Source organism: Rhizophagus irregularis, chromosome 6 (assembly GCF_026210795.1).
Source record: "Rhizophagus irregularis chromosome 6, complete sequence".
NCBI classification, from domain to species: domain Eukaryota; kingdom Fungi; phylum Glomeromycota; class Glomeromycetes; order Glomerales; family Glomeraceae; genus Rhizophagus; species Rhizophagus irregularis.
In genome coordinates this window covers 2,045,732-2,175,494 of record NC_089434.1, presented here as the reverse complement: position 1 = coordinate 2,175,494, position 129,763 = coordinate 2,045,732, and the positions used below count along the sequence as shown (strand labels likewise).

Here is a 129,763-nt window from a genome sequence, read left to right as displayed (position 1 = left end):
CAAAAAAATTATTGTTGTTATAACAATATCGAGATGATATCGATCTAATATCTCTTTAAGCAAATATCTTTACGATATCATTTCGATATATTGAATTAATATTGAAATGATATCATTGCAATATCATAATGATATCATTTGCAAATAAATATTATTACGATATATATTTAACATCATTACTATATCAATTCGGTATTGTTTAAAAATTTAAGGTTTCTGTAAAGTAGATATTAAATATAAATACTTTTTATTGAGATAAAGAAAACAATACAATAAATAAAAAATATTACTAAATAAAAAACTAATTTAAAGTTATATCTAAAATTCTTCTTATATTTCAATTTAAATCCAAAAAATAAGTTTAACTAACTATTCAAAAAAGTAAATTCTAGAATTTAAGTTTAAAAGAGCAAAGTAATCTAAATTTCTAAACTGTTTGATTATGCAGAAAATCTAAAATTTTATCTAGCCAAATCTAGCTTATGTATAAATGTCTTGAAGTTAGGTTTTTAATTTTATTTTTAAATAATAATTTTGCTAAAAATGCAAAAAAAAAATACAGGTCAAAAAGTGAAAAATTAGGCATCAATCAGTCACCAATCGGTCACCAATCAGCTACCTGATTGGTGACTGATTGATGCCTGATTTTTCACTTTTTGACCTGTGAAAGTTAAAATAAAAGGAATATATAGGTAAAAAAAAATTGAGAAGATTAATATTAATATTTAAATTAAAATTTTGCAATTAGTATTTTTTAATTCAAACTAAAATTATAATTTAAATAAAATTAAATAATAATAATTACTGATAGTAATAATCACTACTAGTAAGATTTAGCAATACCTTATTTTTAATATAAAAGTGTAAAAATATTGATTATTATTATTAAAAGAACTGTAAAAATATACTTTATAGTAATAAGGATAATGACAGATATTACCTAATATCAGTTTATTATAAGAGCTTACCCCTCCTCTCCCAAGTAAGATATATTATATATATAATTTTCTTATATAGTATATGTAACCTAAAATTTTCAATTACCCCCTTCCCCTAGAATATTAGGTAATATCTGTCACTGCCCTAATAGTAATAATTTTTTTTTGTTTTTTTTTTATATAAATACAGTATATATATCTGTATATTGGTTGGTAGTATATTACTTTATTTATTTTTCATTTCTTTTTACTATAATTAAATATCAATTCCTATGAGAGTAAATAAAAAAAAAATAAAAAAAAATTTATTTTTCATTTACAATGGATTTAATATTTAACAAGTATTTTATCTCATAATTCTTTTATTAAATAAAGAATTTTTTATATAAAGAATTTATTTCCTTTGGTAAAGAAATTAATGGATACCTTTATAAAGAAATACATATGTGAAGATTGGATCCCAATAAAGAAGAAGTTTGATAAGGTAGCAAAAAATTATTGGAATAATATTTAAAAAAAAAATATATATATATATAATAATTAATTAATCTTATTCTTATTTATAATTTTATTTATAATTTTATTTTATTTTACTTTTATTTTTCTTTTTAGTTTAATTTTAATTTATAGTATAGGTTTAATTATTTTGATTTACTTTTACTATTTAATTTTATTCTTAATTTATTTGTGACATAATAATTAATGTTTGATCAGACTGGCCAGGAGCTGGAAGTATCATTTACAGAATAGTTGTGATTATTATGTAGTCAAATATATTCTAATAAAATGATACATGATTCAACATTTAAAAAAAAAAAAATTATATAAAGAATTTATTATTTAATTTTAAAGTACAACTTACAATAAATCCTTTATCTGTATTATCAGATCACATGATTACAATGCGATGATCGATGATCTTTTCTTACAAATTTTTGATCACTAATATCACGTGATAAATCATGTAAATTACCTTCGTACATAATGTGCGTTCATCTCAGCCACCAAAACGGTGTGCAACTTGAAACGGATTTACAAAAAAAAAAAGCAAGCTTTCTCTGCATCCTTTTTTTTTGATTATTATTAGCGCGATATTCTATAATTTTAACATCTTCGTAATATTAAATATGGGTGAGTTTCTAACTTATGTTTTATTCAAGAATTTGTTTTTTCGTTTCAAAGTTTTTTTTTATTTTAACACGATCTGTGTTTTCCACACGTGGGGTTCTCAAGGTTCGAAAAAGAAAAGCACTAAAATGTCCTTGACAGAATTTCTGGCAGATCAGTGTATGTACGATATAAAGTTTTGTTGCCTCCTTTTGATAAATAATAATAACTCTAAAATATTTTTGAAAACAATAGCAACCGGTTCTTGGGCTGATGAAATGGAAGATTTACCCTCTGCGCGTGAGTTTATCATATAATGCGTGTTGATGTATTTTACAATGTTCACATACATCTAAACAGTTAGCATTCGCTTTATCTAGCTGCCGCGGCATTCTCAGGTAATACTAAAATTTTATTGGCTTTACTTTTAATATCAATTTTCATTTAAATTCTGGTATTTTATATGAAAAAAAGAAAAGGATTAGAAAATTTAAAAAATGAAATGGCATATTATAGATTACGGTGATCACGAAGATCGTCAAAAAGGTGGTTTCGGGGATAGGAGATCAGGATTTTCTGAAAGAAGAACTTATTCAAGAGGTACTTTCTTTTGTTCTCCAAATAAATAAATGAATGTTATATAGTAATATATAAGTAAAATATAAATGTATAATTGTAGATTCACGCTATGAATCTCGCGAGTCACCACGTGAATCTAGGTTTTCATCTCGTTCTGAGCGAATTCCCCAAGAACTTCCTACATCACCACCTTATACGGCTCATATTGGTAATTTACCTTATGACTTAACTGAAGGACAAGTAAAAAAATTTTTCATTGATTCGAAGGTAAAATACCGATTTTAATGTAAAATTTTTATTAATTGAGACAAATAGCTTATTGGAATTTTATAATTTAGATTCTTAACATTAGAATTCTTCGTGATAAAGATAATGATAAACCAAAGGGTTTTGGGTATGTCGAATTTGAAGATCTAGAATCATTAACCAAAGCACTGCAACTGAGTGGAGAGGTATGAGATGTATTTTTTTGAGTTACTGCTACATTGATAAACCCGCTTGCTATAGTTTCTATTTTTTTTTTTTTTTTTAAAAAAAAAAAAATACTAATATATTTTATATTGTTTAATGGTATTTATTATGTAATAGAATTTGGGAAACAGACCGGTTAAGATTAGTGTGGCTGATCCACGTAGGTTATAGCAGATAAATTTTTAGGATGATTTTCTTTAATAATCATTATAAAAACTTTAATTCAATAAATAGCTCGTGAGCGAGAAGATCGTACCGCTGGCGAATGGCGGCGGAAAGTGCCAAGAGAAACACAAGTTCCTTCTCCAAGAAGTGATCGTTTTGGTGGCAATGATAAATTTGGTCATAGAGAGGACAAGTGGGGTGAACGTGGTGGTAGTTTTCGTGATCGAAGTGATCGAATCGATCGTGGTGAACGTGATCGTGGTGACAGGTTTGATCGAACGGATCGTAGCATTGAACGAAATGATCGTGGAGGAAATGATAAGGTCGAACGTAAAGGAGATACAGAGTGGAGAGGTGGAGGTTTTAATAATAGTAGATCAAGCAGTTTTCGTGAGCGTAAGTCTGAGGAAAGATACAATTCAGTGCGAAAATATGATATGCGTCCATCACCAGAATCGAAAGCTGAAAACTCTAACAATATTCGTGCATCAGCAACTGATACTGATACTACTGATACATCTCCACCAATGCGCAAAAAACTTGAGCTTAAACCACGAAGTTCAGCTACTGTCCCAAATGAAAATGTTGCACCGCGATCATCCAAACCAAATCCATTTGGCGAAGCCAAACCAATAGACACAGATGAAGCGCTTCGAAGAGTAGAAGAGCGAAGAAAGCAAAAAGAAAAAGAACAGAAAGAAAAAGAAGAAATGGAAAAGACTACTAAGAATGGCAATGATACAGCTATAACAACAGAAAATGGCAATGCTTAGATAATGTGTTAAAATAAGGTAATTTTTAAGACAAGGTATGACTAACCAAAAAACCATATATAACATATATAATATTTAACCCAGTTTGATATATAATACATTTTGTATTTTTTTTCTTTTTATTATGTAATTCATTTTAACAATATGAGCTATTTTTCTTGTAGTAATAGAGTTAGCAATTTCAAAACAAAATCAAGAAAATATATATCACCCAATTTCTTAATTCTGTTAATTCTGGCAATAAAGAAATATTATTATGCCAATTCGATTATTATAAATTTGAACATTATAGAAAAAAATTAATTATTTTAATGGATTTATAATTTTAGGTTCTATTTTTATTTTTATTATTACTAGTTTTATTTTAGTAATTATTTTTTTTATTAATCATCTTATTTAAAACTAATAATAAAAATTAATGATAAATTATATTAATATAATTACATTCAGTTTAATAATATTAATAATATTACCTTATTTTATAATATTTTTTTTTTTTATTATCATTTATATTAGAATATAACATTTTCAAATTATTATTAGTTTTAATGAGTTTTTATATATATAATAATAAAAAAAAATCAGGCATTTCTTTATGCAGTTAAGTATTTATTAATTACAAAAATATTATAATATAAATAGTTTAATTTTATTTAACCAATATATTTAAAATTAAGTAATAATTTTTTTCTATATATTAGTTAAATTATCATTAGATAAATTAAAAGTACCATAAACAGTTAACTCTATAGCCTATCAGGTAAAATAGAAGGATACAAGATATGATATGTATAACCTCTTAAAACTGCCAATTGTTCCATAGAAAGGTATTGTCAAAGGATTACTTGATTTTGAGAATATTCATAAGTTGAAACAAGTTCGTTTGAATGTTTAGACTATGCAAGATTATAAACCTGAAAAATATAATAACATAATCAGATTCTTTTATAAGTATATTTACATTAGTTTAAATTACTAATATACTTATTAAAAACCTCCCTTTATTTATATTATATAATATTTTTATAATTATACCAATTTTTTTTTGGTCTCAATGAATGTAATTATATAGTGATTAACTAAAGATATAGTAAAATGCATTTTTAGCAATAACTTGATTAATATTAATACTAAAATATAATTTTACTACCATTGGATTCATCTTATTAAGATGAATCCAATGAATCTAAATTTGCTAAAATTTAATTACTAAATCACTTAAAAACAGAATATATAAGATAAAAAATTTTGAAAATACTTTTGAAATATGCAATTATGATTAGAATTAGTATATAAACTCTATGCAAATTCTAATATAAGTTGTATAAAAAATGTTCAGGATTTTCTATAAACTGGTAACTAGTGTTTCATATAAATCAATTTATGACATAGTATAACCTTAATTAATCCTGAAGGGTAAAAACATATTGTGCAAATAATTTTTAATTTAGCAGTCTGATTTTAATGATCTTTTTTTATTTTAATTAGGTTAATGAGCACTATCAATTTAAAATAAAGATTATCAAAATTAGATTACTAAATCCCAAGATAATATTTTTTAGAGATCAAATTGAGTCTGAATTAAATTTAAATCAAATCAAATTTTAAAAATTCATGTGAAATATTACAGTAATAGTCTTCTGATTATTACATTTTATCCATTAACTTTTTTTAACATCTTCTTTAATTCTATTATTTCTTTTTGAAAGGATTATTGGAGTTCTTCTTTATCTTATCTTTTTTCAATTAAAATTTATAATTTTAGTTGAAAGAATTACTTGAATTGTCTTTCTTATTTTTATGTACAGTCGCCACTGGATATAACGAACCTGCCGTTCTAAGCGTTTTGGTTCAGATATGTAATTCGATATATGATATTCATATTATATATGAACTGTTCTTTAAATAATATTTAATTTTATCCAATTAAATTATATACTGAACTGTTCGGTATATGAATTTTATCCAATTAAATTATAGCAGCATATACTGTAATATTTAAAGTTCAAATGATTACATGACTTATTATAACAGATAACACTATATTTTATTTAAAATTTATATGTTCATCGATTTTTTAAGTATTTACCAGCTATTTAAATGAAAATTTTATCTGATACTAACAGAAATAATTTTTCCGGTAGTCCATTCTTTTATATTACTAATTAAAGTTACATGATAGTTCAGTATACTAAAATATAACCGATATACTTTTCGAATTTGGCTAAAATAAGTTCGATATGCAATATATAGTAATTTATTATGTGATTTCGTTATATCTAGTGCAATTAATTATAAAAAAATTGGTTTTGTGAAACTTGGTTCAATACAACAAGTTTTCGGTACAAACAGGTTCATTATAACCAGTGGCGACTGTATTTATTATTTATATGTATTCTTATTATTTATAACTTTATCTATTAAAATGAATTTTTCTTGACATTATCCTTAAAATTCATATCATTATTTTGCTTTTACTTATAAAATTATTTAAAACTTCACATTTTTTTTAGATAAATTATAAGTTTGAAAAACTTTAAAAAAAAAATTTCTATAATTTAATTTCAATAAAATTAAAAATATATTATCTATTTATCATAAATAATTTTAGATTACATAAGCATTATGTAATACATATATTAGCCAATCAGAATTTAGAATAAAATTGATATTGTATTATATATATTATCACTGACATCTGCTATATACTGATAAACATAACTTTATTTAATTATTACGCTTAGTTTAAATTTTTATTATTCATGATCTTATAATTTCAAATGGTGATAACTTCTCTTTATGTATTTTATTTATTAATATTTCATATCATTATTTTATTTCATTAATTTTATTTCAAATATTAAATTTTATTAATTATTAAACGGTTTTCAATATGAAACCATATTGATAACTCTTTATTAACAACTAATATAATTATTAATTCCCATTTTTATTTCTTAAATTTCCATTAATATTTTCAATTTCAAATCAAAACTTGGTGTTACTTAACTAAAACCAAAACCTCCATCTTTTATACCTTTTTAAGTTACATTAAAAATATTCTAAACAAAACTAAAGTATTTTAGAAAATAATCTATCTACTATTTGTTTCTAAAAAAAATAAATTATTTTTATTTGTTTTCTAAGAAATATTTTTATCCAAAATGTCTTATTAAGAATACTTCACTTTTAAATATTTATTCTCAATTTTAATACTTACAAAATATTTCAGCATATTTTGTTCCCAAATATTGTTTTCAAAATATTCTTTTAAGATATCTGTTTTTAGAATATTATAAGATTCTTAAATTATTATTTCTGATTAATATTAATCAAATCAGTGTTCGGCAAATGACTTGAAATGACCAAATGATTCAAATGATAAATGACAAATGACATGTCATTTCAATGCTCAAATGACAAATGATCTTGGTCATTTGAATGTAATTTTGGCCAGCATTATGATTTTTGCCTACACTACATTCATTATTTTTTAATTATAGTCACATGATTATTTATGTGATAAATATTAGCCAATCAAAATCAAATGATTGAAATGACCAAATGACAAATGATTATGAATAATGACAAATGATTTTATAAATCATTTAAATGATCAAATGACCAGGTCATTTCCGAACACTGAATCAAATCATTTCTAATTATTATTGATTAGTTTATAATGGTTGAGTTATTATATAGGGTTTCAATCTTATTTTTTAAAGCAATTCAGATAGAATCCGGATCTTCTTTTGCGAATTCGGATTGAATCCAGATTCTAAATTTGACCTTAACTCTGACCAAAATTATAATTTTAACCAGAATTAATATTAAATGTCAAAGATCAACTGTTTGCAAAATTTGCTAACTCTGGCCAAATTTATAGTGCTGGCTCAAATTAATAAAAACGGATTCATCCGTTACAAAAAAGTAAGATCCAGATGTCCAAAAAACAAGGGAATTCGAATTTGAATTCGGATCGACCAGATCTGGATCGAAACCCTATTATTATAATATTTTAATCAGTTTTTCTTTTGTGAATATTTTAACTTCATGTTTTGAAAGTATTCTATTTTTCAAAATGTTAGTTTTCAAAATATTGATTCTCTTTTCATTAATTCATTTCCTTCAATTTTACTATTCTCTTATCATTACTCATTATAATTCATCTTTTGGCATTATGTCATTTTATTGACATAATGATAATCTATTTATAACTAAACTAATAATAACTAAACCAATTATCTTGACTTCTAGTGATCCAATTTTAATAAACTTTTTTTAATTTATAGTACTCATTTAGCTCTATAAATCTAGCTTTACAAAATAAAAAAAAGTTTGTTCAAATTGAATCGCTAGAAATTAAGATATTTAAGATATTTGTATTTATATTATAATAATTATTATAATGCAATTATCTTGACTTCTAGTGATCCAATTTTAATAAACTTTTTTTTTAATTTATAATACTCGTTTAGTTCTATAAATCTAGCTTTACAAAACAAAAAAAAGTTTGTTCAAATTGAATTACTAGAAGCCAAAATAATTATATAATACTAATTATTATGTATAATATTTAATATTTAATAGTAATAATTTTTTTAGCCAATCAGATTTCAATCAGGCAGGGATGGGGTTAAGGCTACAAATTGAGAGAAATTAGCTGATTTCTGGCATGCCCCTAATTGTCCTAATATCTAGGATTAAAACATGAAGTAAATAAAAAAATTATAAATTGATTTAATTAGTATTTAATTCAAGTTCATTATAAATACTATCAAATATTTTTTTTTTTTTTTAATGATTTACAGTATATATACTTTATTGATATTAAGTTTATATCTTTACAGAAACTTAACATTTTTAATTAATATAGAATTGATATTGTTAAGTTTATTTTAACGGTATTGTTTTAACATGATTTCGATATTGATTCAATATCGATGTAATATTAAAATAAAGTATTATCATTTTGATATTATATTAATATTGAATTGATATTAAATTAATATTGAAATGATATCTGAAATGACATCTAAATATATTATTTTGATGTCATTTCAATTATCATTTTAATATCATTTTGATAGGGGTCTGATCTGATATTTTGGAGGCCATTTGAATCAAATCTGAATTTCTATTACTGAATCCAGTTTATAATTCGAATTCAAAAATCTTACAGATGATCACTTAAATTCATAATTTGATCCAATTCGGATTCTAAAATCAATTCAGATATCCATAAATTTAAACCAAATTCAGATTTCATCCGTATTTTAAATTCTAATCTGTTTTCTTTTTTAAAATATAATTAACTAATCATTTATATTTTTTAAATAATAAATTATTATAATAAAAAAATAACCCCCTGGCTCTTCTAATTATTTTTTAATCAGTTTGTTTTTCGTATATGTTTATTTTGCAGTAATTAACTTATTTATTGTAATCATTAAATTGAAAATTTATTAGAATTTTAAATGATAGATAAATATTAAATTTAAAAATTTATAAAACAAAAAAATGGTATTAAACCTAGAAATTCAATGTATTAACAGTTCAAAATATTGTAAAAACAATTTATAAAATCATCAAAATTTTATTGAAATTTAATAAAATTTAGTTTATCTCAATATTTTCATCCCATTTTGGTGCAAAAACTTTCATTGTTTTAATATTTCTCTTTAAAAATAGCATTTGACCTGCTAATTTTATATCTAAACTTGTCTTCTTAGCACTAATGAGATTACCAACATCAGAGAACTGTCGTTCACTTAATACTGAGGTTGCCGGTATTGCAAGATACTTGCGAACTAACTTGGCAAGTTTTGGAAAATTTTGAGAACGTATTCGCTACCAATCTAAAGGATTTTCTGTCTTTAATACTAATGGCAATGACAAATAATTCATAACTTCATCACAAATTACCATATTCAGAATTGCTTTTTTAGTTTTACTTTTACGCTGTTGATGATATTCTTTATATGAATGTATTGAAGATTCTATATCTATGGATGGAGCTGGGTTATTCAAAGTTTCAGATTCTGGTATTACTACTTTACCAATTTCATCACGGAGTTTTTGAATAATTCGTTCTTTCTCAGTATCAATTTCTATAAAATCCAAGTTTTTATAATGAAGATCCAGTAAAGCTGCCATTAAACCAAGATCATTTAGAATATTCCAGTAGTAAATTAGTGCATTGTATATATTTTGCTTTACTTTCTCTAAAATACCTGTTGTATCTAATGAATTTTTAATTGAAATACTTTCCTTTGTAATATTACTTATAACTTCATCATCATCAAAATCAATAAAACGTGTTTCTACAATTTCAAAGTCAAATACAGTATCCTCATCCAAAAATTCATTAACATTTTGTGGTACTTTAGAAGCTAAATCAAAAATTCTTGCCTTAATAGTTGGAATGGTTTGGCTTAAAGTTACATATGTATTGCCAGAAAATTCACAGGTTACTTCCTTAAATGGTATTAATATATCAATAAGTTGATCTAACAGACTCCATTCTTCATCAGAAAGTAAGATTCTTTTCAATTTATTGCTATCTTTCTTACTTTCCCGATCAGTTGATGTGCATAAATCTGCTTGAAGTTGGATAATAGCATCTTTTAAAAAGAAAAGATGATCCCAAGCATAATACGTTAAATTCCAACATGTAGATACGTTTTGAATACAGCGCATAATATCTACATAGTCAAGTTTATTTTGTACCTGCTCTAATCTTTCTACTTGTTTTTAATATTGAAAAAAATGAATTAATCTTCTTATACGTGCTACTAAAATCTCTGCAGATGCCAACCCCTTTCCAATTGCCAATTGGATGGTATGTGCTGTACAAGAAAGGCGTTTAACATCTTTACATCCACTTTTCTGATTCAATAAACGAAATATTGCAACCATGTTTGACTTGTTATCAGTGGTGATTGATGTTACACGCTGCTCAAGATTCCAATTCTTGATACATCTGTAAAATTTATTAGTAATAACATCACTAGAATGTGGAGAAGGAACATATTTGTTTTCTAACATTACATTTTTAATTTCAAAATCCGATGTGATCCAAGTTGCAGTGACTCCCAAATATCCATGTTTGGCTCTACTAGACCAGAGATCTATTGTAAGAGAAACACTTTCTGCAGTTTCAGTAAGAAGATTTTGAAAATTTTGCTGATTATAGTTATAACTTTTAACAATCATTATTTTGATCTTCTGTTTTCCTGGAACAACAAAAGAAGAATCAAATTCAGCCATTTTTTCTCTATATGCTTTATTAGTAATTGCAGAAAAAGGTTAGTTCATAAGTAACATCTATTTAAGAGTTATTTTTTCGCATTTTTTTTGAATATGCTTAGAATGAGGATGACAATTTCATACAAAGCTAGTAATTTTGGAATTTCATGGCTAAAAATTATTAAGTAGTAATGTATGAATATAATTAATATAATATTCATAATGATACATGCAATGCCATGTTTATCATACTTTTTTTAAAACAGCTGTATCATCCTGCATAACAATTTCATCCTTATCCCTAAGATGCACAATGAGGTTTTCTGTTGAACTTCCAACATTCTTATATTCTTGGTCGCATTTTTTACCACTTTCATCTAAAATTTTACAAATTCGTATCTCATCACCTTTGTCATTAATACTCTTTTCAAAATATTCCTGGGTAAATGATGGTTTTTTTCGTTTGTATATATTCTTATCATGATCAGCTTTTTTGTTGAAAATTATTAATAAATGTACATAGAGATGAAACTATAATTTATTATTATTAATTATAATTTTACCTTTTCCTTTGTTTTTTGTAGAATTTGTGGAAAAGGAGAGGGTTGTTTGAGTACCAGGTGGTTTCCTAGTAGTTGCAGGCAGGGTTGGGAATTGTACTAGTACTGTACTAGTACAATACTAGTACTGTACTGGTACTGTACTGTACTTCGCAAATTTTGAGAATTAGTACATAGTACGTATGACATCATATTTTTTTTCTTGATTTTATTGACTGTACGAAGTATTAGTACATGTACTAAAATTTTACTTTTCGTACAAAGTACAAAAATATAAAAACACGTGATATTTATAAAATATGATCAAACACATTATTTATTTATTTATTATTTTTTTTTTTTAAAAAGGACAATGCAAATTATCTTCAAATATAATATCTAATTTCCATTTTGCATCTTTATTTTGTGCTGGATGTTCAATACCTTCAACATTTATATTGTCTAAATCAAAATCATCATCGTTTATATTACTATCTATTTCTAAAAATTGTTCTATTTGATTTTGAAATTCCTCTTCTATATTAAACTCTTCATCATCCATGTCTTCATCACTTTCTTCATTTTCATTATTTTTATTATTATTATTATCAGGTTCAGTTTCCTTATTTTATTTATCTATATTGTCTAATAAATTTGTATGTTGTTCTAATTCGATATTATTTATGGCTGATTTTAATGCTATAGATTTTTGTTTACGCCATTTATAAGTAATATCAACCCACAATTTAGCCATATTTAATACTCGAGAAAACTATATAATATAATAAATAAATTATTAAATTAAGTAATAAGAAAATTTTTAAATTAAAAGCATATCAGTGGGTTTAATAAGTAAGATTTGTTGATCGATCACGTTATACTAAGTCATTTTAATAAAAAGAAATATAATTTGCTGATCTATTTAGTATTATACAATGGAATCAATAAATAATATAATTAACCTGCTGATATGAAATTATTAATTACCTTTAATCGATTTCTAGTTTTTGTATGAAAAAAACCCATACTACTCCATAATCGTTCAACTGATGCAGCATTAACACAAATTCCAAAAATATGTGCTGCAACAGTTCCTATTTCTGGATAAGTATTTCGAACCCAACACCAATATTTATGAATTCCATTTTCAAATTGAGCAACAGATGCGTCATCAAAAGGATATTTAATTTCTTGTGAAAATTCATCAAATTCTTTAAGAATAGATGTTGGTTCTTTTCCGGTCCAAGCTTTGTAATAATAAGTTAACCATTTACCATATGTAAATAGTTGATTTGTGATCTTAATGGTGATGTAAAATAATTTGATTTATAAGCTGGATGGAAAAGTCAAGAAAGAATAAGAAGAGGCTGTTCCCATAATTCCCATCTCTTTTCTAGTCTAATTAGAATTCCATTGGCTATGTTACTATTTGGATATTTTTGCCAAAATTGATAAAGATAAGCAAATTCATGTAAGACTTCAAATAAGCATGCCTTATCAGTTTGTAAAATATTAAGGATGGCGCAATAAGGAATTAAAAGTTGTTCAAATTTTGTTAAGGATTTCCAAAAACTTCCATTCATAATTATATTATAAATTTCATGTGGAATTATCAATGGATCTGTTGGCCGTCTCCTAGTTGTAGAAGTTGGAGGTTCAAATTTTGTAGCTAAAGACTAATAATAATATAAAAAAAAATTAAATTAAATTAGTAAAAATTATTTTATTGTAATTATAATTAAGTAGTAAATTAATTAAATACCCGTAAAGCATTTTTGGTAGCATTTAAACTTTTACAGCAATTAAAGTAGCTGTTCCATCTTGTGTCATCCGAAACTGCTGGTTGAATACATTTACCATATATTTCCATTTGAATATCTCAGAGTTTACCAATAAAATATTTATTATTTGCATTTTTAAAATAAACAGCTAGTTTTAGAGCTTGTTGTGACGTAGTTTTGAATTCAGATGAAACTTTAAAAATTTTGCCTACACACAAATTAATTTGGTGGGCATAACAAGGTAAAAATACAATATTACGATATTGAGTTTGTAGTCTTTTTCTATAATTAAATAATTAATATATAATTAATTAAAATATTACAAAATAATTATATAAAGAAATAATAATTATTTACCTTGCTGCATTGTAAGCAGGCGCACTATCTGTAACAATTGCTAAAAGAGGAATTTTGAGTTCATTTAATTCAGATATCATTTCCTCCACTTTGGATCTAATTTCAACATTTGTTATTCTTTCACTACTTATATCTGAAGCTTTCCATATGAATGGTTGTCCATCAGATGATGTAAGTACCGTTCCCATTAATTTTTGTTCACGAATATTTGTCCAACCATCAAAAGAGAGAGTAATTCCTATCCTATCTAATACCAATTTTTCTAACATCCTAACATCAAATTCTTTAACTGCATTGTCTAAAATTTCATTTGATAATATTTTTTGGTCTGGTAGTTTAATTTGTGGGTTAAGAAATTTAAATAATTCAATGACCTCTAGATTATTTAACCAGGATAATGGAAATCCACAAGAAATAGTGACTTGTAATAAGTATATATGAAATTTTGCTTTATCTGTACTTGAAAGAGAACGCGCAACATGTGAGTCCATAGGTCCATAATTTGACTATTGAGAAGGCAGAGAGGTTAATGAGGAGCGTGAAGAAAATGATTCTCTTCGTTCAAAAGACTAAATTTGTGAGTAATCAAGGTCTGAATTATAATCATTCACTATTAAAAGAGTACATTAAAATGCTATTTTTAGGCTAATATAGCAGTAATAACAAGGTATTAAGAATTACTTACATATTTGTTTACCCAAAATTGTTTTTTCTCGTTTATTAGTTATATTAATTGAAAACACTTCATCCTTTTCCTGTTGACTATATAAATCTTGAAAGTTTTGCCAGTTTTTGAAATGTTTTAAAATTCTATCAGTTTTATCTACTATTGTTTTTAATTCAGGATAATTTTCGTCAAGCTTATTAAAACATGCTCTACAATAACATAATTTATTAGTAACGACACTTTTTAACTTTGTTGAAATAATATATTTTTTTAAGCCTTCTACCATTATAACGTAAGTGAAAAATTATTTAGGAAGAAAATAAATTTTTTTTTTAATTTTGTCGCGTTCTGTTATACAAAAAAATGATTGTACGAATCTGTACTAATGTACTAATTTTGTACTAGATCAGATTCGTACAGATGTACTACCACTTAGAAGTGTACTACATGACATGTACTAAGCACAGTACGTACTAGTCCGAGTACTATACGAGTACTAAAATTTTGCTAGTACACATGTACGACCACAACTCTGGTTGCAGGCAAACAAAAAGTTTCATGTGGAATATCAAAACTTCCAGACGTCTGGTTCTGTAGTTCCAAAATAGGATTAAAGTCAAAATCTTCACCAGGATAATAATCAAAATTCTCCATAGAAAAGGCTTTTGCTAGATAAAAAAGTGGTAAAATTCTCAAAGGGTCGTGAATAAAGATGGTCATCGGTCTTACTGGTTCTATTCGGTCCCAGGACTGCCGGTCTTAAGACAGACTGTGGTTTTTCGGTCTTTTCGATCCTGCTGTTAATTCAGGCTGAACTTATAATGCCGGCCAGAATTACAAGTAAGTGTAACACAAAAAAATTTGTATTACAATGACAGAACCAGTAAAAAATTTTTTGCCTGGTGGCTAAACTATTTACCCGGGATTACGTGATTGCCATATTTAGTAATTCCAGCCGACACTATGTATCTGGCCAGAATTAGCCCAGGACTGAAAGACCACAGTCCTACGCGAGATAGACTGGTCCATCTTTTTAGGGTGTAGAACTGGTAAAACCGCGGTCTTCTAGGACCGGTGACTATCCTTAGTCGTGAAGGTAGTAGGATATTGAAATAGAAGGGTAGAATTAGGTTGAAAAAAGGTTTGACCTTTAAAAAGGAGCATAGATAAAAGGAACATGATTTATATTTATATATAGTCAAAAGTAATGTGAAAAAAATCTCTTTAAATAAACAAACGTGAGAATGTCGACATTGAACTATGAAATTGTGAAATGAAAATTTTTTTTTTGACATTAATCATTTCGATTTTTTATATGTAATTCAAATTTCAATTCAGATGATCAGATCAATCTGAATTGACTGGATTTCAGATTGTACTACTACATTTTGATACTATTTTGATATCATTTTGATATTAAAATGATAATATTTTATTTCGATATCATATCGATATTAAATCGATATTGAATCAATATCAAAATGATATCAAAATGATATCATTTAAAAACTTGAAGTTTCTGAAAATAACTAATAATATAATATTAAAAATAAGAAATAAGGTTAATTAATATAATTTCTTAAGTTTTTTTTACAATATTACATTTTTATTATTTGGCTTACATCTGATAAAATATAATTAAGAATTTAAATTAAAATTAAAAATAAAATTATATGTTTTTCCAATTTAATAATATTTAAAGTATAAAAATAAAATCATTTAAATTCAATATTATTTTTATAACAATATTAAATTTTATAAATGTTTATCTGAATACATTAAATTATATAAAATAATTAATTTTTTTTTTTTTTTAATAATTTATATATGCTTTATTGATATTAAGTTTATATACCATACAAACAAATTATTATAAGCTATCATATTCACTCAGAAGGATGTAATCATCAAAATATAAAAATAATTAATAATAAACCAATAAAATGAAATTTAATATAAATTTTTATTTTACAAACTGATAATAATTTCATAGAAAAAATAATAAATAAATTATTATTTTTTTTCTTAATTATACTTAAAAGAAATTATTTAAAGAGAAAATTACAAAAATCAAACCTATAATAAATAATTTGCATTCTATTTACCTGCAAATATATCTTATGAGTCTAATAGATAAATTATAGATATTATCAAAAATTATATTTGGAAAAATTTTCAAATAGAAATCTTTTTGTGAAGAAAATCTAATATAATACTAGAAGTATATATATTCAATGATATTTTAAATTTTTGGTTTATCATATAACTAATAAAAATTTATTAATAATTTTAAATAAAATAAGTAAAAATCACTAAAAATGCAACATTTATTTTGAAAAATTGAATTGATAATAGGTTAAATTTAAAATTTGAAATAAATTTTACTATTTTAAATTTATTTAATAATTGAATATTAAAAATTTAGTTAAATAAAATTGAAATTATATAATTTTTTATTTTAATTATATAAAAATTACTAAATTTAAATACTTATAACTTTTTATATAGATATTATTTTAAAAATCTAACTAATAATTTAATAGTACTTATTTTGAAAAATAAAATTACCAGTTTATTTTTTAAAATTTTACTTTTTTAAAAGTATTGAAAGATTTATAAATACTTTAATTTTATTATCAAGTATAGATTTCTAATATTATAGTTTTTTTTAGTAATAATACTTATATTTATATATATAGAATTTATTATAAATAATTTTTCAGTTTTAAGGTAAATGGCAAACTCTTAGAAATTTTTCACTATTTTATTAGTTTATAATAGAAGTTTTAGTAAAATATTAGTTTGCCATTACTAAAATAAATTATATTTTTTATGAATGCAAATATCCAGTGATTTGATGTTTTAAATTTATTTGTTTAATCTCTATAAAAAACTTATTATAGTAGGTTTCTTTAAAATATCTAGCATTTTAATTCATACAATTGCATATCACTAGTCAAAAACTAATATATCGAATAGGACAGGACCCTGAACAATATATATATAGGTCAGATAAAAAATTCAAAATTTACTAAGGTCAATAAGCAAATATTTTTCATGTCTGCTAAGCAAACTTTTATCTAACCCATAAATTTTTTACATTGCTAAGCAATTTATTTTATGACATATATATATTTATATATAATTTTTTTTATAAAATATGTATATAAAAAAAACTAAAAAAACAAAAATTTTTGAAATAAAGTATGGATAAAGCTATTATTATTTTTTTGTAATATTACAACTTATAAATGTTTCTTATTAATATTTCGTATATCTGTTCTGTGACTTCAAAGCGTAATTTAGGCACTTTAGTCAAAGGAAACATCCAAAATCTTCTTAAGTAAAGTTGTTTAGCAGGTTTGAATCTACTTACATATAAATTTTTATTATGATTGAATAGATATTTATGGATATATTCATGTTTTTTGTAACGCCACCAATATGCGGAATTTTTATTTTTAAAATTTACTGTAAAATTTGTCAAAAAAAATATTTTTAAAAAATTTTCTAAGTAAAAATGAAATAACTTTTACCGATTATTACAAAAATTATAGTGTAAAATTATAAAAAAACAGAAAAACACTTATTTTTCTTGCTCTCATTTTCAATATATATTTTTTTACTATTACACAGACACATATATGATTTATAATTTTTTGTTTTATCATAAACACGTTACACAATCACGTCTAAAAATGTTTCCTGTATTACGTATACAATTAACTTATTCTTTGTATTAAAAATAGTAAATTTTTTTTACACAAACATGTTTATAGTAAAAAATGTAAATATATATTATATTATATATATATATTAAAAAAATCTATCCTGCTACGCAAATATATATCTGACTATTAATAATTTAATACTCTGCTACGCATAATTATATTTGACTATTTAAAAATTATGGTATCAAATAAGCAATAATAAATCTCACATAGGAAAAATTTTTATATGTTGGTTTAGCAAACTCAAAACCTACCTTTATATATATTGTTCAGGGTCCTAGTAGGACCCCGGATATCTCCAAAACAGGTCATAAGTTACACTTTCGGGCAAACATGGTATAGCAGCCTTTATCTTTATTAATTATTTATCAAACTTTACAAATTTACATATATAAGAAAATAGAAAATAAAATAAAAACTAACTAAAAACAAAGCTATATAGTCTCCTAGAAATAAATTAAAATTAAAAGAAAATTCAAAAGAAAAATCGCTAATACTAACACTTCCTAGATCTCCTCCCTTGATATATTCCAACCAAAGTAGAAGCAACTATGCTAACATAATAACGAATGACGCGCCCACTATTAAAATTGACACTCCATCCTGCAAAAGCTGTTATTAAGTAGCATCATTAGACGACCCATAAAACCTGACATATGATTAAACCAAGATAATCTATATTTCATCGAGTTCATTAACCAATTGGTTCTGGAGTCACGTGAATCAACATGGGTCAGAGGTGGTAAAGATGAGTAAGGTAAATAAGAAGATTTGGACAAACCTTTAGGTCTTGAAGACTGTTTAAGTTTTGAAGTAATGTTTATCGCATGTTCCCATATGCCTTTATTATACAAACGTGAATTCCAAATTCGTTTACAGAATTTGTTGACAAAATTATTGTGAATGGCAGCGACCACATTCATGGCGGTAAGATGAGGAATACCTAAATTTTCAAAGGATTCTAAGAAAGCGGTGGGCAGACAGCCACGGACCAGACTATAGGAGGACCAGTTACTAGACGAAAAAGTCCAACAAAGGAGGGAAGTGATCCTATCAATCTGAGAGGAATAATTACAATTGGCGGTATCACTCGCTTCTTTAAGTTTTTGGATAAGATGGTTGAGATATGATGTCAAGATTTGTTGTAATTTAGAATGGCACTTCTTGCACATAAATAAGTACATAAAGTCTTTAAGTTGGTTTTCACAAGAGCGACAGGTAAGAATTTCTACATATAAATCAGGTCGCGTCCTTTTGAGGGATTCCAAAGTGGGTAAATCTTCCAGGAAGAGTTGAAATTTCATCGTATGATGTCTGAAAACATTTTCCTTAGTGAAAAAGTTATCATATTTAGGTTGAAACATTAATGTGTACCAAGTAAGAGCCCAATTGACCAGATACTGAGATGAGTCCATTAGTAAAGAGATAAAACGGAAACAAGAAAGATCTAAAAGGTCTTTATATATAACATTTGATAATATTGCTTAAACAAATGCCTTGGATTAGATTCACAGACTACGTCACCGTAGACCAAAATATAATCATGAACTGCGACTAGGTCAAGGCGAGAAATAAGAACAGCGTCCTCAGATATGTGTGCTGTATTAGCTAAAGAGTCAGCAAAGTCATGAAAGGTTTTTGTCAACGATCAGTTTTTGAATGATAGCCCAGAGTTCAAAGTTGGTGGTCTTATAATAAAGATGGGAATCTAAATAATCAGATTAAAAGCAATGTTTCAAACCCTCAATGAAAGTCTGTGAATCAGTATAAATATGAATAACTGAATTTGCAGGAGAAGCTGACAAAGCTGCATAAATAGCAGCAGCTTTGGCTTGAAAAGAGGAAGGCCAATTGTGAATAATACCCAGTTTATGGAGTTAAGAAAGCCAGAATCTTTAACAATTTGAACCCAGCCCTAACCTATAGAGACATCACTAGTTCCTAAATTAATAAGAGAACCATTAGTGTAAAGGTATAATGCGAATCTGATGCAGCAACATCGCCAGCTATGAGTAAAGGTGAAGCAGGTGAAGCCAAATCAATGGTGCCAATAGAAGTACAAGGAATATCAGCAGCTAGCACTAAACAAGCGGAGTGATTACAATTTAAAATAACATAATCCATAATTTCAGCCCATGACACCGTAGCAGACAAGCGGGATGTGTGATTCATAATGGATGATTTCTTCATAGGCAAAATCCATGACTGAAGAAGAAAAACCGAATAGGAGCAAGCCACAGAACTAGTAGCAACTGATTTCTTTGAGTAGGAAGATTTATTTATATTCAAATTACAGCCAGGACAAGATTGTAGGTAATCAAATCGTTCGGACAGAATAAGCAGTCTGAGGTCCAATATACAATAGTACAAGTAGAATGCTTGGGTTGGATTTGAATCTGTTTACCAAATAAAGGGAGGCCATTGTTATTCAACGTGACAATCCAGTTTTTCTTATAACCAGGAGGAGAAGTACAAGGAGCTAGTTCTTTTGCAATTTGGCTTAAAGGTCGTTGTTCAGTCATAAATCGATCTTGCAACAGACCAAACTTATCCGGGATAGTGACATTAGCAAAAAGATTGTGATACCAGTTGGGGATACAGACATTACCACGTTTTTGAATAGAGTTAGCATAAATGACAGCCAAGAAAGTAAATGTGTACCCTGAGGCATTAAAAGCTGCGATAAATAAAATAGACCATGTTTTCGAAGTCATGCCAAATTAACCTTAAACACATCCAAAGAAAGGCATTGATAAATGGGAGTATGACCATTAGGGTAAGTTAAATCAGGCACAGGTGACAAATTAGCGCGTAATAGGCGGAAGGAAGTTGAGATCAGCGAAGCTAAAGTATTAGCGATATAATCTTGTTTGAAAATTCTAAGAGAAGACCAACAAGTTCAATCCAAAACCATCAAAGGGGAAATAGGGATTAAACAATAAAATTGAATAAACCGCAATCTATAATTGAAAAGAGATTTCATAAATACTATACATGCCACCCAAATTATTTTGGACTGCCGTAATTATAAGTAAAATCCTAAATTCAATTATGGCATCCCAAATTATTTTGGCACTTTACATAGTAAATTATATATAAACCGAATGAATTATAGCATCCCAAAATAATTTGGGCAGCATGTATAGAATTTACTAATAAAAATAAATTAGTAAAATGACCCTGTTGTTGAAATGAAAATAAATTGATCAAACCCAAAGCTTGTGATAAATATAACACCACATTAGGAACAGAACGAGATAATTTAGCCTTGTGTTTAACTAAGATATGAACTGAAAAAGTAATAGTAGAATATTCAGCCTCAGATAAATGCATAACTTGCATTCAGTAATCCAGCTTGGGGATCAAGACAGTATTATAAAGATAAATCACTTGTTGAATAGTTAATTTTGCAAGGCGAAGTATTGCAGAGAATGAATTACATTCTTATTTAAGTTGTCGCTGGATAAATTTCCTAGAGCTATTGATATTGAACCAGACACCCAAAAAATGAAAAGATGAGGATATAGGGATAGGAGTAATAGTAATACTGGGGTTTTATTAAGCGACGAGGTTAATAAGTTAAAAGCTATAGGAGATGAGGTTTGAGAAATAGCAAAGACATATTTGTCATGGTTGGCTGAAGTGTTATTCAAACAATAAAATTCTTCAGTAATAGACAGCATATGTTCCATTTCTTCTTTAGAAAAAGAGATCAAAGTAGAATCATCTATAAACACCAAGTTATTAACTTCTAAAACGTCAAAAGGACAAAAATCTAACGATGAGGTACAGGGAGCTATTGAAGAGACTAATTGATAAGGATCGTGCTTTTTATCTTTAAGGACTGTGAGCAAAGGGTCTAAATAAATAACTCATAGAAGTGGAAAAATGACTTCGCCTTGGTCTATACCTATTCGTACTCTGTATGGCAGAGTAGGGCCATGTGCAGTAATGATATGATTAGAACGTGACATAAATAGTGAGAATAAGAATTGAATAGCAGCATGTGGTAGACGTAAGCATTGAAGGGCAAATCTCAACATAGTAAGGTCTACAGAATCAAATGCCTTAGAAATATCTTGGGAAAGGATCCATAAAGGCTGTTTAGTGACTACCGAATCGTGAATAATGGATTCCAAAGTGATAATGGGATTACAGCAAGAACCTCCAGGCAAACCTGCAAAATTGCCACCTTGAAGAACATGATGGGAGGCCAATAAAGGAGCCAAACAATTATAAAAAAGTTTAACCAAAGCCTTACGAATGACTTCCAATAGAATAATGGGACGTGTATTCTTAAGTTGACATTTCCATTCATGTGGTTTCAGAATGGGAAAGACGGTAGCTTGCCTCCATAAATCCAGAACATTTGCATCTGATAAACATGCGCAAATTAAATTAAGAAGGAGAGAAGAAGCAGAGGGTCCAAGATGTTTTAACATCTCATACGAGATCATAGAAGGTCCTGGAGCCTTATTATTAGGCATGGAAGAAATCGTTGAAGACCATTCATCAAGGGTAGGGGAATCCATAAGTGAATCAAAAATAGCCAGAGAGACATTGGCGAGTGGCGCGTAAGCATTAGACCATCGTTCAGACAAATCCTGAATAGAGGAAGGAGGTGTGGAAGTAATTGGAACAAAATTTTGGAAATGATTAATGACTTCCTGATCAATAGCATCTGGAGAAGTTAATAAAGTGGGGTGTGTTGGATGATCAACAAAAATACGATCAAGAACTATTCACCGTCTAGTTCGTGACAGAGCAGAATCGATAAAGGTAGAAATATCATTTGTGAAATTATCATTCTGAGCATCAATTTTGGCTTGAATAGAGGAGGTTTGGAACTCTTTTTCTTTAAGTAAAGCAGACTACGCAAAAGCAAAGTCATACACTCTTCTACAATAAATTACTGGATTTGACAAAATTTATATAGCAATTTTCATGTTGCATATAAGTTTACAAATTTTTAATAAAATTCAGCCAGAATTTTTTTATTTGAAAGCTGATTGTAGATAGTTTTTATGTATCAAAATAAATAAATATAATTATTATAAATATAAAAAAGTTTTCTCATTGCAAAATAATATAAAAAATTATGAAATTCACACTTTTTTTCAGCAATAGGTCAACTCTTTAAAATTTTAGAAATTTTTCTTTATTTTTTAATATATGAAAGCTACAATTGATTGGCTTTCAAATAAAAAAAGTTTGACTAAATTTTATTGAGAATTCATAAAGTTTCATATAGCCCGAAAATAAACAATTTTACTAATAAATCTTATAAAAATTTGTAATTACATAGTAAAATTAATAATAATTGACAAATTTTAGTCTATATGAAACTTAACGAATTTTCTACAAAATTCAGTCAAACTTTTTTTGTTTGAAAGCCAATCGATTGTAGCTTTCATGTATTAAAAAATAAAGAAAATTTTTTAAAATTTTAAAGAGTTGACCCATTGCTGAAAAAAAGTGTGAATTTCATAATTTTTTATATTATTTTGCAATGAGAAAACTTTTTTATATTTATAATTAATCATATTTATTTATTTTGATACATAAAAACTATTTATGATCAGCTTTCAAATAAAAAAATTCTGGCTGAATTTTATTAAAAATTCGTAAACTTATATGCAACATGAAAATTGCTATGCAAATTTTGTCAAATCCGGTAATTTATTGTAGGGCAGTGTATTCTCTAATACTTGAAGTAAATTAGCAAAATCATCAATTATTTCATCACGAAGGAAAGGAGGAAAAACAATAGAAGTAACAAAAGTTTGTTTGTGAATAAAAAGAAGATTATTAAGATGTATATAGTATGAAGACCATTTGGTTTCAAAAGTAACAGAATATAAAGTAGGGGTTTTGTAAAGAGACCGGATAGTCTTAGCCACTTTAGATAAAAAACGGTAAGACTGGCATAAACTTTCCAAGTCTTTAGGCTTCTTTGGAGTATAAGTATTACCTACAATAGAGGATAACAACTTGGATTTAGCAGCTTTAATAATCCTAGAATGAAGATATTCACACTTTTGGTTGAGCGGCCAAGCATCAAAAACAAGTGGATCGATTGGGCATAGTATATCTAATTCTTCAGCAAAAGCGGTCCATTGTTTAGTAGAGGTAGAATCATATTTAAAAATGCGTTGAGAATTACGACCAAGTTGATGAGCACGAGCAGATTTAATAGCATCTGACAGTAAAGAAGCGTCAAAATAGGTGATAATAATAGGATTGTAGTTAAAAATGTGTATATCATAGACATCAAAAATGGTTGCTGTTAACATATAACGATGAAGAAGCAGACAAGACCAAACAAAGTCAATGCGGGTAATAGTGTCCAAATGGTGGTAAGTACCTAAGGTACCTGACAAATTAAGGGGGTACAATCTTCATAATTATGAGAAAGTAAATAATGAAATAATTTATGAATTCGTTTAGCAGCAACCTGAGGTTGGTGCAAAAATATAGGATAATATTTTTCCAAATTCATATTAAAATCGCTACAAATAGCATGGTGAAAATTTTGTGAAGAAGATTGAGATAAGAGGGAAATTAATTGATCTATGACTTCATAACGGAGAACAAGATCATTTGTAGGAGGGATATAGATAACAAAAATACATAATTTAACATTGCCTTTAAAAAATAAATCTACAAAAAGGATTCGTGAAGAATGGGATTGATAGAATTGAACATGGGTAGCTAAAGAGTTGTGTATAAACAAAGAAACACCACCAGAAGAATGGCTGTGTTTAGTAGAATCCAAATCAGAATGAAAAGAAGTAAAATCACAAACTCATTTAGATAAAAATTTCATTTGTTTGGTGATAGATGAGTATCAACAATACCGCCAAAGGAAATATGGTTTTGAGAAAAGAAGAAGGAAATTTGGTTCATTTTAAAAAAACCTTGATCAGGGGATTTAAGACCATTAACATTAAAAGAGGAAATATTAAAAGATTTGGAAATGGGGGAAATTGGGGTTGAGAAAGAAAATAATGTATCAGATAAAGAATCATTGAAAATATTAACAAAATCTACAGGGTTAGGGGGGTTTTGCACAAAAGTATCATAATCTATATTATTGTTTATCATTATTGCACTATGATAAAAACTGCAGGGTGAAAGGATGGGATAACAAATTAATCAGACAAAGTCTTATTGACTTGGTCTGAGGAAGAGCCACCAGAAATTGAGCTAATAAATTTTTCAATAGAGCCAAATAAGTGATTGAATTTGTTATCTAAAGATCGTTGAAAGGAATAAATTTCAGCGTGTTCTTTATTAATAGTATCTTCATCAGCAGTTACAGGGATGGGAGAGAAGGGAGTGATGGAGTGGGAAACTGGGACCGTTGGAGGAGGGAGAACTGGGCCAGAAAAGGACATGTTCGATGTGGACAGGTTAGATTGTGTTATATAAGGGGGTGCTTTGGTGATTGTCAACTAGCATGTGTGGAGAATAATTTGAATCAGGTGTGAGAACATCATCTTGCTTATGTCTAAAAACACGAAGTTCTAGCTGAGACATCCTTTGGTCAGCCAATTCAAGAGCATGTATTTTAACACATACACTAGCCATATCTTCTTGAAGGCTTTTAAGCACTGAAAGGATTTCTTGAATTTGGGGGCAATTGGGATTGACCAAAGGAAGATTATGGTTAGATGAGTTAGGGAATTCTAATTGAACTCTTTCCCGAATACATTTTTTACGAAAATTTCTGCGTAATAATTTTTTTTAAAAAATAATCCCCTTTATTAAATTTTATTACATAAATATAAAAAATGTCTATGGATAAGAGCCGAACATCAAATGAAGAAGCTTTAGACTTCGTTTCTAAGTTTAACAAAATATATTTTCAAACTTGCACATATCACTTAAGTTCATTTGTACAGGACGGTTTCCTCAAGGACTTATTTGAAAAAAACCCCTCAGTACCTAAGGATAAAGCCCAGTTACTGATACAGAGGTTTGGTGAGACAGCCAACCCTGCGAACTTCACTTCACAAGCTCAAGCTACGAATATGCAACCCACCACCCTTTCGCTAATATTTTCTATAGCGCTATATGCTATGTCCAAGTCTTGGGATAATTTTTCTACCCAATTCTATCTCAATTTTGGCGATACAGGTGATGATGATGACGACGATGATGATGGATCTCAGAATACTGATGATTATCTGATGGATGAGTCATATCCGCTTGAGCCCGATGTAGATGAACTTTTACGCCAAGGATTTCAAATGCCACCAAATCCAGTACCTATCAAGCTTCCATCAATGCCTGATATAGTAATGCCCCCTGTTAATCAAACTGTAATACCCGAAAATTCCCGGAAGAAAGATAAACAAAAGGCGCGTGTTACAGATGATAAACAAGTTGCGAACCAATCTACAAAGGCAAAACCTGATGTGAAAACATCAGCCAAAAATTCCCAAAAGGGACAGAAATCATCCGAACCAGAGGCTACACAGATACTGACAGGATACGAAGCTATCGGAGAGGAGCAAGAGCAAATCCGAGACATTATAGTTTACGATATCCCGTATACCTGGAACCTGCAGAAAATAATAGCAGAGTTAAAATTTTCAACACAAGTATCAGACTCTTAGAGTCAAGATAGCACTATCCTCATTTGCCCTTCCCCAGTTTAATAAATATTGGACGACAGACCTGGGAGGTATACCCGTTAGATGGTTCCCTGCAAGTTGGACTTTACGAGAAAGAAAACAACGTGAAAAGTTCCAAGCCATTATTACGATGGCTACCTTGTGGATGGACCGTAAACCATGTGAATTTTTAATGAAGTGCGGTGCTAGCTCATTTAAAGTAATTCAAACAAGTAAAGGAAGGAGGAAACTTGTGGCCTATTTCGAGAATTGGGAGACCACACTAAGGGCCTTAGATACGCCACAGTTTTTCGTACCTGATGGTAAGGAGTTGAAATGGTGTTGACACTCCATTCCTACCTTGAAGAAAGCACAAAATAAACCAAAGGCTAAAAATACACCGAATCTGAAAAAATCAGGTAAGTCTGATAAGAATTTGGAAAGTAATCAGCCTAAGAAGAAGGATAAACCTACATCCTCGAAGAAAGTCCCGAAAAATAATAACCAGGAGGAGAAACACCCGAAAACTCAGAAGAAGGCAAAGAATTTCTCGAAGAAAAAGGGTGGTAATAAAGATAACATGGTGGTTTTAGCAGAGATTTTAACTTTATTACAGAAACTAGTTTAGCCTACACTTTTATTAGCGGTTTTACGACTTTCAGAATTGTATTATTTTTTAGGATAGAATAGATTTATGCGTTTGTACTGAATTTCTTGAAAAGAGGACTTGTCCTCTCCACTTTCTTTCCCCCTCCTTTTTTTACCCAGTGTGTTTGCCTGGACCTTTATCGGACGTGGTAGTGGTACAGGTCTTTTATTTTCAAGTAGTTAGGGTTGGCTTCCGGCTCCTCTGGAAATCGATGGTAGGATCTATTCAGGTTGTATTACTTCGGAATCATACCCTTTGTTATATCCCCTGCCTGCTTCGCATAAAATAAATAAATAAATAAATGGTTAGATGAGTTAGGTGCGGAGGTATTACTGTGCTGAGAAGTAGAAAATGAAACTGAATGGTCTTTGCCTTTACGCTCATTGGATCAAAGCTGTTGAGCAAATTGTTTGGGATTAGTGGAATTAGTAGAATTGGGTGAGGAGGTATTATTAATATTGCTATTATTTCGTCCGGCATTATTAGCTGAGTTATTACGCTGCCAAGAGTTGGAACGATCCTTGGATTGAGAATAGGAGCGTTGTCTACTGTGATTAGCAGAAGAGTTATTATTATTAAATTGGCCAATATGGAAGTGTTCTTTTAAATGTGCAACAGGGTTGCGAGTACGTGAGCGACCTCTAGAGTTATTCAATGGGTATGCAGTAGGGATGCAGCCAAGTTTGCCGCATCTATGGCAAAGCTTATTGGTATTTTCTGGGAATTCCCATTGGAGTCTGTGACCTTGTAAGGCTATTGTTTGTTCTATTGCGGTGTCCATCATTTGTTGTGATGTAAAAGTGATGTAGGCCCATCTTTTAGGTTTATAAGAATTGAGGGATAGGGGGATATTAACAGGACCCCGAACAATATACAGTCAACTCTCTTTATAGTCACACATTTGGGACAGTCCATATTTGGTGATTATGAGCAAACAGTCTTATGACTTTATCTTTTATTATAAATTTTTAACGAAAGTACAATAAGCAAATCGAACAATATTACAAACAAAATATAAAAAATAAACATAAAAAATAAAAAGAACTAGCTTCACGATTCATATAAGTAAAGAAATTTAAACGAAATAAAATTAAGTAAAGAAAAACTAAACTATTACAGAATACGCATACCCCAACTTTACCCAAAGGCCAGAGTGAGTCAACTATCCAGCATGCCCTAAGATCCAATCTGTTACCTAAAAGAAATCCTAAGTAGAGGCTGAACTGTTAAGCGGCGTTAAAAATCCAAGTGCGAGAGCCAAGACCCACCACGGATTATAGAAGAGGAAACCCAAGAAACCCAGGAATCCAAGGAAACTGTCGCCAAGGAAGATGTCAAAGAGACAGGAGGGATATTAGGAGAAGGGTGAGAAATGATAGAAGGTCCAAAAGTGGACGATTTTATCTTTTTAGTGATGCCTTGAGCTGATTCCCAATGATGAAAGAAAATGGAACGGCATAACCAGATTTGAACATAAAGGTCAAAATGAAAGTTGTGCAAAGGTGTATCTAAAATAGACCATATGGTGGATGGAGAAAAATAATTTCCAAGAAATCCAGTTAAGGATATCGGTATAAGTCCTTTCATCTTTTTAGTGATGCCTTGAGCTGATTCCCAATGATGAAAGAAAATGGAACGGCATAACCAGATTTGAACATAAAGGTCAAAATGAAAGTTGTGCAAAGGTGTATCTAAAATAGACCATATGGTGGATGGAGAAAAATAATTTCCAAGAAATCCAGTTAAGGATATCGGTATAAGTCCACGTGCGAGTCTCAGGCAAGAGGACGAAGGAGGGTCACAAAGCCAACAGTCAATAGCCGTGAATTCAGCAGCAAAAAAATCTGGTAAAGGTTTTAAAGATGTCACGGAAATGAATTTATCAAGATAAGTAGATCGAAGATCCAATAAAAGTGTTTTAAAGGTGGTGAAAGGACTAAATTCGGGTAAGATATAAGGACAAGTCCACAAGTGGTCTAAAGTCTCGGGGAAGAAGTTGCATTGAGGGCAAAGCCAACTTGGATCATAGAGATGAGGCTTCCGTCGCTGAAGAGTTGTAAGCATCGGAAGCATATCTAATAGTATTTTGATTTGGAATGCACAAAATTCAGAATGGCCATTCCGATGGGAGAAAATTTGCTTATTGTTGTTAAAACAAAACTTGGTACAAGTCCAATCAATAGCCAAGATAAAAGAATTGGAATTAAATCTTGGTAAAACAGCAAGAGTTAATAGACTCTTAGCGTCAAAAATATCTCTAATAAATTGCTGGATATTCATAATATTCATATCCACAGATAAGGAATTAAATTGTAAAATGCAAGGTGTGAAAAGTTCGGACAACGACTGAGAAGAGAGACGCGAGTCTGAATGAGCAGCTTTAGCTAATGCATCCACATGATTATTCAAAGGGTCATCAGCATGAGCAGGAACCTTGATCAAAGTAATCTCCAGATTCTTTTGTGAGACAATGGCTCGTACGGAGGACCACAAAAGGTGATTGGATTCTTTAAGCATTCTAGGAATAAAAGGAGCATCCACGTATGAAGACCATAAAGAAATTAATTGGGCACAATCAGTGGCGACAGTAATCTTAGAATTCCGGGGGAGGAGTCCAGTCCATGCAATAAAGCATAAACTTCTGAATGTAATGCAGAAGGAAAATTAGAAGAAATGGTATTATAAAAGAATTCAAGAATAAATCCATCAGAATCTATAGCAGTTCATGCAAAAGCCATCGAAGATGTCGGATGACTAGAAGGAGGAAAGAAAGAACCATCAATATAAAGTGTAGACACTGAAGACGGAAGATGGACATCAGAAATCCTAGACACTTGATTGTTCTTAAGGACTAATCAAGCCGGCGCAAAAAGATGAAATAATAAAAGAGATTTGGCAAAGCCTAACGAGGCAGAAAGTGAAACTGAACGAGTATCTGCATGTATATAAGTACGAGGTTTCGTAGGGTAACGGATCAAAGATGATAAAGGAACATAAGAAAAACATTCTTTAGAGGGACATTGTTTAATAAGCGTCTTAGAGGTAGAGGAGTGGGAGATAGCAGAGGCACAACCACGGCATGCAGTAAACTCAGAAAGTAAGTCATCAGCAGATGACGCAATCCAATGTGAAATAAGAGCTTCATTTCGCGGAGCAGGATAGGTGATAATCACACGGCCAACTAGGAAAGAGTTAGTATTACGATTAAAAGAAATAGCCCATTGAGGGTTAAACAAATAATTACGACTAATATCTATAAAAGAAATATAAGCTACAGTATGAGAAATAGGAATTCTAATCAATTGTGATTTTCGAAATTTATATGATGAAACGAATCAACTTATTTCTTTAATTGAATCTCAACAAAATTTAATTTATTTTGAATTAATTGAGAAATTAAGATTTAATAGATGTGTTTATTCAAATAATAATTGATTTAAAAGATTAAATAAATAATTAAACCAAGCAGGCACAGATCCTTTGTTCGAAACCCGTTTAAGAAAGTGTAAATCTTTCCATGAGAGAAGTCGAGAGCCACACGGTGTAATCAATTGAGCAAGATATCGAGTGCAAAAATTCTTCCGAACATTTTTCATGGAAATAAATAAGTCTTTTGGTAAAATATTCTGGAGTGGAATCACTGGACATAGATCTTTTCTCGGAGGTTGGAACAATAAAGACCACGTGATATTCAATCGAGAAAAGAACAATAAAGAATTGAACAAAGAATGTGTTCGCAGGGAAAAGGTATGTGACCATGGTTCCAAATTGATAGTAGAAGGACAGGCATCACAGTCCAAGAAACCTTGGAGATAAGTAATCATATAATTGGCAAAAACCTTATATAAAGGATGAGAAAAAATTTTTTGCCATGAAGCCACATGAGATGATAAAAATCGGCTAAACGCTTGTTCAATTGAGAACGGCAATAATGTGAAAAGCGCGGGGAGAGGAGTGATTGAAGCAAAGCCAGCCTACTGTCGAATAAGGGAAAGCATTGGAGAAACCATACGATTAATGGTAGATTCAGCAAATAATGTGGTTTGTAGACGAAATTCTAGCCTCGGAAGTAAGACAACATTATAAAGGTAAGCCACGTGTTGGGCTAAAAGTTTCTTAGGACTGAGTAAAGCAGCCATGTCTTTGACCATGGAAGTGGTTTGATTATGAACAAAATGAGAAGAGGCCAAAAGACAAAACCAAACACCTAAAAAACGAAAAGACGTGGATAAAGCTAATGCTTTTAAAGTAAGGTACGGATTGGAATTAGGGGAAATGGGAAAAGATCAAACACTATAGTTTGAGAAAATTGTTCAGAAGAAAGAAGGATATATTTTGCTGAATTTGCTTGAGTATTATTTAGAGTATAAAATTCAGCAGTAATGGAAAGGCAATCTTCAATTCCTCGTTTAGATGACCATAAATGTAATATGAGAGACAGGAAGATTATGTTGTTCATAATCAAGCGGAGAGTAATCCAATAATGCAGAGGATTTTAAAATAAAGGGATCACAAGCTTCTCGATTAAGTGTTGTAAGCAAAGGATCTAAATAAATCACCCATAATAGCGGAGAAATTATTTCACCTTGGTCAATACCAATTCTAACTCTATATCCAGAAGTATTGCCATGATGGGTAATAATTTTATTATTACGTCTAGTGAAGAGATTAATGATAAATTTGATCAACAAAGGCGGGATATGAAGACGGATTAAAGCCAATTTAAGCATATTCAGATCAATCGAATCAAAGGCCTTAGAAATGTCTTGAGAAACAATCCATAACTCTTGGTCATCAGTTTTGTCAAAGCGGCGTTGATGAATAATAGCATCAAGCATCTTAATAGGAACCGCCTGGTAATCCAGCAAAATTACCACCTTGAAGCACTTGGTTATCAGCTAGGATTTTTGAAAGTCGAGTTGTAACGACCTTAACCACACATTTCCGTACAGTTTCTAACAGAGTAATAGGACGCATATTCTTTAATTGGGCGTCAAATTCATGAGGCTTCAGAATGGGATAAACAAGCGCTTCACGCCAATCAGCAGAAATATCTCCATAAGTGAAGCAGGCATTAGCTAATATAAGGGACAAATTGAAAGCTTCTCCAGTTAAATGTTTGAGCATCTCATAAGAGATCTTGGAAGGACCAGAGGCTTTGTTAGGCATAGACTGGATAGTGTTCTTCCATTCTTCTTCCAGAATAGGAGACATGACCGAGTTATATAAAGATGAGTCAATGTCAAAAATAGGAGTATATGCTCTTTGCCAACGTGGAGGAAATTCATCTGTGGAAGAATGCTGAACAAAAGGAGGAGTAACAACTGATTGGAAATGTTTGACGGCAGCTTGTTTGATATCTGAAGGATCAGTAAGTAATGTGGGTTTGGAGTCAATTACAACCAAAACTCTATCAAGAACGATAGAGCGATGTTCCACTGACAGAGCTGAAGAAATAAAAGAACCCGGCGATGTAGAGAAATGTTCATCTCTAAGAGCAGTATAATATTCAATGGAATCCACACGATGTTGATGAAATTGCGTGGAAAGATAAGCAGAGACCAAAGCCTTTTGTGAACACAAAAATTTGGTGTTGTACTATAAATCGGTATAGTATAATCTGTTAAAAGAGATTTCAAAAGAGTCAATTGTGTAGGTAAAGAATTAATCATTTGTGAAATTTGAGCGGGGCGACTAGTCCAAGACGTGGTCAATTTAAACAATAATCGATCCAAAAATTTGTTGATAGCAATAAGCATCGTAAGCTCAGAAGAATATTTATGGTGATGAGTATTGGATACATGTTGAAATGGTAAAGAATCAATGGCGCCTCCAAGAATAGAACGTTTAAGAGCGTGCCAAAGTTTGTCCAAAAGAAGAGCAGATATGGAAGGATGATATGTGGTCATATAAACCTCAAGGCGTGAATTTACTTCTTTGGAAAATGAATCCCAAATATCTTCCTTTAAATTTTTGTAGAGAAAAATGGTGCGTAGTTCGCTTTTCTGTTTTAATCTAGCTTTGGCTAAAGTAGCAAAACAAGAACTAAAGTCAAAGGCTATTATAAGTACACGGTGGTCAGGTAAAAGGTAGAACTAGAACCTGAAATTGAAGAAATATGGGATTGATGATCCATAAAATATCGAGAAGAGAGTGATCGCAAGAATTTCAAATGATGTTGAGGAAGATGTGAATGTGAAAGTTCATCTGCATTAAAGTCATCAAGGATGATGACATGATAATTATTAGAACGGGCTTTATCAAGCCACAAATTAAGTTGTGCAAAAATAGCATCACGTTCTTTGTAATGAATAGAATGATAAGGAGGAATATAAACAGAAATAAAAGAAATTTTTGTCTGATGAAAAAAAAGATCTAATTTTAAAAGACGACCTTTCCAAGGATCGATCTTCTGAACATGTTTATGTAAAGGATGGCGGAGTAAAAGACCAACACCATCATGAGGTCGTGAACTAGAAGGGGAAGGGGCCCAATAGGACTTAAAATCATATTGGGAGTGATCATTTTGAAAAATAAATTTAGCATTAGATGAAGTAAGACGAGTATCATTTAAGGATAAAACACCAAATGAAGAGTGTAGGAAATAGTTTAACAAATGCAACTGTCGAACAGGAGAACACAAACCATTAACATTAATTTGTCCAAAATTAATAAAAGGGAAAGGAGAAAAGGAATGATTATTGTAATTATTATGATTAAGTATCGCACTGTTAGGGGGTGAAATCCCTGTGTAGCACCCAATATAAATTGGTGTTCAATCATTAGAAGGGGAAGGGTTAGGGGGAGAGAAGGAGTCCAATTTTTCCATAATCGAACCAAGTTGGGCAGAAAGATTTTTATGTACACTAGTAACATTAGAAATTTCCAATTGTAGACGGGAAGCAGTAGCATCAGGGGCAATAATATTAGGTCGGGTGTCTGGTAAGGGGACATGTCTATTAGATAATACGGGGCTAGGATCCAGAGTTGAGAAGGAAGCATCAGGAGAGGTGTTCATAAGAGAAGAGGAAGTATAGGGAGGAAGCTTGGATCGTGAACTCATTTCCTGGTTTCGTTCATCATCCCATCCATTACCATAGGAAAGGTTATCATTGTCATCATGAGGCGGATACAAATCAGAGTCTCCAGGGTTATCATAACTCATCATTGATTCAAGCTTAGATAGCCTATAGTCGTGTTGCGTGATAGTATCTTGCATCCAAGAGACAGTTTCATCAAGAGTACTGAGGGTGTTAGCAATCTTTTTGATCTGCGCCTTTAAATATTTGGTGATTATTTTACAAGTGTATTGTACGTTTAGTGGCCACTACTTTTCGCACCCTCTACTGAAGGTTATGGAGGTAGGTCATTCATTGCATCATCCTCACTAAGCCATGATGTAACCATCCCTGCCGCCTTTAACAGGGACAATTTAACACCACAACCGAAACACAAGGACATATCTCAGGGACCCAAAGGCCTTCGAATCTGCTGAACACCACCCTACTCGTCCTTTAATCTGTTGCATGATACTGTAATGGCTACTATTATAAACCCCTTACCACTACTACTGTCGTCGGGCTGGATGTGGGAGGTGCAAGCACCACCCACCTCCAGGTCTACGACCTGTCGCAGTACCTATATGGCCCTACGGGGCTCAGGCATCCCCATATATACTACCACCATGGCCACAGTGGCCATGGCTGGTCACACTACTTTCCAACTCCTTTTTTTACTCCATTTTTTCTTATATATAAAACTACTATGACCACTATGACCACTATGACCAGACTACTAAAAAGTGGATAAAAACACGAATAAAGCCAAAATCAGACAGAATATCCGTTCATAGTACTGGCCACAGTTCGAAAAACTTATGATAATACTATGGCCACCTTAGTTAGCCCCTCAGGCTCCAAAACCCGATTTAAGCTATGACCACCCTTTATCTACTTACCTGGGACACTGAACTATGCCACCAAACTATGACCACCCTTTATCTACTTACCTGGGACACCGAACTATGACCACTGAACTATGATTGCCGAACTATAACCACCCTTTATTTACTTACCTGGAACACCGAACTATGACCGCCGAACTATGACCACTGAACTATGGCCACCTACCCCGTCAGAAAAAATAAGTAATTGAACAATGGGTATACCATAAGTAACATACAATGATGAACTTACACGCAGCCACTTCTCTTGCCGAAGACCTTGGTCTTGATCTTGTAGACATCTATGGAATCCATAAATGGATCAAAATGCAGGCTTCACCTCTCAATGACCCGGACATAGTAGCAGAAATGGTCAGAAACCTTCCGGTCGAAGAATTCGAAAAGCATCTCAAGATAAACAGACTCTGGTACAACTATTGTAAAGCCAAGTTGTGGAAGCAGCATGAGAAAGTTGAGGAAGCATACGACAGGGCAGTAGAAAAGAAGGAAAAAGTGGGGGATACTCTTGGTCAATCATATGAGGGGGGAGGTATTGGAAATCGTGAACTTCATGAGCTTAAATGGAAGGAGTATCAAAAGGCTTGTAAAGAGTTAACGGATGCTAGAAAAGAGCTAACTATAGTAAAAGGAGCTCTTGAGCGGTTTGGATTTCAGATATATGTGGATTGAAAAGGGGAAAGGAAGATTTAGAGCAGTTGTAAAGGTTTGTGGTTTATAGTTTTTTTTACCCCTAGAAGATAACCGGGTATGACCGGAGGACCGCAGGACCGCAGGACTACAGGACTACAGGAGGGTAACCAGGTAGGAGTGCAGATCTTTGGAAAAAATATTCGGCAATTGAAGATTAGGTAACTATAAATTAGTACTTGATTTGATAGAACAAAAAATGACTGCCCAAGTTCTAGCAATCTTTAACCCCAACAACCGTTTCTTCTACGATGACCTTCTATAGGTACACACACAAAAGAAAGCGTCAATTCAGCAATCTCAGCTTATGTGGCTTTCATCACCACGAAGTCCGGCATGTGGATCAGAAAAAAGAAGGCTTATAATGGAAGCATATACTTCGAGTTTGCTGCAGATCTCAAGCAGATGTTAATTTCATGCCTTATCCCCAAATGCACCAAAGTATAATCTTGAATTCTTCAATCTCTTTCTAGGTTTCAGGGCTCAACCCGCTGAGCACATCAAACCGAACCTAGTTAATCCAATCATTCGACATGTTCATGAGGTATGGTGTGCAGAGGACAAGCAGTTAACCACATACATCCTCAACTGGCTCGCATTACTGGTTCAAAATCCAGACAAAAACCCCGGTACAGCAAATATTATGCGCAGTCCCCCCAGATGTGGTAAGAATATCTTAACCGATTTTATCAGAGAACATATTCTTGGTCGTGAAAACTTTCTCTCCACTACCCGTCTTGAAGATGTAATGGGAAGGTTCAATGCAGCTGTTCGTGCCAAAAAACTCATTATCCTCAATGAATGTGATATGACAGGCAAGGAATGGCATGAAGCAAATAATCGACTTAAGAGCTTAATCACTGAGCCTTACATCTCTATTGAGGAAAAGGGGATAGATGTGAAGGTTATTGATGACTTTGCTGGCTACATGATCCTAAGTAATCATGCTATGCCAATCCGCATAGAAATGGGAGATGAAAGATTTGTAGCCCTCAATGTAAGCATAACAGAGTTTCTTAAATAATCATTGGTTACATGAACTATTTATATAGCGTATAGAATAGCACATATAGTAAATCATGATGTGTCATATTAAGCTACATTAAAGACCTATCCGTTTGACGCGAAATTTCACTAGAACATATTTCTGCTGTTACTCTACCATTATATGCATTATTATCTCTATGATCTCTTTATTCCACCAAGTTTTACTAGGAAGAACTTTAGAATTACGAACATGTTACACAAAGTCAGTATATTGGTTTTATACCTTTTAAAGACCAAAATATTAATGAAACTTGGGTCTTTTTCTTACAAAAAATCCTTTTATATTCACGTGAGCAAGGTTGAAATATGAAGAGATGATCATTTCTTTTAAAGCTTTTTGTGAAACTCCAAGATTGGCGTTACGAAGTTGTTCTTATGAAATTTGATTTACCAATCAGAATCCTTGTAGATCAACCAATGAAATCAAACTTCTGTTATGCTCTCAATGTATCAGCCAAATATAAGGGCAATCGAGAATACTTCAGTTCTCTAGTAAAAATATTAGAAAATCCAGATACAGCCAGTTCCTTCATGTCCTATCTACTTAGCCGAGACTTAACTATCTTCAATCCCCGATCTATTCCTGATACTCAAATGAAACAGGAGCTAATCGAAGCAAGTATTCCAAATCCCCAGCGTTTCATACAATATTACCTTGAAATAATGTGGCCCGACAATTGTGATACACTTGAAATCCCTTGTACAAATTTCTATAGCACTTACCAGAATTGGTGCAGTGAGAAGGGTGAAAACAAAACACTTAGTGATAATAAGTTTGGTATGGAGATTAAGCAATTCATTCCTAAAACTCGCCCAAGACATTCAGGTGCTTGAATAAACTATTACATACTAGATAAAGCAAAAATCGCAAAGAATTTTAGTAGAGTAATCCAGGAGACACAAGACATACAGGATGTACAGGTAGATCAAGAGGAAGTGGAGCTAGTTGTTGAGAAACCTGTCGAAGAAAAACCTACTGAAGAGCAACCAGTTTTCAAAAAGACTCCACCACCAGTACCACCTAAGCCCGATTGCTTGAAGGTAAAACCCGCACCTGTCATCAATGAGGATCCTATTCCTGAGGAATCTCCAGCTCCTATAGAGTCAGATACTGATGAACCTATAGATAACTTCTCGGACTGTTATCTATCTGACAAGGAACCCAACCAAGAAGAGGAGCTGTCTGCTGAGGATCTAGTTCCTAAAAAACCGTCTGCCCCTGAGCCAGATGACTACGACGTCTTAGATGACTTGTTATCTGACTCAGATCCTATAACCACAAACCCAGCTCATGAACAACAACCCGAGTCTCCTGCAGAATCTTCTGCAAAATCCGAATCCCTCACAGATTCCAAATCTTCTACAGAACCTGTAGTAGAACTGACTCTCAAAGAGCAACCTATCCCAGAACCTGACACAGAACTAGAAGTCGACCGGGACCTGAACCAAAGGAAGGTACTCGAGCACACTGGGCTTGGCAAGAAAGACACCGATGGGATCGTAAGCCATGGGTCAAGAATTCAAAGGACCAGGTTTTCAATAATCTCTACAATACAGGTAAGGATTTATGGGCTAAGTACCAAGATGAATCAGATGACTATGACTGGGAAATACTCGCGTTTGAAGTAGAGGAATGTCCCACAATGCGTATTGAAGACAAGTACCAGTACTACCTTAGGGAGGTAGTAGACCGCTTCAAGGACTGGATCGAATATAATGGGAACTTACCTAAAACACCTAGCCGTAAAGAACTCGCAGATATAATAAGAATATACAAGGAGGATCGTGATGCCGAGATTATCCCTACCACCTCCGGTTATGAAACTATGAAGATGAATAAAGGTAAGGCACGAGAAATCCCAGAGGAGCGTCCAAAGACTGATATGGAACGCCAGTGGGAGGCTGCTAATGGATTTGTAGATGAGTTGGATATTGATGAGGCCTGTGATATGATTGACTCCTTTTAATAAGATAAGCGCCTCTTAGTTATCTTATATTTTTTATATAAAAAACCTATGTTACAATTGAATACAATTCATAGTTATATCAAATGGCCTATTCAAAAATTGCACGTGCTTTACCTACAAGAACAGATATCAAAGAACTACAGTATTCAGGCACAAGATTTTCTAGAGGAGCTTTTGCCAGACTTGGACAGCAACTCCAATCCCGGTATCCAACTCATAAATTTCAGATCCTGCTCCCCTATAAAAACTGGAAACCTGGTGGATGGACATCAGGAAACCAACCAGCCAGCCTCTTCTCACTCTTGGACCATTATGATAAAGCACAACTACCAGATAATGCAGATCCTGATTACTTTGAACGATTCATAATTTATGTGAGAGATGCTCCACCGGTTGTAGGAGGATGCAATGGGGAGCTAAATGATTGCCTGTATGAATGTCTGAAGCATATCTATGGTATATTTTCTAAAATACCCGAGACTATAAAAAAGCCTGAATATATCAAAAAGGCATTAGGTCTCAATCGTGATGCTCCAGTTCCAGTCTCATATATGGATAAGGTTGAACAACTTGCAGGAAGCCTTGCACTTAATATTGTAGGGGATTCCACTTGAATTTCCAAGAGCAAGTCTGATAGACGCGAACCCTCATCCTGTCTGAAGGCCACTACTCTCTTGCACTGAATCCCGGAAGACTCCACCCTAGTAAATTAGATAGAAAACAAAAGTCTCCCTTTGTTTATCGTAAAGATGGGGTTAATAATGTAGTAACAATATACAATGGTAAGACAGTTAAGTCTCTTACAGTTGGACAGTTTCAGAAAGGTAAAAACTCTGATAGTTACTCCTTCATCCCTATTGAGAAGAATCGTAAAACTGGAATATATGAAACACTTGAGGAAACATACCAGAGGATCCATACATGAAGAGCGGGATTCCTTCCTACAGGCTACAAAGAAGTTCGGTCTAGGAATCGACTTATCTTACCACAACTGGTCATACAAGAAAACTGCTCTCTGGCTTTTTGAACGGTTTAGTGTAGGGGTTCCAGCCAATGATCCTCTTGACCCTATAGAAGCAGAGTGGATAAATGATGCTATGATGGGAGGGCTTATCTGGGCAGATAATGAATGGAAGGGCTATGGAAGACAATACGACGTAACAAGTTTGTATCCAAGTATTCAGCAATCGAATGCAAACTTTCCATCCAATCCGACAAGGTAAGTTTCAAATACTCAAAGACTTTGTAGACCACAGAGGTTATGCCTTGTATGGATTATTTCATGTTAAGGTAAGTGGTAATGACATTCTCTTCCGACAGAATAAGAGGGGAGTCTATACATTCATTGACTTACAACGAGCAAAGAAACTTGGTCTCGATATACAGTTAATCCAGGATGGAAAGCCAAATGCCTTGATATATGACAGAGAAGCAAGAATTCCTGGGACTGTAATATTTGGTGAGAATGTCCACTTTCTCTTCAATGTAAAGAACCAGGGTGGCGTGGCCGGTCATGTTGCAAAGAGAGTTCTCAATACACTATGGGGAGCACTCTGCCAGAGGAAACGCAATTACAAGACACTCACCACAGATCAAACAGATCCATTCAAGTTTCTGGAAGGCCACACACTTGACTCCATCGTACCAGTAGGATCTGACCAGTGGCGATTCCAATTCACAAACCCAGGTAGTCCCTTTAAGGGTGAGTATCCTAGGATCGCTCCATTTTTATTAGCACATGGACGGAAAATGACTTCAGAGTTATTAGAACCATATAAGGATAAAGTACGACGCATCCATACAGATGGATTTATTCTAGAGGAACAGCCGAGTAGTCCTACACTTATCACTTGTCCAGAAAATGCATCCAAAGCATTGAAAGCTCTCAAGTTTGAAACCGCAGGATACTGCCATGTGGTTGAGTTTACAGCAGGTATATATATTTTTTCTTGCTTGAATGTAAAGTCAATTTGAAGATTCCTATTTATTACAAAGTACAAAAAAGTATAAGGAATCATGTCAACATATACCAAATTAGCAAGCATTATTAACAGCACTGACAGCATTAGTGATGAAGTTATTTATGATGCAACACGCAATCAGTTCACCATTGTCTCTGATGAAACTGTCCTCAAGATTATCCGTGCATTGAAAGACACTATAGTAGTCGCATTAGTATCTGGGTTTAGCAAAACCAGCTACCTTGTCCAGGATCATGTGAAGTATATCAAGAGAATCCAGACAGCAAAGTCTCCTGTATCATATGTGAAGTTCATGGCCAGAAAACTCTTCCCAGATAATGCAGCATATACTGCTAAGATAGCAAAGATTCATGAATCATACAAGAATAAACAAGCTCTTCTAGACAAACTTGAAGCTCTCTTCGAGTTGTATTATAATGTAACTAAGGACTCATCAACAGGTCCCCCAAAGCGAGCTGTCACTATGAATGAGGCTGAGAAAACCTTAGCAGAACTTCTTGCATAAGTGGCTCCTGTATGAATTTAGTTTATATTTTTTATCCATGTGTAATGGGCATACAGTAATTGAAGATAGCTATAGTATAAGTAACATAACATCATGTTGGACCGATTACCAGTAGAAATAGTCGAACGCATTGTCGCAAAGATCCCGGATACTGACCTTATTGCAGCAAGTAAAGTAGATAGTGTGTGGTGGCAGGAGGTTTGTTGAGAGGCATATAAGAGGTGGAAAAATTATGCCATTATGATCGGGGATGTGTACTGAAAAATCCGAGCTCTCGGAAAGCATTATATAAAGAGGGAAATTGACTGGATAACGTTTGAAGATGTAAACGACTTCTATAAAAGATGGATAGACCGCCTTACCAAGAATCAGCTTTATATTATGGGGAAAATGCTTAGGAATGGGATGGTCGTAGACCCCCAGGAAAGGGAAACCATAGAGTATGCATTAAGTGAACAAAAATGGGGAGGCGATCCTTGGGGACTGGGAGTGGTATGAATATACTCAACAGGAGTAATCATTTTGTACTTGCAGATTTATATTTTTTTTTTGTATTTTTCAACAACAAGGGCTGATGACCATGTAACCTTATCATCAGATATCCTTGCATTTTTTTTTATAAGGACTAGAGGTGTGCTCTGGTGAAATCTGTTCAATCCGTCATCCGATCCGATCAAAAAACGGATCATCCGGATTAAGAATGAACGGATTGCGGATAATCCGGATGGATCCGTTGGATAACATCGGATTGATCAGATGTTACACGGATGACCGGATTGACCGGATTGATCAGATAATCTGGTCAAATTCATAACTTTTTTTTTTTTTTTTAACATAAATGTTTTTTTTTAAAAAAAAAACACCTTTTTTTCTTTAGGATGGACTTGAACTTGGACTTCGGAACGACTTGGACGGCTTGAATTTCGAAAAGTAAGTGTAAATTTCTTTTTCTTTTGTCTTGGAAATGTCACTAAACGTTCCTTTACTTCATTTCTTTAGGGGACGCCTGCCTGGAACTCAATTTCGGCTTGGGCTATAAAGGTAAGTTGGGGGAGGGTAATTTTGATTTTTTGTTTGTCTTTGGGAACGTCATTAATGTTCCTTTTGCTTTTTTTCTTTAGGAGACGCCCTCCCGGATTTGGATTTCATAAAGGTAAGTTGGGGGAGGGTATTTTTGGGTTTTTTTTTGTCTTTGGGAACGTCATTAATGTTCCTTTTGCTTTTTTTCTTTAGGTGACGCCCTTCCTAGACCTGGATTTCAGTTTGGGCTATTAAAGTAAGTTGGGGAAATTAATTTTTATTTTTTTTTTGTCTTTAGGAACGTCATTAACGTTCCTTTTGCTTCTTTTCTTTAGGTGACGCCCTTCCTAACCTGGATTTCGGCTTGGGCTATTAAAGTAAGTTGGGGAGGTTATTTTTGAGTTTTTTTTTATCTTTGGGAACGTAATTAACGTTCCTTTTGCTTCTTTTCTTTAGGTGACGCCCTTCCTGGATCTGGATTTCGACTTGGGCTATTAAAGTAAGTTGAGGGAGGGTGTTTTGCTTATTTTTTTTTTAGGAACGTCATTAACGTTCCTTTTGCTTCTTTTCTTTAAGTGACGCCCTTCCTGGATTTGGATTTTGGCTTGGGCTATTAAAGTAAGTTGGGGAGGGTGTTTTATTTTTTTTTTTGTCTTTAGGAACGTCATTAACGTTCCTTTTGCTTCTTTCCTTTAGGTGACGCCCTTCCTAACCTGGATTTCGGCTTGGGCTATTAAAGTAAGTTGGGGAGGTTATTTTTGAGTTTTTTTTGTCTTTGGGAACGTAATTAACGTTCCTTTTGCTTCTTTTCTTTAGGTGACGCCTTCCTGGACCTTGATTTCGGCTTGGGCTATTAAAGTAAGTTGGGGAAGTTAATTTTTGTTTTTTTTTTATCTTTAGGAACGTCATTAACGTTCCTTTTGCTTCTTTTCTTTAGGTGACGCCATTCCTAATCTGGATTTCAGCTTGGGCTATTAAAGTAAGTTGGAGAGGTTATTTTTGGGTTTTTTTTTGTCTTTGGGAACGTAATTAACGTTCCTTTTGCTTCTTTTCTTTAGGTGACGCCCTTCCTGGATCTGGATTTCGGCTTGGGCTATTAAAGTAAGTTGAGGGAGGGTGTTTTGCTTATTTTTTTTTTAGGAACGTCATTAACGTTCCTTTTGCTTCTTTTCTTTAGGTGACGTCCTTCCTAACCTGGATTTCGGCTTGGGCTATTAAAGTAAGTTGGGGAGGTTATTTTTGGGTTTTTTTTGTCTTTGAGAACGTAACTAACGTTCCTTTTGCTTCTTTTCTTTAGGTGATGCCATTCCTAACCTGGATTTCGGCTTGGGCTATTAAAGTAAGTTGGGGAGGGTGTTTTATCTTTTTTTGTCTTTAGGAACGTCATTAACGTTCCTTTTGCTTCTTTTCTTTAGGAGACGCCCTCCCGGATTTGGATTTCATAAAGGTAAGTTGGGGAGGTTATTTTTGAGTTTTTTTTGTCTTTGGGAACATAATTAATGTTCCTTTTGCTTCTTTTTTTTAGGTGACGCCCTTCCTGGACCTGGATTTTGGCTTGGGCTATTAAAGTAAGTTGGGAAGGTGTTTTATCTTTTTTTTTTGTCTTTAGAAACATCATTAACGTTCCTTTTGCTTCTTTTCTTTAGGAGACGTCCTCCCGGATTTGGATTTCATAAAGGTAAGTTGGGGAGATTATTTTTGAGTTTTTTTTGTCTTTGGGAACGTAATTAACGTTTCTTTTGCTTCTTTTTTTTAGGTGACGTCCTCCCAGATTTGGATTTCATAAAGGTAAGTTGGGGAGGTTATTTTTGAGTTTTTTTTGTCTTTGGGAACGTAATTAACGTTCCTTTTGCTTCTTTTCTTTAGGTGACGCCCTTCCTGGACCTGGATTTCAGCTTGGGCTATTAAAGTAAGTTGGGAGGGTGTTTTATCTTTTTTTTTGTCTTTAGGAACGTCATTAACGTTCCTTTTGCTTCTTTTCTTTAGGAGACGCCCTCCCGGATTTGGATTTCATAAAGGTAAGTTGGGGAGGTTATTTTTGAGTTTTTTTTGTCTTTGGGAACGTAATTAACGTTCCTTTTGTTTCTTTTCTTTAGGTGACGCCCTTCCTGGACCTGGATTTCGGCTTAGGCTATTAAAGTAAGTTGGGGAAGGGTTTTTATCTTTTTTTTTTGTCTTTAGGAACATAACTAACGTTCCTTTTGCTTCATTCTTTAGGAGGACGCCTCTTGGACCTGGATTTCAGCATGGGTTATAAAGGTAAGTTGGGGGAAATGTATTTTTGTTTTTTTATTTTTAGGAACGTAATTAACGTTCCTTTTGCTTCTTTTTTTTAGGGAGACACCTTCTTGGACTTCTAAATCTTAAACTTTTTATAAATATTGTGTCAACTAATTTGTTAAAAATCATTTGTAATAATGTAAAAATAAATACTATGTTTATTATTATAAAATTCTAATTGTTAATTAATATTAATAAAAAGTATTAAGTAGAAAAAACTGGATTGACCGGATTATTCAGATATCCGGTTAACCATCTGGTCAAATTGGTGAGCAAGTATTGACCGGATATCCAATGATCCATCCGGTCAATCCAATGAATCATCCGGATCAATCCGAATCCGGTCAAATTTCGGATGGATGACCGGATATCCGGATTGACCAGATTCAGAGCATACCTCTAAACGGTAGGATACTATAAGTGGGGTATTATACTTCAGGGGTATTTTGTAACACTTATTTATGCTATTTATGCTACACAACCAATCTTAAAATATATATAAAACAAATGAATGCTATTCAATTGCAATTTTTATGGATTTTTCATGCTCAAAATAATTTTTATGTTGAGAAAAATTGCAGAATAACTTGGTATTTGTAGTATATTTAATAATTGTAAAAAAAGGAGGTTTTATTACCGTGAACAAAAATTGAGTTAAATAAGCGTACAGTATGGCTGATCCTGAAAGTATAATATACCGTAACAAATGGATTTTATTTTAATATTGTTGGGAGAAATTTTTATTCAGAAAAATCTAGAAAGATTTGATATTCTGTATTCAATAATCATTAAAGGGGGAATACCGTAAATATGCTAAATATCTGATTATGAAATAATACTACTTACAATTTACATTTTCGGGATGACTATTTTATGTTCAAGGAAAATAATCATATTTATTAAATACTGTTATAAAAACTGTTAGAACTAAACATTTTATTTATTTAGATGCATAGATCATGATAGTAACTGAATCTTATTTTAAGGAAAGTTGGAAATATAATTTTCTTTCTATTAATTTCATGTTTTATGAAATTTCTTTACACCTTTGAAAAACATTAAGAAATTTTTATAAAATTTATATTTTCAGAAATATGGTTCATGGAAATTTTCATAAACGTCGTGCTAATGTTATAACAAAAAGACGTCACCAGTGGTCAGCACAGGAGAAACTAATGGTGATTACGTATTACAAATGAGGTCACAGCAAACGATCAACTGCAGATAAATTTAATATTGAGCCTAAACAACTTCGGGAATAGATTAGTAATAAAGAACGCCTTTTAAAAGCAGCTCCTTATATTCAAAAACTCACTACAGGTGCACGTCCAAAGTATCCACAACTTGAAGTTGAACTTATGAAATGGTTTAGAGAGTCTCAGAGTCAATTAAAGGTTGTCACGTGATATATGATTCAAGCAAAGGCACGTTCTTTATCTAAAAAGCAAGTGTATCAAGAAGAGTATCCCGACATAAAGAATGTGAAACTTTCGCAAAAATGGGTTGATGGCTTTATGAGCTGGCATAATTTAGTTAATAGAAGAAAAACAACAATATCTCAGAAACTTCCAGAAAATTATGTTGGTTTGCAAAGTGAATTTTGTCCTATGTTCTATTTCGTCGAAGAAAACATCAATATCCATTATCTTTAATTGCAAACATGGATGAAACACCTATGTCTTTTAACTTACCAAATAATACTACAGTTGAACAACGTGGTACTAAAACTATTTCAATTTTATCAACTGGACATAAGCGCTCTAATTTTACAGTGTTTTTGGCCTGCACAGCGGATGGAATAAAATTACCACCAGTAATTATTTTCAAACTTGTAAACGTTCCACGTGAGGAGTTTCCTGATGGAGTGATTATCCGAGCTAATAAAGAAGGTTGGATGAATGAAAGTGAGATGATTTGGTGGATTGAAAATGTTTGGACACAACGCACAAGATGCGGAGCAAATCCAAGATCTCTTTTAATACTGGATTCTTTTACTGCTCATAAAACGTCTGCTGTAAAAAATCGATTTCACAAAAAACATACTGATATAGCCATTATTCCAGGTGGTTTAACATCCCATTTACAACCACTTGATGTTTCGTTGAACAAGTCCTTTAAATCTAAGGTATGATAATTCATTTTTTATTATTATTTTAATAAATTAAATTAATTTTGTAAATAATAATAGGTGCGACATCTTTATAATAATTGGATGAATGATGCCATCAAGGATTACACCCCATCTGGCAAAATCAAAAGGCCTTCCTATTCATTAGTGGTAAATTGGATTAAAGAAAGCTGGGATTCTGTGGATACCAACATGATTAGGCGTTCATTCAAGTGTTGCGGTGTTTCAAATTCTTTGGATGGGTCAGAAGATAGCCTAATTTTTGATTTTAATAAAGTGCAAGAGATAAATAACAGAGGAAAAGGTATTGAAGAAAATGAAAATAGTAGTGAAAGCGAATCAGAAAGTGGAAGTGAATTGGAAAGTAAAAGTGATGATGAAAGTGGATTAGAAGATAAAGGTGATGAAAGTGGATCAGAAGATGAAGGTAATGAAAGTGAGAGTGAAAACGATTATTACAAAGAAAATGAAGATCGCAACATAGTTTAAAACTGGAATTAAATTGACGATCATATTTAAATTTAGAGAGAAAACGTGTTAAAAGTAGATTGGTAAGACAAAAAACGTGATAATTCATGCTCCCGTTAATAAAAAATAAAAAACATGATAATTCAATAATGTAAATAAATCTATTTTCTATATTTTGCAATTTAAATTTGATTATTCTATTATCAACCAATGCGCATGTAACACCCTAATTTTTGTTATTATGATTGATATAATAAAAATTGTGGCACAGCTTACTTATTGAATATTTAGTATATATATATATTAAAATCGGTTAAATTAATTTTAATTGGTTAAAATTGATGATTTTTAAATTGTAATTCCGGCCAAAATTTTCTTAATTCTGGCCAAATCCATAATTCCGGCATAAATTTAATTAAATTTAGAAAAATACATGTCAAATATAACATTATATTTATATAATATAACACTTTAATTTAAAAAGCAAAATAAACTTATTGATCATTTCTACAGATTTATTAAAAAAAAATTCATTACTCAAACTGAGTTTTCAAGTTGGATCTTCATTTGAAATTAATGTTTTTTTATATTACAAATAAAAGAAAATAAAGTTTCGAAAATCTATACCATTACGTAAAACATCAATAGCTTCACAAATATCAAACGAAAATTAACAAAATTCAATATACAATTAGTTTCGACCCCACTGAACAATTCTCACTTAATACACAAAGGCGATTCTCTTATAACCAAAGTACCTAAATTACGCTCTGAATGTATTAAATGAATAGATAATAAATGAACGTTAATATTTCCATAAGTACTGATTAAAAACTTATGAAAATTGAAATACATATGGAATCGACCTCATTAAACAATTATCACTTAATACACGAAGGTGATTATCTTATGACCAAAGTGTCTAAATTACGTTCTGAAGTAACTGATTGTGTGCAAAAAGTTGAAATTAATTGTGTTATGAATAACATCAGTAGCTTCATAAATATTGGCTAACATTTCGTATAAATTGAAATTCAAGTAGTTTCGACCTCGCTAAACAATTTTCACTTAATAAACAAAGGCGATTTGCTTATGAATAAAGTGCCTAAATACGCTCTGAAATTACTAAACAGAAAAAATAACAAATTTAAAGTTAGCATTATTATAAAAATACAAATAACTTAACAAACTATTAAATGAAATTTAATGAAAATTGAGTTGCAAGTAGTTTTGATATCGCTGAACAATTTTTACTTAATATATAAAGGTGATATGTTTATGTCAAAATTGCTAAAACTACTACTTTAAAAAAATTTGCGTACTTAAGAAATAATATAAAATTTTGATTTTTTAAAGTTTATGCAAAATCTGTTTGAATAACCAATATTGGAATTTATAAAAACTTTCTTTTCTCGCAAAATTACATATATTTCTGTTGTTAAAACTACATTTTTCTTCTTACCTTTAAAAGGATCTCAAAAAAAGTGTGTTTTTTAAAATAAACTTCATGTATATGTAAGAAAAAAAAAATTATTAGTAAAACGAAAAACTAATTTAAGAAACTGATAGAGCACATGATAATCTATTAAACATATGCGCGTATCTTAACACTAACCCTAATTTTTTTAGGGATAACCCCACATTTTTGTAGTACAACCACATGTGCAGTCATTTAAATTGGCACCTCTTTGATTGGTTAATATGAAATATCTTGTAATACACTAAAATTTGATCTATTTCATAGTTTAATGATTTAATAATAATGATAATAACATAAATAAATTTACGCGCACTTTTTCTACTTAGCTAGCTTAAAATGTCTACTTATCCTGCCTCTAACATTATTGTACTTAATCAAAATGGTATTCAATATACTTATACGATTATTAAAGAAGGATATTATCCTCAAAATGATATACTTTGTTACACTTCTGCTCGTTCATGTAATAACACACAGTTTAAGATTCCAGATAACTATTTAATACAAACAAGTTGGGGCAGAGGTTCTTCTAAACATATAATACAATGTGGAATTATTTATATAGAGAAAATACCAGTTTTTAAAATTTCATTTGGAGAAAATTTTCAAGCAAGTGTAGAATCCATACACTCAGCAACAAAGGCAGCAAATTTTTATTTACAAGTAAGTTGTATTAAATTAAATATATTGATACCATTTTATATTTAAATTAATGTTAACTTTCAAATAGATAAAGAAACCCAATACTCAAGCTCGTCTTTCTGGGGTACATGTATTTTGCCTTAATAGTCAGAAGCTAGAAAGGGAGCGTGAAAGAAAACGTAGATCTCATATGCTCAAACCTTTTAATAAGTTGAGCAACTCTATGAAAATAAAAGAGTATATGTGTTTAATGAACAATTGGCAGTTAACTTCACAAATACAGCAGCTAAATATTTTCATTCTGATGATTGTCCAACACTTCAAAAAATTTGCTTTACTGTTCAAGACAAAAACTTTCAAGCTAGTTTTGGAAATCAAAATAAAGAAAAAGAAAATCAATGAAATGAGGCATTTACTAAAGTAATAGATCAGAGGCCTATTGCACGAGATTCATATCGAAACCTAGCTGCATTACAGCCTGAATTACCATGTGAAACTACTATCTATAAAACAAAAAAAAGAATTAATGAGGAAATGAATAATACAATTCCTATATCAATTTTAAATATATCAAATCAACTATCTCCTACTCCAATTAATGAAAATCCGGATATTAATGATCCAGAAATCATAGAGGAAGTTTTGAAGTATATTGGTAAAGCTGGATATCGCAGAATTACAGATATTTTACTTTTTATACTTCCAGATCTTATAAATCGACGTGTTATTAATTCTGATAATCCAATTATTAATTTACGAATATTTGGTGATGGGAGGAACGTAGGACGTAAGGTTAAACATGTGATTATTACATGTGTAATATTAGATGATATTGCGAACCTGCATAAATTTGATTATCATTATACAATTATTTTATATCCAGGAACTGAAAATTATGAATAAATACAAAGAATGATAGAACCAATATCTAACAAATTAAATGATTTGGTATTGAATGGATTAAGAGATTCAAATGGTACAATATGGACAATCAATCCATATTTTAGTAGTGATTGGAAATTTATGGCAATTGTACTTGGCTTTAATGCTTCCAATTCAAAACATTTTTGCCCTTGATGCCTTTGTACAAAAGAGAATATTGGAAATAAACACAAGGTTTGTGTTATTGAAAAAACTATGGATCAAATTAAGTTAAAGCCATCACCAGGGCATGTTAAATCTCCTTTACTTCAAATGATTCCTTTAAGTCACTATGTTCCAGACGAGTTACACATAATGTTGCGAATTTGGGATAGGTTATGGGATTTAGTACTACAAGAACTCAAAACACAAAATCGATTTAATGATTTAGCAAGAGCAAAGATTTTTGCCGAAATGCGTAGGATTTCAATTTCATTCAATTTTTGGCAGGAACAGGGAACGCAAAATTGGTCTTATACATCTTTAATGGGAGAAGATAAGGAAAAAGTATTAAAAAACTTTAATTTTCGAGTTGTTTTTGCTGAAGAACGTGCATTTTTAATCAACCAATTATGGAGAAATTTTTATGAACTTTATAATAATATGAAATCTCAAAAAATTAATCCAAGTCACTTTGCAGACCAGGCAAAGCAATGGTTAGATTTGTTTCTTACTCCCTTCCAAGGTGAGCCCAATACTATTACTTTCAAGATAGGTTTATATCGTCCAAAAGATGTAACACCTTACATGCATGTTTTAGTTCACCATTTACCCAAATTTATGGAACAACATCAGAAGTTTGGATTAAGTGCTTTTTCATGTGCTCCTGTTGAAAAAAAAAATTACGATGTAGTTTCTGCATTTTTTTGAAAAATAATGAAAGATGGCGGAAAGGGTATAGAAAGAAAATCAGCTATTTTTGAGATTTTACATTATGAAAATAGATCGTTGTATTTTGCTCAAAAGGGTACTATAGATAAATACTCCAAACCACAACATATTCATGTTAAAAAATTAAAAAAATAAATTTCATGTATGTACAAAAAATATTTTTTTTGTTTTATTCATGTACAGTAAATACAATATATAATAAATTCTAAAACTCTATTTTAGTTTTTCTAATGAATATGATGTTATATACATCTATGATAATCAGATTTATTGTGCACAAAATTTTAAATTAATATATCCTTCTGAAGTTCTATTATTTTTTGCATCTTCTTTACTTTTCTTATATTTCCACTCAACCGTTAATTTAGGCAAGTTAAATCTTTTTAGCCTATTTTTTGGAACCCGATTACTATGTTGATCAGAAAGACTTTCTTGATTAGCATCTGCTTCAGCCTGCGCATCAAATAACACAACAAAAGTTTGCTGGTTATTATTAAAAAATTTGCATCCCCAATTTGAATTATTAAATAAATTAGCTACTTGTGTATACGCATCTGGACCTTAGAAAAAACATTTATAACTACCAGTCCGATAGTTATAATAATGAATATAACCTTCAAAGACTCCAAAAAATAAACTTTCCAGACAAGGTAAAGAAATAGTTTGTCTACTTGACTTAGAAAAATGATCTTTTAGTTTACCTTGAATAACGTGAACAAGCTGTGCTTTGAACTCGTTTATTGCTTCTAGAGGTAATGTATACAACCCTTCACGTCGCGTATTGTATTTTTGTACAATAGTTTTATGTCGTGTTAAACCAGATTTACTTCTGTATGAAGCCTTACAAACCGTACATTCATGTAAAGTGGAGGAAGTAGTTGGTAAAGGAGGTGGAGTGGGAATAGAATTTATTTAATTACTTTGATAGAAACTTTGAGAAAAGAAATTAACAAAAGTGTACATGTTTTTTGTGAAAAAAAATATTTAAAAAATTATATAAAATAGCAATGAAAACTTTTAGCAATTTCAATATTCTTACTTGTCAAAAACACTTGGTCAAAGGTTGGAACGATTGGTTTGGCATCGGAACGATTGGTTAGACATTAAAATACGTTAAAATACGTTAGAACGATTGGTTTAATCATAAAAAATTTTTTTCTCCTTGTGTATTAAATTGATACTTACATCAGCTGATAAACCAAGTCGCAAATCACAGCTGCAGAAATCAGCTGATCAGTGGCCTTAAAAAGGCCCAATTACAATGATACGCGCATATGATTACTTTATTTGATATGGTTTTATTTATTTATTTTATGTGAAGCTGGCAGGGGATATAAACGTGAGTATGATTCCGAAGTAATACAACCCAACTAAATCCTACCATCGATTACCAGAGGAGCTGAAAGCCGACCCGAACTACTTGAAAATAAAAAACCTGCACTACTACTACGTCCGATAAAAGTCCAGGCGAACACACTGGGAAAAAAAAGGAGGGGGAAAAAAGTGGAAAGGACAAGTCCCCTTTTCAAGAAATTATGGTGCATACACATAAACCTATTCTATCCTAAAAAATAATACAATTCTGAAATTCATAAAACCGCTAATTAAAGCGTAGGCTAAACTAGTTTCTGTAATAAAGTTAAAATCTCTGCTAAAACCATCTTGTTATCTTTATTACCACCCTTAGTCTTCGAGGTATTCTTTGCCTTCTTCTGATTCTTCGGGTGTTTTTCCTCCTAGTTATTATTTTTCGGGACTTTCTTTGAGGACGTGGGTTTATCCTTCTTCTTAGGCTGTTTACTTTCCAAATTTTTGTCAGACTTACCTGACTTTTTCGTATTCGGTGTATTTTTAGCCTTCGGTTTGGTTTGTGCTTTCTTCAAGGTAGGAATGGAGTGTCGACACCATTTCAACTCCTTACCATCAGGTACGAAAAACTGTGGCGTATCTAAGGCCCTTAGTGTGGTCTCCCAATTCTCAAAATAGGCCACAAGTTTCCTCCTTCCTTTACTTGTTTGTATGATTTTAAATGAGCTAGCACCGCACTTCATCAAAAATTCACATGGTTTACGGTCCATCCACAAGGTAGCCATCGTAATAACGGCTTGGAACTTTTCACGTTGTTTTCTTTCTCGTAAAGTCCAACTTGCAGGGAACCATCTAACGGGTATACCTCCCAGGTCTGTCGTCCAATATTTATTAAACTGGGGAAGGGCAAATGAGGATAGTGCTATCTTGACTCTAAGAGTCTGATACTTGTGTTGAAAATTTTAACTCTGCTATTATTTTCTGCAGGTTCCAGGTATACGGGATATCGTAAACTATAATGTCTCGGATTTGCTCTTGCTCCTCTCCGACAGCTTCGTATCCTGTCAGTATCTGTGTAGCCTCTGGTTCGGATGATTTCTGTCCCTTTTGGGAATTTTTGGCTGATGTTTTCACATCAGGTTTTGCCTTTGTAGATTGGTTCGCAACTTGTTTATCATCTGTAACACGCGCCTTTTGTTTATCTTTCTTCCAGGAATTTTCGGGTATCACAGTTTGATTAACAGGGGTCATTACTATATCAGGCATTGATGGAAGCTTGATAGGTACTGGATTTGGTGGTTTTATAAATCTTTGGCGTATAAGATCATCTTCATCAGGCATTAGCGGAGATGACTCATCCATCAGATAATCATCAGTATTCTGAGATCCATCATCATCGTCATCATTATCATCACCCGTATCGCCAAAATTGCAATAGAATTGGGCTGAAAAATTATCCCAAGACCTGGACGCAGCATATAGCGCTATAGAAAATATTAGCGAAAGGGTGGTGGGTTGTATATTCGTAGCTTGAGCTTGTGAAGTGAAGTTCGCAGGGTTGGCTGTTTCGCCAAACCGCTCTATCAGTATCTGGGCTTTATCCTTAGGTACTGAGGGGTTTTTTTCGAATAAGTCCTTGAGGAAACCATCCTGTACAAAAGAACTTAAATGGTGTGTAAAAGTTTGAAAATAAATTTCGTTAAACTTAGAAATGAAGTTTAAAGCTTCTTCGTTTGGTGTTCGGCTCTTATCTATAGACATTTTTATATTTATGTAATAAAATTTAATAAAGGGGATTATTTTTTAAAAAAATTATTACGCAGAAATTTTCGTAAAAAATGTATTCGGGAAAGAGTTTTTTTTTTTATTCTACTTTATTTGATATGGTGTTGTATATTATAATTGATGATTAATTGTTAAATGATGTAATTCAATTATGGGTACACAAAATTTTATTATTATAAAATTGATCTACATGTTACATGCGCGGTGACTGTTATGTTACAATAATTAATATTTAAATCTATTAAAATACCCAGGTCTTATGTAAAACTTCCTTAATAAAAATTGAATTATACCTGGGTCTTATAAAGTGGGGGTACGGAAAAAGGGGGATACTATATGCAGTGCTAGATGGTATATATCAGATATATACCTGATATATGTAGTAAAAATGCAAAAAATTGGATACCTGATATGTGTAAGATATATGCAAATATACTGTATATATTGTTTACATATCATGTATATATCATATACATATCAGTATTTGATATGTATATGATATATAAAAATAACTATTAAATCACATTATTTTGACGTTCAGTAATCAGAATTTAACGATTTATGATTCATTGAATTCATCTAATTGAAACGTATCTAACTGCAGTATTTTCAAGTCTGTAAGTTCAATAAAACAGAAGTTATTGCTGAATGTCTAAAAATAGTAAAATATAAATAACTTTTGATCCATCAATTCTAGAAATATGAAAATAATACTTTAACAAAATAAATCTAATAAATTATATTTCATTTTTCTAAGTTCAATAAAGAAGAAAACGGTTTGAAATTTGTATATGTTAAATTTTTAAAAGGAATAATAAATTATTTGCATTTTACTGTTGAGGATAACAACTGATCCATCAAATTTAGAGACATAAAAACACTGCAATTAGATGCATTTTGATAATATGAATTCATTGAATCATAAATAATTAAATTCTGTCTACTGATTATTGAAATAATATGATTTAACTTTATCCCTTAAACTGTAAGCAATTGCGGGCAAATTTGCCCGTAATTTTATCAAATTTCAGCTCTCATCTAATTTTATGAAAAATAAAGCAATTTTAATAAAATTTTTTTCCAAAATAGTTTAAATTATATATTGTGCAGCAATTATTATCATTTATTAATTATATTTTAGAAAATCGAAAATTACCCATTGGTCAAAAGTTGTATTTTAAGATAATCACAAAATTTTAAAAAACTTTGCACTTAACTTCGACGATTTCATTGATAATTAATTGTAGCTATATAAAAGCTTAATAGAATATGTAGAATTTGGTATGAGAAACGACTTTTGTTAATATGATTTTTGATATTTAAAAGTAGGATTTTGACTTTATATAGAACCTTAATGAAAATTTTATTATGCATTTTAATTATATATTCATAATAATTGATTTTTTTTATCTCTATTTTGTTTATTATAATGCAAAATTTTTATAATAAAAATAAAAAGTTATAATAAATATTCAAATAGAGAAAAAATATGGTAGGAAAAGTTTAAATTTTATTATATAAAAATTCCGATACTATTTTTGCGGGTTAATTTTTAATCCAATTTTAATGATCAACTGTATATCTAACTCATACAATTTATGGCCAGAATGTAGATCAATTTGGCTGCAAAATTATGTGACGATCTGGCCAAAATTAAAGAATTTTTTATAGCATCATTTATTCTAATTTAGAAATTGCGGGCAAATTTGCCCGCAAAACAGTTTAAGGGATAAAGTAATTCATTTTTATCTTTAAAACTTTAGCAAATACAAATTTCACAACGTTTTCTTCTCTATTAAACTTAGAATAATGAAATATGATTCATTAAATTTATCTTATTAATTGATGATCTGGATAAGATCGGCACCATGTGACTATATACGTAATAATAAAATTTGGGGATAATTATCACTATGATATTCAAAGCTTTTCTGAATCTGACGCGCGTGACCAATATTCATGCCAAAACACCGCTCAATTACAGTTAGTCTAGTTGATTTTGGTTCAATAATTGAAGAATTTCACTATGGGCCATATTCTCGTTATTGGTGGAAAATAACAACAGACAAAGAAAATGGTACTTACTTTCCCCTACATGTTGGTCAAAAAACAAAAACTTGTCTGAATAATCGTGACTTTTATATAACTATTGTTGTTGGAAACAAAAATAATGTTGCGGTACCTGGATATTTGTGCCAAAGTGATACATATATTAGTCAAATAGAAAATGACCCTTCTAAAGCAATTTCTACGGTATACGCGCAAATTTTTGAAAATGGGACACGATTTTCAGGTCCTTTAGTATTAGGGTGGCAAGATGAAGACATTATCCACCAACTTTTAAAGGATGTTTTATTTGTTCCTATTTTAATTTTGGTTGATTCACTGAAAATATTTGTATACGGAATAGGAATTTCTTCTCAAGCAAACTGGCTTAACGCTGGTCCTGGATACAAATCGTCTTTCATGTACAAATTTAACAGTAATAAACAAGCAATTTATGTATCTAAAATCGAGGAAGATAAATGTATTCTTGAAATTTATCAAGATAATCAAATGAAAAAAAAATTTGAGGGCGAAACACCAATTGCTGTATGGGAAAAATCAGAGCAAATGAAAAAATATAATGGAGATCAACTTTTTGGCCTTGAAAATTCTTTGGTGCAAACCTTAGCAAAATTACCCTCATGTTTTCCCAAAAATTGGAATGATTATTCTATTATGAAATCACTTTATGATTACCATTTAAAACGGAGAACAATATCAAATCTTAATTGGCATCAGTTTTTTCTTGATTGGCTTGAACAAGAAAGTCCAGTCGTTGAACTATATTCACAGTTGCAAATTTTATATCCAAAAAATCATAAATTTGGTGATCGAGAATTAAGAGCATGGCAATCTATGCTTCGAGATACTGGTAGCCATAATGTAACTCCTTGGTCAAATAAAGAATCAGAGGTAATACATCTATCATCTAATTTTATATAAAATAATATTGAATATTAACGAACAATTATTGTTAGTATCAATTTTGGTCTAGGTCATCCCAACCTGAACAAGATCGTGCAACACTTCAACAACTTAGCAAAATAGGGTTTCTTACCAGCGCTCCTATTTACATGCCCAACAAAACCAAAACTTTTTAGAGTTCTTTTAGACGTGCATTGGATGATAATAAGCAGAATTGTGATGGTAAACGTAGGGTTTTATCAATTATTGCAGATGAATTTTCTTATTCTGAATTAGAAACAAATTTGAACGTAAGTACAATGATTGTTTATAATAAAAAACTAATATTAATAGTTGTATAGTAATTATAATTATTGCATTATATATTGAAAGGTTGGAAGACATACCATTTCTGAATCTAGAAAACATGCGCGAATTAATAGTTATGGAGCACCTCTATTGGAAAAACCAGTTATTCATCGTATCAAACTAAAAGAAGAAATGCTAAGTCAATTTGAATCATTTTTCGCAGATAAAAGAAATGTAAATATGAGCTCATATAAAACTGACAATAAAAGTGGATTACCTGTATTATATCTTCAAGATCATAAGCAGGCATTATGGAAAAAATTTCATGAGCAATTTCCCAATGGTATGCAACGTACATCATTTATGACGCGTTTAGATGAAGATCTTGGAGAACTATGTATGACATGTAATGAATGTGGTTATTCAGTATTTGCCAAAATTGAAAAAATTATTGAAAGTCATGTTACAGATCCAGGTATTCGGGTAAGTCTATTATTTTTTTCATTGTATACAAAATTCAATTCAACACTTTACTAATATAAACATTGATAAATAATAAAACAGAAAGAATTGGTAAATGATTCACAAATTTTAAAACAATACCTTCGTAGAGATTACACCAAACAATTACAAATTGATGATATGGGCAACGCTATTCATATTCCCTGTGTAAGTCATTGTCTTCGACATGCATTTGGTGATTGTAATCAAGACCACCCAAAAATCTGCCAAAGCTGTGAAAGTTTATTTGAATTTTTTGTGAAATTACAAAATAATCTGGATATAATGCATTATCAAGATTTTGAAGAATATAAAAAACAACTAATATCCTTTATGTCCCACCATGCCCGAAAAACATACTTGAATGCTCAGCTAAATTCAAATCTCCTCCAACTTGATTCAGATGAAGCTCTGTTGATAGTAGATTATAAAATGAGGATTCTACCTAAAAGTGCAAGAGAAACGAAATCTGAATTTTTTGGCAAACGTGGCTGGAGTCTCCATTCAATACTCATTTATACCAAAAATTCTGAAACACAAAATCTAAATATTCAAGCATTCGATCATTAGTCCAATGACACGAAACAGGACGCCTGGTTTACTGCTTCTTCATTACATGGTGTGATAGAAACTCTCAAAAAGAAGCCATCATGGATTACCATAATTTCTGATAACGGACCTCATTATCACAATACTGAACTGATGATAATATTATCATATTGGAAGGAATGGTATAATATTAGCATAAAAAATTGGATATTTTTGGAAGCGGGTGAGGCCAAGACAACGATAGACTCTCATCATGCGCAGGTAATAAAATATTTGATACTTGATATTTTAAATTTTGAAAAAAATTTGCAAAGCATTTATCAAATTATTTCATTTATTTATAAGATAACTCATGCAATCAAAAGATACATAAAACTAGGGTATGATATTACTTCTGGCGAAAATATTGAAGATGCAATAAAAGATCTAGCGGGTACTCATGTAGCACACATTCAACCTAATCATTCACAAGGTTTGTGATTGAATTGATTTACTATATTATTAAAAATCAAAAAAAAATTATATACTTTATTATAAATAGATCGTAAAAGTACTTTGGGTACTATACAAGGAATTACAAATTGGGCAGAATGGGTCTGGCCGAATGATACTGAAGAAGCAGGCTATATATATGGAAGAGCTCTTCCCGGGTTTAGTTTGTGGAATAAATTTTCACCTAGTAAAATACAAAAAATTGCTAAAGAACGGATTTTTGTCAAGCCAAACCCAATAATTACTCAACATACAAAACCAAACAAATCTTGGATAACATCAAGCATCAAAAAACAAGGTATGGTTTCAATAACTGTATCATCTCAAAATAGGAAGTTCTTGTAATAATCCAACATTTGTCAGATGATGATGATTCTGAAATCAAAGAAAATGAAGAATCAGTGAGTAGTTTCTGATTATATAAAATACAGTAGTTTCATTTAGGGTATGGTAATGTAATTGATAATAACTAATAAATAGAGTGCAGAAATTGTTGTTCCAACCAATTCACCAACAGATACTATTCCAAAATCAAAGAGGTATCGCTCTTTGTATATAATTTTCTAAGCTGTAAATATTACCAACGCGTTCAAACTATTCTTTTAGTCATGAATCATTTTATAAAAGATGGGCTCTAAAAGAAAATCAAAAGATCAGAACACCAGTGAAAAGAATGGTACCAATGAAAAAGTAAAAAAATTCTTCGTGTATTTATTTATACGTAACAAGGCTAACCCCTGTAACAAAAATGTCAGCTCAAGAAATGCGAAATGAATTATTGCGCCGTGGATATGAAGGAGAAATTAGCCTGGATGATATTCCAAAGGAGTCAACTATTGCCAACTGGATTACAACTTTTTCACGAAAATGGAAACAATCTATGGCTCTTAGGAATATGGAAGAAATAGAACATACCTAGAAATTAAATTTCTTACGCATTCAAGAAAATAAAATTTATTATTTCAAATTTGTACGATAATATTATAATAAACATAACGAGGAAAATACTAAAGCGTCATAATATTTCATAAAGTATGCTAAAAACCTGTATACAAACTTACTGTCTAATAAAATTTGGAATAGTTACTTTGAAACTTGTGAATTAAGAATTTTTTTTTATAGCATAGGTAGTATAAGAAGGCAGGAATCTGACGTGCGTGCAAATAAAAGTTTTTTTTTAGTCAATAAAAAATATTTTTTTTTGACATTATTATTTTCCTTATGTATTCATGCAGTAAGTAACGTGGAAAAATGTGGGTTACCGGGAACTTTTTTGCATTGTTATAAGAGGTCCTTTTTTGTAATATTCGTGCTACCTTAATAAATCGGAAAATTTTTGCCCCGAATTTCTATAATAAATTAGTGCCGATCTTATCCGAATTGGCAATTAAGGTACATTGTATCTATTATTTTCATGTCTCTAGAATTGATGGATTAAAAGTTATTTGCATTTTACTGTTTTTAGACATTCAGCAATAACTTCTGTTCTATTAAACTTACAGACTTGAAAATACTGCAGTTAGATGTATCTCAATTAGACGAATCTAATGAATTATAAATCATTAAATTCTGATCACTGAACATCAAAATAATGTGATTTAATGGTTATTTTTTAGAATTGTCTGGATACTTTTGGCAGGTAGGTGTATTTGCACATATCTTACATCTATTGGGTACCCAATTTTCTGCATTTTTACTACACATATCGGGTATATACCTGATACATATTTGCTACCTGATATATTAGTTTTGACCAGTATTTGGAAGACTTAATGCACCTTTTTATGTGCAAAAAGCGTCGATTACTGTCTGTGAATCCTGTTGATACTTGCTCAAAAATTATTTGATTATTGAAGCTTCAGGAAGCTGGAAAATTGGCTGATATTGATCCTGCTTCGTTTATTACTAAACTAATTTCTTTTCCATGCTGGTCCTTTTCTTCTATAAATTGGTCCTTTTACGACTTTGTTTGTGGATGCTTACCTAAACTCTTTGTCGATTTGTTAATTGATTTATCTATTCCAAGAACTTCAGTGATGAAGGTTGTCACTGCTATTCACAACAATTTTATACAAAGTTCAGGAAAAGAATTTGGAATCCGCGTTCTTATGAGAAAAGTAGATGGAAAAACGTGATAAATATCACTTACAAATTAAAAACTTCTCCTCAGCCATCAAATTTGTTTAAGTCTACATATTTACCTTACTCATCTTTACCACCTCTAACCCTACATGATTCACGTGACTCCGAAACTGATTGGTTGAAGAACTCGATAAAATATGGTTTCATTTTGGTTTGCTTTAATCACTTTTTGGGTTTTATGGGTCGTCTAACGGTGCTACTGAATAACAGCTTTTGCAGGATGGAGTATCAATTTTTATAGTGGACTCGCTATTCGTTATTTTGTTAGCATAGTTGCTTCTATTTTGGTTGGAATATATCAAAGGGAAGATTTGGGAAAATTTAGTGTAATGCAATTTTTCTTTTTTAGATTAATTTTTTTTACTTTATTTTTTCTTAGAAGACTATATAGCTTTGTTTTTAGTTAGTTTTATTTTTTATTTTTATTTTTATTTTTTGTAAATTGTAAAATTCGAATAAATTTAATAAAGATAAAGGTTACTATGCCACGTTTGCCTAGTTTTTGACCAGTATATGTGATACCTAGTTTTTATGGAACCCATTCACATTACTGACAATTATATTACTAATCATTTTACCGATAAGTACATTTTACTAATACTCATTTTATTAATACTCATTTTACCATTAACACTTATAGTATTTATTACTATTTTACTACCCACTCCAGTATAAAATTATAATATATATTTAATATAAAAGAATTTACCATAATATATAAAATAAAAAATTGATTAATATATAACAAAATGTAAAATACTATGATATTTATATATAATAAAATAACTTGAATTTAATATTTAATTTTATTAATTTTATTTTTTAAAAAGGATAAATCTAATTGCAATAGCCTGTTATACGTCTTATTTGTAACAACACCAATTTTATCCAATTAAAATTTAAGATCAGGCGTAATGTAAACAAAAATAAAAGATCAGTCGTGTAACTAAGACAAAAGAATTTTTTAAAAAATTTTAAGAAACTACTTATAACTTAAAATTTTATCTATGAAACTGTCTTAAGTACATTAAGTAAAAGGTTTTCAAATTAAATTTTGCATATAAAAATTTTATTTGTGAAACACATATTTAAATTTATTATTAAAAAAAAAATAAATAAAAAAAGGATGTTACAAATAAGATATGTAACAGGCTGTTACAAATACATTTTTTCTTTTAAAAATTTATTTCAGTTTTATAATATATTGTACTTAGAATTGTTCTTAATTTAGTTTATATAATTTGCTTTTTTTATAAGCATTCTAGAGTATTTCAAAATGCTAATTAAATATAATAATATACTGTATATTATTTCAATTAATAATAAATAATAAATTAATAAAAGTTTTATTTTAAATAATAATAAATAAACAATAACAAAATAAATAAATAACTATTTCTATATTACTTTATTTTATTACACACTTAAAATTATATTATTATTTTGTTGGTAAAATAATTGTTGATAATATGATTGTTGGTAAAATATACCTGTCGGTAAAGTAAGTGTCGGTAAAATAATTGTCAGTAATATAATTGTTGGTAATGTGAACTAGACCCATTTTATTTTCTTTATTTTATAATCCAATTATTATAGAGTTCTTTTTCAATTTTTAAGTAAAAATATTTTTAATCAAGCTAACTTATTTGCTATATTAATTTAGTTTATTTATCTACTTTTCATTGGAATTAACCCAGTAATTAACTATGTTTTTATTAAATTTAAAAGACTTTACTGCTTTAACTATTCCATTTTTCTTGATATAAGTAACAACCTGTTTTTTTATTTAATAGAATATGAGTTGTTATTTAATAGCTTGTTTACTAATAGTTTTTTTACCAATAGCTTTATTTTGCCTTTTATTTCTTTATAGCAATATATTGTATAGCAAGTTTTTAAAATGAAAAAAACAAGTATGCATATAAAATCAATTAATGATGATTTATTTATTAAATACAACATTGTATTACATTATATATAAAGTCTCTAAATGCACAATTTCTTCATTTCTTTTGGATTTTTTACACAAAAAGAAAAGTATCTAAAATTAAACAACTTTATACTAAAAAAGGTTGTTTAATTTTAGAATGGTATGGTAATTACTAAATTAATAAATTATAATTCTTTATTAATTATAAAGAAATAATTTTATTGCTATTTGATTTATTTTATCAAAACAATCTAAATGTTTTTTGAACTATAATTCCATTAATATCAATTATAAAAGGATAATTTTATCATTATTTAATTAGATATAAATAAACTGTTTATACAATATAATATATTATATAAATTTTTTTATTAGATTTGTCTTTATTAAAATAAATCAAATAGTAATAAATAAATCATTTTTTTATAATTAAATATTAGAAAATAACTACATTTAACCGGAGGGAAATTCCTTACCCTAATATTTATTAGTGTTAAGGGTTAATAATGTTAGGGTTAGGTTTATTTATCACAACCCATGGTCTTTATTTTTGTTAATTAATCTGAAGACAAAAATTTGTTTGTTATTAAAACTATTTATCACCTTGTTCGTCATGGCACCTCCGGTTAAAATTAGAAATTTTCTTAATAAATTTAATATAGATTATAATTTCATAGTTTTATTTAAATAATATGGGGAAGTAAAATTTTATACAAATCATGTGATCTTGGCGCGGAGATTTTAATTGTATACCAATACAAAATATAGTAAACATTTATACTCTTTTCATCTCATTGTTACCTAAAATTTTATTAGAGAAATTCAAGTAAATGTCTTATTATAAAACAATAAAACAAATAAGTAATGAAATGAACAAAATAAATGTACCAATTCTTCAGCGGCTGTAGGATGTATTGCAACTGTATTGTCAAAATCATTTTTTGTAGCACCCATTTTTACGGCAACCGAAAATCCTTGTAACTATACAGAATATACAAATTACTTATTATTGCAAATAAAAAAATACAAAGTATGGATCTTACATACTATTTCAGCGGAATCCCGTCCAACGAGATGAACACCAACAACCTTTTCTTCTTTACCAACAACAACAAGTTTATACGCTGTTACTGGTTCTATAAAAAATTATTTAATATAAATGTTTATGATCACATAAAGAAATGTATATAAAATAAAAACTTACTGTGCTCTGTCATTGAATTATACAAATTTACAAACTTGGAAGTGTAAGCTTTAACATTTTCGTTGCCAAATTTTTTTTGAGCTTCTGGTTCAGTAAGGCCCACTGCTCCACAAGTACCATGAAATATGACAGTAGGAATATTATTGTAATCAAGTTTGGAGTTAGTAAACATTGGACCACCATAAAGTCTGTCTGACAATCGACGTCCAGCTGCGATTGCAACTATCAAATTCAAGAGGTCATAAATGATTTAATCAAATTATAATATGATTTAATAGACAGATATTATTAATATAAAAATTCTACCAGGCGTTAATTGTGCAACTCCGCAAACATCCCCCAGAGCATAAATTTCCTCATCAGACGTATTTTGATACTCATCACAAATAATATAACCGTCATCATTTAGTTTAACGCTAGTATTTTCTAAATTTAAATTTTTAGTATTTGGTTCCCTTCCAATCGCCCATAAAAGAGTATCAAATTCCTCAGTCGTGTCATTAGTTTCTTTTGAGTTAAACTGAACCTTAATGGGTCCATCTGGTGAATCACGCGTAAGACTTTGAACATGACCGTGGGTTAAAACTCGTAAACCTTCCTTTTTTATTTGATCAAGAAGTGTGTCTTTGATAATTGGATCAAAATGACGTAAAATTTCACCTGAACGGGAAACAATTGTAGTATCACTACCTATACAACGATAAATAAATTAATAATAAATAATTGATATTAAGTGTATTATAATTTTATAATTTACAATGATTGCATTTACTCACCTAAAGTATTAAATATACCAGCTAATTCAACACCAATGTACCCAGTCCCAATGACCATAACTCTTTTTGGTTGCTCTTCAAGATCGAAGAAACCATCACTTGAAATACCAAGTTTAGCACCAGGTATCTCATGAGGAATATGTGGATGTCCACCTTTAACATAAAATCAGGATATATATAAGCTTGTTAAAAATTAATAATTTTAAATTATGACATATTTACCTGTAGCAATCAATATTTTTTTTGCCTCGATTTCTTCAATATTTCCATTATGTTCCACTTTCACAACATTTTTGCTTACGAAACTAGCGTTTCCCTCAATGTAATCGACTTTATCCTTATTTAAGTTATTTAAATAAATTCCATTGAGACGTTTTATATATGCATCTCGCTTTTGCTTGAGATAATTCCAATCGAATTTTGGAATTGATGGTAAATCAAAACCATATTGCTTTGCATCATGGAGGGATTCCATAACAGAAGCTGTAAAAAAAAAGGTTCTTAATAACAAAATTTTTGAATCTGACAGTAACAGAAACAGAAACGTTACCGGTATTAAACATGATCTTTTTGGGAACGCAACCGACGTTCACACAAGTTCCACCTAAACGCCCACTTGATTCTATCAAACCAACCTTTAAACCATAACTACCTGCTCGTCTAGCTGAAGCTAGTCCACCACTTCCTCCCCCAATAACCAAATAATCGTACTGTTTCCTGTTTACGGTAGTAGGAGGCATAGTCGAAAGAGACTTATAAAGTTGTAAAATGCGGTTATTTGCCGACAGGGTTTCTGTTTTTATGTAAATTCTAGATAACGAAAAGCGTGAGATATAATTCATATAAATCTTAAACAAAAAAAGAGAAGCATTTTTAAAAAAAAAATAAAATAAAATAAAATAATTTAACGGGTAAAATCGATTGGTAGATTCCCGGCTTGATTTCCAAATAATCTAATTACTAATCAATCGTTAATCTTACTATTTGAAGTACAAATCATTCAATCTATAAAATAACCAAATTAATTAAATGCATATAATAATATTATTTTATGGGTATATGGAACTTTGAGAGAGGAGAAATTCTGGTAGGACATCTCTTTTTTATGAAAACATAGTACGAGTATTCAGGTTTACTTGGGATAGTCTTAACTTTGAAATAATTCTTTTTTACGTATAACTAAATTCACATATATATATCAGATATAGTAAAATTGAGTGTAAAAAAAAAAAAATTTCAACATTCCGTAATATGAGAAGTTGAATTAATGTCATCAGAATTAAATCGAATTTATTGATAAATATATATATATATATATATATATATAATATTATAATCTAAAGGAAAAACTCAAATAAGTTTTAAATAAATTGAAGTTGATTAGATAATAACATTTTTTCCTTAAAGATAGTAAATTAAATCCTACTAATCTATAATTATAAAAAATGGTTTGCTAGCTTAGCTGGTTATGATGCATAGAACATATACGGATGATATAGTGAAAGTGTCTGATTGTAATTTAAAGGGACACATTTAGATGAAAAAAATAAGCTTTACGATATATTCTTTATTGTTCTTTCCTTTCTTTCTTCAACAATTAATCCATATATTAATATTGTTTTTGAGACATGGATACTGAATTAAGTAGGGACAATTTTCGGTACTCTGGATTTTACACTTCGAATAGGTGTTAATATTTTCAGTTTGACCTAATATTACCCAGAGTTTCATACTTCTTTTGATTTTTGAATTATGTAAAAAGTAAACAGTGACTCTTTACTTAATCGCATAATTACGGTCAAAATGGGATCAAAGCTTCATTTTTCTTAATTAGTACTACGGATTGCACGTGTTGTACCGATTTCCGAATGTGGGAGTTATTAATTGTAGGTCGGGAGGTGGTGCGTGTTCATATCGGGATTCGGGAGCAAATTTTATCAATTGTTCTTCCGATATGGAAATTTGTGCAATATGTCCATTGTTTTTTTTTGATTTACTGCGGCACTATTGAAAATTTAATCTCCATTTTTCTGACAAACTCCGAAATCTGCTACAAAAGATCGACAAAATCCGTATTTACGAACATGGAATATAAAACACGGATCAACTTTTTCACAGGAAAGCCATAGTTTAATGACTGCGATAATTCATTTGATTTCCAAGATAAGATAGGAAATTTGAAGCATGAAGTTCATAGTTATCATAACGGTTAATAAAAGCGAAACAATTCATAATTTAGGAATTTTATTATCGGAAAAATAAATCCGTGTAAATATTCAAGTAATTTATAATGATAAATGCAATAAAATGCAATCTTTCTAAGTAAAATTTCAAACAAGACTTTCGGAAAGAACGGAAAGAAAATCCGAAATTAATTCGCAAATCATTATAAAATGAAAATTTCAAAACGCAATCACGGGTTCCATATTTAAAAGTAGATGTAAAAGAAGAATACTTTTATATCCAATTTGCATAACAAATATAAACAGAGAGTTTAATATTACAAACATTTGTCTATAAACGATAAACAAATAAAACAAAACAATGAATCGATTACTGATTTACCGCAGGCAATGACGCTATAGTGTAACTGAATGGTAACGAGAAACCAATCTAGATTGGTTGGTTAATTTGTTTGCCACTTGTGGTTAATTTACAAAGTACGTTCAAGACACTTTTTCTAATATTAGAATTACATCGTGATGTAACGCGCCGATTTTTTTAATTTTGTAGTTTTGGATCTCAAAAATTTTATTATGTTTCCTTATTAAGTTAGGCAATTCATCTCCGCGTGGAATGCGTTATATAGTCCATACTTTCAGCGATCTACAGTGAAATCGGAGTTTTGGTAATTAATACTCCGAATATAGAGAGAAAAAATTAATAGATTATACCATAAAAGAATATTGAATGAGATAAATAAATAACCCCAAGGCCTATGCATTTTTTATTAATAATTTTAATATTTTACAAATTTAAATTCTTGTTAATATTCATTTAGATGCACTCTCAATCATTTTTATTATTAATAATCTAAACATTAAGAATTTTTGTATTACTTTTCTTTCATAGAATTGATAATTTCAAAATTACACGTAACTTCTGACGAATTATCCTCAGCTCTCGGAATTATAAACTCCTGATTTGATTTCTTTGATGTATATATTTTTTCTTAAAAGTAGTTTATTAATCCGATTCATTATCCGTTAAAAAGAACCTTTTTTTTCGTATATATATAGAGCTAAAGAAGTTTACGATTGATCTTGAGCAATTCGTATAATATTGATTTTTTTTAATAAAAAAAATAAAAAAAAAAATTATCAATAATAAAAAACATTATTTACGACTTAAAAAATTCGCGATACTATACATAAAGATTATTACGCGCCCTTCGTTTCAGTAATAATGTCTGGCCATTTCGAAGACAATCCCCCAATTGTTTCCCCTCAACCGCCACAATCTCCAGTTACTTTACCTTTACCACCTGTACGCCCACAACTATTAAATCATTATCCTTCCATCTGGAAAAAAAGAATTTCCATTAAAAAAGACGACGAAGGAACTGATTGTTATGTTCATTTTATATTCGTTTCTAGTGATTCTAAAAATGATATTCACGAGGAAATTTCAAAGTGTTTTAATATGGAACGATTTTCCCTCCGTGATTCTGAGCAAAATTTTATCACTGGAAGTTATGATTCTTTAGAAAGGGATAAATGTTATGATATAATTGATCGTAGTGAAAAAAGCTCGAAAAATTCAGAAAAATCCGTTATTAAAAATGAAGTTAATCTTGTTTATAGCGACGATACTAGCGAAAGTATCATTTCTAGTGAATTAGGAAAAGGCATAGAAAATGAAGAAATAAAAAAGGTATTTATTTTTTTATTAATTATTATTATCTTTTATTATCATTATTAGTTTTTAATTTACATAATAATTGAAAAGAATTCACAGAAATTTTTATATAATATATAATAATTAAATAGCAAAATTCCAAAAATGATAAAATTCGAAAGCGAAAAGGATCTGTGCAATTCATTACTCGTGCCATTTCTATTATTCCTCTACAGGCAAAAAAACGTAAAATTTTTTCTCCTCAAAATTCGTCAATTGAACATGAGGATAATATTACCGCCGAAAAATCAAATAGCAAGAAAAAATCAAAATCGACGCCAGTTCCTAGAGCTTGTTCAAGATGTCGTCAAATCAAAAAGGGTTGTGATCGAAAAAGACCTTGCGGACGTTGCATCAAGTCGAACCTATCAGATAACTGCGACGCTGGAAAAACTGACTACGAAGAACAGCAATAAGAAGCAATTATTAAATAATGGAATCTTGATTATTTATTTATTTATCTTTTTTTTTTTAAAAAAAAAGGAAAAAAGAAAAACTCCTCATCCCCTTTTTACATAGTATCGTTACATAAATTGGGGAGTGTAATACAAAATTTTCTTTCAATCGTTAAATACCCAATATATCTATTTATCTTCGCATAAACTTACATATTTTTTAGTATAAATAAATAAGCACATACAATAAGCGGATTTTTATTCACCTTTTAATTACTTAAATGAATGTATGCGTAACTTTCATATTTAAGATATAACTTTATATGTATAAATAAGTTTTTTTTTAAGAATAAATTGCCTTTTTTAAGAACAAAAAAAAAGAAACTAAACTTGTTTGGACTTTGGAAACAAGTCCGCCATTTTAGTGTGGCGTGAGTTTTTATCAGCCAAGCTGATTTGTTTAAGCCACATTAAAAAAAAGCGGACTAATATTTCCGATTGACTGATTGACTTGTAGGGGTTATGTCACAAATTAAATAATAAAGTAATATAATAATGAGTCCTTTTATTATATTAATTCGTGAATGGAAACTAATAATATTACTAATTATTTATTTAATTATTTTCATAATTAGAATATTATTATTAACCGATGTCATACCATGAAAATGACTAAATTTCTAAATTTATACTTATTCATTTATTAAATGATATTTATCTTCGAATTATCATTTAACGCGTTTTTCTTTATAAACTGATATAAATTCATACTAACGCGAAAAAAAAACAATTACTAAAATTTTATTACTTTCTTTCATAACATCACTTTTTTAATATTTTGTTAATTAATTAACATAAAAGTTGTTCAATATAAATGGCAAACAAAACAACCATTGAAATCATTGAATATCAACTCCCTATAATCAATTATATTCCCAGTTTTGGGATGAAAAAAAAATATAAATAATTACTAACACATAATAGGACTAGATTAAAGGAGATCAATTCTTGTTTTTGTGATCACAGAACAATTTCTAAGAATATTTGTTTCAAAAATTAATTTTTAGCAAAACATTCTTCCATATCCTGCCAATCCAGTATTCATTGTTCTCTAGAACAATATGAATATCGGAAAAATGTCGGAAGAATATTATTTAAACTATTTAGTTCATTCAGATATCCAATATTAAATCGGGGGTAATTTCCATAGTTTTTTTTACTTCGTGATTTATGAATTTACCATAAAGAGGAAAAGAAAGAGAGAGATATATTACAATAAAATATTTTACTTGTTTTGTTTTAACGGATAATACTCAATGTACTGTAACAAGAGTCGTAGTTTATAATCCATCAATACTCCGTAACTTCCGGACTTATTATAATTTCTATGAACATTAAACTCATTCAAAAAGAAACATCAATAAAATGATATGTTTTAATAATGTACTTATTACCATCAAGGATTTTTGAGATATTTTTCTTGCGAAAAGTTGTAGATATTTCCTTATTTATAAAAATAATATGTTGAATTCACCGGAAAGGATCGGGAATCTATTCGTAACACTTGCTGCGCTTCTTTTCTTTTTCTAAGCCAAGTGGCTAAGCCTCATTAAATTAAATATATGCTTTAACCACATTCTGTGCTTAGTAAAGAAGCATATTTTCATTAAAATGAAGTCTTATCGCATAATATTAATATTCTTTATGACTATAATAATTCAAATTCACTCTTTTCCTTTATTATATGGTTCAAGAGAACCTGAATTTCGTTCTATTATCATAAAAGATTCAAAGGAATCTTTTCCGATTGGTTCAAAACAATTCATTAAATGGAAATCTTCTTTACCTCCTTCCAGTAAGTAATATGAATTCATTCCTTAATTAATTTTAAAGTGATTTTATTAATGTTTCTTCCGATTTAGCTGAGGCTGTAATTGAAATATTAAGTTCTCCTCGGTATGAGTTTACTCCTCCTGAAATCATTTGGAAAACAACAGCCGTGAGTTCTTTAATAAATTTAAACATTATCATTATTAAACTTGTTATTAATTAATAGTATTACATTATTTTAAATTAATAGAAAATTGGCCATGGAAAAATTTCTTTTATTGTAGGTCAATGGTCTTATTATAATATTTATTATGCTCGAATTTATACTCAAAATCATCCTCGTGTATCTGGTACATCTGATCATTTCACTATCTATTCTTTACCTATTTAGTCTTTCAAAACTCTTCAAGTATATGTTGAATACAATATTTATTATACAAATGAATGTAATTATAAAAAGCGAGTTAACAAATTTAAAATATTACAAAATAGGCTGATATCAACTATAAAAAAACAGTAATTACATGAATTTTACTCCGTATTGTAAATTCAAATATATTGTATAATATACCTTTATAATACTACTTTGTGATAAGAAGAATAAGAAAAGTAATGCATTTCTATTATATCTACATCTAAATCAAGCCATATCAGGTTTCTGGTATTTAACCGATATGCCTTATCGCCCTTACTACGACTTAAAGCAAGTTCAAAACATTTCCTAAAATTTTAAATAGTTTGTAAACGCTTCGTCGGATGTATTAAGCGAAAAACCCAATTTGGAGTTGGTTCCGGAAAATTTAAGATCTAATTTATATTTATTTCTTTTCGACTATTACTAGTTTGCCGTTGTTTCCCATTACTGCTTAACGAAAAAAAAGACAATTGTGAATGTTTCATCGTAAACAGGAGTATCAAGCAAATACTGAAAAGTGGGCAGTCTTTCAATTGAGGTAGGCCACCGCTTGTTGGTGACTCGCCATAACTGGCTCCCGATAGACATATACTCTATTATACTCTATCGCAGGCACCTCTCATGCTAACAAACCCATGATAATTTTGATGCAACGAAATCCGTCGGCCATCGTTTGATGACTCGCCATAATCGGCTTCCGATAGACATATATTCTACTATACTCTACTGCAGGCACTTCTTTCATGCTTAACAAAACTATCAATATAATTTATAACGAGACTTACTTAGAGGTGAAAAAAAAAACGCTGTTAACGAAAAGAAAAAGTAGTAATCAGCTCGTCGATATTAATGGCACTGCGCCGATAAGGCACGTGCTGGTGATCACAGCGAATATCAAATATTAAGTCGATATTGCGATGATTTTCTTCCAGAAGCTATTTGAGCAATAAAGCCAACATATCCTATTATTACTTTGTGAATTACACGAGTACGTTTGCCTCACCTTTTTATATAATTTGCAACATGCCTAAGAATTGATTTTTGGAACGGATAAAACCGATGTCTCCTTGTTGATAGCATTTAAGGAGGCGAGTTGATTTGATTATCGTGATGTGGTCATATTACCGTACAAATCATTAACAGTTAACGTCAATTCATATATTAGGTAAGTATATGCTGAACTTTCGGAAAAAAGTGATTGGTGTGCATTATTTTTCTGATGGACAAGTGCGCAATAGAAATTGACGCAACAATCCCGGAAAAACTTTTAAAAGGAAGTGGACGAAACACGGTTTACAATACTGCATATAAAAAGTATTAAGCTTTGAGTTCGTCACAGTCTCTGACATTACTACCTTTTACATATCATGGAAGAATCTTTTTGTAATACATGCGGGCGCTAAAAAATAAATACACAGTAAAAATAAATTGTTTGCTAATGTAAAGCTGCAACCCGAAAAAAATAAAAATGGCCTATAAAATGTTTCATAAAGGATTTTTCAACAGAAAAGTATGAGAAATGAAAAGGAAAAGAAAAGACGAGGGAGGAGAGGAAAGGAAGGGGAAAGGGAAAGGGAAGGGGAAGGGGAAGGGGAAAGGGAAACGAAAGATACGAGTAATGGACATAATCGATAAGAACATACATTTTTAATTCGTTTTTGCATCGTGCCCAGATTAGCATCAGAACTTTGCCTGTATTCTGAGAATCGGGACTTGTGATACATAACATCTATTAAACGTAGAGTTACATTGTATTAATAGTTATTGATTATAGGAGGTCAAGACTTTGTATGCTTTATTAACGTACTCCTTAATTTTTCGTATCCTTTCTGGAATAACGATTTCCGGGTTTTGATCGTACCATACTTCGAGAAGAAAGATTCCATTATCTTGACATATACATCTTTTTTGCCGATCACGATTAACGATGTCCTCGAGTTTTTTGGCATCTTTATACCAACTAGTGCTATGAAACCGATACTGACTTACACCACCAATGCAATTTGATATTTCTGGAAGAAGGCATCAAGCTCTAATCCATTCAAGAAAGGTGGGTGATATTCCTCATTAAGAATTTCCTTAGCTATCTGGATGCATCTAGTCTGAAATTTGCAATTTTTCTTAGATTTCAGTCTACTCCTGGGTTCGGCAGTTTCAGCTTCATACTTGGTTCTTCTGCAACCCGCTTTAAAAACTTGGATGACATGTTCGATTAAAATTTTATACATGATGCGAATTATTCAATGTTATGTGGCAAATGTAAAATGCTTTATTAATACATGCCCGTGATACATGACGTCTCCACGCTAATATACACGATTACTCCCGTTTTCTAAAAAATCCCTGAACCCGTTGTTTTTTCAGTGCCGGCTTCTTCTCAACATCCACCCTTTCCCTCAATAAACCCAACAATAACTCCATCACCCGCTTCACATTTTTACACGATCCTTTTCATCTCCGAACCTTCTTCCAAAGCAGTCTCGACAAAACGAATATTGAGTGGGTTTCTACTCGTGTAAAGAAATCCCGTCTGGGGTATAAAGGAGAAAATGCCATTCCGTAGCTGTAGTCACGATCTCGAAGAGATAGTCATATTCTTCAGCGAAAGCATCATCCGCCTTTCGTTTTCTCTTATTAGTTTGGAAAGCACTTTCACATTGTATAACGTTCTGTAGACGATCAGAGGTATCAAATCAGTTAATGGAACAGGCCCTAAGAAACTCTGGAATGAAATAGGCTTACTAACATGAGCTAACCAATAGCAATTTGATATTGTTTACTCTCCGTGATGTAAATTAATTCCTCAAGTGCTTTGATTGCGTAATCCACACGACCCGTATTTTCCTCACCAACAACTTCGAACTGCGGGTTTAGTGATATTTTTTCCAGCAAGTTCTCTGACTATATTAATACATGCATGGAGGATTACCGAAATATATTCACAATGAATTGCTTCGTTACTTTCAACGACGGGTCCCACCTGAGTCGTATATCCTTAAGACAGTGTAACAGCTTCGTTTTATCATCAATATTGTGAGTGAGATTCTTTCATAAAGTAATAATACTATACGTTAGTTCCTGACCGAAGGGCTCGCGAGCATGAATAGTTAGGTGGTAGTTTCTGGTATAGCGTTACATTTTTACCGAAGTTAGCTCGGACAAAAAATAGTGTTACTTTCCGGAGTGAGATCAAAATTTATTTTCTGTTCGGCAAGGAAAGTACTGGCGTTAATATAGGTTTCTATGTCGCACAGGCATTGCATCATTACACGTGACCCGTTTCTCATGCGATAAAATAATGATACTTTATTTATGAAATAAATTGTTGCCGGAGACAGCAACTAGTACATAATTTTGCAAATATATACGAAGCTATCGCATTATATGATACAAATAAAAAATTACTATTTCTTAGGGGGAAGATAATCTGTTAAATCTGTTATAGTTTTTCGAACACCTGTTACCAAAGATAATGTCTGTAATAACAACACTCATTAATCACTCACCCAGCCCCTTAATATGATCCTCAAGTTCTAATGCTTGTCTTAATGTCATTCCGTATTCCCTAAATTCACAATTTCCCATACGGTTATCTTGAGAAATGAATTGCTGGTGATTTCTTCCTCCTCAAGCTTCGTCTTTTACCTGTCAGCTAGAGTGGAGCTGGAAGACATCTTGCTTTCTTAAATACAATGACCCATAGTAAGAAAAACTCACTCCCATGCATATATAACTTCTGACATATACAGTACATACGGGAGAGAAAGTTGGTTGAATTACATACCACTACATGTTTTATATATTGCTGGGAAAAGTTAAGGAGATATGAGGAGTGATTAGCATCGTCGCCTGATGCCAAGAGTTATGAAAGCACATGTAAACGGAATCTTCATACCTCTTCACATGATCTACCCGCAAGACGCAAAGATAGCTAGCTTTTGTAGATCTTGAAATTGTGAAGTCCTCAGCCCTTCATAACATATGCTTTTGTCGTCAATATTAATTTATAGGGTAGATCCTGTGTTGCAACTAGGCACTCTTTCACATTTTCTCACATTTATTCGGGAAAAAAATAGAGACATGAATATTTTCTTTTCGCGTTATATACGAAAATTAATGTCGCACAGATTTCCACTTATTTTTTGTCTACAGAAGTACATACATGTGGCTCGGCAAATTCTTCCGAGCTAATGATCACTTCTCCGGAGTCCGGACTGATGATCATTATTCCGGACTCAAAGTTTCTGCATTAAATATATCAAGGCAATCATGAAAAATAACAATAATGAAGTGCTTTTATATAAGAAGAAGGATATAATAGCTATTCAGAAAAAACTTGGTATTAATGCTAATGCAAATCAAACAGCAATATATCAAAATAAGAAAGTAAAACCACTTGCTGATACATATGAGTTGTTGTTAAATTTGGTGGAGGGTATAATACCAATACAGGAGGAACTTGACATCAATGGCAATTCTATTCTAGCAGTGAAATATCAAAGCAATAAAGCTTTTACAGATATATTACTTGCAGAAATATATAATTTGATTTTATATTTGAAAGAGAATATAATGGCAATTCAAAAAGAACTTGGTATTATTGGTTATACTAATCAAAAGATGGTAAAAGAAACTGATAAAAATGCAAGAGCATATCTCCAAAAATTTGATTATTCCAAGTGTGGTATTAAAAAAAATTTGTGAAATAGGAATAAAAAAAATTTGGTTTATTGAACTAACAATTGCATGAAGTTTTTATAAAAAATTTATTAGTTAGTGCAAACCAATACCTATATCTAGCTAATTTACATTTTTTGTTATACAGAATATATATAATATGGTTTAGCAAAAAAATCTTCTAAGTTAATAGTTACTACAAAATCCCATTCACTTCTAATAAAAGTTTCCAGAAAAATTTCAAATTTACTAGTCTAAAAAGGAAAAAATCATAATAATTTAGTGTAATATTTTCTTTTTAAATCTATTTATAGTAGGATAATCTGATTCTATTTTGCTCAACTGGATATGCATCATAATTTAGAGATATTTACATTCTATAATTTTTAAAGGATTGATCTATTGATAAATACAGATAATGATATTCAAATAAATATCCAGATGAATATAAAGTTTTTTTTTTCCAGTATTTTCCATTTTAATGATGTTACCATTTATTGGATAAACTCATAAAGTTGATAATAATTACACAATTGACAGTTATATATACAGTTATATAATCCTTTTTATTTATTTTCTCCTTTATTCAATTATTATAAAAAAAATAATTCATTAATTTTATTAAATCCATTTTTTTGTTAACTGTTAAGAATTGTTATTTTTATAAATTAATTTAATAATATTCAAAATGATGATATTAATGAAATAATTGAACAAAATCTTTTTACTAGTCAAAATAGGACAATTCAGCCTAAATTTGATCAGGTCGAATATAGGTCGAATAATTAGGGTTGTAAAATTACAGTATTTTAAAAAATTTTGATGTAAGTTACATTTTAAGTTTTGTAAGTTACATGTAACTTACATTGTAAGGTTTTGGAAAAAATATCGGAATAATTTGGAATCACATATTTAAGCTTGTAAGTAAAATTATAACAATTATAACATTAGATTGATTCTGAATTTCTGATTTTTAAATTGATTTAATGATTTACTAAAACGTGATTTGAATAATAAAAAGTGATCAAATTGATCATCAATTAAGCAACGCCACACGAAATCTTTTTTCTTTGAGTTTAACCCATTTTATTATGCCGAAAACAAGAGGAAATTTTTGGTCTGAGTATGAAGTTACTGTTGATTCTAATGGAAAAGAAAAATATACATGTAAAACTTGTTCTGGTATATGGTCTAAAAATGCTTCTCGTCTTAAAGAATATATCGAAAAATGCAAAGATATAAATGTAGAAACTGAAACTTCACAACCTCAAGTACTAAACGTAAAAGACAGCAAACATTTCGACGAATACAAATTTGCTTTTACTTCCAAAGATCAGATTATTTTAGAAAGTCTTCTTATACGGGCTTTTTGCTCGGCGAGTATTTTATTTAATGTAATTGAAAATGAAGATTTTATTTTATTCTTAAAAAAAGCCTGCTTTTCTTTTAAGATTCCTTCACGTTTTACTCTTTCAAACACTCTTTTAGATCAAGAATTTGAACATTTAGAATTAGTTGTTAATTCAGCATTATCTGAAAGTCCTACATATTGTTTAATTAGCGATGGATGGTCAAATATTCAAAGAACTTCTATTGTAAACTATATGATCTTAACGCCAAAACCATTATTTTTTAAAGCAACTGCTTTTAAGGAAGAACGTCATACTGCAGAGAATATTGCACTAGGACTTGAAACTACTATGAAATAAAGATGCTGGTATTAATAAATTTGGTGCAATAATTACAGACAATGTGCCAAATATAAAGGCTGCTTGGAAGATCTTAAAACAAAAATATCCCAAAAAAATCTTTCTTGGCTGTTGGGCGCATGGTATTCATTTATAGATGAAAGATATTATAAGTATTGAATGGATAAAGGAAATAATAGAAAAAGCAAAAAAATTATCAAGTAATACTTGCTGCACTTCGACGCTTACAAAAAGAAAAATATGGAAAGGAAATCGCTAAAGATGGCCCTGAAACTAAAATATTTCAGATTTGCCAAAATTCTGAAATCGTAGCTGTAATTCCAGCCAAATCCAAAATTCTGAAATCCGAAATTCCAGCCGAAATGCTGAAATTAAATATGTAAATTTGGCCAGAATTATGCACTTAATTCTGGCAGGAATTATAGAATTTCCTAAAATTGAAATCGATGTTACACAAGATTCCAAAATCGATTTTTGTGTAATGGCTATTGCCAAATATAGAAATGATCGACATATCCGTTTTGACCGGAATTACGATTTTCGGCTGGAATTATGAATTCGGCCAAAATTATGAATTAATTTCGGAAAAATTTCAGATTTCGGATTCGAAATTTCGGATTTCGGATTTTTGCCAAATCAATTTCGGGGCCATCCTTAGAAATCGCATTGATTTTACTTTGCGATACATGATGGGATCTTCATATTCTTATATTAACCAGTTATTCTTTACAAAATCAGCTATTCGATCTACTATTGCTGAGGATCATCTTAATCTTGATGATAGAATGAAGTCACTTATTTCTAGTGATACTTTTTGGAATGATCTTGGGAAAATTCAAAATTTTTTAGAAAATTTTGCTATTTTTATTAAAAAATTAGAAGGAGATAAAACATTTCTTTCTACTGCATATTTTGAATATCAGCAACTTAAAGCATATATGCGAAACAATACTGATTTACCTGAAAATATTCGTGAAGAAGTTGAAAAATTTGGCACAAATCGGTGGTAAAACTTCTTATACAATCCAGTTGAATCCAGTTGTCATTGTTGCTTATAAATTAGATCTATAATATTGTGATAGTTGCCTTAATACACGCATATTTGATCCTATTATTGAAAAGGAAACTTTAAGTTTAGTAGGGGAAGAATATAAAAATATAGTTTTAACAAAACTTGCCAAATATGTTAGAAAAACAGGAAGTTTTGCGCATAGCCATTTGTAGGGAGATGTAATTCAAAAACCCGTTAACTGATGGAATTTAATGAAAGGAAGATATCCAATTTTTAGTGATATAGCCATTCAGATACTTTCCATACTCGCAACTTCAGCAGCCAGTGAGAGAAATTGGTCTACATTTGGATTTATTCATTCAAAGTTACGAAATAAATTGCATGAAAAGCGGGTAGAAAAAATTGTTTATATGTTTTGAAATCTGCAAATATTACATTCATTAGAAAAGCCACTTACTATAGAGGGCTGAGTTGAGAAAGTATTGCAAAAGAAAGCTATAAGAAAAGCTGCCAAAAGTAATAATGAATAAGAAATTGATGTTGAATCTGATTTTTCTGATTTAGATTTTCAATCCTATTCAGATTTGGAAGGATTATTAGATGAAGAATTAAATGAATTTCAAGATTAATTTTTTAAATATAATATTGTAAATGTAATTAATTTCTTGAAAAAATAAATAAAGTAGATAAAGTGTTTTGTTTTATGAATTTTATTTAGGAAATTTTGATTACATGATATGCTAATTTTGTACTAATAGGAATCGATTTTATAATATTATATAAGATGTAAGTTACAAGGGGTCGATGTAACTTACAGCGTAAGTTACATATATTGTAATCTATGTAACGTAACTCTCACAACCCTACGAATAATGATCTAACTTGTGTCAAATTAAGGTTAAATTTTTGGGTGCATTTAGAGTGCTAATCGTCTCAAATTCAGAAAGAATATTTGGCTAAAATTAGACCTTAAATTGACCAATATTTGACATTAAAACTTAAATCGAATTATAGTCTAATAACCACCTATTTATTTCTGAATTTATTTTAATTTTATTATACAGTCAACTCTTGTTATAACGAACCCTAGGTTCCAGACCTCAACTTCGCTATAGGGCTATAGTGAAGATTTTAAGAGATTTGATTGGTTAATTCATTATAGCAAGGGGAAATTTATTATAGTTGTCTGAAAAATTCACTATATCAAGAGTTCGCTATATCAAGGTTTGACTGTATATCAAATTTATTAAAGTACTTATTAAATACTTAATTATATTATTATTATTAGCATCTATCTAAATTACAAATAATTATTGCTAATCTACAATTTCACAATCACATGATTCATGTATTCGTATATACTTACGAGTCTTGATCTTTTGAAAATCTACTGAAACTATAAAAAAAGAAAAAAACGGTTAGTAATCATTCCATAATATTAAAAAAAAGCAGAAAAAATTAAGATTCTACTTACAAATCTTTGTTTTTTTTGTTCTTTAAAAGCCCACCCAAGACACCAAACCTATAAAAAAGAAAAGAAAAGAACAGTTAGTAACCGTTCATAATAATAAAATAATAATAAAATAAACCAAAATTCGTATGTACTTATGAATCTTGGTTCCTCTTTTCCCAAAGGTCAGAAGCCCACCCAAAGCCTAACAAAAAAAGAAAGAACGGTTATTAGTAACTGTTCATTAATATTAAAAAAAAAATTAAAAAATTAAACCAAGATTTGTACTTACTTACGAATCTTGGTTTTTCCATACAGAAGCCCACCTGAACCTAAAAAAAAGTAAAGAACAGTTATTAGTAACTGTTAAAAAAAATATAAAAAAAATAAACTAAGATTCATACTTACAAATCTTAGTTCCTTTTTTCTCAAAGGTCGGAAGCCCACAAAACTTAAAAAAAAGAAAGAACGGTTATTAGTAACTGTTCATTAATATTAAAAAAAAAAATTAAAAAAATTAAACCAAGATTCGTACTTATTTATGAATCTTGATTTTTCCACACAGAAGTCCACCTGAACCTATAAAAAAGAAAGGAACAGTTAGTAAACTGTTCCAAAATAATAAAAAAAAATAAAAAAAATATATAAAGATTCGTACTTACAAATCTTTGGGTTTTCATTTTTTGGAAGCTTACTTGAACTATAAAAAAAAGAAAGAATGGTTAATAAACCATTCGTAATAATAATAAATAAATAAAATTAAAGATTCGTATTTACGAATCTTTAAGTTTTCGTTCTTCAGAAACCCATCTGATCCTAAAAAAAAGAAAAGAACAGTTATTAGTAAACCGTTCATATATTAAAAAAAAAACAAAAAAAAGAACCAAAATTCGTACTTACTTACGAATCTTAATTTCTTGGTTTTCCATTTTTCAGAAGCCCGCCAGATCTTAAAAAAAAAGAAAAGAACAGTTAGAACTGTTCATATATTAAAAAAAAACAAAAAAAATTAAACCAAGATTCATACAATCGTATTTACTTACAGATCTTGGTTTCTTAGTTTTTCTTTCTTCGAAAACCTATCAGATTCTAAAAAATAGAAAAAAATGGTTATTAGTAACCATTCGTAATATTTTTTTAAAAAAATAAAAAAAAATCCAAGATTCTTACGAATCTTTGGAATTTTCCCATTTTTCAAAATACAGAAGTCCACCCAAACCTATAAAAAATAAAAGAACGGTTATTAGTAACCGTTCGTAATATTTTTTTTAAAAAAAATAAAAAAAAATCCAAGATTCTTACGAATCTTGGAATTTTCCCGTTCTTCAGAATATCTGATCCTAAAAAAAGAAAAAGAACAGTTATTAATAAGGGAAGTTATATATATTACATAATATTCAGTTTAATATAAACTTACTCTCCTCCCCCCTTGTCAGATTTAATAACCAATCAAATTATAATATTTATAAATTATATATTTTATTAAGTGTAACGTAAGATTTTGGTTATCCCCCTCCCCCCTTTAATAATTATGTAATATCTGTAAGCTCCCTAACTGTTCATAATATTAAAAATAAACAAAAAAAAATAACCAAGTTTTAAACTTACAAAACTTGGTTTTTTCATTCTTCGGTAGTCATCTAAGAGCCAAATCTAAAAAAAATAAAAAGAACAGCTAGTATTAACCATTCATATTAAAAATATAAAAAAAAACTTCAAAGAATTCGTACCTACAAATCTTTAGGGTTTTTATACTTCAGAAGCTCACCTGAATGGTCGAACTTAAAAAAAAATAAAAAAAACGGTTAGTATTAACCGTTCATATTAAAAATATAAAAAAAAACTCCAAAGAATTCGTACTTATGAATATTTGGAGTTTCTATACTTCAGATGCTCACCCAAATGGCCGAACTTAAAATAAAAGTAAAAAAGAACAGTTAGTAAGAGGAGTTACATATATTACGTAATATTCAGTTTAATATAAACTTACTCCTTCCCTTGTCAGATTTAATAACCAATCAAATTATAATTATATATTTTATTAAGTATAACATAAGATTTTGGTTACCCTCTCCCCCCTTTGATAATTACGTAATATCTGTAAGCTTCCTAACTGTTCATATTAATTAAAAAATAAAAAATAATAATCCAAGTTTTGTAAACTTAGTTTTTTCATACTTCGAAAGCCCACCCAAACGGCTGAATCTAAAAAAAAGTAAAAAAAGAACGGTTAGTAACTGTTCATATTAAAAAAAAATAAAAAAAACTCCAAAGAATTCATATTTATGAATCTTTGAAGTTTCTGTACTTCAAAAGCCTACCCGAACTTTTTAAATGGGCGTCTTGAATTTAAAAAAAAAAACGAAAATGTTAGTGGAACGTTTTGTTAAAAAAGTAAAAATTTGAAGGTATATGTAGGATCCCGCTTACTTATAATAAAGGTCATCATAGAAAATTAGCCCTTTACTAATAGTTTTTACCTTACTTTTTTCTTAAATTCTATTGGTTAATTAGTTAAAAAGGAAAAAAATCATAACAATGTAACATAAAATTTCCTTTTATAGTAGGATCTGCAAAGAATTTTATATATAATTTTTACCTTAGGCTTGGGGGTGACCTATCTTATAAGTAAGCGAGGTCCTGTATGATATGTATACTTTCAAAAAAGTTAAGTGACGAAAGGAAAGGGAAAGGGTAAGAAAGGGAAAAGCAAAGGAAGGAAAAGGAAAACAAAGGGAGGGAAAGGGGAAGAAAAGAAACTAGGATGAAGGAAAAGGGAAAGGAAGAAAATTAAAAAAATTTAAAAAAGGATCATCCTTTTTTGAACTTTTATTTTAATACACGTATCGCATAACGCATAACATTTGATTAACATAATTCAACTAGTAGGTTGAATATATGTCTAATCATAGATCTTTACTAATTGAAGTCGAATTTTATTAATTCTAGTCGAATATAGGTCAAATTGTATTAAAACTGAATATTTCTTTTTTGACTAGTGTTTAGAAAAAAGAAAATAACCAAATTAAAAATTAAGAAATAGAAATAAATTCCTTAAGTTTTAGAAGTAAAAGTAAACTAAGTTATTTATAAGAAATAATGTATTTACCGCACCCTGCGTTACAAATTTATATATATTTTTATGTTTATCATTTGCCATTTTAAGGGGAGGTGCGGTGTATAAACTAAAGATTGACATAAACAATTTACAAAAAAGGAAAAATGCGTTATAACGCAGGATGCGGTAAATAAATTCACTCTATTTATAATTATTAATAATTTTAATAATTTTATTAATTTATAAATCTTTATAAATAAAATTATAAAAAAAAACTTTATTAAAATTTATTCTAATAGATCTTAATTTAACTAATGGCAAATTAGAATATATTTGAATTAATCTTAAATTAAAAATCAATCTATAAATTTTCAGATCTAGATTGCTATCTAAATTGTTTTAAAATAGAATTAAATCACTATCTTAGATTTCCAGTAATCTATTTTATAAATAAGCAGAATTCTGTTACTACTTTAAATAATATTAATTCAATTAGAATATCTAATTACTATTTCAATTATACTACTATATTATTGCATATATTGCTAAACAGGTTTATAAAAAATATTAAATAATTTTATTCAGACCATATATTAATTAAATGCGATTATAATATTAGTATCTGTTTCCTTTTTTTATTTGTTTTTAAGATAATTTTTACAGAATTTAATAAAATTATTACATTTTTTTTATCTTTAAATAATAATTCATTATTAAATTTTTACTTTAATTTATACTAGAATATATCTATCTTATTTGCATTATTATCTACTTTAATTTTATTCTATTAATACAATATAATTATATTTTTATTTGAAATTTCTTAGCATTATATAGAAATTCTATTAAACTTATCAGAATATACTATTATTTGAGAAATAAAATATGTTTAAGAGAAATTATTCAAATTTAAATGTAAAATTAAAAAGTAATAAAATTAAAGTGAACTATTGCAATTTAAAATTACAGTTAATCTTTTTATAGGTATCTTCTATATAAGAACTCCCTTTCTTAAGGCACATATTTTTTGATTTCAATTTTTTTATATATAAAATACTCTTCTATGATCATTTTATTAGTTATAAGTATAAAAGGAAAATTCTTTCTGGCGATCATATGGACCATTTTTTCACAAGAAAATTTTAGCAACCTTTTCATTAAAAATGGCTTCTAGCACTAATACCTGACCTTAAGTTGACTATTTAAAGGTCAAATAACTTATTAACAACCTCAGAGATAGTTCTTTTCTTGACTTTTTAAAGGCTGGCCTAAGAGAATATACCGCAAATAATATAAGTGAAAGACACATAGTAGATAGTAGATACTGTAGTTAATATACTGCTGATAAAGACTTAGCTCTTATAAAACTTTATTATTTGAATTTCAAGACATTTTTAATACCTTTGAAATGAGAAATCTCAACAAACTTTACCACTTTTTCTTTATTATACTTACGTACTCTCAACATTTTCAACTCTTACTTGGTCAGGAGGTTAACAAATTTTGAGACAAAAGTTTGATGACATCATCACAACAATCCAATTATGCATCCAGTTTCACAAAAAATGACTTGATGAATATGGAAATTTATGCATACCCTGAACTTCAATCACAATTACAGATGAAGGTAGCACAAATTGAGTCAAAATTAGCCCAGATTGATGCGTTACCCATCACTGTGCTAATTACTCTTAAAGTAGATGCCACACCTTTTACTTCTAAAGGAAAAGAAACAAAGCGAGTTTCCTATGTGGAAGTAGTTAAATAGGACTCAAATAGTGACTTCAACAGACTGAGCTCGCCTTTTCTTAATATGAACAAAAAGAAGAAAAGAACTGTATCCATTTCAAAAACTAGCTCATCTAGTATTAGCCGTAAGGCTCCCAAGAAACAACCAGTTATACTAGCATCCAAAACAATTAGTACTGTGATGACTGGATATAATCCTGAACTTAAGAAGAATGTTCATGAATTTACAGTATATAATATCCCCTCCAGATGGATCCAACTTGATGTCCTTAATCACTTAAAGGATTGGGTTTATGTTATTATGATTAAATTTAAATCACAACAGAAATACACTACTATTACCACCCCAGTAAATAGTTTTTGTATAAATTTGTACCAAATGGGCTCATCCATATATAATTGGCTCTAGATTGGCTTAAATTTGGATTATTTATTGCATAAATTTGAGCTAATTTCGAGCCAATGAGCCCGTTTGGTATAAATTTATACAAAAACTATTTACTGGGCACGTTAGTGGACTACAACAAGATGGCTTTAGATTTATGGAATGGTGAAGTTTAGACTGCTTCACTTAAAGGTTTACCTGTAAGATAGTTTCTGGCCGACTGGGATCTCAAACAAAGGAAAGAATGGAAATGATTTCAGGCAGTGTTAATAGGAGTTTTTGCTTTTACCACTATTGCAATTTTTTACCCAGATAACCCTGCTCACTTAATCTTTACACCTACTGGGTGTAAAGCATTTAAATTAATTCAAGATAGAGGTACCCGCAAATTGATAATTTACTATGAAACATGGGCTGACTTGGATAAAGTTATTGGTAAGGCTTTCAGTTTAACTGATTTTACAGGTGATTGAAAAGGTACTACAGTCAACTCCCTCTATAGTCACTCCCGTTATAGTCACATTCTACTATATAGTCACACCAGTTGAATGTTCAAAACACTTTATTATTAAAATTTATCCTATATAGTCACAATCTATCTATAGTCACTATCACACCTATCCTCAAAAATCTTATATTAAAAAGAACCGTTTATAATCACAGTTATATAAAGAATATATTAAATAACTTGGCATCTAATAATCGTACAAAGATGTATCATAGCTTGTTAGAATCGTCTCACTGAGACGAATCGAATGGTGGTAGTTTTATCCTTTTCCTTGTGCAAACAGTCTTATGACTTTATCTTTTATTTATACTTTGGACTTCGAAAAATAATCGAACAATATTACAAAAATAAGAAAATAAACTAATAAAAAATAAAAAGAGTAGCTTCACGACTCATACAAGTAAAGAAATCTAAACTAAAACAAAATTAAAGCAAAGAAAAACTGAACTATTACAGAATCGCATACCCCAACTTTACCCGAAGGCCAGTGTGAGTCAACTATCCAACATCCAAAAATCCAGTCCGTTACCAGAAAGAAATCCTAAGAGGTTGAACTGTTAAGCGGCGCAGAAAATCCAAGTGCGAAATCCAAGATCCACCCCGAATTATAGAAGAGGATATCCAAGAAATCCAGGAATCCTGAGAAACTGACGCCAAAGAAGAGTTGTGTAGTTGTGAAGAAGTAATATTAGGAAAAGAATTTGTAGATGGGCCACGTAATTTAGAAGCAGCCGAGATACCCTGCGACTCCTCCCAAGCATGGAAAAGAACATTCCGACACAGCCAAATTTCACCATATAATTCGACTTGGAAGTCATTAAGAAGGGGAGAAATAATCTTGTATATAATAGAGAGAGGGAAGTATTGATTTAAAAATGCCGTTAAATGCGCAGGCAACAAGCCTCGAGTAAGCCAAAGACAGGATGAAGAAGGAGCTTCATAATTCCAACAATCCAAAGCAGAAAATTCAGTTTGAAAGGAAATATCCAAAGATTTCAAGGATAGGAAAGAAGATAAACAAGAATCTCTAAATTTAATGACTTCAGACCGGTGTGTTAAACAGGGATTTAAATCTGGTAAAATATAAGGACAAGTCCAAAGATGGTTCAAATCTTCAGGAGCAGAATTACACTGCGGACAGAGCCAGTCAGGAGAATATAAGTAAGGTTTGCGTTGTTGAAGAGTAGTTAAGGTAGGCAACATATCCAAAAGAAGTTTAATGCGGAAGATCCAAAATTCAGGACGACCATTCCTATGTGAAGCAAAACCTTTAATTTGTGAAAGGCAAAAATATATACCAGCCCAATCAAAAAGTGAAGGAGAACCAAGAGCAGTAAAACGCGCTAGTGAACAGAAAGATAAAAGAGCACGAGCATCTGCAATAGAGCGGAGAAAATGTCGAATATTCACGTCAATAGGCAGGGAGTTAAAAGTCAACAAGCATGGAGCAGAACAAAATGTTGAAAGTAGAGTAGTGGGTTGTAAAGACGAATGAGCATCTTTTGCCAGAGAATCTGCTTGTATATTGTAGATATCATCGCCATGAGCAGGGACTTTAATCAAATCGACATTAAGATTACGATCCATGATAAGTTGTCAAATAGAAAGCCAAAGAAGATGATTAGGTTCTCGGAAAGAACTTCGGTGAGAAAGGAAAGATCAACAAACCGTGACCATAGTGAAATTAACTGACTACAATCAGTATAAATAGAGATTGATGAATCACGGAAAAGGGCATTCAATCCTAATAGAACAGCAGAAATTTCAGAACGCAACGCGGAAGGAAAATAAGAAGGGAGATGCATGGAAGAAGATTCCAGAACAAGTCCATCATCATCAAGAGCAATCCAAGCAGAAGTCATGGAAGAAGGCGAAGAATCATTGGCAGGATGGAACGAACCATCAGTGTATAAAGATTGCACTGAAAGTGGTAAAATGGTGTCTTCAATTCTATCGATACTATCCTTAAAAAGAGGAGAAAGAGCGGGAGACGCGTTCGAAAAATGAACGAGAGCCAAGGAGGTTGCATAACTCCATGAAGTAGATAGAGTAATGGGGAGATAAGCCGCGAAAACTTTGGCATTTCTAGTAGGATAGCCCACAGTATCCGATAGGATTACATTAAAAAAGCATTTTTCGCTATTACAGCGTTGTCTGATGGCAGATTTCATGGATAAGGCGGGAATGTTAAGAGCACAACCGGGACAAGGGTCATAGGATCGTTCATCAGCCGAGGTAGATACAGGAAGCCAATGAGACATAATAGCCGAGTTTTGTTTCTTATAAGTGATACACACACGACCAACAGATAAAGTATGAGTAGCGAGTCGAAGTAATAGCCCATTGAGGATAAAAGGAATAATCTTTAACAGTATGATCTAATAAACAAGGAGAAGCTAAAGTAAAAGAAAAATTAATAAAATATGAAGATAAAAGTAAAGTAGAAGAAGAAGAAGAGAGAAAATTATTATTGATAAAAGTAAACCAATTAGGGATCCGTCCTTTACGACCAACGATGCCAAGATAACGAAGGTCAGGCCAATTCATAAGATAACGTCCACAAGGAGAAACCAGCTGAGCAAGCACAAATATATTCAAGTTTTTCCAAAGTTTCCAACTCGATTGAAAAATGGAATGAGGTAGAATAGATCGGAGTGGCAGAGCAGGTTGTAGATCGTGCCTCGGAGGCCGGAAGGAAAGAGACCACGTGATGTTCAAACGCGAAGAAAACAATAACGAATTAAACAAAGTGTGCGTTCTTAAAGAAACAATCTGCGACCATGGTTCTAAGTTAATAGTAGTCGGGCAACTTTCAGCACCCAAATATCCTTGAAGATAAGAGATAGCATAAAGAGCAAAATCTTTGAAATCGGGGTGAATGAAAATTTTTTGCCAAGATGCGATATGGGAGGAAAGAAAGCGATAGAAAGCATTTTGAATCGAAAAGGGAAGTTTAAGAAATAACAAGGGCAACGGAGTAGTCGTAGCAAGACCAGCTTTTCTTCGAAGTACTGAAAACAGGGGCTTGACAATTGATTGAATAGTACTTTCAGAGAAAAGGGTAGTTTGAAGACGGAATTCCAATCGCGGAAGAAGGACAGCATTATAGAGATACGCCACATGCTGAGCTAATAATTTCTTTGGTCCAGGAGAGCTGCCATATCTTTAACCATGGAACGCGCTTGTTTGAGAACAAAATCAGAAGAGGCAGATAAAGAAAACCAAACGCCTAAAAAGCGAAATGAAGTATTAAGAGATAAAGAAGAAAGGGAAAGAGAAATATCGGAAACTAAAGAAGAAGGTAAAAATTCAAAAATAATCTTTGAAGAAGGCGAAGAAGATGAAAGAAGAACATATTTTGCTGAATTAGCTTGAACATTATTTAAAGTATAAAATTCAGCAGTAATAGAAAGACGGTCTTCTATGCCAGATTTTGAAGAAGCAAGAAGTGTAGAATCATCCATAAACGTTAAATGTGAAATTGGTAAAGAATGTTGTTCAAATTCAAGTGGAGAATAATTTAAAAGAGCTGAAGATTTTAAAATAAAAGGATCTCGTGCTTCTTGATTCAAAACAGTGAGTAAGGGATCCAAATAAATAACCCAAAGGAGAGGGGAAATGATTTCTCCTTGATCGATACCAACACGTACTCTATAAGCAGCTGTATCACCATGACAAGTAATTATCTTATTATTTCATCGTGTAAAAAGATTTAAAATAAATCGCACTAAAAGTGCAGGGATATGTAACCTATCTAAAGCTAATTTGAGCATATTTAAATCCATAGAATCAAAAGCTTTAGAGATATCTTGAGAAACGATCCATAGTTCCTGATCATCAGTAGAGTCATGTTTATGTTGATGGATAATCGCATCAAGCATTTTGATAGGGACGTCAGTAGAACCACCGGGTAAGCCAGCAAAGTTACCACCTTGCAGAACTTTATTATCAGCAAGAATGTTGGAGAGACGATTCGTGACGACCTTAACTACACATTTTCGAACAGTTTCCAGAAGAGTAATAGGTCGAGTGTTCTTAAGTTGAGCATCAAAATCGTGAGGTTTAGGAATAGGATAAACCACAGCTTCACGCCAGTCAGCAGGAATATCACCGCGGGAAAGGCAGGTATTGGCCAGTAAAAGAGAGAAATCCAAGGCTTCACCGGACAGATGTTTAATCATCTCATAAGAAATTTTTGAAGGGCCGGAAGCTTTGTTGTTTGGCATGGAGGAAATCACAGCAGACCATTCTTGCAGGGAAATAGGCGCCAAAACAGGATCATATAATGAAGCAGACACATTTGTAAGAGGAGTGTAAGCTTGTTGCCATCGGGCGGGAAATGAAGTGATGGAAGAATAGCGGACCAACGGAGGAGAGACAATTGATTGAAAATGAGAAATAGCAGCTTGTTTAATGTCCGAAGGATCCGTTAATAAAGTAGGAGTTGAGTCCAGTACGACCAGGACACGATCAAGAACAATCGAGCGTTTTTCTACTGATAGGGCAGAATCTATGAAGGTGCCAAGCGAGTTCGAAAAGTGTTCGTCACGTAGTGCAGTATAATATTCCACTGAGTCCGTAAGGTGTTGGGCGAATTTAGTAGATAAAAAGGCAGAAACTAAATTCTTCTGTGATCGTAAAAACGATTTAAATACAGATACAGGGGTTGTAGAATAGGTAGGAACTGAGTAATCAGGGAGTAAGGATGCAAGATTTTCAAGATGGGAGGGCAAAGCAGCAGACATTTGCGCAATCTGAGTAGGCCGATTAGAACGACGAGTAGTAAGCCGATATAAAAATCGATCTAAAAACTTGTTAATAGCAATAAGTTTAGTTAATTCAGGAGAGTATGAATGTCGGTGCGTATTGGAGACTTTTTGAAAGGGTAAAGTTTCAATTGCAGCACTAATTATGGCAGCTTTCAATGCATGCCACATACGATCAAGAGAAAGAGAGGAGAAATCAAAATTGGGGTGATATTGTCTATCTAAATAAACTCCAAGAGAATCATCTACTTCAGTGGTAAAATTATTCCATTGTTCAACTGAAGTGGAAGCGTAAGAGAAAATAGTACGCAATTCATGTTTTTGCTTAAGACGAGATTTAGCCAAAATAGCCAAGCAAGAACTAAAGTCAAAAACAGTTGAAAGAACTTTGTGATCTGTAAAAGGACGATCAATGAGATCCGGGCAAGTAACCACTTGCGAAAAAAGACCAGGGGCAGGAAAACCAGGTGAAGACCAAATATAATCCAGTCTAGAAGATCCATTATCATGAAAGAAAGTGGGATCAGGACCATTTGTAGAGGAGTGAGCTTGATGATCGGTAAAAAACCGAGAAGAAAGCAAGCGAAGAAGCTTAAAATGATTAGGTGAATGATTAGAATGAGCGATTACATCAGCATTGAAGTCGCCAAGAATAACTACAAAATAATTATTAGCTCGGGCATAATCGAGCCAAGAAAGAAGTTTGGCAATAAGATCATTGCAAATAGATTGATGAACGGAACCAGAAGGGGGATAATATATAGAAATAATAGAAATTTTAGTTTGATGAAAGAACAAGTCTAATTTAAGAAGTCGACCGTTCCAAGGATCAATTGTTTGAACATGTTTATGAAGGGGATTTCGTAACAAAATACCAACACCATCATGAGGGCGAAAAGAAGATGAACAAGCCCAATAGGACTTAAAGTGATGTTGGGAGTGTTCATTTTTAAAAATAAATTTAGCATTTGAAGGGGATAGACGCGTATCATTAATAGATAAAGCACCAAAAGAGGAGTGGAGAAAAAAATTAAGCAAATGTTGTTGTCGAACTGGGGAACATAAACCATTAACATTTAATTGACCAAATTTAATAAGGGGAGAGGGGTGAGGGGAAAAATTATATTTATTGTTGTCTATCATTATTACACCCTGATAAATCGGTAATAAAGAAGAGGGAAAAAGAGAACAATTATTGATTAGCTTGGCCTTGTTGCCGAGCTAGGATGAGGTTGTTTTGTTGGATTCCTTCTTTAATCGAGCCAGCCAAAGAGGCAACAGTGTCAGAAAGAGAGGAGAGTCGCTGTTCCATATCAATAGGAGAGGAAGAGGTGACGTTAGAAGGTGGAATGGGAGCAAAATGAGGAATTGGGGAAAAACCACTTGTTGATTGCAAAGGAGGAGAATTAACATCAACGAGGACATTATTATCATTTCGATTCACTGTATCATCCCATCCTTGCATAGAGGAAGGGATGTAGGAAGGAGGTTTAGCGACAAAGGGGCCAGGAATAGGAGTACGAGCAGCCATAGCAGATTCCAAATTAGTGATGCGGCTGTTCATAGAAGCAAATTGTGTGGTAAGAAGGGCTAATTCTTCAACTACTTTTTCAAGAGCAGCACCAATAGATTTCCAATCAGTAAGCACAGTAGGAGGAGCAGGGTATGTAACATCTATGCCATCAATATAGTAATCAAGTTCGTTTGCATCAGGAATACGACGACGTTGATTATTATTATTGTGATTAAGGTTGTCGCGATTCCATGGGCGACGTTGAGAGCGAGAACGAGATTGTTGTCTGTTATTAGGTCTGGACTTAGAACGATGGCGAGAAGCGTTGGTACGGCTTTGTCCATCATTATTGTTATCAGGGCGGGCAAAACGGTTATGTCGTTTAGCAGGATGAGAAGGAGGTAGATGCTTATTATATAAAGCACGTAATTTATCATTAGATTGCCAAAGGGCGAAGGGCGATTAGGTCTAGATGAAGAACCACATCGATCAGGGTTACAATTAGGACGACCACATCGATGACAAAGAGAAGTGACTTCATCCGGAGAATGCCAGGTAAGGCCAACTTTCTTGAGGGCGCATGAAATAGATTTAGCATTTTCCATAGCCGTTTCAGAGGCAAAATGGCAATAGGCGTAAGGTTTGGGATTGTAAGAATTCATAGAGAAGGGAACATTGATAGATTTAGCGGAAATTTCATCGGCAATTTCAGCAAGATCGACCGCTATAGTGCCACGCGGGAGACCGGCAAGTAAAGCGACATAAGCGCGTCTTTCAGCGCGTTGTTCGGAGCTGAAAAGTAGCGGGGCAGATACGCAAACAATGTCCTCCACAAAGGACGCCCCAGGTAGAGTCGAGGTTCTGTAAAGCACCAGTAGATTCAAAGGTAATGTATGCAGTACGATAAAGTTTAGATAAACGGGTATGGCAACGAGTAATATTGCCGTAACGAGAAAAGGTACCACGCAAAAGAGCGTCAGTTAGAAAAAGGGGGATATCGGTAACCACCAGGGTACGCGCGTGTTCATCAGCCTTAATAGCCTGGGGGTCATATGCATGGAAATGCAAGCCAAATAAAGAATCCATAGGGGAGGCTGTGGCTTTGTCAAGATCTTCCTTTTTTCGGAAGTGGACGATGATCCTCTTCAAATCGTTGGATCCACTACACGTGGCACGACTACCATAAGAGGAGAACAGGGAAAGTTGTCGATCAACCGCGTCACACGCGTCGCGGTTCGAAGCGAAGTGATTCCAAAAGCCATCGACGTCATTAGGAGCGGCCGAGGCGTAGAAAAGTGTAGGTTGAGATTGTACTGCAGCTTGGGACGCGTTCGGAGAGGCAGCACGTTCAGGGAAGGAGACTGCGGGAGTAATTTCAGGGCTTTTGCCTTTATCGTTGTTGTTAGCAGGGGCGTGCTGCGAAGCATCGAGAGAGGAGGTATCGGGTTGAGAAGGTATCTCAGCGGAAGTTGTCTCAACAGGGCCAGGAGGCGTGAGAGGTTTATCAACATCCGATGACGAGTCTTCGGCGCTGACTCTGGTACGTTTATTAGTAGAGGTGGTCGAAGGTGGGGTGTTCGAAGGGCCAGATATAGAGGAACCTTGACCAGAAACGTTGCCTGCTGGAGAGCTAGAGGCAGGACGTTTAGAAGTAGTATCGTTGTTAGACTTGTTGTTTTTCTTTTTCTTGTCTGTAGTCATTTTGTAAAGTGTCGTAGTTATCTAAAATAAAGAAAATATAAAGAAAAAGTAATAAAAAACTTTGAAAAAAATTTTTTATTTTTTCGTAAATATTGTCAAGTGAGCAGAACGGGAGAGAGTAGTTTAGTTTTATCCTTTTCCGATCACTGGCTGACGAGTTATTCAACAAAATGTTGAACATCGGCATTATAATATTTCTTGATTTACGTTTACTGCGCCATTTAACATTTTGCTAGATTTCTCAGTACCTAGTGATTGTAAAAAGACGATTTATAGCTCGTTGGAATCGCCTCATCGAGACGAATCGAATGGTGGTAAGCTCATCTCTCTGTGATCAATATTGAAGGAGTTATTACTTAAAACCCATTTAATATTTTTTAATTTCGGAAATTGATCTAGTGATTGGATTTCGATGTATCTTATACCATTAGAACCGTCTCATCAAGACGAATCGAATGGCGGTAAGAACATCTCTCTACGATTAATATTGGCAGAGTTATTACACAAAAACCATTAATATTTTTTTAATTTCGGAAATTAATCTAGTGATTGGATTTCGACGTATTTTATACCATTAGAACCGTCTCATCAAGACGAATCGAATGGTTGTAAGATCATCTCTCTACGATTAATATTGGCGAAGTTATGATACAATAAAGTTTTAAGTATAATTCTGGCTAAAATTATGTTAATTTTTGGCAGGAATTATAATATACAAATATAAGAAATTTTTTATATAGTCACATCTCTTTATAATCACCAAATATGGACTGTCCCAAATGTGTGACTATAAAGAGAGTTGACTGTATACCCTTAACTTAAAGTAAAGAAGGAACCAGCATCAGAAGGTGAAGGAAGATGATAATTCCAAGGTATCTCAAAATAATACTAATACATTCAAGCCAGATAAAAAATATAAGAAGACTAAGCGAACCAAGAAAATTGACAAAAGTTTAGACAGCATCGACAAACTAACTGTTTTAGCTGAAATTAGATTAATGTTAAGAAAATTAGGAATATCTTGAGGAATTCAGTACAGAATGATTAGTGGGCATAGTTTTAGGAGTGTAGTAGTTATAGGGTAGTTTTATTATCAGCTTTTACCTTTATTTTTTCCATTTTGTTTTTTTTTGTTTTTATTTTATTTCTTTTTTAGTGTGGCGTGTCATTTGACACAAGTGTGCTTGAACATTCTTATTGCACAGCGGGAGTGGAAGACTCTCATTTATTTGTATCCTGTACAGTTATATTGTTTATATAGGGTCTCAACTAATCATACTATAAATAAATAAAAAAATTAGTATAAGTATAATTACACCAATTATCAGTCCTGTATTACAATAAATAAATATAAAATTCCTCCTGTATAAGTATATAAATTACAAAAATCTGAAATTTAAAAACTTTATTTTTAATGAAAAAATTGGTAAATCTAAAACTTTCCTAAATTATAATTGGTTTTAAAAAAACATAAAAATAGTTTAGACAATTAATTTTATTATAAAAAATAGTTTTAGATTGAATTTTGATTAAACTAAAATTTTGTTTTTGTAAGCATTTTTCAAAAATTTTCATAATATCTTTAACAGATAAATGTTTTTGTAAATATTTTATATATATAATTATATTTATTATACTGAATTAATACCTTTACTAATAGGCATATCTCATTATAATCATACTATTGAATGGTCCTAAAGGTATAATTATATTTACCAATAGACATATCTTATTATAAACATACTATTAAATGGTCCTGAGAGGTATATGATTATATTTACCAATAGGTATACTTCATTATAATCATACTATTGAATGGACTTGAGAGATATGATTATAGAGGAGGTTGATTGTATAAATAAAAAATAATAATGGAAATACTTTAAAAGTAGTATTAAAGAAAAATATAAGAAACTAAGTATATTGAAATTAAAGAATATTATTATTATTTATTAATAGATAACAGATGTTGGTAATAATATATAAAATCTAATACTTTTTATTTTGCAAATTTTTTAACAGTACCTTTATGTTATTACTAACATCTGCCATCTGTTAATAAATTAAATGAATATTTTTCACAACAACTTTTAATATACTTAGTTTAAATTTCATCTTTATTAGTTTTTTTTCATATCAACATTAATACTTTACTAAAAATGACCAATTTTTTGAAATATTTTTATAGACCTAGATATAATGGCTTTCAAAACAATTGTGCAATTATTTTGTAAAATTTTTAAAATATATCAAGATATATTTAAGGTATTTTTGAGATTAAAATATTAAAATAATATCAAAGTTAATTATATTATAATAATAAAATAATAACAAAAACATTAAAAAATTATTGTGATATTATTTTGAGTTATTTTTATAGACCTAGATACAATACAATTACAAAATAATAGCAAAAATATAATAAAAACATTTTGATGTATTAAATGTATTTTTATAGTATTTTAAAATTATTACAAAATCATTTCAAAAAATTGGCCATTTTTAGTAAAGTATTCAATTTAATAATATAATTTCTTTTTTATAATATTAAATCCTTTTGGTAAGGATGCTTGCCAAAACTATTTTTTATAATAAAATTAATTGCTTAAACTGTTTTTATATTTTCTGGAACTAATTATAATTTAGAAAAGTTTTGAATTTACCAATTTTTTCATTAAAAATAAAGTTTTTGAGTTTCAGATTTTTGAATTTTATTGTTAAATAAGTTTTAGGTAGCAGCACTACCTTTTGGTTACTTATAATGATTTCAAATTTGGATAGTTTGTCTCAACTTAACAGTATTATTTCTTTCTTTATAAACTTTACTTTTAAACTTCAATAATTTCCCTTAAGCATATTAATCTGAACTTATTATTTTAATATTAATTAAATCCTAAGCAAAATTATAAGCATATTCAAAATAACTTTTAATAATTAATATTTTTATTTAATAATATTGAACTAAAACAGCTATAGATTTTTCAAATTCTACTTGCTTTTATATATTTTGCCATTTCACTAACATATTCTAAATAATCCTAAATATTCTGATCTTCTTAAATATTAATTTTTTACATATTCTTATTATTTCTTCCAAACTATAAATATAAACAAACTAAATATAAATGACTATAAATAAATATAAATGTAATTACGTGCAGGCATTTGTATTATTTATTTCATGAGAAGTTGGGTTTTTTTTCCGAAGGGAAAAAAACCTAATGTTCCCTTCCCATGAAATAAATGTGTAATCCTCTGGAACGTATCACTCATTAAATATTAACTATTTTAAACTTAACCATTTTAAACTAAAATTAGTAATTTTCCGGTTATCTATATGAGGCTGGGAAATAAGTAAACGGTCATTTATTATATTCCACTGAATGAAGAAATGAAAGGGGAAATGAAGAGAAAAGAAATTAGAAAATTCAGAATTAAAAGAAAGAAAATGGAGGAATTATAAGATTAATTTCTATTAGAATCTTTTTGTATAACCGCAAAAGTTATAAATATGTGAGAGATTCAATGAGAATTCTGCAGCATATATTTGCTTAAAATATAATAATAAAGTATTAAAATGAAAGCTTAACAGTTAATTCTATTCTTTCAAATATTAATAATGTAAGCACTAAGTGTCACTCATGATCACCTTCATACTAATTTTTAAAAATTGCGAGTGTTTATAAATGACCGGGAATCTTCGTTTAGTTATTTCCCAGTCTCATATAGGTAGCCGGGAAATTACTAATTTTAGTTTAAAATAGTTAAAATAATTAATATTTAATGAGTGACACACTCCAGGGGATTACCCATTTATTTCCAACTCCCCATGAAATAAATAATACTAATATGCTCCACTTGATTCAGACTATAATGTCCTAGAACATGTTAGTCATTATACTATGGTGTCTTGATACATATCATTAGTCATTATACTATGATGTCTTGGTATATATTAATTAGTAAACTATAGTGTATCGAGTTGGCTGACCTATCTGTTTAGACGCTTGGTTCTATGTTGAGGGTGCTGGCCTCTTGGTTGTCCATACCAAAAAAAATCGTGTTGGGTGGCGCAGTAAATCTGCAGTGCTAATTTTGGCAAGCAGTATATTTCGTCGGGAAAGAGATTTTTTATGTGGTTTATATGATTAGACTATAATTGCTTAGAATGAATTAGAATGAAACAAACTTAAAGTTCAGGGATGTATAAACAAGCAATGGTTACACTTTCATTGTGAGAGTAACACATGATTCAAATGAGTTGGCTATATATGGTAAAATAATGAGAGAAATAAAAGCCGATTGTTCAAGATTCAACTTTTTGCCGCCCGACATCTTTCCCAGATAGAGGTTTTTTTTCTTTTTAATATCAATGGTAGATGTTATTGCAAAGGTCATCGAAGATTTCAGTGCCCGTGACTTACATTCGGCACTTCTGGTTAACCGAGAATGGTGTCGAGCCACTGTTCCAATGTATTGGAAGGCTCCATTCAGTTTTACAATGAAGAGGAGTACCACCGCATTGAAGGTTTATGAATCATTTCTTGAAACGGCAGAAAAGTCTACGCAGCAAACGGTTCAAAAGCCTTTTTTCGATTACCCATTGTTTATCAAAGAACTCAATTATACAAACTTATTGGCTTGTTTAAAAATGTATGAAATGGCTAAGAAAGTTGAAGCAATACTTCAAATGCTAACAAAGTATGAGATTCGCCTAAAAACTTTTATTATAGATAATACTGGTGCGAATAATGAAAGAGTTTATAGATTGTGGACGGCACCATGTTATGCCTCAATGTTCAGTTCCCTCAATTACGTTGAAATACACACCCCTTTCCCCAAAAATAATGTTATGAAATCATTGGCAAAAAATTGCGCTGAACTGATATGTTAGTATCTTTAAATGTACGTACTATACCTATAAAAAAATTTCATTATTGACATTGTAGTACGCCTAATGGCATCTTTAAAATCATACATTTCTTTTAGTCACATTTGGATATTCATCTTCATGATACTTCCGTTCCACGTGCCGAAGAATCGATCAATCATCTTAAGGAACTTTTATCTGCTCAAACGCGTCCCTTGAACCTTCGATTGGTATTTCCAAGCGGATCTGGGAGATCGCTGCTCGAAACATTTCAGTCCCGACTTGAGTCCTTCAAACGTCTTGAACTTGTAAAATGGAACTTCAACGGTTGTGATTGGGAGTGGTTGAAAAGGTGTTCCAATTTGGTCGAATTTGCCATCACAAGCCCTTCACCTCAGGTTTCTGAGATTTTAGGTACTAAAAACGAAAGTTATCGTTTAAAAGTTTCGAAAAATTCAAAGATTTTGACCGAACATTGGCATTTTAACAAAAATGACGAAATCCCTTTAAAGTTTTACTTTCACTTGGATAAATCTTTGATGGAATCACAATCTCTGATTATAACTCAACCACGAGTTAGTCGCCGGACAAATGATCCTAAAAAGTTACAATATATTTGTGCCAACGCCATGATTAAAATGTTTAAAGAACTCGATTATTATTTTTCAGAAGATGAAGACAATTACTTAAGTACTTACGACGATTACGATGATGGTTATGACGAATCTCTTGGCATAAGTTACGAATCATATTTGGATTCCCAATTTGGTTAGTAATTTAATACCGGGATTAGATTAAAGTTTATTTTTTCTTATTATATATGTACTGTATAAAATAATATGTATTTTACTCTTAACCGGCTAGCCGTTGGCTAATAAATAAATTATCGTCTCATTTTACATGAAACTTAAATATAAAATATGGCATAATATTAATAAAAAAAAACATATAAAAGAAAGAAGATTTAGGAGGATTTATTTTTGTTGTATACATTTCAGAATAATTATTTTTTACATAACTTTAATATAGCAACACAGTTTTTTTTCATGTTAGGCTGAGAAAATAATTCCAGAAAATTGCGTCCAAGTTGTCACAGTTACTAGGACGGGAACTAAAAAAATCGATCCATTTTTTATATTCCCGTAAAAGGCTCATATTTCCAGAATTAATACCTTATATCCCGGAATTTATCGAATTATTTACATTTTCCGTGAATGGATCCGTGAAAGGCTCATTTTTACGGAGTTTTTACAGAAATAACGGATAAAATTTTTTTATAGGGAGGACGGGAGAAAAGCTTCTTTCTTCGTTTTAACCTACGTCCTAGTTGTCCTAGTTGTCCAAGTAAAATAAAGATTCTAGGAAAAATCGTAGCTATATGTTTATGGTGTATACCATTATATGGATGATATATGTTAGTTTCCCTATTGAAAAAAAAGTAAAGAATCTCGATTTTTTCTTAGACAATTGGACGGGTATTCAAATTCCCTTTAATTCGGCTTTAAATCACCATTTAGCTATATTTTTCTGTCCAAGATTCCATCCTAGCTCGTCCTAGAAAACTTGGACGAATTTTCTAGGATGGGTTGCTGGGATGTATCCTGAATTTTTGCAAGCTTTTGCCAATAGTAGTATTCCATATTTTGGTACTTTCCCACATGCTTTTTGCACATACCATAGGTAGAGGATGTAATCTTGCCACACTCCTTACATGGAACACGTTGGGGATTTCCAGTGATATCCGCATCCCTCAAGTCTATAACTTCCTCATCCACAAACTTTCCCGTTTCTTAGAATGTATTCACAGCGATAGAATGCCATCTTTTAAGATAATTTCTTTTTTGCTATAAATTGATATCAGATACTTTTTAGTTGGGAATTAATTTTTATTTTAAACTTTTTCTGGACACATATAGTATTTCTACAAAAAGTCATCTGATATATTACAATAACCCAATCCAAGCTTTCAGAGTTCCTCAATGCGCCTGCCTCATACTATTGTGGTTTAAAGCCATTGATATCAGTCAATGACTCAAAATTTGTGATGATAGTGTTAGACCAAGACATTTCCTTGGCGCAGACAATGAGGATGGAATAGAAGCCATACTCTCAGCTTGTAAAGGCCACTCCTTACATGAAATCATTGATGGCAATAAGCCACTTCATCCTGTCATTGATTTCGATTTGCCAAAAGATATATTAGATACTATCACACCCAAACTTTTGGACAATCAGATTAAAACACACCTCTTCATATTTCAACTTTCAGCATGAGACTTTCAAACATTGATTAGGTTGCAGTATTCACTGAGCTTATTTGTAAAAAACTTCCAGAAAGATTGTAAGGAAAAGGTATTATTAATAACATCACAAATAAATGATCATTTTCCTTGAATGCCAAAATTCATTAAAGAAACCAGAGATCATATTTGTATGAAAAAAGCTATTCATTTAAATAATAGAACTATCTTTAACTTTATGATTCACTTGCAATGATGCAATAAACCAGTAGTTATAGAAAGCCCTCTATTAGATATTCCAGAGCTAAAAATCAAAAAATATAATGACATAAATAGTAAAATCACTGAAGCTGAATTTGAACTAATAGAGACATTACTCCACATTTCTGATTGTACCACTCTAGTATTAAATGCTTTTCATTTAAGATTATGATTTCTACTCATATCTTCTTCTATTACTTGGCCAAGGCAGACTGTATTTTTTCCCTTTCTTTTACTACTATGTCATAGTAAAGAAGCTAGTATTGAAGGGTATAATCTCTTATACCTATTTGACAATAAGCCTAATATATTATTTCCATTATTATGCATATTTCCATCACATTATTCAATATATAATTATGAGTATATTAGTAAAAATGCATATATTATTTGAAATAAAAAATCTTATAGCTTTTTCTATTATCATGCAAACCAAGATAGATAATTTGGGTCAAGAAAAACTTACTATTAGTAAAATGGCCTTAAATTGAAAAAAAAAGTTCTCAAGCTTAGTAAAATTACAATAGCATAAAATTTTTGATTTAAATGATCATTTCATATACCCAGTAAATAGTTTTTGTATAAATTTATACCAAACAGGCTCATTGGCTTAAAATTAGCTCAAATTTATGCAAAAAATAATCCAAATTTAAGCCAATCTAGAGCCAATTATATATGGATGAACCCATTTAGTACAAATTTATACAAAAACTATTTACTGGGATAGAGAAATCTAATTTATATGTGTTGTAACTATACTTGCCATCCAAATCTAAAAGTTTGGGATTTGCTCAGTAAAAATACCAGGACAAATGGAATTTTCTGGCTTCTTTTAAAATCCCATGATGGAAAAACAGGAAAAACCTAGTTTGGATAGTCATAATTCCAAATGGCCAAATTCAGACAAATCCCAAATTTAATAGACAAATAGATAAATTTAATATGGAATTTCCTTTAAATATTATTTTGAAAATATCAAAATAAAAATTTTTTGCATGTTTAACAATTAACATGTAGGTTATAACTATCTTTGTTGTTATATACAATAGAACATGTATCTTATTGGTAATTAATATTATTATATAATTGGAGATAGATTAGTTAAATAATAATTTTAGAGAGGATACAAGTGTATAGAGTTCAAAAAGTGGGAATAGTGAACATTCAAGTGAAATAAACCTTCCATCTAATCAATTAAACAAAGAAATACCATTACCAAATATTGGAAGATGACTTAAAGGGAACATACTGTATGACAATTTTTTGCAGAAATTAATAATAAAAAAGAAAAACATTAAAGAGCAATTTGTATTCTTTATAGAATTGAAGAAAAGCAAATGAAATGAAGAGTTATTTTGCAATAAAATGCAAAAAATGTGTACCTAAAGATATTCAGCTAAATTTTTTTCAAGAAATTGATAATGAGCATAAATCTTCAGAAACTTTATCTATATCATCAAATAAAAAATGAAAAATATCTAATAGTCAGACAACTTTAGAAAACTTTTATAATGATGATAAAATTGATGAAGTAAAGAGTAATTAGACTAATGAAGCACTTATCAGATAGTTTGTCTATTCAGGAATACCTTTTGTTGTAGCTGACTTTCTATACTTTGATGATTTTACTAAATCTTTAAATAGTGGATACAACTCACCTAAATAAACTGCTTTTGCAACTACTCATTTAGATGGAGAACTTGCAAATATTACCTTAAAAATCAAAAAAAATTGGTAAAAACAAAAAATCCTACATTATGTAAGTATTTTTTTTATTAATATTACATTTTAATATAAATTTTATTAAATACATTAAATTTTTTTTTATTAAAGGGGTTAATGATTGGGCAAGTTCATTGAAGCATTTAATTTATGTATTTATTATAATGACGTCTAAATGAAAATAATACATTTATTCATTAGAAGATGTATTAAGTTTCTTACATACAGCATAGAAAAATGCTAGAAATTTTAGAAAAAATTAGTTCCAAAAAATTTTCTGCTATTATCACAAATGCAGAATCTGCAATAATGGCTGATAAATGGCAAGTTGCAAATAAGTATTTTCATGAGATGCATTGCATATCATATCCAACTTATTTTAAGTGATATTTGTAACTACCTTTAGGTAAAAAAAAAAGTACTTTCAGATTGTCAAAAAATAATTAGTTTTTTTAAGAATTCTTATTTTGCAGATGCTACTCTTAGAGAAGAAATATTTCATATATTTACTATTGGTGAAAATTTAAAAACTTCTACAAAAATAAGATCAATAGTATAGAACTATTGTAAATCTCTTTTAAGAAATAAAAATAACATCTGATCTGTTAAATTTTTATTTTATTCTTATAAAATTAATACAATTATAATTAAATATTATTTTAATTATTAAGTTTTTGAACAAGAATCACAAATTTTTGTGCATGTAAATGCAATTAAAAATTTGATTAATAATCAGCAATTTGTAGAATAACTTTGGAATTTCATTGCTCCAGTAAAAAAAAGTAGTAAAAAATATAAAATTTCAAAATACAATTTTAGCTGATGTATTTGTAGAATTGGTAAAAATAGCCATTGCCATTGTCACCCATATCTGCCATCTGTGAATAAACAAATATACCTACACATATCGAGTACCTGATTTTTTGCATTTTTACTACACATATTGGGTATATATCTGATGCATATTTGCTATCTGATATATTAATTTTTAACCAGTGTATATGATAATAATATAAAGTATTAAGTTTCATGGTAAAGATAGAAAAATTTTAAATCTATAGCAATTGAAATAAAAATAAATAATGCAATATTTCTAATTTACACTTATTACTATAATTCATTTTTATAATATTCCATTTCACCTTATATTTATAAAATTTATTACTTAATGTATTAATTTTTTTATTGTAAATACAATCACTAGTTAAAATAGTCCAATTTGGCTAGATTTTGTATAGACAAATTTAGCCCAAATTATGGCTGAAATCTGGTTAAAGTTTGACAAATCTTTTAACTAAAAGTTTATATTGAATATTAATTTAGATTGCCACTTGATTAAGTTTTAACCTACAATTCACATAGTATTTTTATACTGAATATTTAGTAATTCATAAAATTGTATTTTATTTAATATTAATAATTTTATTATATAATATATTTAATACTAATAATATTCTATTTTTGCTTACAATATATTTAATACTATAATTTGCATATATAATATATTATCTTCAGTATCTATTTGTTTTTCAATTCTTATCATCTATAACAAAAAATCCAGAATTTAGTAAAGAAACCTATAAAAAAAAAAAAAAATGTTAGTATTAATGTTCTTAACAAGAAAGTAAAAAAAAACTTATCTTGTATTCATTTCATCTTCAATGGTCCAGAAAGTCATTCCTAAAAAAATATATTAAAGAATGTTTAGTAAAATATTCTTAATTCGTGATCCGCGTAAAAAGTAGAGAATCTAATTATTAAAAACCAGGGTTAAGTTATATATAGTAATATATAATAGCGTGAAATCTGATAACGTGGCAAATTAAAATACGAATTTTTTAAATATGATGTAAAAACTAAAACCATTAGCATAAAATTATACCATTTAGCTAACTTTTTACTAGAAGTCTGGTAAAATTTTCAATAATTAGAAATAACTTTCCTATAAGCCTAAAAGTGAAAATCCATTATTCGCAACATTATAAAATAAGGCATTTTTACCTTTACGCCTATAAGTAAGTCATTTATAGTGCTCAAAAAATTTACCGGACTTTCAACAAAAAGTAAGCCAAATAACATAATTTGATGGCAATAAACTTAGTTTTTATATTATATTTTAACAATTAGTACTTTGGTTTGCCATGACATCAGATTCTGCGCTATTATATAATGACCTCCAATTTTTGATATAGGACTCTCTACTTTATTTGCGGATCACGAATTAATGAAAAAAATAAAGAAAAATTCAAGTTTTGCAACATTTTGTTGCAAAAACTTACCTATTCTTTCATTTTAGAAATCTTAAAGTATTAGAATTTACAAGATAAAAATAATAAAGAATGTTAGAAATATTTTTTGAAAAATAAAAAAATATTGAAGTTTTGTAACAATTTTTATTGTGAAACTTATCATTTCAACCTTAAAGTATTAGGATTTACAAAAAAGAATAAACGAAGAACATTAAAAATATTCTTTTATAAAAAAATAAAAAAAATTATTATTTTCACAACATGAAACTTACTGTTCATTTATTTTAAGAATTTCTGGAGTATTGAAACCTAAAAAAAAAACAAAAAAACATTAAAAACATTCTTTTATATAAACAAAAAAAAAATTAACACTAGTAAAAAATGATTTATGATTTGTCTACCTTTAATTAAAATATTAATTTTATTACATTTTTATTATACAAAATACTATATAATATACAGTAAATTGGAAATGAGTATTAAAAAATTTTTATTTAATGTTATTATACTATAATTTGGTAAATATTTCTTTTAAATTAATATAATTCTTAGCACTTACTATATATGTTAAAAATTTGTATCTCAACTTAAAATGTAAATATCTCCAGATCTAGTGATCCAATTGGCAAGCTCTTTTTTTGTTCATATAGACCAGATCAAAGGCTTTCCAAAGAGCCTAAATTTATAAAAAATGGATCAGTAGATCCCAAGATATTTACATTTAAGCATGTTAAAAAGTTCGTACCTTAACTTTAAATGTAAATATCTCCGGATCTAATGATTCAATCGGTGAGCTCTTTTTTTGCCTATAAAGTCCAGAACAAGGGCTTTCCAACGAGCCTAAAATTATAGAAAACGGATCAGTGAATCTTGATATATTTGCGTTTAAAGATGGCAATACAAATTCTGACATAAAATAATTATTTTTATTGTTTGAAAATATTTATTATGATACCATCTTTTATATGATATTTTTATTATACTTTTATAAACATTTATAGCTACTAAGGCTATATAAATTTTTATTTTACTTTATATTTTATTAAAATATACTTACTTTTTAATAATATATGTTAAAAATTCCATATATATGAGAAATGGGTTTTTTATTAGTGAAATGGGTTTTTTCACAGCTCTTTTACATTTAATAATTTAAGTTTCACAAATGTAAATTTTTGTTCAACTTAATATTTAGTCAAGTGATCATCAATCAGATGATTTTTTGGTATTACAAAACAATTTTGAGTAATAAAAATTGTGAAAATCAATCAATAACTCTTTTTAATGTAGAGTAGACAAATCAGCCCATATGATTCTATACAGTCGCCTCTGGATATAACGAATCTAATGTTCCAGCAAATTTTGTTCAGTATAGAATGAGTTCGTTATATGACACCTATACTTTATAATGAACAGTTCGTTATATAAAATTTGACCAATAAAATAACAATCATGTAATTTATATGAATATATTATATTTATTATATTACGTACATTTATTTAATTATATTATCATTATTACTATTATTATATTATTAGTTACAAAAATTATTAAGATTAAGTTGTTTAAGGTTTCTCACAATAAGTAATTTAATACGCTTATGCAACCCTTTTAAAATTTTTAATTCATCATTCACATCTCCAAATTCTGATCCCTGTTCATACAAAAATTGTGTAATATTATTCACAGCTTTTTCCGCCTCTTTCAGACTAACTTTCTCCATTATAGGCATCGATTCATTCTCTTCCACTACAATTTCTTCTTCTTTATCTGCATTTAATATAGCATCAATTATTTCATCATCAGTAAGCGCACCTTCTGCAATTTCATCTTCAATATTAATATACTCTCGTGCATTAAGATGATCACCTTCTGGAAGAAAAGCAATTAAGTTTTCAAGCTCTACTTCTTCATCTTCAATGCTAAAAAAAATAAATATTAAAATTTATTGTTTATTTAAATTAAAATATTAATATATAATACATATGTATTATTATAATCATCAAAGATTGAATCATCTTCAATTTCATCACTTGGTGGTAGAATTTGGGGGTTTTTCCAGCAATTTGAGATTGTTTGAGCTGATACCATTGACCACGCTTCAGCTGAATTCTGTAGAGCTTCAAAATATTATAATCAGCAAGCTTTTCAACAAACCCATCTTGTACATTGTCATATGCTTCAATTCGATTTTGAATAAAAAGTCGCTTATAATGATATTTAAATGAATGAATTATTTCCGCATCACATGGTTGAAGTGCAGTAGTAGTGTTTGGCGGAAGAAATTTCACATTAATACTATCTAATTTCTCTTTAGTTTCATCTAAAATAAGATGCACTGGTGCATTATCAACCAAAAGAACAATTTTTCGTCTTTTTCGTCTCATTTTTTCATTAAGTTTAAGAAGGATTTCGTTAAAGATACTGACTTGCATCCAGGACTTTTTATTCCAAAAATAATAGACAGGAAGGTTCTTATAATTGAGATTTTTCATAGCACGAGGGGTTTTGTGTTTATGAATAAAAGAAAGTGCCATTTTTTCAGTTCCTGTTGCATTTACTGCGCAAAATATAGTAACCCAGGATTTTTTTTTTTTATGACCAGATATAGGTCCACGTGCCAGAACTTTAGAAGGTTCCATTTTCCAAAATAGTCCAGTCTCATCAGCGTTCCAAATATCTTCTTGGTTATAAGACTTAAGAAAATCTTGTAAGGCAAGGCGGTCATTTTCTATTGACTCAACTGAAGGTGCACTTGAGGCTTCACCTTGTTCCTTAAATTGTTGTAACCCATGTCTTTTTTTAAAACCAGTTAACCAACCCTCTGACTGGTGAAAATCTTCTATAGAAAATCTTTCTGCAAAAAATGCCGCTTTGACTTTTAAAATATTACCATCAATATCTTGCCTTGTATTTAGAGCATTGTCAACCCAAAGACCAAGTGCTTGTTCAAGTTGTGGCCATTTTGGTCTGCGAAATTTTTTAATACTCCCTTGGTCTCCTGAAATTGCAAGCCAACGTTCCTTTTCACTTAAAATATCAGTAACTGTTGACTTTCCAATATTATACCTTTGTGCAAGACTAACATTAGAAAGGTTAGGTTCCCTTTCTTTTATTTCACAAATTTCACGTTTTTGTGCTGCAGAAAGTATAGTTCTTTTTCTTGTAGTTAACATTTAACGTTAAAACAAATAGATAATCGTGATAATCAATGAAAAAAAAGATGATCGATCAAATTATATGATCAGATCACGTGATGTTCGGTATAACAAATATACGGTTAATATATCAGGGCTAGTCATTATAAGTTCGGATGCGGTATAAAGGATTTTATTATAAAAGTTCAGTATATCCAGTGTAAATAATTATAAAAAATCGGTTCTGTAAACTTAGATTCAGTATAACAAGAGTTCAGTACATAGAGGTTCGTTATATCCAGAGGCGACTGTACATATTTTACACATATCTTATATATATCAGGTACTCAAAATGTAGAAAATCTTACACAAATAATATATACACATCAGGTACTTATATATATCATATACCTATTAGGTATCTGATATATGTATAATATATATATAAGTACCTAATATATGGGGACACGCACAGCAAAACAAGGGGATAGGATCTAAAAATTTTTTTTTGAGATTTTATTACAACTGTAATTTTTGGATAAATTGAAGCATAATTATTATATAAACTTAAGAAATTTTTTTTTGAGGCTATCCCCTTGTTTTGTTTTCATGCATTGTTCTTCATATGTATGATATATGTATTATTTATGTAAGATTTTTTACATTTTGAATAACCAATATATGTAAAATACGTGTAGGATAGATCATTTTTTTACCAGTATAAAGTTTTGCAATAACATTATAAAATTTACTGTTCATCTATTTTAAAAATTTCTGGAATACTAAAGTCTACAAAAAATTAAAGAACGTTAAAAACGTTCTTTTGTAAAAAATAAAAAAAATATTAAAGTTTTATAACAAGACATTGCAAAACTTTACCTTTGTCCGTTTTGAAAATTTTTGAATACTGAAACTTATAAAAAAAATATTAAAAAATATTAGTAAAATGTTTTTTTATAAAAAAAATAAAAAAAATAAGGTTGAAACATTATTTTAAAATTTAACTGGAATATTGACATTCAATTCAGTTCTTATATAAAAAAATAAAAAAAATGTTTTTTTTATTAAAAAATATTTTAAAAAGTTTTGAAATATTTTTGAAATTTACTTTACTAAAAATGGCCAATTTTTTGAAATGATTTTGTAATAATTTTAAAATCTTACAAAAATACATTTAATACATCAAAATGTTTTTATTATATTTTTGCTATTATTTTGTAATTATATTGTATCTAGGTCTATAAAAATAACTCAAAATAATATTACAATAATTTTTTAATGTTTTTGTTATTATTTTATTATTATAATATAATTAACTTTGATATTATTTTAATATTTTAATCTCAAAAATACCTTAAATATACCTTGATATATTTTAAAAATTTTACAAAATAATTGCACAATTGTTTTGAAAACCATTGTATCTAGGTAATACTCCGCTTACTTATAATAAAGGTCACTGTAGAAAATTGGCCCTTTATTAATAGTTTTTAACTTACTTTTTTCTTAAATTCTATGAATTAATTAGCTAAAAAGGAAAAAAATCATAACAATGTAACATAAAATTTCCTTTTATAGTAGGATCTGCAAAGAATTTTATATATGATTTTTACCTTAGACTTAAGAATGACCTATCTTATAAGTAAGCAGAATCCTATCTAGGTCTATAAAAATATTTCAAAAAATTGGCTATTTTTAGTAAAGTACCTAAAATATTAGTGTCTACTTGGAGCTAAATTTCTATATAAAAAATATTAAACCTATTTTTTTTATAAAGTTTCAAATTTTTGTTTTTAAAACTTATATGGAATATTCTTTACAGAAACTTACTATTTTTAATTAATATAAAATCGATATCGTTAAGTTTATCTTAATGGTATCATTTCAATATCATTTCAATATTAAATCGATATTGAAATGATATCGAAATGATAATTAAAATGATATCGAAATGACATCTTTAAATTAAACTTAAAGATGTTATTTCAATATCATTTCTATTATCATTTTGATATCATTTCAATATTGATTTAATATCGAAATGATATCGAAGTGATAATACTTTATTTCGATATCATATCTATATTAAATTGATATTGAAATAATATTGAAATGATATCGAAATGATATCACTTGAAAACTTAAAGTTTCTGTAAAGTTGGTATTCACACCAGAATCGATTTCCTATATAAAAAATATAAAAAAAATATTTTTTATTAAAAATGTTTTTAAGAAAGTTTTGAAATATTTGTTTCAAAACTTAACTGAAATATCAGTATTCATATTGAAGCTGATTTCTTATATAAAAAAATAAAAAAATGTTTTTTTTATTAAAAAATCTATATATTAAAAAACACTGCAATCACGTGGGCGTTATGTTTAGATTAACCATATAAATAAGTCATTTGAATTGTGTAACCCTACTCCTATTCGTCACCAATGTTACACAAGACCAAAAAAAAGAAATTTTATTTCTGGCGAAAAACTGAAATTTTTGGTTACACGGAATTCCATAAAAGGAAATTGTCAGTTACGCAAATTTCCAAAAAAGGAAATTTTATCTTCTATTACTTTTCAGAGAAATTAAAAAAAATTGTATTGCTCAAATTTCCAAAAAAGGGGGACCGTTAAAGCAGGGTAGAATCACGTGACTTTCGAAATTTTTCTTTTTTTTAAATAAAACTCTTTATTGTATATAAAACCTTCCAAATAAACATATAATAAGTGCATTTTGACCTGTTCTGCAAGTTTACTTAGAGCACAAAATGAGGTTTAGAACACCGTTTTCGATTTATTCAACTTTTTCAATTTCGTTAAAATTGATCTATCCTTTTTTGGGTATGATCGGCAAAATTCGTTTGCTCATATGTAAAGTCAAAAACATTGTTCAAAATCCACTTTTTCTCCCTAAGTAAACTTGTGGAGCAGGCCGAAATACACTTATTTAATGATTTTCAAGTTCACTTGAATTTTAGTTTATAAAAAATTTATCAAATCATAATAATTTTAGAAAAAATATATTTGTAACAGCCTGTTACATATCTTATTTGTAACATCCTTTTTTTATTTTTTTTTAATAATAAATTTAATATGTGTTTCACAAATAAAATTTTTATATGCAAAATTTAATTTGGAAAACTTTTACTTAATGTATTTAAGACAGTTTCATAGACGAAAATTTTAAGTTATAAGCAGTTTCTTGAAATTTTTTAAAAAATTCTTTTGTCTTAGTTACACGACTGATCTTTTGTTTTTGTTTACATTACGCCTGATCTTAAATTTTAATTGGATAAAATTGGGGGTTGTTACAAATAAGACGCGTAACAGGCTGTTACAATTAGATTTATCCATAATTTTAAATCACGTGATTCTACCTCACTTTAACGAAAGAAAAAAGGAAATTCTTTGCAGATCTTTTAATTCAGGCCGGAATTACATATTAACTGTTGTCGTAGACAACAGGTGAACACTAGTATTTTTAAAAAGTTTTGAAATATTTTTGAAATTTACCTAAAATATCAATATCCACTTAAAGCTGAATTCCTATATAAAAGTATAAAAAAATGTTAAAAATGTTTTTTTATAAAGTTTTAAATTTTTTTTCAAAACTTATATAAAACATCAGTATTCACGCCAGAATTGATTTTCTATATAAAAAATATAAAAAAATATTTTTTTATTAAAAAATGTTTTTAAGAAAGTTTTAAAACTTATGTTTTGAAACTTATCTAAAATATCAGCATTCATATTGGAGCTGATTTTCTACATATAAAAAATAAAAAAAGAAGTTTTAAAAATATCTTTTAAGAAAGTTTTAAAATTTTTAGAGTTGATTTCATATATAAAAATATAAAAAATATTAGAAAACGTTTTTTTAAAGTAATAATTTTGCAAAAAAAATCAAAAAAAATCAGAACATTATTAATATTCTGATTGAAAATATAAAAAAAAATTAAAAATAAAAACATTTTATAAAAATAAAAATATTAAAAATAACATAACTAATATTTTGATAAAAAATTAAATAAAGAAAAAATTAGATAAAGATAAAATTTTAAAACTTTATTAGTTTAAATAAAGTTTAAATTTGGTAATAGATTAACTAATTGATAAGTTAAATTAAATTTACAGTATGTTGTAGCTTAGTACATCATAAGCTGATTTTAGTAAATAAACCAATAATTGCAAAAAATTATCTATCTTGTGTGCAGGTAGTATTTAGTCAATAAATATTATTGAAAAAAATGTATTTTTAATTGAGAAATTTTTTTTTTACAGATTGATTTGATCAATTTGTCATATAATGCTGACAGTAATTACAAATATATTTGTCATGTTTGTGATCACTTTACTAGATTTTTCTGAGCAAAACTCCTAACTTTCAAATGAACTATTAAAGTGGTAGCTTTTTGTTTGATTTATTTTTTTCTATTAGTTCTCTTTCAATTATTTTACAATCTGATAATAGAAAGAAGTTTTGTGCTAACATTATCAAAGAACTTGTTAATCTATAGCCTTCTATAAAAATTATCAATAAAAGGTTTAGTCACCCACAATCTCAAGGTTTAGTATAAAGGGGAAATGGTATTTTATAACAAAAATTGGGGAAGTGAAAGAAAACCTTCAAAAGGAATAATTGGTCATATGGACTTCATTTAGTGGTTTTATTTATAAATAATTCTATTTGTAGATCATATAAAAAAACACCTTACGAATTTGTTTATGGAGATAAACCTCATAAAAATTGTAGTTTAATTGATAAATTATTTATCTGAAGTATTTTTAATGAAGAAAATATTCCTGATATGATTAAAATTGTAAATTTTGAAGACTTACACAGATTGAAATACTAAAAATTGGCAAAAAAATGGTGTAAAAAGCAGTAGCTATTCTTGACTATTCTTGGCTGTTTTTGGCTATTTGCGAATTAATCTATACTATTTGTAAATAGTTTATACAAATTTGTATGCAATTTGCGCCATTTTTTTGCCTGTTTTTGGTTATTTGATGTGTGTCAAATAAGAATTTAGACAATAACTTTGATTTTAGTGAAAATATACTTGGTAAATAAGTTATTATTGTTATTATTAATATTTAATTTAATAATTTAATATGCGATATAATAGTTAATCATGTTTGATCGGACTGGCTAGGAGCTGGAAGTATCATTTACAGAATAGTTATGATTATTATATAGTCCAAATATATTCTAATAAAATGATACATAATTCAACATTTTTTTTTAAAAAAAAAAAATTTAATAATTTAATAATAGATTTGTTTTCTTTAGATTTTCATCTTACTTTAACATCACTTCATATGTTAATATCATTTGGTTTTATCTATATAATTTTTCAGTTATTGTAATTTTATTAAACTTTTATAATTTTTATTGTAATTTTATAAAGATATTTTTATTGATTTTTGACAAATTTTTAATAAAATCTGTAATTTTATAGTATATTTTTACAATGAAATATTTCTTATGAAATCTTTAATGAAATTTTTATTATTTGAATTATAGGTTTTGCAAAACTAATATAAAGTGATATATTTGAAAAATAAAGAAAATGAAATTTCAAATAGCTTACTATTTCTATTAATCCTATTCTTATTGATATTACGAATAAAGTTTTACTGTAAGAGAAAGTTATAAACCATAGAATATTAAGAGAAGCTACTTGATAAAACCTTAAAAATTATACTAAAAAAATAGTCAACTAAATGAATAAAGGAATGAAAAGAAAAAATAACTATGAAGTTGGAAATTTAGTAAAAATTTTAGTTCCAAAAATTGACTGTTTTGGTACTAACCATCCTATACTTCTATGCAAAATCCTAGAAAAAATTAATGACCAATATCAGTTAGGGTTTCAGTTTGAAGTTATTAATATTTTCTATTCATTAGGAAAAATTGATTCCCTTGATGTTAACTAATTTCCAGAACTTGAAACAATACCTACAAATCTAATTACTATTAAAGAGGCTGCATAGCTTTAAAATATAGGTTTAACCATAAGTACAATTTGTAATTGTAAAGAAAATTATAACAGTAATAAGTGCTATTGCAGAAAAATGGAAAATAATTGTGAAAGCTGATATCATAGTGATTGGCAATTATCAGAAAATTTTTTAGGGAGCAGATCTGCGCAGATTTTCAGAAATTATTTCTGCGCAGATCTTATATCCTGGCGTGATACTGCAAAGAAAAAATTTTTATGATTTCTGCGCAGAACTTCAAGAAAATAAAGTTCTGCACCAATCTTCAAAAATTAAATCTGTGAATTAATTTAAAATAATTAGTACAAATAATACTTCAATTTTATAATACTTCAATTTAACTAATATCAATTAATTTACTTAATTTATTTAATTTAGATATATTTACAAGTAATAATATTTATTAGCAAATGCACTAAAACTAAAGCTAATTTACTCTTTTCTCTACTATTTGTTGTTAATGGTTTAGACATTGTTCCAGTTGGTTCGATTCCAACAAATAATTATTTAAATTTGCATTTAAAAAGTGCCCAGAAACTTGTAGACCTACAAAAAGTAGAAAAGTAGAAAACGTTCAATTAGTTAGTAACGTTTCGTTAAGAAAAAGAACAAAATTTTAAAGAACTTCAAAGAATACCTTCAAAGTTCCCTTTAGATATCATCCAAGAAGTCGCAGACCTACAAAAAGAAAATACGTTAATAAAGTTTCATTAAAAAATAAAATAATAATTGAAGTTTCGAAACTTACTATTCCAAAGGTCCTAACCAATACCTCTGAGAAGTTGCAAACCTATAAAAAAAGTTAGTAAAGTTTCATTAAAAAAAACAAAAAAATTAAAAAACTTCGAAAAATACCTTTGAAGTTCTCATCCAAGAAGTCTCCTCCTGCTCTTGCACCAGCTCCAGCTTCAGCTTCAGCTTCTGCTGAAGCATCAACTCCCACTGAAGCTCAGGCTCCCACTGAAGACCAGCACTGAATGATGATAAAAAATCGATTTCTGTAACTGGATCAAGCATAAGACAAGGCTGTACTCAGACCTACAAAGAAGTTCTTATCCAAGAAGTCATGGACCTAAAAAAAGGAAACGTTAATTAGTAACGTTTCGTTAAATAAAAAAAAATAAATTAAAAGAACTTCAAAAAATACCTTCAAAGTTCCGTTCAAGGAGCTTTCCAGGAACCTGTAAATTTACAACAATAAAAGAATAAAAACGTTAGCAAATGTTTCGTTAAAAAAAATTAAAAGAACTTCAAAGAATACCTTCGAAGTTCTTTCCAGAAACTTTTCTATAAAGTAGTGTTGGCCAATTTTATAAATCCAGTTATTTTGACTGGAAGCCGCAAAACTACAAAAGAAAGTTGAAATGTTAGTAAACATTTCGTTGGAAAATAAAAAAAAAAAAAATTTGAAGTTTTACTTCAAAATTGTTAAATTGAAGATCGGGGCTTATCTTTCAGTTTCCTGTACTTACAAAAGAAGTTAGCTAAGCGTTTCATTTTCATTTAAAGAAAATAATTTTGAAGGTTACCTTCAAAAGAAATTCCTTCCAGGAAAGCTGCAGATCTACAAAAAAAGAAACGAAAATGTTAACAAACATTTCGTTAAAAAAAAATAAAATAAAAAATTCAATAGTTGAATTCCCGTACCTAAAAAATAATAAATAAAATAAGAAACAATAAAAATAAAAAACAATAAAATTTCAGTTTTTTTTACCTTCGAAATGGGAATCCAGAAGATTAGGGCAGATATCTGTTCACGATATGAATTGCGAATAAACGGATTGAAACACTAAGTCCAGGAACTGAAGAACCTAGAGAAAAAGAACGAAATTAGCAGAAGGAAAAAAGATAAAATGAAAAAAAGAAATAAAAATAAAAAAAACCCACCTGTCATCTCCAAAGTCCAAAACTAAAGAACCTAAAGAAAATGAACAAGATTAGCAGAAGAAAATAAGATAAAATGAAAAAAATAAATAAAAATAAAAAAATACAACCCACCCGTTGTCTTCAAAGTCCAGGAATCGAAGAACCTAAAGAAAATGAACGCAATTAGAAGAATAAAGCAAGACAAATTGAAAAAAAACCCCCACCTGTTGTCTCCAAAGTCCGGGAACTGAAGAATTAAAGAAAAAGAATGAAATTAACAGAAGGAAACAAGACAAAATGATAAAAAGGAAATAAAAATAAAAAAAAACTCACCCTTCATCTTCAAAGTCAAAAACTGAAGAACCTAAAGAAAAAAAACAACGAAATTAGCGAAAAGAAATAAGAATGAAACAATAACAAAACAAAAGAAAAAGAATTAAAAAAAAGTCCCCTACCAGTTATCTCCAAAGTTCAGAACTGAAGGACCTAAAGAAAAAAAGGATTATCTCCCTCCAGAGTCCAGAACTAAAAGCTCGGATGATCTGGATAATCTCATAATCCATTAATAACATGGATAATCCAGATGAAATCCTTCAATCCTTTTCATCCGATCTATTTACAAAAATTTTATCCAGATAACTGTAAACACTACCAGGACCTAAAAAAAGAAATAATAAACGTTAATAACGTTCATTATATAAAAAATTTAAAAATAAAAATTCGAAGGTTTTTACCTTCAAAATAAGAGTTCAGAGCCATTATTTGGCATCCAGAACCTAAAAATTTGATAAAATGAACGTTAGTGACGTTCGTTAAATAAATAATTGTTATTTTTTTTAAAAAAATAAATTAAAGATTCAGAAGTTAATATACCTCTGAATTCCAAAATCATCGATAGGTTCCATTCAGAACATATATAATATAAAAAAAAATTTTTTTTTTTTAAAAAAATAAATTAAATTTTGGAAGTAAGCATACCTCTGAATTCCAATTAAAATCATCGATAGGTTCCATCTGGAACTTATATAATATAATAAAAAATATTTTTTTTTAAAAAAAATAAATTAAGATTCGGAGGTAAGCATACCTCTGAATTTCAAATCATCGATAGGTTCCATCCAGAACTTATATAATGTAAAAAAAAATATTTTTTTTTAAAAAAAATTAATTAAGATTCGGAGGTAAGCATACCTCTGAATTCCAATATCTTTGATAGATTCTATCTGGAACCTATATAATATAAAAAAATTTATTTTTTTTTAAAAAAAATTAATTAAGATTCGGAGGTAAGTATACCTCTGAATTCCAAAATCTTTGATAGGTTCCAGCCAGAACTTATATAATATTAAAAAAATTTTTTTTTTTAAAAAAAATAAATTAAGTTTTAGAGGTAAGTATACCTTCAAAATCATCGATAAATTCCATCCAGAACCTATAATATATAAAAAAATTTTTTTTTCTCTAAAAAAAATTAAAGTTTCAGAGGTGATATACCTCTGAATTAAAATTGACAACATATTATGTTCTTATAAACTGAACGTTAACTGATATTCATCAAAGAAGAAAAAAAAGGAATATGACTCCTTTTTTAGTTCTGATTTCCCTGCATGTTGCAGATTATGTGCCGAATGTTGCCTTAAAGACTCCGAACCTTGCAAATAATTTTTTTTAAAAAAAATTTATCTGATAAGCTTCGAAGCTTAAAAAATAATAGAAATATTTTTCTTTGGAATCTTTAACAGATTATTTTTTAAAAGTTGTTGTAGAAAAAATTATTTCATAAAGTTTTTTAGTAAAAAGTATTGTAGAAAAAATTATTTCTATATAAGTTTTGTAAAATTTTTTTCTTTAAAGAATGTTATAGAAAAAATTATTTAAAAAAGTTTAGGTATTAAATCAAGTTAGAGTTAATCAAAGTTTAAATGTTAAATCAAGTTAAAATTAATCAAACTGAAGTTTAAGTGTTAAAATGTAGAGTTAATTAAAATGATGAAATTGCAGATTGAACTGATATTTCAATGAAAAAAAAAGTAAAAATCTGCAAAATCGCATACTTCTGCATAAATTTACATAAAAAAAAGCAGAAATCTGCAAAATTAAAGACTTCCGCAGAAATGCATATATAAAAAATCAGAAATATGCAAAATTGCAGATTATTGCATAATTTTGTAAAAAATAAGAAGTGAAAATCTGCAAAATTGCAGACTTCCGCATAAATTCACATAAAAATGCAAAGATCTGCTAATTTTACAGATCTCTGCAGTTCTGCATCTTAAAAAATTTCCCGATGATATTAAAACAAATATAGTTTAGTGTTGTCATATTTTTTTGTTTATTTAAAAAAAATTTAAAATGAAAAAAAATTTTTTTTTAATGCAATAAAATTATTTAATTTGGTAAATAAAGAAACCAATTGTATTTAAAAAAAATTGCATCAGATAATAGCTGACTTGCATTAGATGACAGCTAATGTGCTTCAATTGTCAATTATTAACTGATGCGTATTAAGTGTTGATTAACATCTAATGTGTATCAGCTGCATCTGACACAAATCAACATTTGATACACAATATATATATAGATTTTGGCAGGAGGTTGGCTGAAATTACAGTTATCTGATTTTTTTTCTATATTTCACTGTGTCAATAAGACTATTTTCTCAGCAATATATTAAAAAGATCAGAAATAATAATATATTTGCTTTGATTTTAAGTATTTATAAAACTGGAAAATTTAATTAACATTATGATAATATTTTTTATTATTAACTTTACAGAATATATAAGTTATTTTAATTGTTAATTTTAATGATATTAATAATGAAAGTTTTATTTTTCATTTGATTTTTACTTTATTTGTATAAGATTCACTAACTGGAATATTATCTTTTTATATAATCTGTAAGATTAATTTTGGAATATACTTTTAGAAAAAATTACATTATGAATGTATCACAAAAATCTGATTAATAGTTTTTCTTTAATTTAATATAAAATAATTTAATGCTATCTATATATAAAGTTATATTAAATATAATTATAAGAAATCTGATAAGTATAAAAAGGATGAATAAAAATAACAAAAATTCAAACAAATAAATAGTAAATTTGCCATTTAGATAAAATTAATAAATACAAGGTTTTTTAAAATTAAATTGATTTTAAAAAGATCAAATAGTTTAGTTTGACTTAATAATAAAGATTATATATGTTATTTAGTTTTAAAAGTAATTATATCAGCAGTTGATACGCACAGGTCAAAAAGTGAAAAATCAGGCATCAATCAGTTACCAATTAGGCACCAATCAGGTACCTGATTGGTGACCGATGAGATCCCCCAATTCCCTCTGTCATCAATTTACAGAGTTGCCACATTGAACGGGCATTCCCATGGTCGAACGAACGAATAAACGAACGAACGAACAATTAAACGAACAAGCTAATAATCAACAACATAATTAACAAACAACATAATCAACGAACAACATACAACATTCTTGGTTCACGACATAAATAGCGTTAGTAATATAAAATGTTGAACGATATAAAATAAAATTTAACTTCTCTAAATTTTCCCCAAATTATATCCACTTTTACCTTTAATTTCAAACTTCGATAGCTCTCGCTACGAATTATTACTTTCCAAAAGTGTATATTTAATTCATCTTAAAATTTCCATTTATTCAGTTAAAATTAATTAAGCAAACATTAATTAAAGTTTAGGGCGAATCTATTACCTTTAATTAACATTAAACTTTACTAACAAATAATTAAAAAATAAAACTTATATTTTTATTGAGTTCTGTGGATGAGAACTAAGGAATTACCTTGAATTCCGCTCTCTATATATACAATTTTTATGCTACTTTCTATTCTATCTATATACTATCTTTTATGTTCTTTTTACATATTATCTTTGAACTATCTTTCTAATATACTATCTATATTTTAAATACGCTATCTTTTAATATGCTATCTTTTAATATGCTATCTTTTTATATATGTTCTTTTTAATATATTATCTTTTACGTTCCATCTTTATACTATCTTTTTATATTATCTTTTACATTATTTTGTGTTCTTTAATCTTTCTGACATTATTTTATGTGTTCTTTTAATTCGCTTTATGTGTTTCGCTTATAATCTATCTTTTGTGGCTTATAATTATTCTTTCTTATCGTTCTTATTGTTAAAGATTGCTAAGCCGCAATTGATCGACTCTAATTATCCTATTGGTTCTTTGTCAATTATTTGATGAATATTACGTCATGTAGATCATTACTCTTCCTAAATGTTTATCAACATTATAGATATCACTTAGTTTATATATCACTAAGAATTTGAGTTCATAAAAATTATGGGATTCCCATTACTCTTCCTAAATGTTTATCCTTTTCGGCTAATTATTTATCCATCTACGCCAATTCACAATCAATTTGTTCGTTCTTAATATTTGGAAATTACATTTGGTGGTTGAATTTTATCATCTTTTTATGCTTGATATTCGACCGTTTACACCGATTGGTAACTGATTGGCATTTTCGCCAAATACCGTCACCAATCAGGCAGTTTACTAACTTTTGATCTAGTGATCAGAAAAGAATGAAATATAGCTCATTGAAATCGTCTCAACAAGACGAATCTAATGGTAGTAGAATCAAACCTTTAGGATTAATAGTTAATAAAGTTAATAAAAAATTAAATAAAATATAAATGATACATTTTCATTTTATATTTTACTTAATTTCTCATCAAGTATTAATCCTAGAAATATGATTTTACTACCATTAGATTCGCCTTGTTGAGACGATTCCAATGAGCTATATTTCATTTTTTTCTGATCACTAGATCAAAAATTAGCAAACTGCCTGATTGGTGACGGTATTTGGCAAAAATGCCAATCAGTCATCAATCGGGCACCAATCAGGTACCTGATTGGTGCCCGATTGGTGACTGATTGATGCCTGATTTTTCACTTTTCGACCTGTGGCTAACCATATATTAATTGGTAATTAGAATTTTTGTACTTTACTAACTTTTTTTCATTTTCTTTTTTTGTTATTTTTTAATATTTTTCAGGATATCACTTAGTTTTTTTTATCTATAAATAACTTTAAAAATGCAATCAATATTAAAAATACTTATACTTATGTACTTTCTGATAGGTAGCTAGATAAATTGTAATATATTTTTGTAATTATATAAAATCATTTTAATATAATTTGTATTATTATAGTTGTATTAAATTAAAAAAAAATTTGAGAATTAATTAATAAAATTAGTTATCTGAAAAATTTCATAAAATAAAAAAAAAAACAATTTTTGGATTGATATTATGTAATATTTGTAATATAAATGTAAAAATATCTGAATTGTCATATTAGATAAATTAAACTGCTATAATTAAATATATATAAATTTTAATCCTAATTATTTAAATAAAAGATTGAAGATATATTATATTTTATCATTATATATACTGAAGGCATTCTAAATTTATCTATAAAAAACCATAAAAACCATTCTAATAGATTATAGAAATATTATTTACTAATAAATCTAGAAAAATCTTAACTATTACAAAGTTTAATAAGAGTAAAATTTTGAAAAAGGAAAAATCCGAAAAAATCTGGTAATTTTTTTATAATATTATTAATATAATAATCTGCAATTGATTACATCTTTTCAAATAAAGATTTTATAAAAAAAGGTATAAAAGTAAGTAAGAAATTAGTAAAATTAAGCATGTCAATTGTATAAGAAATTCTTAAATTTTTAATATTTTAAAATAATAATTCTACCTATAATAAATAATTCTTTATATTTAAAAGTTAAAGAATTATTGCATGTTGGTGAAATGGTATATTTAATTTGCTATTTAAAATAATATTGGTCAGATTATGTTTATAATGTAATTATTTGATAATGATAGTTTTTTTTTCTTTAAAAAAGTTTGTTTCATCTAAAGTAAAAAATAGCATTTAGATTTGAAAGATATTAGAATTATGATTATAGAAATTAGAAAAACAAAAAAAGTTATATTACTGGCTGTTAGTGAATTAAACCAAAAAAAAAAAAGCTGATGCAAACTTACCAGTTAAACTATTAAAACTATTATAATTGTATAATTACAAATACCATTAAATTATTATTGAAATTTGATTTATGAAATATAATATATTTTATTTTAATGTTTAACCAACAAGTTATAATTTCATAATAAATTAATTTATTGTAATAAATTGAATATAAAGATTCAAAGAGAGTTTTAGGAAAGTTTTTAAGAAATTATTTAATAATGTGTATTATAAGAAATTTAATTTAAGGGTAGAAATAATGGTGTTGTTATAATTAATTAATTAATTAATGGTTTATTTGTTAAGCCAAGATTTAAATTATTATGAAATCGTATAATTAGTAGTTTTATAGTTTTACATTAATAATGTTAAAAAAGACAACATGAAGTTAAAAATTTAAAGAGCAAGAGAAAAAAAATTTTTTTTACAGATCAAATTCCGAAATGATTGCCGATATATAGCAAAAAATATTATGTTGTGTGACATTTATTAAATGTATGAAAAAAAATGTGGCTGAGGGACAAAAGATTTTATCATACATACAATATACAGTATAATAATTTTCTTTGAGACTAATATAAACTTTAGGACCAAGTATTTATACAAACAAACAATTCATAAAATTCGTACATTTGTACAATTCATACAATTTCTTACATTCATTACAATTTCGTATAATTCATACAAATTCTACAATTCAATACATCATACTAATCTAAAAACTATAACTAATATTTATGTTTCTTTTTATGTGCCAATAAGCTGCCATAATGAGTATATTTTTTATCACAACCTTCATAATCGCAAGGAAATGGAACATCTCCATTATGTAATCTCAAATGATAATACAAACTACTAGAAACTTTATATTTCTTATTACAACCTGATTTATTACAAACAAAAGGTTTTCTTCTAATATGAGATTTTTTATGTGTTGATAAGTGACCTAATTGAGTAAACCTTTTTCCACATTTTGGATTATCACATGAATAAGGTTTTTCACCTGTATGAATCCTTTTATGAAGTGTTAAACTACTAGAACGTGTAAGTCCTTTACCACATCCTGGCTCATCACATATATGAAGTTTTATACCTGTAGATTTCCTTTTATTTAAGTCACTCTTATCCATAAAATCTATTTCATTATGACACACATATTTTTTATTAAATGTGTGTATTGTAACTCTATGCGAAAGTAAACTAGCGGAATCTGAAAATTTTTTTCCACATCCTGGATATTTACATGGGTAAGGTTTATTATTTTTATTAATTGCAAACTTTCTATTCGACTTTTTATTCGACTTTCTATTCAACTTTCTATTCGACTTTCTATTCGAAGGTTCAACATAATCACTATCACTATCACTTGTATCCTCTTCTTCCTCTTCTTCCTCCTCTTCACTTTCTTGAAACTGATTATGAATTTTAATTTCATTTTCTTCTTTAACATTTGTTTCTTTATTTTTATTTATACTTTCAAATTTGAATTTGTAATTACTTTCTCTTTCTTCTTTAATATACATATTAGGATTTGCATTTTGAGTTATATCAAATGTAATATTCTCTTCAGATGTAAGAGATGTATTATAAGAATTTTCCATACTAAATGATTCATCATCTTTTATAGTTGAATCGGATAATATATCATCATCATAATCATTCTTCGAATCGTCATAACAAACTTCCGAAGTTGCGGAAGAATTGGTTTTCTTCGAATCAGGATTATGAGCTAATTAAAAGTGTTGAAAAGGTTAATATATAATTTTATTTGTTCTATTTATTTAATATATTCTTTACCTAAATTATATTGTTTTACGGAAAACCTTGCTACGTAAAATTCTGGAACGTTGCTCATATTTTGCAAAAATAATTTTGATTATAAAAAATTTTACTTTTTTTTTTTCTGTTTAAAATAAAAGAAGAGTAGAATGGAATATATGGATTAATTGTTAAATATATTGGCGGAAAATTTGCGACGATCATTACGCAATATGACAAAAAGACAATAGAATGGAAAAAAAAAATAAATGCAGAAAAAAAGAAAAAAAATAAGGATAATATTTTAATAATTAGCTATTTATCATTATAAATGTAAACATTTTCATATATTTTCATATGTTAAACTACTATAAAGAAAATAACCTTTGCCACATCCTGATTCGTCGCACGTTTTTACTTGCATGTGCTTGACTGTACTACACCAAATTAATCCAATTTCCAATTAATGCATGAATCTATCCGGTATTTTATAATTGATGATGGTCAAAATATCATGTGTATCAGGTAAAGTTTAAAAAAAGTTTAAAAAAGTTTAGTGGTTACACCGAATAAATCACTTATTCGGCACTTCAACTATTTAATATTGCTATTGATTTACTATTTTAACTATTTATCGTATATTGACCTTCTATTTATTCCGTTTTATTTTTATGCCTTTGAAGTCATTATATGGTGATGTTATGATTTACAAATTATTTTTAAACTTTTTTTTTACTTTTTTTTAAAAAATAATTGATCGACAATACAAACATTAATACATTAATATGGTATCCTCTGCATAAATTACACAAATTTATTCTGACAATATTAAAAATTGCATCATATTGGAGATTATCATACATTCAACAATTGAAGGGAATTAAGATAGAAATTACTTTATTATTCTTATACTTTAAAAAAGAGAATAAAATATTGCTGAAATACGAACAACCCTTGTTAATATTTCTATATATACACATATACCGTATATAACCGAAGAAATCTAAACCCAATGATGATTTTACTTACCATCGGGAATTTCTAATTCATCTTGGTCTTCTGAATGAAGATTTGGATTATTATATATTTATTTCATCCTCATCTATAATGAAGAGACATAATTATTATTACGTATTTGTTTTCTTAATTGTTGTTGCGTGGTTTCTTTTATAATCATTTTCACTTACAACACCATTTATAACAATTTACCAACATGATTTTGGTTAAAAAAAGATATTTAATAACTATTAAAAAATTTTTCTATAAACTATAATTAACACTTTAACTGCATAAATTTATTACTTACTATTATTAGGAATATTAAAATAATATGGTTTACTATGAAATTCTATTTGATAACAAAATATTTAAAATATTAAAATTTATCTTCTTGCTCTTCTATTATAATTTATAAAAAAAATTGGTTTAAATATAAATAAATAAATAAATAAACTTATTAATTTATTATTTATTACCTTCAGTTGCATTTTTTAGTCGGGTAGATTTTCAAATTCATGAATTTTACTTATATATAGTCTACTACTTGTGTGATTCATTTAATTTTAAATTATTATTATTATTGTTGTTGTTGTTATTATTATTATTATTTGCTTCTATTTTTCTCCAAAGAGTTCGAATATCAGCATCCCAACATTGTTCAATTAATTTTTATATTCTAAAGGAGTTTCTGGTAATGGTGGTTGTTCAGATGAAATTTCCCACATGAGTATTGCAACACTATATATATCAGATGCAAAGGTATATATAGTCTTTACCAGCAATAGTTTCAGGTGCTATGTAAAGAAGATTTCCATATATACTTTTTGTTGTTTTATCAGCAGGTCCACAAACCTATAAATGTATTAGTATTTAAATTAGTTCATTTAAATAATTTGCAGAAAAAAACTGTTTAATTTTAAACTACAAACCCATCAAGCCAACTTGGATTTGCATTATTAACATTTTCTAAGCTTTTAAGAATTACTTTAAATGTTCTAAATCCTTTTAATTGTTGTTCTTTAAAATCCCATTCATCATATCCTCCACCAATCTAAATTGCTGACCTCTTGTTAGATATTCAATATTTTGTAAATTATTATCCATTCTGACTTCTTGTATTAAATTATAATTATCAATATTTTTTAAATAATTTCGAACACAATATTCACAATATAATGTAGCCAAACGTTGTTATTTCATTATATCTTTATATATATATCTTATTACTTTAGTTTTTTCATCCTTCGTAAGAGATTTATCAGCAAGAATTGTTTTTTGTTTAAATTTATTTGTTTGTGATGTCATTATAAATACTATAATTTATTAATGCAGAGGTTCTACTAATTGCTGCATACTCAGACATAATTAAAAATTTTATTTATTTGAAAGAGAAAAATTTAAAATATGAAAAGCAGAACAAGTTCAAATTATATGTATATTTAATTCGTGATACGCTGGTGGCGTAAATTGCATGACTTTGTGCTATCTACTGTCCGAAGATCTGCAGTGCCTAAAGTAGAAGACCTAGACATGTTACTTCCATAATTTTTTGTTTAAATCTAATAATTCTTTATCTTCTTTTTGTCCGTTTTGCCTTTGATATTGAATACGCAATTTGAGCATTGTCACTGTTAACAAACATTTTTGATATTTCTAACACTATTTTTCTATATATACCTTTCGTAATTATTCTTATTTAACTTTTTATATTTAATTGATAAAGCTCTTGGACTTCTTACTGAATGAAAGTAATCCTCTGAAAATATATTTCCATTTTTCTTTATATATGTTCGCATATTTAACTAATTTATCAATATCTTTTGCCCAATTTCGTCATTAATCGATCTTTTATTACTATTTTTTTAAAGTAAAAAAATTTATGTTGTTTCTTTTTATGAATAAGTTTGAAAATTTTGAAAAATAATTATTTTGAAATTTTATTATATTCTGAAGAAAAATAATATTTTATTAATTAAACTCATTCTTTTCAAGATAATCGTATGTTGAGGAAAATTATCTTTTTCGTATTTATCCTATAACTTCAAATTTAAAGACATTTAGGTTCGAATTTTGTTGTGTGTTGTATGTATAATGGAATCGTGTGATAGTCTTATAAACAAGTATATAAAACAACGTTATTAGTATGTTTGCTCGCTTTTTAATGCATGAGTCGTTCTTTCTTATTCTAGTACATCATCAAAAAAATTTGAGATACTATTTTTCATACGATGATCGTGGTACGCAATCTGAAATCTCAATTTAACCGATTTATATAGTGCGATTGTTACGGCTGAAGAATAAAATAGAGCTACAACAAATCAAGAGATTATTGTCCGGAGCGTAGCGAAGGACTATTTATTGTACGGAACTAGATAAATTTGCAGTACCGGTTTAACCCATGTATTTTTCCTTCCTTCCACCTACGTCACTATAATTTAGCCCCTGCTTATTTCCTTTTATGTTTGTATCACATTTTTTGTAACGCTTTATTTTTAGCAACACATTTTGTGTAACCATTTATATATGTATGTAAACGTATTAAGCGACGGACCCTCAACGGTTTCCGTTTTCCTAGTTTATTATTCGTTTGGAGAGGATGAAAACATTTTCGAGATTCAAAAGCCTTTATAAAAATCGTAAGGTTCAGAGCATGCTCATCAAAGAAGTTACAAAACAGCTTCCAAGTGATCTCTCGAAAAATACTATTGAGAAAAGAATAGAAAGGGCAAGAAAGATTTATGATTTTTTTAGTACCATTGGGTATTATAAGATACAATAGGTAAAGACCTTTTCAGCATTGCATATCTACAGGTAAAGTCGAATACCCAAATTAGATAGGTTGCTGCGCCACAGTCACGTGATTTTCTCTGACCCAGAGAAATTAAAACGCAAAAAAATAAATAGTTCATATCGATTCTTTCCTTTAGGCTATTTTGTTCACTGATGAATTATGTATTACTTTATGCTTATCAATAAAATAAAATAAAGTTTTGCCCGTGTAACTTTTGTATGCTCATCGAAATAAAACTGCTTTTTCGGCCATAGGCAAACATATTGTTATATAACATTCTTATTTATTTTGAAACTCTAATCTTTTTTCGAAAAATCTCGCAACATAAATCACGAGGTGATCAACGAATCAGAAATGAATTAGTTGTAGAAATATACCGAGAGCAAAGAAATAATTGGATGCTGGGACTCGCATTAAAAGGCCTGAGGTCCGCGTACTCCCTCCCTCTTCATATATTTCATTCGCTACCTCCACTTTTTTACTGAAAAATTAATAAAGTCTCGTTTTCAATGTTCACTTTGTTGCAAGGCTATTATTTGATTTGTTATAATATTACGCGCAGTGACACAATGTGGGTGACAACTGAGATATTGCGTTGCCTCATTCCATCACTAACATTTTTTCTTTTGCGCTAAGTCTGAAAATTTGTTAACCTTTCTATCTGGTATGTTTTGGCTGATCTACAACGGAGTTAGATACATTGTATATATACAGTGTATATACAGTATATATATATATTGTTCTTCTCTTTGTCATCCTTAGTTTCATTACTTCAGCCTTAAAGCTCAGCGATCTTAACATCATGCCTAGCATTCATGGGCACAAATTTAATAGTATCTGTCTTATTTTTCTCTAGCTCCTCAATTCTGGCCTTGAGCTTGGCATTCTCGGCATCTCTTCCACACCCTGTTTTAGAAGCTCGGCAACCCTGGCCTTAAGCTCAGCCTCAAGCTTAGCGAACTTCCCTCTAAGATCAGGTATCTCAGCATTCTTGTCCTTAAGCTCATCATTCTTGACCTTAATTTCAGCAAACTTTTTCCTAAGTTCACCAATCTCAGCTAAGAGCTTGGCATATAATTCTCTCAATGAATCGATGGATTGAACGTTTGACATGTTTGATAACACTGTTTATACACAATAAATAATACGTATAACAAAAGGCCCACAGAGTGACAAAAC

The 129,763-nt window shown here is 29.5% G+C and overlaps 25 protein-coding genes across 26 annotated transcripts; 18 read left to right on the top strand and 7 right to left on the bottom strand.

Annotated features, from left to right (window-relative positions):
• The first annotated feature begins 1,929 nt into the window (after nucleotides 1-1,929).
• On the top strand, nucleotides 1,930-4,490 carry OCT59_026205 (uncharacterized protein). The gene is made up of 9 exons (XM_025315718.2): nucleotides 1,930-2,069; nucleotides 2,172-2,225; nucleotides 2,301-2,345; nucleotides 2,426-2,443; nucleotides 2,562-2,645; nucleotides 2,725-2,891; nucleotides 2,963-3,076; nucleotides 3,213-3,255; nucleotides 3,330-4,490. The coding sequence occupies exons 1-9, from the start codon at nucleotides 2,066-2,068 to the stop codon at nucleotides 4,031-4,033; spliced, it is 1,233 nt and encodes a 410-aa protein (XP_025182243.1). The 5' UTR covers nucleotides 1,930-2,065; the 3' UTR covers nucleotides 4,034-4,490.
• Nucleotides 4,491-12,181: 7,691 nt separating this feature from the next.
• OCT59_026204 (uncharacterized protein) lies at nucleotides 12,182-12,382 on the bottom strand (the record flags this gene model as incomplete). The annotated part of the gene is made up of 1 exon (XM_066143017.1): nucleotides 12,182-12,382. One exon carries the CDS (start codon nucleotides 12,380-12,382, stop codon nucleotides 12,182-12,184), a length of 201 nt encoding a protein of 66 aa, XP_065992577.1.
• A 2,145-nt stretch (nucleotides 12,383-14,527) lies between these two features.
• OCT59_026203 (uncharacterized protein) lies at nucleotides 14,528-14,911 on the bottom strand (the record flags this gene model as incomplete). The annotated part of the gene is made up of 2 exons (XM_066143016.1): nucleotides 14,528-14,568; nucleotides 14,644-14,911. The coding sequence occupies 2 exons, from the start codon at nucleotides 14,909-14,911 to the stop codon at nucleotides 14,528-14,530; spliced, it is 309 nt and encodes a 102-aa protein (XP_065992576.1).
• Nucleotides 14,912-20,297: 5,386 nt separating this feature from the next.
• OCT59_026202 (uncharacterized protein) lies at nucleotides 20,298-20,546 on the bottom strand (the record flags this gene model as incomplete). The annotated part of the gene is made up of 1 exon (XM_066143015.1): nucleotides 20,298-20,546. The coding sequence occupies one exon, from the start codon at nucleotides 20,544-20,546 to the stop codon at nucleotides 20,298-20,300; it is 249 nt and encodes an 82-aa protein (XP_065992575.1).
• Nucleotides 20,547-35,805: 15,259 nt separating this feature from the next.
• OCT59_026201 (uncharacterized protein) lies at nucleotides 35,806-36,255 on the top strand (the record flags this gene model as incomplete). Its single annotated transcript, XM_066143014.1, has 1 exon — nucleotides 35,806-36,255. The coding sequence occupies one exon, from the start codon at nucleotides 35,806-35,808 to the stop codon at nucleotides 36,253-36,255; it is 450 nt and encodes a 149-aa protein (XP_065992574.1).
• Nucleotides 36,256-39,370: 3,115 nt separating this feature from the next.
• OCT59_026200 (uncharacterized protein) lies at nucleotides 39,371-39,901 on the top strand (the record flags this gene model as incomplete). The annotated part of the gene is made up of 1 exon (XM_066143012.1): nucleotides 39,371-39,901. The coding sequence occupies one exon, from the start codon at nucleotides 39,371-39,373 to the stop codon at nucleotides 39,899-39,901; it is 531 nt and encodes a 176-aa protein (XP_065992573.1).
• Nucleotides 39,902-40,066: 165 nt separating this feature from the next.
• Nucleotides 40,067-41,774, top strand: OCT59_026199 (uncharacterized protein; the record flags this gene model as incomplete). 2 transcript variants are annotated; one of them, XM_066143011.1, is made up of 3 exons in its annotated part: nucleotides 40,067-40,451; nucleotides 40,537-41,220; nucleotides 41,299-41,774. In XM_066143011.1, 3 exons carry the CDS (start codon nucleotides 40,067-40,069, stop codon nucleotides 41,772-41,774), a joined length of 1,545 nt encoding a protein of 514 aa, XP_065992572.1. The 2 variants fall into 2 exon arrangements, with proteins under 2 accessions (XP_065992572.1, XP_065992571.1); XM_066143010.1 differs by lacking the exon at nucleotides 40,067-40,451 and having other exon boundaries at nucleotides 40,479-41,220.
• Nucleotides 41,775-41,867: 93 nt separating this feature from the next.
• OCT59_026198 (uncharacterized protein) lies at nucleotides 41,868-42,813 on the top strand (the record flags this gene model as incomplete). The annotated part of the gene is made up of 4 exons (XM_066143009.1): nucleotides 41,868-41,972; nucleotides 42,069-42,266; nucleotides 42,652-42,704; nucleotides 42,774-42,813. 4 exons carry the CDS (start codon nucleotides 41,868-41,870, stop codon nucleotides 42,811-42,813), a joined length of 396 nt encoding a protein of 131 aa, XP_065992570.1.
• A 1,281-nt stretch (nucleotides 42,814-44,094) lies between these two features.
• OCT59_026197 (uncharacterized protein) lies at nucleotides 44,095-45,051 on the top strand (the record flags this gene model as incomplete). Its single annotated transcript, XM_066143008.1, has 8 exons — nucleotides 44,095-44,147; nucleotides 44,210-44,241; nucleotides 44,320-44,362; nucleotides 44,441-44,472; nucleotides 44,661-44,703; nucleotides 44,781-44,812; nucleotides 44,891-44,933; nucleotides 45,012-45,051. The coding sequence occupies 8 exons, from the start codon at nucleotides 44,095-44,097 to the stop codon at nucleotides 45,049-45,051; spliced, it is 318 nt and encodes a 105-aa protein (XP_065992569.1).
• Nucleotides 45,052-46,168: 1,117 nt separating this feature from the next.
• OCT59_026196 (uncharacterized protein) lies at nucleotides 46,169-46,480 on the top strand (the record flags this gene model as incomplete). Its single annotated transcript, XM_066143007.1, has 2 exons — nucleotides 46,169-46,252; nucleotides 46,337-46,480. 2 exons carry the CDS (start codon nucleotides 46,169-46,171, stop codon nucleotides 46,478-46,480), a joined length of 228 nt encoding a protein of 75 aa, XP_065992568.1.
• A 3,006-nt stretch (nucleotides 46,481-49,486) lies between these two features.
• Nucleotides 49,487-50,695, top strand: OCT59_026195 (uncharacterized protein; the record flags this gene model as incomplete). The annotated part of the gene is made up of 3 exons (XM_066143006.1): nucleotides 49,487-49,813; nucleotides 49,881-49,971; nucleotides 50,214-50,695. 3 exons carry the CDS (start codon nucleotides 49,487-49,489, stop codon nucleotides 50,693-50,695), a joined length of 900 nt encoding a protein of 299 aa, XP_065992567.1.
• A 234-nt stretch (nucleotides 50,696-50,929) lies between these two features.
• OCT59_026194 (uncharacterized protein) lies at nucleotides 50,930-51,583 on the top strand (the record flags this gene model as incomplete). Its single annotated transcript, XM_025329710.2, has 1 exon — nucleotides 50,930-51,583. The coding sequence occupies one exon, from the start codon at nucleotides 50,930-50,932 to the stop codon at nucleotides 51,581-51,583; it is 654 nt and encodes a 217-aa protein (XP_025182244.1).
• Nucleotides 51,584-56,656: 5,073 nt separating this feature from the next.
• On the top strand, nucleotides 56,657-60,416 carry OCT59_026193 (uncharacterized protein; the record flags this gene model as incomplete). The annotated part of the gene is made up of 11 exons (XM_066143005.1): nucleotides 56,657-57,655; nucleotides 57,721-57,791; nucleotides 57,855-57,957; nucleotides 58,040-58,438; nucleotides 58,520-58,876; nucleotides 59,027-59,266; nucleotides 59,351-59,477; nucleotides 59,547-59,795; nucleotides 59,861-59,898; nucleotides 59,978-60,036; nucleotides 60,227-60,416. 11 exons carry the CDS (start codon nucleotides 56,657-56,659, stop codon nucleotides 60,414-60,416), a joined length of 2,832 nt encoding a protein of 943 aa, XP_065992566.1.
• Nucleotides 60,417-63,931: 3,515 nt separating this feature from the next.
• Nucleotides 63,932-66,289, bottom strand: OCT59_026192 (uncharacterized protein; the record flags this gene model as incomplete). The annotated part of the gene is made up of 8 exons (XM_025325206.2): nucleotides 63,932-64,370; nucleotides 64,458-64,550; nucleotides 64,617-64,705; nucleotides 64,774-64,995; nucleotides 65,080-65,463; nucleotides 65,550-65,702; nucleotides 65,772-66,032; nucleotides 66,100-66,289. 8 exons carry the CDS (start codon nucleotides 66,287-66,289, stop codon nucleotides 64,356-64,358), a joined length of 1,407 nt encoding a protein of 468 aa, XP_025182246.1. The 3' UTR covers nucleotides 63,932-64,355.
• A 2,525-nt stretch (nucleotides 66,290-68,814) lies between these two features.
• OCT59_026191 (uncharacterized protein) lies at nucleotides 68,815-70,211 on the top strand. Its single transcript, XM_066143004.1, has 2 exons — nucleotides 68,815-69,422; nucleotides 69,623-70,211. Exons 1-2 carry the CDS (start codon nucleotides 68,955-68,957, stop codon nucleotides 69,860-69,862), a joined length of 708 nt encoding a protein of 235 aa, XP_065992565.1. The 5' UTR covers nucleotides 68,815-68,954; the 3' UTR covers nucleotides 69,863-70,211.
• Nucleotides 70,212-71,400: 1,189 nt separating this feature from the next.
• OCT59_026190 (uncharacterized protein) lies at nucleotides 71,401-72,264 on the top strand. Its single transcript, XM_025315720.2, has 3 exons — nucleotides 71,401-71,696; nucleotides 71,764-71,840; nucleotides 71,922-72,264. The coding sequence occupies exons 1-3, from the start codon at nucleotides 71,513-71,515 to the stop codon at nucleotides 72,060-72,062; spliced, it is 402 nt and encodes a 133-aa protein (XP_025182248.1). The 5' UTR covers nucleotides 71,401-71,512; the 3' UTR covers nucleotides 72,063-72,264.
• A 214-nt stretch (nucleotides 72,265-72,478) lies between these two features.
• OCT59_026189 (uncharacterized protein) lies at nucleotides 72,479-76,311 on the bottom strand (the record flags this gene model as incomplete). Its single annotated transcript, XM_066143003.1, has 4 exons — nucleotides 72,479-72,533; nucleotides 75,732-75,768; nucleotides 75,843-75,891; nucleotides 76,249-76,311. The coding sequence occupies 4 exons, from the start codon at nucleotides 76,309-76,311 to the stop codon at nucleotides 72,479-72,481; spliced, it is 204 nt and encodes a 67-aa protein (XP_065992564.1).
• Nucleotides 76,312-76,355: 44 nt separating this feature from the next.
• On the top strand, nucleotides 76,356-76,790 carry OCT59_026188 (uncharacterized protein; the record flags this gene model as incomplete). The annotated part of the gene is made up of 1 exon (XM_025325207.1): nucleotides 76,356-76,790. The coding sequence occupies one exon, from the start codon at nucleotides 76,356-76,358 to the stop codon at nucleotides 76,788-76,790; it is 435 nt and encodes a 144-aa protein (XP_025182250.1).
• Nucleotides 76,791-77,854: 1,064 nt separating this feature from the next.
• On the top strand, nucleotides 77,855-78,472 carry OCT59_026187 (uncharacterized protein; the record flags this gene model as incomplete). The annotated part of the gene is made up of 1 exon (XM_025310462.2): nucleotides 77,855-78,472. The coding sequence occupies one exon, from the start codon at nucleotides 77,855-77,857 to the stop codon at nucleotides 78,470-78,472; it is 618 nt and encodes a 205-aa protein (XP_025182251.2).
• Nucleotides 78,473-79,161: 689 nt separating this feature from the next.
• Nucleotides 79,162-79,696, top strand: OCT59_026186 (uncharacterized protein; the record flags this gene model as incomplete). Its single annotated transcript, XM_066143002.1, has 2 exons — nucleotides 79,162-79,478; nucleotides 79,555-79,696. The coding sequence occupies 2 exons, from the start codon at nucleotides 79,162-79,164 to the stop codon at nucleotides 79,694-79,696; spliced, it is 459 nt and encodes a 152-aa protein (XP_065992563.1).
• A 5,815-nt stretch (nucleotides 79,697-85,511) lies between these two features.
• OCT59_026185 (uncharacterized protein) lies at nucleotides 85,512-85,760 on the top strand (the record flags this gene model as incomplete). Its single annotated transcript, XM_066143001.1, has 1 exon — nucleotides 85,512-85,760. One exon carries the CDS (start codon nucleotides 85,512-85,514, stop codon nucleotides 85,758-85,760), a length of 249 nt encoding a protein of 82 aa, XP_065992562.1.
• Nucleotides 85,761-85,805: 45 nt separating this feature from the next.
• OCT59_026184 (uncharacterized protein) lies at nucleotides 85,806-86,599 on the top strand (the record flags this gene model as incomplete). Its single annotated transcript, XM_025325208.2, has 2 exons — nucleotides 85,806-86,090; nucleotides 86,387-86,599. The coding sequence occupies 2 exons, from the start codon at nucleotides 85,806-85,808 to the stop codon at nucleotides 86,597-86,599; spliced, it is 498 nt and encodes a 165-aa protein (XP_025182252.2).
• Nucleotides 86,600-98,986: 12,387 nt separating this feature from the next.
• OCT59_026183 (uncharacterized protein) lies at nucleotides 98,987-100,257 on the top strand (the record flags this gene model as incomplete). Its single annotated transcript, XM_066143000.1, has 2 exons — nucleotides 98,987-99,463; nucleotides 99,604-100,257. 2 exons carry the CDS (start codon nucleotides 98,987-98,989, stop codon nucleotides 100,255-100,257), a joined length of 1,131 nt encoding a protein of 376 aa, XP_065992561.1.
• Nucleotides 100,258-107,491: 7,234 nt separating this feature from the next.
• On the bottom strand, nucleotides 107,492-109,133 carry OCT59_026182 (uncharacterized protein; the record flags this gene model as incomplete). Its single annotated transcript, XM_066142999.1, has 3 exons — nucleotides 107,492-107,879; nucleotides 108,046-108,136; nucleotides 108,779-109,133. The coding sequence occupies 3 exons, from the start codon at nucleotides 109,131-109,133 to the stop codon at nucleotides 107,492-107,494; spliced, it is 834 nt and encodes a 277-aa protein (XP_065992560.1).
• A 6,612-nt stretch (nucleotides 109,134-115,745) lies between these two features.
• On the bottom strand, nucleotides 115,746-118,477 carry OCT59_026181 (uncharacterized protein; the record flags this gene model as incomplete). The annotated part of the gene is made up of 19 exons (XM_066142997.1): nucleotides 115,746-115,772; nucleotides 115,843-115,884; nucleotides 115,950-116,054; nucleotides 116,137-116,166; nucleotides 116,242-116,275; nucleotides 116,356-116,381; nucleotides 116,624-116,658; nucleotides 116,809-116,844; nucleotides 117,005-117,012; nucleotides 117,093-117,124; nucleotides 117,185-117,207; nucleotides 117,294-117,324; nucleotides 117,581-117,618; nucleotides 117,695-117,736; nucleotides 118,048-118,084; nucleotides 118,152-118,190; nucleotides 118,257-118,294; nucleotides 118,361-118,392; nucleotides 118,455-118,477. The coding sequence occupies 19 exons, from the start codon at nucleotides 118,475-118,477 to the stop codon at nucleotides 115,746-115,748; spliced, it is 678 nt and encodes a 225-aa protein (XP_065992559.1).
• Between the last annotated feature and the right edge of the window lie 11,286 nt (nucleotides 118,478-129,763).

Coding starts and splice junctions, on each gene's coding strand:
- OCT59_026205 (XM_025315718.2), top strand. Junction 2,226..2,300: donor AGAATTTCTGGCAGATCAGT/GTATGTACGATA, acceptor TGAAAACAATAG/CAACCGGTTCTTGGGCTGAT. Junction 3,256..3,329: donor GATTAGTGTGGCTGATCCAC/GTAGGTTATAGC, acceptor TTCAATAAATAG/CTCGTGAGCGAGAAGATCGT.
- OCT59_026191 (XM_066143004.1), top strand. CDS start 68,955: ATGTCTGGCCATTTCGAAGACAATCCCCCAATTGTTTCCCCTCAACCG. Junction 69,423..69,622: donor AAAATGAAGAAATAAAAAAG/GTATTTATTTTT, acceptor ATTCCTCTACAG/GCAAAAAAACGTAAAATTTT.
- OCT59_026190 (XM_025315720.2), top strand. CDS start 71,513: ATGAAGTCTTATCGCATAATATTAATATTCTTTATGACTATAATAATT. Junction 71,697..71,763: donor ATCTTCTTTACCTCCTTCCA/GTAAGTAATATG, acceptor CTTCCGATTTAG/CTGAGGCTGTAATTGAAATA. Junction 71,841..71,921: donor TCATTTGGAAAACAACAGCC/GTGAGTTCTTTA, acceptor TTAAATTAATAG/AAAATTGGCCATGGAAAAAT.